This window comes from Budorcas taxicolor, chromosome 1 (assembly GCF_023091745.1).
Source record: "Budorcas taxicolor isolate Tak-1 chromosome 1, Takin1.1, whole genome shotgun sequence".
Lineage (NCBI taxonomy): Eukaryota > Metazoa > Chordata > Mammalia > Artiodactyla > Bovidae > Budorcas > Budorcas taxicolor.
Window position 1 is genome coordinate 121,101,503 of NC_068910.1, and position 144,179 is coordinate 121,245,681.

At 41.7% G+C, this 144,179-nt stretch overlaps 1 protein-coding gene across 1 annotated transcript; it reads left to right on the forward strand.

Annotated features, from left to right (window-relative positions):
* The first annotated feature begins 494 nt into the window (after nt 1-494).
* Nucleotides 495-53,908, forward strand: PLCXD2 (phosphatidylinositol specific phospholipase C X domain containing 2). Its single transcript, XM_052643314.1, has 4 exons — nt 495-803; nt 37,757-38,217; nt 45,543-45,784; nt 51,961-53,908. The coding sequence occupies exons 1-4, from the start codon at nt 644-646 to the stop codon at nt 52,118-52,120; spliced, it is 1,023 nt and encodes a 340-aa protein (XP_052499274.1). The 5' UTR covers nt 495-643; the 3' UTR covers nt 52,121-53,908.
* The last annotated feature ends 90,271 nt before the right edge of the window (nt 53,909-144,179 follow it).

Consider the following 144,179-nt stretch of genomic DNA (forward strand, 5'->3'; position numbering starts at 1 on the left):
CCTCTGCCAGCGGCCAATCACAAGCCGCCTTGCCCGGCAAATCTGCCCGGCAGTGCCGGGCGAGGCCGCCGGGAGTCCGGGGCCCGCCGGCTACACTTCTGAGCGCTTTCTGGAAGCCACAGGGCAGGGGGAACAGTGCGGAGGAGCCGGAGGAGGGAGATCAGGCAGGTCCAGCTTATGTGCCAGCCCAGTGGCACTCATAAAAGCGTAAATCAAGCTGAGGATGGTGCGTCCGGGCGCTCACGAGTGTATAGACACACCGGCGTGTCTGTGTGTCGCGTGGGCACCTGTCGTGTGAGTGGCTCCAGGCGTGGCTGCTCGTAGGACGTTCAGTTTCTGTCAGATTTATTTCGAGGGGCCTACGTTCCCCCGGTCCAGAGGGGGGACGTAAGAAGTTTAACGAAGCTGGGTCTGAGCAGATTAAGGGAACAGCGGCTGGGTCGGTGAGGGTGGGGACTGCGGGTGCTGCGGGGACTGGGGGCTAGGGAATCTCGTCCTTGCCCCGCGTCTTCCTGGGGCACGAAGGCCTTTGGGCAAGACTGGCGTGACAAAGCTGGCCCTGAAATGCTGGAGAACCTGGGCGATGATGATCGCTGAATGAGTGGCACTGGGCTGAGCTTGGACAGCGGACTGACAGAAAGGGATGCTAGCGTTTAGGAAGGTAAGAAGGAAACTCAGAATGGGGACCATCTGCTCCCCCAACCCCAGCGGGACAAAGACATTGGAGGTCTGCAATGCCGACTGGATGGCCTCACTCCCTTCTCACCTCCACAACGTCCCCCTTTCCAATCTGGCAATTCCAGGTATTCTTCTATTCCTACTTGTACCCACTCTGTTTGCTTCTGCCGTTTTAGTGTGGTTAATGGGTTGGGCTGCCTTTCTATTGTGCTGAGAAAATAATTGTCACTGACCTTAACTAAATCTCTTTTTATTTCCAACTAAAAGCTTAACATTGAAGCAGCTGCTGTAAAGAGATTTAAGTACACTGCCTCATTGGCAAAAAGGGACTTGAGAATGGAAGCCCCATTTTTGGTTTGTTTGCTTGGGTCTTTTTGTTTTGTTCTTGAATAGACTCATTCTAAGAACATTACCTTCTTAGTGTTGGGGCCAGGGTATGTGAAAGATGTGTTTTCTTGTATCACTCAAAATAAAAAGAGAGATCAAGACAATGAATAAAAAGTCATGAACAATTTTAGATCTGGATCAAAATTAACACTGTAAAGTGTTTTCTTTCTCATTTATCTGACCTTGCATAGTGGAGAAACAAACAGATTAGCATTTAAGAAGAGGTTCAGAACTAGGACTGAGTATCCAAACACATATTATTGTTGTTGGAAAAGCCAGAAATAGAGAACACAGGTGTTTGTCACAGCCAGTCATTAGGTGTGATGAAGAAGTGGTGTTTGAAGCTTTGTCTATATATACACAGGTGTCTGCCTGGCTGATCTAGAACTGAAGGCTTGAAACCCACTTCTGCACCAGCCGCTCTCCCTCCTGGGGGGTTTGTACTGTGACAACACTCTCATTAGATTTGTCCTTTTCCTTCCATCCAAAAGCTGATTAAAGCTGGGTTTCCAGGGAAGGAGGTTGACTACAGTGATCCTGGTATTGTGTGCTGGGCAAGGTCTAGATTCTGATACTTGGAAAGCACTGCCAGGAGCAGGGGAATGGACCACTGCCAATCCTTTCTCTCACCTGGAGGCATAACAATTGCCTTCATCCCTAGACTACCAGGCAAACTCCCAGACATCCCTGGGAGCAGTCTGCCTTTTGGTGGCAGACAGGATGACCTCATGCAACCCCAGGTCTTTGCTTTCTATGCATGAGGAAGAGTTGTGCCGGCTTCAGGTGCAGCCTTCCCTGAGTCGCCTCTTCTTTTGGAGGTCTTCCAGGTTCATCGTCTTCATAGGCTCTTGTTGCTTTTGAGCAAGGAGAAGGTTGCTAAATCTCTTTATAGTTATGATCACTTGTGTTCTATCAGCCATTGACTGCGGCTCTCTGGGAGATAGACGGTGGTGCTTCAGAACAGGTCTTTTCCTTGTTTAATTGACGCCTGTGGAGTCATTGCTGGAATGATGCACAGGCCTCTTTTAACATGAGTCATTTGTCTTTAGGCTTTTTGATGGAATTGTTTTGTCAGGTGGTACGGCAAATAGAATGTGTTTGCAAACAGAATGGCATCCTAGGCAGGCACAAAATGACCCTGTCGTTCGGGGCATGTCCGGGTAGGCTCAGACTTCCTCCTTCCTGCTGTACTTTGGACAGTTCAGACCACAGCAGCAGCTCTGCCCATGATGTGGCTGTGTACTCTGACCCCATGACTCCAAAAAGGAGCTGGACATTTGTCCTGTAATCTCTAGGGTTTCTCCCAGTTACTAGAATTGCCAGAGTTAGCAAATAGTGGGGCCTGCTGCTGTAACTGGAAATTCTGTGGTTATCCACTGAGGGGGCACAGAAATTTGTTCAGCCACTGCTTTGTGAAGTCTTGTCCTTCGAAGCAAAAAAAAAAAAAAAAGTGTCCTTGACTGCTCAAAAGATACTGAACTCATTGCTGTGAATGCCCTTTTCCCAGCAGCGGATGGGACATGAGTGTATGCAAAGATATAAAGCTCAGAAGAGGAAAATCGCATATTAAATGCTAGCCATTTGTGAACCCTTTCCCCCTCCTCCCCCAGCCCCTGCACCCCTTCCTCGACGCTAGTGCTCCTTTCTCTACCTTGAGCTTCATATTCCCCAGCTAAGGACTAGCAGTCGAGTTCTGCCAGGACCTGCTGAGAGATTCTGGAATATAGACAGCCACTCGGGAAGTGGAGGCCACCATCTTCCTCCTTGCTCCTCTTTTCCTTTTCCGCTCATCATCACCTTCATCATAATAGTTATTATTCACTGAGCACACGCACATGGCACTCTCTGGCATAATTACCTCAAACACTTACACCTCCAAGATGGGTAGTGACCTCATTTTAGAAATAAGAGAATTACTGTCCAGAGAGATTAAGTAATTTTCTCAAGATCACACAAGTAACAAACAGCAGAAGTAATATTTAAGCTCCTATGTAGCTGGCTCCAATACCCATGCTCTCTCCTTGTGCCCCTAAGGAGACCCTGGGAAGTTCAGAGCAGCTAGAGGGGGGGAAGGGGGAGAGTTCTGTAACTGAAAACTAGTTTTCCGACTGTCCTCTGCAACAAGTGAAAGAATTTTTAAAAGTGGGTGATTTTTTTATCTGACCAATTATATATCACTGTCTAGCTAGACATATACATAGATATGTATACATATTATATATCTATTATCTAATATATATATATATATAAGTTCAGTCACTCAGTCGTGTCCGACTCTTTGCAACCCCATAAACTTCAGCACGTGAGGCCTCCCTGTCCATCACCAGCTCCTGGAGTTTATTCAAACTCATATCCATCAAGTCGGTGATACCATCCAACCATCTCATCTTCTGTCATCCCCTTCTCCAACCGCCTTCAATCTTTCCCAGCATCAAGGTCTTTTCCAGTGAGTCAGTTCTTCGCATCAGGTGGCCAAAGTACTGGAGTTTCAGCTTGAACATCTGTCTTTCCAATGAATATTCAGGACTGATTTCCTTTAGGATTGACAGGTTGGATCTCCTTGCAGTCCAAGGGACTCTCAGGAGTCTTCTCCAACACCACATTTCAAAAGCATCAATTCTTCGGTGCTCAACTTTCTTTATAGTCCAACTCACAACCATACATGACTACTAGAAAAACCATAGCTTTGACTAGACAGACTTTTTTTGGTAAAGTGATGTCTCTGCTTTTTAGTATGCTTTCTAGGTTACACACTAATGTATGTGTGTGTTGATGTTTAGTCACTAAGCCATGTCTGACTCTTTGCAACCCCATGGACTATAGCCTGCCAGGCTCCTCCATCCATGGGATTTTCCAAGCAAGAATTCTGGAGTGGGTTGCCATTTCCTTCTCCAGGGGATCTTCGCAACTCAGGAATTGAATCCATGTCTCCTGCATCAGCAGGCAGATTCCACAGAGCCACCTGGGAAGCCCCATGTGTATCCCTGTCCAGAAACAGAAGCCAGTAAAATATCCCCATTTCAAAATGGGATCCAGTAAGTTTTAAATTCAAATATAGTGCTTAGACCTATTCTATATGTGCACATGTGCTTGTGTGTGCTAACCCAGGGTGTCTTTACTATGGGTCATCTCTGTCAGGGTGGGAGTGGGGCAGCAGTGACATGGGAAAGGGCAGGGAAAAGGCAGGGGTTCTGACCTTAATAGAGGAACTGGGATGGAGTTCACTATGTCAGATTTGAGTGCATCTATTGCATTTGCCTAAGTCGTGATGGGAGAGAACAAGCTGAACGTGCACCTCTCAGCAAAGCCTTGATGTGTTATTTCGTGCCCACAACTGTTAAGAGCACCTGTTAATGACCAGTTTCACCCAGACTTATTGACCTATCTTGGAGAACCTCAGAACAGTTCTCCCTGCCAACTGCAGAAGAATAATTTGAGACCTTAAGGGTGAAAAGTCTAGAAAAGTCAGATTTTTTAATTAAAGCTTTAAACTCTACAAACAATTTTGTTCATGTTAGTGAAAGCATGATTTTTTTCTGTGGATAATGGACGGATAGGAAAATTCTTCTCCATAATATATGTGGTTTCCAATGAATTCTTCTCTATATATTTTAGTGCTATTTCTTTAAAAAAAAAACATGTTTTCTCTCTTTTTAAAAATAATCTATTTGGTCTATTGGAAAGAGCATTGAATATAAGGGTCTGGAAATTTGATATTGTTGATTCTGGCTGTTTGGTACTATAGAAGTATCTGAATTTCTTAGGTCTTAGTTTCCTCATTTGTAATTAAGACACTGGATTAAATTAAATTTAGAAAAGTGAAAGTGAAAACCCTTCAGTCATGTCCAACTCTTTGCAATCCTGTGGACTGTACCCTGCCAGGCTCCTTTGTCCATGGAATTCTCCAGGTAAGAATACTGGAATGGGTAGCCATTCCCTTCTCCAGGGGATCTTCCTGACCCATGGATCGAACCTGAGTCTCCTGCCTTGCAGGCAGGTTCTATATCTTCTGAGCCACCAGGGTAGAGTCCTTTCCAAAAAAAATTATTTGATTAGTTTGAAGGTTTTTTGTTTCTTTTTTTGCCTGTTCACCTACAAACATAGAAAAATGACTAGGTCATTTTTGTGAAGGTTATTACTTTTTTATGCCTTTTCAGAACAAGACATGATTTTTGGCATGTGCAGACAAGGACTCACAATTGCTAGAATGAAGCAAAGTCTTCTCACTTTAGCATCCTAAAACAGTCAGTTCAGTTCAGTTCAGTTCAGTCGCTCAGTCGTGTCCGACTCTTTGCGACCCCATGAATCGCAGCGTGCCAGGCCTCCCTGTCCATCACCAACTCCCGGAGTTCACTCAGACTCGCGTCCATCGAGTCAGTGATGCCATCCAGCCATCTCATCCTCTGTCGTCCCCTTGTTCTCCTGCCCCCAATCCCTCCCAGCATCAAAGTCTTTTCCAATGAGTCAACTCTTTGCATGAGGTGGCCAAAGTACTGGAGTTTCAGCTTTAGCATCATTCCCTCCAAAGAAATCCCAGGGCTGATCTTCAGAATGGACTGGTTGGATCCCCTTGCAGTCCAAGGGACTCTCAAGAGTCTTCTCCAACACCACAGTTCAAAAGCATCAATTCTTTGGTGCTCAGCTTTCTTCACAGTCCAACTCTCACATCCATACATGACCACAGGAAAAACCATAGCCTTGACTAGACGGACCTTAGTCGGCAAAGTAATGTCTCTGCTTTTGAATATACTATCTAGGTTGGGCATAACTTTTCTTGCAAGGAGTAAGCATCTTTTAATTTCATGGCTGCAATCACCATCTGCAGTGATTTTGGAGTCCAAAAAAATACAGTCTGACACTGTTTCCACTGTTTCCCCATCTATTTCCATTGAAATGATGGGACCGAATGCCATGATCTTCGTTTTCTGAATGTTGAGCTTTAAGCCAACTTTTTCACTTTCCTCTTTCACTTTCATCAAGAGACTTTTTAGTTCCTCTTCACTTTCTGCCATAAGGGTGGTGTCATCTGTATATCTGAGGTTATTGATATTTCTCCTGGCAATCTTGATTCCAGCTTATGCTTCTTCCAGTCCAGCATTTCTCCTGATGTACTCTGCATATAAGTTAAATAAGCAGGATGACAAAATACAGCCCTGACATACTCCTTTTCCTATTTGGAACCAGTCTGTTGTTCCATGTCCAGTTCTAACTGTTGCTTCCTGGCCTGCATACAGATTTCTCAAGAGGCAGGTCAGGTGGTCTGGTATTCCCATCTCTTTCAGAGTTTTCCACAGTTTATTGTGATCCACAGAGTCAAAGGCTTTGGCATAGTCAATAAAGCAGAAATAGATGTTTTTCTGGAACTCTCTTGCCTTTTCCATGATCCAGCAGATGTTGGCAATTTGATCTCTGGTTCCTCTGCCTTTTCTAAAACCAGCTTGAACATCAGGGAGATCACGGTTCGCATATTGCTGAAGCCTGGCTTGGAGAATTTTGAGCATTACTTTACTAGTGTGTGAGATGAGTGCAATTGTGTGGTAGTTTGAGCATTCTTTGGCATTGCCTTTCTTTGGGATTGGAATGAAAACTCACCTTTTCCAGTCCTGTGTCCACTGATGAGTTTTCCAAATTTGTTGGCATATTGAGTGCAGCACTTTCACAGCCTCACCTTTCAGGATTTGAAATAGCTCCACTGGAATTCCATCACCTCCACTAGCTTTGTTCGTAGTGATGCTTTCTAAGGCCCACTTGACTTCATATTCCAAGATGTCTGGCTCTAGATGAGTGATCACACCATTGTGATTATCCGGGTCGTGAAGATCTTTTTTGTACAGTTCTTCTGTGTATTCTTGCCATCTCTTCTTAATATCTTCTGCTTCTGTTAGGTCCATACCATTTCTGTCCTTTATCGAGCCCATCTTTGCATGAAATGTTCCCTTGGTATCTCTAATTTTCTTGAAGAGATCTCTAGTCTTTCCCATTCTGTACTGTAGAGTAGTTCAAATTGTACGTACTCTGAGTACATTTAAAGAAACCTCATGCCAGGCCTGTGGGAGAATCAGGCATCAATCCTACTGTCAAACATGCTTACAACTTAGAGATATTTACACATACACCACACACACAAAGACACACGTGTATTCACCATACACAATTTAAAAAAACTAATTGGGTTAAATATTAAAACAAAGATGTAAATAGTGTTACAGATGCACATAGAATGGAAGGATTAATTTCAGCTTTTAAGAGTAGCAACTAGGTCTTCCCTGGTGGCTCAGATGATAAAGAGTCTGTCTGCAGTGTGGGAGACCAGGGTTCAATCCCTGGGTCAGTAAGATATCCTGGAGAAGGGAATGGGAGCCCATTCCAATGTTCTTGCCTGGAGAATCCCATGGACAGAGGACACTGGTGGGCTATAATCCATAGACTCCCAAAGAATTGGACATGACTGAGCACATAGAATGAAGAGATTAATTCCAGCTTTTAAGAATAGAAACTACTTTCTTGAAAAAAATGACATTTGACCTGGAATTTGAAGAATGTTCAGAATTTCAATATGGCCTGGGGGGGGTCAGGGTAGGGAAGGGAGCTTTCCATTTGAAATAAAGCTGTTAAGCTTAGGAATGGAGGTATATTTGGGAAATAGCTGGAGGACTGCCTTTGCTGCCCCTTAGGAAGGCTTTGTTAACATCTTTATCATTACACTTCTCCATCCATCTGCCTCCACATCATCTGGGTACAACTTGTACACAGAGAATATGGCTTATTTCCCTTTACAATCCTAAGTCCTAGCACAGGATAGCAGGTCCATCACTGGTAACTGTTGAGTCAGTCGTTCAGTGCATGGAACAGGACAGTAAGAATGCTGGAGAAGTGGCTGGCAGTCCCCATCATGTTCACCTGTGGTCAGAGTTAAACCAGATAGATAGGTTAGGTTCACCTTCTGTGAATGCCGTATGCAACACTCTGAATATTTTCCAATCGGTTTCTTGTTAACTTTGCACAATATTACTGTAGCTCGAGATAAGGCTTGTCACTGAGCCCCACTGGCCATGGAAATTCTGAGTCAGAGTCAGACGGTCAGCCGGATCAGAAGCAGGTCTCTGGTGTCACCTCTGGCCTGGGAACAGTTCTTTCACCCCACATCCTTTCTGTCTTCCCTCTGCCCTGGTCAGATGTGAGCGTCTCGTGTTTCCAGTGTGGCTACAGCTTCAGCCTGCCCTCCTTTCTTGTTCACTCTTCCCCTTCCTTCCACTAACCTGGCCTGTGTCCCAGCCTCTCCCTTTCCAGCACCAGCCCTCATGTGGACCTCACTGCTCTCAATTCCCAGAGCGTTCTCTGCCCTCAGCTGGCGGATGATATGCCCTCCTCTCCTCTTTCATACTTCTAGAACCCTGTCCTTTTCCTATGCAGTCCTGCCTTTGACTACTTGACGGTTTCTCTAGCTCTTCTCCTGTGGCCCCACACTCACTTCCCACATGTGTGCAGGGAGACAGATCCCTATGAGAGCAGGACAGAGGGAATCATTACTCCAGTCCTGCGTCTGGAAGTTGGATCAGGTCTGGTGTATCTCACTGGAATGGGGACCCAAAATGGCGCAAGATCCACTGTGGAACCGGAAGGGTATGTTGGCACCATTCTGGGGATATCACAAACCATGAGCTGGCCCTAGAAGAGACTCATTCGCCTACAGAGGCTATGGAATCTGAGGCTGTGGAAAACCAAGGACCAAGCCTAATCTACCAGGGCCGACCCAATCAAGAAAAAAAAGAAAATCACACACAACCAAAATCGTATCTTAAGTGGGAGTACGTTTTTGTTGCTGTTGTGTTTCATTTTTTCTTCAAGGTGGTCATGGTGAGAAATAAAACGAGGCTATGATTTAGTGTTTGTATTAATAGGTTTCACTTCTAAGAAGATTCATCACTTCCTGAGATCCTTTCCCTGCCCCAGTCACACGAAAGCCACAAGAAATTCAGGAATCACGCATATCTGTAAGAAGTAGAACCATGGGTTGGTTTGGAGTATGAATGCTAAAGCCACACTGTCTGGATTTGAATCCCAGCTCTGCCGCCTCATGACTCTGTGACCTTGAGCAAGTTACTTAACCTCTCCGTGTCTCACTGCTCATTATTATCTCTTCAAAACAGAGATAATAGTGGCACTACCTCATTTGGTTAGTTTGAGAATTTAAATAAATTCATAGAGCATACTAAGAACATCATCTGTCACAAAATAATGCATCTTTAAAAAAAAATTAGTCATGGTAGTCATTTATTGAAAGCCTGTGTTGGGAATGGACAGCAAAAAAGAGTTGTAAAATGCAGTCTATTCCTTCAGGTAATTTGCAGTCTAGTTTAGTTAACCTTCCAATTAAGCCATGTGGCTCCATGTTCTCTGACCAGATCAGGGTAACTTGAATGGTCATCCCTTCAAGGGGACTTGGAGTTAAGGGAAGGCTACCTGGTGGGTAGCCTAGATTGTGAGTACCAAAGGAGTCTTAAATGCTATCTGTGGGGAACTGATCAAGAGAGCCAGAAATCCTCTTCAGCTACTTTATGCCCCTATCCCAAACTTTGTCGTCTCCAGCCATCCAAAGCCTTTGGGAAAATTTGACTCTCTGTGACAGGACCATGTTGCTAAATGTGCTTCTGCTCCCCTCATGGCCCCAGAACTTACACTCCTAACCCAGTCATTTTATCACCAGATGAAGAGTAGGAATATTGCAAAATGCTTTCCTTTAAACAAATCTCTTTACATATGTTATAACACCTTCCGCGGCAGTGGAAGCCTTCCTCATCCCTCCAAACATAAGCATCATCCACACATGCAAATGCGCACAGACTACCCATCACCAACCCACACGCAGTGCACACACTCTGAGCCACGCCCTTAGTCTCACCCTCAGGAGCCCCAGTTCTAGAGCCTGCTGTTGCTTCCCCTTTCTAAAAATCCTGCGAGACATGCCCACGGACATTTCAGATCCTGTGAGCCTGCTGCTGTCACCTGCATGCTGCTGTTTCAGACAAGCTTCTGAGGCTGGGGATTTGGTTTCTGACACGTGCTCTGACCTGATCTCTGCTCCACATGACAGGCTGGCTCCACAGCTCTCCCTGACCTCTAAGAGCTTTTAGGTATGTGCACACTAGAGGGAATGGTCGTGAAGCGCTTTAGCTCCTGTAACTTTGCCTTTGAGAAAAGCACAAACCACTTTGTAAATGCTGACTAACCCTAATTAGAGTTTCATACCAGGCCTGCAGAGGAGGGAGTATTTATAGAAATTGTAATAGCTGGGTGTATTTGTGTGTGTGAAAAGAATTTGAACACACGTCAAGAACCAAATTTAGGTGGAGGAGACCTGTGACTAAATCTGTCTGAGTATTTACACACACGTGGTGAGTAGGAGTTCTTCCACCTTCTCACATCTACAGAAATGTGGGAGTTAGGTTGCTGAATGCCAGTGAGCCTCAAACAGTCCCTGGGAGGATGGCATTAGTAGATCTCTGGGTAGCTCCCAGGTCATGTGGGTTGGCCACAGAGACCTATACCACTCTCAGGGGACGTCTACCTCGTGTTATCTATGAGACATCAGCAGTCTTTTTTGGATTCCTTGGCTACTAAGCAGTTGATATTTTCTAAGAGAATAACAGGGTTTTGAAAAATAATTTCCAATTACTCTAGAACTATTGGCTGGAGGGCATTATGTCTTCTCAGAGAATATTCTATCAGTATTTTTTTTTCCTCTGTATAGACCTAACAAAATCTAAGTAAAGGAAAAAAATATAGGAAGCAGTTGTACCTCATAATGCAAATGTCTTGGAGCTTGGACGTGTCTGCAGTGATGGTGAGAATGGGACATCCTAGACTCTGGCAGACTGAAGGCTTATATACTGAAAGCAACATGCTTAAGTATTAAAGCCAGGCAAAAAAACACATGCTGAACAGATAAAGGTGAAGGCAGCATCCAGCCATCCATTTCTCCCTCCCTATTCTCTCTCTCCCTTCTCCCCTCCCTCTCTCCTTCCTCCCTGGTTTGAGTTTAAGAGATTCCTCTGGCAGGAGGTATCTGCATAGACCCTCATAGGAATAATATGAGCACATCATGTCAGCTTAGCTAAAAAATATTACTGGTGCTTGTTTGCTCCTTTTGCTTCTCATTACCTGTATTTTTAAAAAGTTATTTATTTAAAAGGAAAGTATTCAAAAGATATTTATCAAGTGGCCCTTTTGTGGCAGGTACTGTGTTAAATTAGGTGATAGAGAGATAAATAAGATTATTCTCTCTGCTCTTAATGAAGTTCTGATCATAAAAGTAGAAAGCCAAAGTTTGATCATTATAAATAAAAATACACAGGGCACAAAACCACCCAGAAAACCAACACCTATTCCATTATTGGTAGGAGGAGGAAAGCTTGGTAGATTGGACTTCCAAGAGGAGATCACCCTTGGGTTGATATAAGGAGCATAAAGAGCAATGAGTTACAGGTAGAGAGAAGAGTGACGCAGTGCAGGGGTACCAAGGACTGGGAGATAAAGTTTCCATGAGGAAACCCAAGCATCAATTTCACTTAAACAAAGTAATGGAGATAAGGCCGGGAAAGTAGGCTAATGAGCCTTATGTGTCATGCCAAGATGAAACATTAAACATTATCCCAAAGGCAAAAAAGCAGCTAGTTAAAGACTTGATCAGGAATGGATTAGAAACCCTAAAATAACTGCATAGGGTGAAGAGAAACAAAATGACCCATTCATTATTAGGGCTGCTGAGGGGTAATATGAGAAATTCATTATCTCTTTCAGTCTAGTTAACACATATGTGTTGATTATCTTCCATATGCCAGGTTCTCTCCTGGGCACTGGTGATTCAGTGATGATCAATACAGACATGGCTCCTGCCTTCAGAGAGCTTACAATCTAGTTGGAGAAACTGGCATTTAATCAAACGATTATAATACAATGCGCTATGTACGATGATGAGGGAGGTAAAGATTGCTGTTGATAGAAGCATACAGCAGGGATATCTTAACAGGGAGACAGGGACACCCCCAGAAGGAAGTGATGAATACACTGTAATCTGAAGAACACATCAGAACCAGCCCCCAGGATGAGAGGAATAAGGCTAGGAGTATCCTAGGAGATGAAACAATATGGATGAAGACCTTGAAGAAAGAAAATGGCCCATTTAACAAACCCGGATAGTTTGCTGTAGTTTACTGTAGGCAAAGAGGAGGGGGCCAGGAGGAAAGTGACAGATACCCAGAGGTCTTGGAAGCCACGTTAAGGTGATTTGACTGCATAGTCACTCAGTCATGTCCAGCTTTTCGACCCCAAGGACTGTAGCCCACCAGGCTCCTCTGTCCATGGAATTCTCCGAACAAGAATACTGGAGTGAGTAGCCATTCCCTTCTCTAGGGGATCTTTCCAACCCAGGGACTGAACCAGGGTCTCCTGCATTGCAGGCAGATTCTTCACCGTGTAAACCACCAGGGAAACCCTTAAAGTGATTTGCTGCTGCTGCTGCTGCTGCTGCTGCTGCTGCTGCTGCTAAGTCGCTTCAGTCGTGTCCGACTCTGTGCGACCCCATAGTCAGCAGCTCACCGTGCTCCGCCATCCCTGAGATTCTCCAGGCAAGAACACTGGAGTGGGTTGCCATTTCCTTCTCCAATGCCTGAAAGAGAAAAGTGAAAGTGAAGTCATTCAGTCGTGTCCGACTCTTAGCGACCCCATGGATTGCAGCCTAACAGGCTCCTCTGTCCATGGAATTCTCCAGACAAGAGTACTGGAGTGGGTAGCCATTCCCTTCTCTAGGGGATCTTTCCAACCCAAGGATTGAACCTGGTTCTCCTGCATTGCAGGCAGATTCTTCACCATCTCAACCACCAGGGAAACCCTTAAAGTGATTTCGCTCTACCTTAAAAGGCACAGAAAGAGTGTTAAGCAGATGAATGACAGAGAAGCTTTGTGTTTTGGAAGGATCACTCTGGCTGCAGTCCACAGAAGGTATTTGAGTTGGGAAATACAGGAATCAAGGGGACCACTTAGATCGTTGATGAGCTCATCAAAGTGGGAGATGATATTGACCTGAGGAAGACAGTGACATGTGGATAAAAGAGAAAGGATGGATATGGGAGATATATAGAAGGAAGTGTCAGCAGGTCTTGGCGAGTCATTGGAGGGTCAAAGAGAATCTACAACCGTTTGGGGGAACTGGGAGTAGGGAGATGGTATTCCCGGAAATAGGGATACACAAGTTTTAGGGTTTTAGGAGTGATGGAGGGAAACAGATATGTTTAGTTTAAACATTCTGGGTTTGAAGTATCCATAGAATATTTCAGAATTGGGAGAAGAGATAGATGTCATCCAGTGGAAATGATTTCCAGAGCTAAATCTTACAATTTGCCCAACCTCCTACGTTCACTCACATCTGCTATTATATTCAATGTAAGATGATTTGAGTTTGAAATTAGTGTCTTCATTATATTTATATATATATATGTGTGTGTATACATATTTAGATTTCAACTAAAATTTTACTTCTTTCAAGAAAGCTATCCTGAACTTCTAGACATAGATAAGTGACCCTCCCAACCCTCCCAAACTTGTTTACTGTTCTGCTTATTCTGTAAGAATTCTGTCATTTCTTGTTTCACTCTTTCCCCTACCATGTTGTCAGCTTGCAGTGGGGAAGGGGAGGTTAGCTATGTGTACCACACCACAAACCAACTGTGAAATGGAAACTTTTTATTAATAGTTACATTACCACATTATCAAATACCATTTATTTTACACATTGACATCTAGGGTTACACCAGGAGGCTTAGTAAAAGCAGGAGAATTTTGCAGTTGAGTATTTAATCTTATTTTTCTCCTACTCTGAACATTTTCCTGTTCTCCCGAAACCTTCATATTGTTCTTTCTTTTGTGTTGAAAGGAAAAGTTGTTAAAGTATGATTATTCCAGAACTGAGAAGCCTCATCAGAGGATGACCAAATGCCCCCTGTGAGGTGTTATTTCACCAAAAATTATGCCATCTGTTCAGAGACAGATCAGAGTTGTAATTAGCAAGACAGAGGAAGAATTTCTTATTAATGAATTACCTCTACAGTATCTTATTTGAATATTAGTGTCTAACGGACATTTAAGGAAGAGAAAGTCTTTCAAAGAAAGATAGATACACATCTATATAAAATGCCTCCCATACGTGGAATTGAAAAACACTTTGACTTGCATAAATCATAGGATATTTGGAGACTGTCTCAAGCAATGAATTCTCTTGATCCCCTGCAGAGTTCTTAGGAGGCTTGGTTCCCCCTGGAGCCCCGCAAGGATATCTCCAGGACAGAAGTGGGACTGTCTGGACAGGCCTTTGAACCAGAGAAGCTTTACTTGCATTTGTTGTTATATATAAATATTTCACTTGACAACATTCCAGGTCTGAAAGCACCATGAGAACTCCTGATTGATTTCAGTTTTCTCTAGCTTATCAAGCCACTTGGGCTAGACCAGGAGCAGCTCTCTGGATTCCCAGATTGAGGTCTGTTCTCAGAAAATGGCCTGTCCTTTGGCTTCTCAGAACATGAAAAATATGTTGCTCTACATCCTCTGCTTTCATATGTTCTGCCTTGCTTCAAAACACAGTTGCTTTTTTGCACTGTAAATAAATATGAATTAAATAGGCAACTGATTAAAAATAAAATTGGCTACATGGCCCTCTTAAGTTTTGCTGAAAGTATAATGGTTATTTTTAATACTCTCCCACATGCCCCATGGAAGATGATCAAGTATGATGGATCAAGTTTATCCCATTGGGTTGGCAAGCTTTAAAGGTATTATTCATTGGTTTGGGAAACTGCTAAGCAGGCCCCTGATCATGAACCTCAGATCCGTGTTGGCTCTATTTTGTACATCCTAAAGATGCCTCAGGCTTTCCGCCCTTATCAGAATGGAGTCAAGTTCTCTATAAATGTGGATTTCCCCCCCCCCCCAAGGACCTAATTTAGGTGCATAGGATAGTAAGCCCCAAGGAGATGTTATTAAAAGATAATTTACATGAGCTTAAGTTGCAGGAAATGTACTCTCTGGGACTTTTTCTTTTAAATTGTGCAATACTGTATTTTATTCTAGCTGTTACTTTCATCATTCTTTCTGGTTTATTTCTGTCCTCTGTGTTTTCTAACACATTCCTCTTCATTGACCCAGATAACAGCTAGAAGGACAAATAGAGATAAATGGAGCTGGAGACATTCAGGTGCTGGGGGAGGGAAGGTGCATGGACTAAAGAGAAGTTTGGGAAAGGATGAGGAGATCTAGGCTCATCTACCTTCAGCAAGCCTTGGAGAAGGCAAAGGCACCCCACTCCAGTACTCTTGCCTGGAAAATCCCATGGTCTGAGCAGCCTGGTAGGCTGCAGTCCATGGGGTCGTGAAAGTCGGACACGACTGAGCGACTTCACTTCCACGCTTTGGAGAAGGAAATGGCAACCCACGTCAGTGTTCTTGCCTGGAGAATCCCAGGGACGGGGGAGCCTGGTGGGCTGCCATCTATGGGGTCGCACAGAGTCGGACACGACTGAAGCGACTTAGCAGTAGCAGCAGCAAAGAGCTATTCACTCAAACAGGCATACTTGTACTTATTCTGTGTACATGTATTCAATACCTACTATATGCCAGAAACTTACTAAGTATGGAGATATGGGCATGAATTAGATATGATCCCCATCCTCAAAATCTCACAGTCAGTTGTTAGTGACAGACGTGGAGATAATTACTACCAGTGTCCCAAGCAGCACAGGGCAAAAAGCAGTTAAATCTTCATGGTTAAGTCACGCAAGCTCACAGACGAAAGATTGTGACCTGAATCACATACAAGTAATTAAAGTGGAAAGGCAATGGCACCCCACTCCAGTACTCTTGCCTGGAAACTCCCATGGACGGAGGAGCCTGGTAGGCTACAGTCCATGGGGTCGTGAAAGTCGGACACGACTGAGCGACTTCACTTTCATGCTTTGGAGAAGGAAATGGCAACCCACTCCAGTGTTCTTGCCTGGAGAATCCCGGGGACGGGGGAGCCTGGTGGGCTGCCGTCTGTGGGGTCACATAGAGTCGGACACAACTGAAGCGACTTAGCAGCAGCAGTAGCAAGGGACAATGAGATTTTTCCCAAGGATTCCAAGGTGTTTGTTTTTTTTTAACAGATATTTTGCTGTACTTAATAACCATTAGGCTCAATTCTCTACATAATTTAGCAAATAAGTATATTCTTAGCTCAGGCCACAGACCTATTTTAATATGCACAATTGCAGTCTGTTCAGATCAAAATTATTGCCATATTCATAAACATTAAATAAGTGAGTCGTAATACAAGATGCTTTCCTACAAAAGCTGCCATAAACATCTTTAGCATTTAAAGACATGTTCATTTTTATGTCTGTTCTTAATATTTTTTATCTTGTTGTCGTTCAGTTGCTAAGTCATGTTGGACTCTGTGACCCTATGAGCTGCAGCAAACCAGGCTTTTCTGTCCATCACTATCTCCCTGAGTTTGCTCAAACTCATGTCCATTGAGTCAGTGATGCCATCCAACCATCTCATCCTCTTTTGCCCCCTTCTCCTCTTGCCCTCAATTTTTCCCAGCATCAAGGTCTTTCCCAGTGAGTCAGCTCTTCGCATCAAGTGGCCAAAGTATTGGAGCTTCAGCTTCAGCATCAGTCCTTTCAATGAGTATTTAGTGTTGATTTTCTTTAGGATTGACTGATTTGATCTCCTTGCAAGCCCAAGGGACTCTCAAAAGTCTTCTCCAGCACCACAGTTCGAAAGCGTCAATTCTTTGGGCTATCTTCATGGCCCAAAGATGTGTGTATCTCACATCCATACATGACTACTGGAAAAATCATGGCTTTGACTATATACACCTTTGTCAGCAAAGTGATGTCTCTGCTTTTTCATACATTGTCTAAGTTTGTCATAGCTATTCTTCCAAGGAGCAAGCGCCTTTTAATTTCTTGGCTGCAGTATTGTCCACATTGGTTTTAGAACACAAGAAAATGAAATATGGCACTATTTACACATTTTCCCTATTTGCCATGAAGTGATAGGACTTGGTACCATGATATTAGTTTTCTGAATGTTGAGTTTTAAGCCAGCTCTTTCACTCTCTTTCACCTTCATCAAGAGGCTTTTCACTTTCTGCCATTAAAGTGGTATCATCTGCATATCTGAGGTTGCTATTTCTCCCAGCAATCTTGATTCCAGCTTGTGATTCATCCAGCCCAGCATTTCTCATGAAGTACTCTGCATATAAGATAAATAAGCAGGGAGACAATATAAGCCTTGACATACTCCTTTCCCAATTTGGAACCAGTCTGTTGTTCCTGGTAAGGTAAGCTGGTCTGATATTCCCATCTCTTTAAGAATTTTCCACAGTTTGTTGTGATCCACACAGTCAAAGGCCTTAGCATAGTCAATGAAGCAGAAGTAGATGTGGTTTTTTGGAATTCCCTTGCTTTTTCTATGTTCCAACATATGTTGGCCATTTGATCTCTGCCTCCTCTGCCTTTTCTAAATTCAGCTTGCACATCTGAAAGTTCTTGGTTCACATACTGCTGAAACCTAGCTTGAAGGATTTTGAGCATAATCTTGCTGGCATGTGATGAGTGCATTTGTACAGTAATTTGAACACTGTTTAGCATTGCCCTTCTTTGGGGTTGGAATGAAAACTGACCTTTTCCATCCCTGTGGCCACTGCTGAGTTTTCCAGATTTGCTGGCATAATGAGTGCAGCATCATCTTTTAAGATTTGAAATAAGTCGGCTGGAATTCCATCACCTCCCCTAGCTCTGTTCATATTAATGCTTCCTAAAGCCCACTTGACATCCAGGATGTCTGGCTCTAAGTGAGTGACCACATCATTGTGGTTAACTGGGTCATTAAGGGATTTTTGTATAGTTCTTCTGTGTATTCTTGCCACCTTTTCTTAATACCTTCTGCTTCTGTTAGGTCCATTCCATTTCTGTCCTTTATTGTGCCCATTTTTGTATGAAATGTTCCCTTGGTATCTCCAATTTTCTTAAAGAGATCTCTAGTCTTTCCCATCCTATTGTTTTCTTCTATCTCTTTGCATTGGTCACTTATGAAGGCTTTCTTATCTCTCCTTGTTATTCTCTTGAACTCTGCATTATTTGGGTATATCTTTCCTTTTCTCCTTTCCCTTTCACTTCTCTTCTTTCCTCAGCTATTTGTAAAGCCTCCTCAGACAACCACTTTGCCTTCTTGAATTTTTTTTCTTGGGGATGGTTTTGGTCATCACTTCCTGTACAATGTTACGAATCTCTATCCATAGTTCTTCAGACATTCTGCCTACCAGATCTACTCCCTTGAATCTTTTTGTCACTTCCACTGTATAATCATAAGAGATTTGATTTAGGTCATGCCTGAATGGCCTAGTGGTTTTCCCTACTTTCTTCAATTTGAGCCTGAATTTTGCAATAAGGAGCTGATGATCTGAGCCACAGTCAGCTCCAGGTCTTGTTTTCTCTGACTTAGAACCTCACAGTTTTATCTTACATCTATCTTTAATTTTTATTCATATCAGAGGCAATATATAGAAGTAGCTCCAAGGGTGGGTTCTGTTTTAGTGGCCCTGGGATCAAATCCTAGATAATAGTTATGTGACCTCAGGTAAAAAGTTTGACTTCAAATACACAGTTTAACCTCTCTGTGGCTTAGTTTTCTCATCTGTAAGATGGAAATAATTATAGTACTTATTTCAGAAGTGCAAAGTAAGAGGAAGCACAGTGCACAAGTCCGCCCTCACCCTGACACCAGTTGCAAGTTTGGGGTCTTCAAGGTCACTCTTAGGTTTGCAGTTTGCTAGAAGGACTGACAGAGCTCACTGAAACCTATTATACTCAGTTTCTATTGAATACAGCTGAAGGCCACCAGTTACCATCAACCACATGAAGAGTCCAAAGAAATCCCAAATGTGGAGCTTCCAGTTGTCGTCTCCTCTGGAGACATGGACAGAGCTGCTGTCCTGCTATTGATACGTGATGAAACACACAAAGCATTGCAAACTGAGGAAGCTCACCCAATCCTTGGTGTCCAGAGTCTTTGTTGAGGGTCCACATGCCTGATCTCAGCATCCTGCCCCACAAAGGTCAAGCCTGTTCCTTCATGACTCAAAACCCCTGTCATAAATCACATCCTCAGACTTTTTGATGTTGTCCCAAAGCTCTCAGGTAAACAGAGATACTCTTATCAGGCAGAATATTCCAAGGGCTTAAGAGATTGCCTCCCTGAGGCCTAAGAAAAAGACCAGACCTCTCTTTGGACAAGGTTAAATTCTTTACTACACAACAAATGTGTTTAAGAATTAAGTAAGGTGATTCTTGCAGTGGGCTTAGAATATTGCCTAGTACAAAACAAGCATAAATTTTGGATATATAGCTATTATCATTAACAATCCTTTTTGATCCTATAGCATCATATTAGATACTATAGGAAATTTAAAAATTAGCAAAGTACAGCATATAATCTTACAGGTGAGATACTAAGATTCAAGTAAAACCAATACAAGTAGAGTGAGTACCACAGTAATGAAACAAGAAACTTGTGTTAGGGACCAGGAGAAAAGAGAGGTTATTTCTAGGTAGGAGTCAAAGGACAGCTGAACTCACAGCACCTGAGCTGCACTGAGGGGTGGGGGGATTCCGAAACAGGGAGGAGGGCGTTCCAGACAGAGGGAACCGAAGGAATAAACTTAGAGGTAGGAAAGCAAGTGTCCCTCCAGGAAACAGAGAAGGAATGTAGTGACCTGTAGAAGCAACCAGAGGAAGACATGGGAAAGCACTGGACAGACAGAGAGGGGTTTTCAATGTGATGTTGAGCACCTTATGCCTTTTCTTGTAGGCACTAGGGAGCCAACGACCATATAGGGCCTAAATAACACCCTGAAAGAGAATACGCTGGCTCTTTTCATGTCTCCAGTCTTCCTCACCCATTTCACTCTTCCTCCCAAGACCCTCCACTTCACTTGGCTAATTACAATTCATCCTGCAAGACACAGCTTGAGAACTACTTCTGGGCACACTTCCATAATAGAACACGTTATATATCGTTGGGACCTGTGTTCCACTCACTCTATACAACTGCGTCTTGTCATCTCTGTATACTCGTGTCTATGTTCTTGTTCAAAGGAAGGTTCAAAGGAAAAAGGGAGCAACTGAAAGCTGAGAGAGACATGAAATCTTGAAATATCAAAAAAAAAAGAATTTAAAAAGCAGATGTTTCTAGTTAATTTAAAGAGAAACTAAGACACACAGACAAAGTGAATAATCGTGCCTAAAGTAAGACAGAATCTATAACTGCATGGCAGAGTCTTCTCAAGGTGTCCCAAGGCATTAGTAGTAGTAGTAATGTAGTAATAGGCAGAAGAGCTTACTTAAAACACTTAGAAAGCACTTACTAGGCACCGGATAAGCTCTGCTTGATTTATATGAACCCAGTTAATCTTTACAACTCAGTGGTGTAAGTACTATCATTATCTCCATTTTTACAAAGAAAGAAATTGAGGTACAGAGAAGTTAAGCAAATTGCAAGAGAAATTCTGATAACAATCCTAGGATTGTAAAAACTTGGTCTTGCCAAATTCATTTAATTGCATCAGAATAAAAGACATCCGTAGAGTTGGAAATTGACCTAACGTGGGGCTGTAACTTCAGTCTTCGTGCTGGCTGGAATAAAGGGTAGTGTTCTTTTCATCCGAGGCACATGTCTCCACGCCAGACCTCTAATGCCTGAGCGCCCCTGAGGACAGTTGTGTTTGAAGGACTGCCTGCTCACCTGTTCTGGCTGAACAAGTCACTTTTAGTTTTTTTCCAAGACCTCACATCCAGGAAGCTTCTTCTGGACTCAGAACAAAAGCAGCCCAGTGGTTGAAGGGGACCGTGTAGTGATAACCCAGCAAGTCCCAGCAAAGAAAACATCTTTCTGCCTCTTGGCGGAAAGGTCAACAGAGGCTTTCAGCAGGTGTGTGCTTATCAGAACGCTTGTCTCCCTGGGTGGGTGTATTTTGCTTCACTTTCCCTGCCGTGTGCAATGTACAAGTTTCCTTTAAACCCATCATTTCTTGTAACTTAGACCACTTCTTGTTGGATTTTCCCACTCCCTTTTTGCTTTTCCCCTGTCAGAGCTCCTGACTTAGTCCATCATTTACAAGAAAGAGAAAAACCGTCTTGTTTTGAGAGGATCTAGCTGAGGAGCGTCCCTGGATCTCAGCCATTCAGCATTTTGTCCAATGAATCTTAAAATAACCCTGCCCTGTGAAAAATTTCAGCCCATGCTAGGTAATGAGGAAGGTGTTTTTCTCAAAGTCCCCACAATAAATTCCATAGAAATGTCCTACAAAGCAATCAAATGCTGGTTGATTTGAAGTACCAGCTAAATTTAGTAGTCACCTAAATGCTAGACAAGAAGCAAACTACTGGCCAACGTATTCAGCTACATAGTGCAGATCTATCCCTGCCAACCTGAGCTGGTGAGAGGGGAGAGAATTTCTCCAGCAATTCTCAGATGAGCCAAAAGTAAACACCACTGCCAGGCTTGGGAATGATCTGCTTTTTGCAAATAGATAAATCAGTAAGCTCATTTTCAGTTTAAGTGTGTGTGCTAAGACACTTTACTCTGTAGACTCTGCAGCAGGCTTTTCTGTCCATGGGATTCTCCAGGCAAGAATACTGGAGTGGGTTGCCATGCCCTCCTTCAGGGGATCTTCCCAACCCAGGGATCCAACCGGAGTCTCTTATGTCTCCTGCGTTGGCAGGTAGGTTCTTTACCACTAAGGCCACCTGGGAAGCCCAGTTTAAGTATATCAAGTATGAAAGGAACATATCTTACTTCTTTGCAGTGCTTAACAATCCTTGTTAAAATAGGGTCATAAATTCCTTTAATTAACTGTTAATGAGTTAGTATCCTTCGATTCTTTAGACTGTTCAGTTCAGTCACTCAGTCGTGTCTGACTCTGCGACCCCATGAATTGCAGCACGCCAGGCCTCCCTGTCCAGAGATCCTAAAGCTCATTTCACTCACCTTCCTAATTCTGCAAAGGGAGAAGTTGAACTCCAGTCTGAATCTAAAAGTGCAAGTTCATACAAGTAATCAGAGCAGAACCCACACTGGGATTCAAGGCTCAGAGGTGTGTTAACCGCAAAAAAAGAAAAAAAAAAAAAAAAAAAGGATGTGTTCTCAAATCAAAGAGGGTTAGAGTGCCCTCTTGTGTTGCTACACAGAAATTCTTCATGTCTTTACAAAATTTAAAATCACTTTAATCTCTCCACAAATTTTCCTGCATTGGGGTGAGTGTCAGACATGTACTTCTGGAAACAAATCCTGTGATCACCATGTTGTCAGAAGTAAATGCACAATTCATTTGACCTACTTCATCAGTAAAGATATGGAAACAATAACATCATCCCTAGAATGGTTTTGTATGGATTCAGATCTGGCAGACCTAAGTTTCTGTTCCAGGCAGCCACTGGCAATCTTGGTAACCTTGAACAAGCTGCTTAACCAGTCTGAACCTCAGTCCTCTCATCGGTAAAATGCAGATAATCCCTGCCCTGCAGAACTGGCAGAGACCAGATGAGATCTCTGACATTTGGTACACAATAAACAATAAATTGAAATTGTTAGTCATTTTCAAATGTGAGCCCCCACCAGGGATCAATCACCAGCAAGTTCATAATGAAGGAACTGAAGTGCAGACACCAGAGTGAACAGAATGTCCTTGTGATATTTTTAGCTCTTGGAAAAAAGGTTTCCACGTGCCTGGAGGGTCAGAGGGAGTACATTTGTAATGAAATATATACTAAATGTATTTAGTACCTATTTAGTACATTTAGTATGCAGGCGACCTCCATTCAATCCCTGGGTTGGGAAGATCCTTGGAGAAGGAAATGGCAAGCCACTCCAGTATTCTTGCCTGGTAAGTCCCATGGACAGAGGCGCCTGGCAGGCTACAGTCCATAGGGTCGCAAAGAGTCGGATACTACTGAGGGACTAACATATACCTTATCTTACATACTAAATATGTGGTTCTTACAAACTAAAATTTTCCTTTAGATGGTGAAGTTAAAATGGAGCTAGGCCCAATGGCTTTACCACAGATGGACTCTCTTGTAGAGGTAACACCTGTTCTTCGGCACTAAGAACCCAGCAGTCAAAGAATGCTCTAAAAGAAAATGTTTGAAAACCAGGTCTTATTTAGGGCCTTGGTCCAGTTCTTTTAGGAGTCTTTATTTATTGAGAGGGTAGCCATATTAAAATCAGTAAAGAACAGAGGTGAAAAACAATAGCTGGATGAATTCATCCTTTGGTTTTCATTTTCCTTAACTCCTTATTTATGAAACAAGCTCTCTTAAGTGTCCTGCGAAAATGGCATTAAATCAAGTCCTTTTGCCCCAGTGAACTTTGAAAGGTTCCCTCCTCCTTCCAGTAATTCTCTCAGCCATCCTTTTCACACATGTGGGTGGGAAATATCATTATGTACAATACAGGGAGGCTTGACCTTTACATGTCAGTGGAAGTGGGGAGTCTGTCAGTTTTTCTTCCACTAGCATTGGAGAGTGGAGAGAGACTGTCCAGAAGCGTCTAAGTGGGAAGCAGGTCAGGGCGAGGGAAACCCCTCACCTGTGCCTCTCTCTTTGGTTTCACCTGACCGGGCCAGGGCAGGGAAGACTGGACTGGACTCTGTCATCCACATACTTAACCGAGATACCACAATCGCTGGGAAATGTTTGTGGATTGTTGCACCGCAAGAGCGGATAAGAGGTTGATGAGTTTTGTCGCCTTGCCCCTGGGGTCGCTCATCCTTTTGGGGAATCTGTTATTTCACATAAGAAAAAAAACAGCACGTGAGGCCGCGGTATTTATTTATCATTGATGGAAAGTTCATCCTCCGGTGCCTTCATGGCCGTAGAGTTGGAGCCTCTGGCACTGCTTCTGGGCGGATGCACACGCGGCAGCCCTGCAGCTGCAGAGCACGAGGGTCCCCGCTGCTCTCCAGGCAGTGCAGTGCACTGCTCTTGCTGAGCTCGCTTTGTGGGCATAAATCATCAGTCAGCCAATGATGAGGCGTTCCCCGACTCATAACTTGGAAGTCTCCTCTTTGTGTAGATTAACTCAACAATACTCAGCAGCAGTTTTCTAGCTGCTGTAGTTACCTTGATAGCATTTGTGAAGCGCTCAGTTCCTGATGCTCATCTCGTTTTCTGCCTTATGCCTTTGTTCTTTTATACATCGTTTTTCTTCTTAGAATGCCCTTGAACATCTATATATCCTGCTTGCTGATGCTTACCGACTAGCCCTTGTGGTCCTGTTTAAACTCTAGCATTCCGTGAACACAGATTTTTCATGGAGGAAGGCCATCTCAACATGAGCGAAGCCTCCCTCAGTTTTAATGAACCCCTCCCTACTCCCCAGGGACGTCTGCCTGTTGGGCCCAGAACGAGGCGGGAGGGATGGTTTGGGGGAGGAAGAACCCCAGTGTGACTGGGCCTGGAAAGCCAAGGACCCAGACAGGTATTTGCTCCTGACTAGTTAATATCATGGCACCTCTCACACTGTCACTTTGAAAATATGTATTCATGATTTGGGCCTTCCTGGTGGCTCAGTGGTTAAGAATCCACCTACCAGTGCAGGAGAGCAGGGTTTTGACCCTGGGTAAGAAAGATTCCCTGGAGAAGGAAATGGCAACCCGCTCCAGTATTCTTGCCTGGAAAATTCCATGGACCGAGGAGGCTGGTGGGCTACTTTCCATGGGGTCACAAAAGAGCTGGACACAACTGAGACTTAACAGGAACAGCAGTAACAACAGAATTAGTGATTTAGCTATAGAGGTGAAATTGTACCACATCTTTGAATACTCCCCATGAGGTCTGCCCTCTCCCAGGCCTCTCTCCTCAGCCCTGCTGCCCTAGGGTTCCCTCTTTCTCTCCCCTTCCCTTCTGGTCTCTCAGTCCCCCTCCCTTTCCTCTGCAGAACAGTTTAGGTCCTTCCAAGCTTCTGTCTCCAGATTTGCACACCCCCACCCGCTGCTTAGTACTGCTGCAAGTATGTCAAAAGCCATTAATACCAAAGATGAATATTTTATTTGTGCTTCACAAACAAAAGATACCACAGTTATCAGGACTGCTCTGCTTAGAGGATAGCATGAACTGAAAATGACTTCTTTTTTTTTTTTTATCACATGTTCATATTCAAAATAAAGAGTTTACTATGTGCATTAAAGACAACACACACTCTCTCTTTCTCCCTCTTTTTTTAAACATCTTGCCCATTTTGTAAGGAGTCTCTGATGAAAACCTACATCAACTGGCATCAAATTCGTAGAGATTATCCCAGCAATTCTTTCACATCCCTTGTTGCAAGGTCACTTCAGCCACTGCTCTGATACTATGCCCCTCAACATAGCTCTCCCAGGAAGCCCACAGTGGTGGTCAGGAGGCAGGAAGATGCCCGGGAGGAAGATGAGCTAGTGACAGCCTTCTCGAGAAGTGAGAGCCAAGTAGTGTTCCATCTGGAGTCTGGCTGTACCACTGCTCCCTGAAGGGCAAGAGAGGGGTCCCTCTATACTCTGTCACTGTTTGAGTCTGAGAGTGGACCCTGGCACTGAGGAAGTGAGCAATTTCCAAGTGGCTGTTCTTTGGAAACTTGACCTTGCTGATAAGCTCAATACAGAACTTGAGGTATATGTTCCTGGTCATTTGTAAAACTAAGCAGTGGTCTCTCCAAACCTTAGAAGAATATCTAGAGTTCTTGATCAAATGATCCTAAGTGAGAATGTTTTTTATTATCTTAGTCTTAGTACTTTGGAAAAAAATTTTTTTAATTTTTAAAAAGCACAGGTTCTTTAAAATGCAAACACTTTAAGTGAAATAGTGTATTTGAGCACCCAAAGCTCATTTTTTGCTCATTTTCTAAGAAACACTGTTGGAAAATTTCTTAGAGATTATATGAAGATAGAATCTTCTGGTCTCTATGTAAATCAAGGCATACAGTCCTCTTATTTTCTCAGAAAAATTTGGCCCTTTGAAATGAATGAAAACATCACCAGATTGTCTCCCAAAACTCTCCAAGATGGATGGACTGTATCAGGAAGAGGTGTTGTTCAGCTAGGCCTCTCATTTTCTGATCCCAGCTCCATATGAGATCTGTTCTCTTTTCTTTTCCTCTTTAGGAGATGGGAGAACATTGCTTTCTTTCTTTGGCTTGAACACTTATCTTTTCTCTCCTTATAAAGCCTGCTACTGCTCTCTTCTCTACTGTTTGCACTGGTCATCATTGGATCTAGCTGAGTTTTTATTCCCACCCAGACTCCTACTGGTTATCTGAATGACCTAGCTTCATTTAGATAGAGTGTAAGCAAGATATTTGGTCTTTCGTGTTTGGGCACCTTTAATATCCTCTTACTGTATTTTTTAGATGAGGAAGAGTCTTTGCAGCTAAGATCTTATTCATTTTCCTGGAATAATTTTTGGTATGTATTTTACATTAATTTAGAAAAATAAATTTGACATTCAGTACCATTTTATGCAGGATCAGGTCCACTGGGTAACTTTCAAGATGGCTGCACCTGTTTTCTTGCAAACTGGGCCTCAGTTGACAGGGTGTAAACTAATAATCAGTGAAAGAATGTGAAATTACAAATCATATGGCCTAAAGTTCAAACTGAGATGAAAATATACAAGCCCTAATTGGCCACTCTGACGATACTTAATGGAAAATGCATGTTGATTCACTCTATGTTTTTTAAAGACCAGGCTTGCAATAGGCCAAATCAATTTTATTTTGACAGACATATTAATAGTATGATGAAGTCCTGATAAAAATTGGGAGTTTTGGTGGCTGTTTTAAAAAATAAGCTCAGAATAGTAATTGTCTTAAAAAGAAAATTTGCAGAATGAAGATCATGTCTATTAGAAGCTCTTTATTGACATTAGTAAAAATACTTCTATGAAATAGTGGATTTCTCTCAACTCCTTTATATGTTTCCAAGTAAATGAAGCATTTTTTTTCTCTTGAATAAAAGTTTTTTTCTGGATTTTATTTCAGATGGGCCGTTTTAGTGTCAATATATACACAGAGACATGTACATAAACACTTCTTGACACTGAGAGACCTTAGTTCCAAACCTCTGTAGATATCCCTACTATGAGGTTTTGCTATCTAAATATTTGCCATAACAACTTATATAAGATGTATTATACCTGGAATTCACTACCTGAATGAAAAAAAAATCTCACAGTGAATTCACACATGTGAGCTAGCAAAACATTAAGTTGCAGGTGCATCCAGGCCAGGAGATGGAGAACGTGTCACATCCAGGGCCCAGCTGCTCTTTCAATAGGCTCAGCTGTGCATTAGTGCTCTCAACTTGCCACATTACCAAGTGGAAGTGTCTTCTAAGAAAGCCAAAAGCCTGTGAATAAAATCGGTGAACCCAAGAGGCCTGGAAAGCCTGTACATGCAAAGAAAAAAATGAAGTGATAAAACATGCTGAGAAGCAACTGCATGAAGGGGCCGTGGTCACATCCCTAAGGACCATGCACTAGTATCTTCAATAAGTAAGAAAATTCAGGAAAAAGCTTCGGAAGAAAACTTCAGAAAAACTGGTGTTTGGTGTTCTAAATGCTTTCTATTATAGAAAGATTCTTTATGGAAGGTTATGTAAGTGTTCACGTGTTTTTGTGATATTTATTAGAACTGATGAGCTTTCCAGGTGGCTGAGAGAATCCACCTGCAATGCAGGAAATGCGGTTTTGATCCATGGGTCAGGAAGACCCCCTGGAGAAGGAAATGGCTACCCACTCCGGTGTTCTTGCCTGGGACATCCCATGGACAGAGGAGCCTGATGGGCTGCAGTCCATGGGGTCGCAAAAGAATCTAACATGACTTACCGACTAAAACAAACAATTTGAACTGATAGGGTTTGTTTTTTTTTTTGATGGATTGGGAAAGCATTACTGGTTTTTCCGTTCCCAGTTTATATGGTTTATAGCTTTTCATTCTCCAAAGATCTGCTGTCCAACATGCTTTAAGCAATAGATTGAGTTTTTAATTTATTTGTTGCATTGGGTCCTAGCTGCGGCTCACAGCATCTTTTCATTGTGGCGCACAGGCGTAGTTGGCCTGTGGCATGTGGATTCCTAGTTCCCCAACCAGGGATTGTACCCATGTCCTCAGTATTACAAGGCAGAATCTTAACCACTGGGCCACCAGGGAAGTCCCTGGACTTGGTTTTTCTGTAGAAATGAGGATGTCTAGTTCTATGATATTAAAAATAAAAAGTTCAAGAGGAACCTTGAAACTTTCTCTCTTATATTTTCAAGTTGTGTAGTCACTGAATTTATTTATTCTTGTTATTGACATAGGCACAAACTAGAGATTGTTTATATAATTTTTAGTGCCAGTTTATACTTAACCTGTATAATACTGTGATTTGAATTTATTTCCTCTGGATATTAATTCTGGATGTAACCTAAAATAAATCCTTTAAACTGAAAACTTAATTTTTCTTAACTGCCACAGCAGATCCCTGAATATGAATATTTAATGAGATTTCACAACATTATTTTAAAACTAGAATTATTTGTTTCTCAGATCATGTCTTTCAAGTAGAAGATAACATAAATTCCTTAATAATGAAATAATAATAATGGTATGTTGGAACTCATTCTGTTGGCCAAGGATTCTTCTGAATGCTTCCTGATGTAATCACTTAGCATTCACCACAAACCACTGATGTTGGTACTGTTGTGCCCACTTGACAAGTGACAAACAAGGTCCAGCATTTCAGTGCCATAGCTAGTAAGCAGTGGAACCACTGTCATCAATCTAGGCAGCCTGGCACCAGACCCTAGGCTCGGTATCACTGGGGGAACTTTTCATGTAGCCTATCCAGAGCTATAGTGATTCATCAAGTGAGGTCTCAGGACTCACCGCTGGTCAATCTCTTCTTAAATCTGTATTTTGTACACTACAACTCTGGGTCCTTCAGGGCTGTGTAGGTGGAGAAATGACTTGGGAGATGCCTGGTGGGAATATTTAGAAGAAAGAGGGAATTGAGTTGATTCCTAACCCATTAGTGCTCTGGGGCAGGGGATGGGAAGAGGACCTTCCACTTCCAGATGACCATTTGAACGGTGCCCTGTGGGAAACAATCACTGGTGGCATTGACAGAAATGCCACTTAAGGATAAAAGAGGTTCAGGGTCGGAGATCCAGCCCAGACAAGTCAGCTGTCCATGTGACTACTGGGGAGTTCTGTCTGGAGAGCTGTTTCTCAGCCTGGTTTTCTTTATAGCCATGCTAACGAGAACTTTGGCCATTTCTATTCCTGCTCAGTGCCCCCACCCCCCAAACAATGACATTTTAATTCCACAGATACACTGCATGGTACATCTGTTTGGGTATTCTCTTTATGCTTTACCCATAAAAAGAAGGGTTTTTCATCCACCGCAAACCAATTTTTGCTTCCTTGGGGCAGTGTCACCCCCACTGGGAACATGTAGCCTAGAGGTACCAATACATTGAGTGATTTGAGTAAACACTGGGTGAGAGAGTGGCCTTCAGTAAACAGACCTGGAAGGGGCTCATGAGCTTCAAGGTTAAAGGTTCCCCCGAGGGCAGGGTAGTACCTAAGGTAGGTGAGAAGAAATTTTCTTAAATATATGAGATCATGTGTTCTTTGACCTGGGTCACCATCCCCACCTCCCCAGATGCCACCCAGAGGTATGTTAAAGAAGATTTTCTCTCTTCCTCATTGTTCAGTCGCCAAGTCATGTTGGACTTTTCGCAGCCCCATGGACTGCAGCACACCAGGCTTCCCTGTCTTTCACAATCTCCTGGAGTTTTCTCAGACTCATATCCATTGAGTCAGTGATGCCGGCCAGATCAGAGGATTTCATCCTCTTCCTCTTATTCTTCACTTAACTCTTGTTTCATCCTTCCCTCTGTGTTTTTAAGTGTAGTCACTACATAATCTAAAATGCCATTGTGCTGTTGATGGTATGTATCATTTCATGGTGGTGACTTGAATTGTTTGTTTTATTTAGAGACTGGCTTCCCAAGAAGCTTGCTTTACTCTCTTTTTAATTAAGTTCAGAAAAATGGCTACTATTCCAGTTTGTGAGAAATGGGTAATGAAAATGCTTTAACTAAAAACTGTTGTGTGTTCTCTTGTGATCTCCCAATTCCCAAATAACACCCCTTAGAAAGAGTCAAGCAGCAGTTGGTGTTCCAGATAAAGAGCAAACTGACTGTTCCCTGTCCTGACATAACAGCTCATTTTCTCCTACCTGGTCCCTAAGTCATTTGAGTCATGTCAACTCTTGAGACCATATGGGCTGTAGCCCGCCAGGCTCCTCCGTCCATGGGATTCTCCAGGCAAGAATACTGGAGTGGGTTGCCATGCCCTCCTCTAGGGGATCTTCCTGACCCAGGGATGAAACCTGTATCTCTTGTCTCCTGCATTGGTAGGTGGGTTCTTTATCAGTTCTTTATTTAGTTACCACCTAGAAACCCCAGTGCAGTGTAGGAGGAAATACCTAACATAGATAAATGTCCTGCTAACCTTTTCTCATTCAAATATCTTTTTCCTTGTGATTTTGCTGCTTCAGTAACTTCATTCTGAACTCAGTAACCCAGTACACATATAAAATGCCCTAATTAAACTTAAATATCCTCATATAATGACTTACTAGAAGGCATGATAAAGAAGTAAGGTGCCCCAGTATTTTTCTTTTCTTGCAAACAAGCTGTGATTTTTCAACTGGTCAAAGGGCTGGAGGCATTCCTAGAACAAAAAGGTTGGTGAAGAGAGCTGCTCCTCAGACATGGGAAAGGCAGTCCACCCGATTATCATCTGAAGATTTGAAAGTACTGGAAGACCAACCAGAGAAACTGATCCCAAGAAGTCAGAGAGCTTGTTGGCAAAGGATAATCTTACATTTATAAGCGGGGGTGCCAAGCCTGGGTAGACAGAATCACCAGGGGAGCTTTTCATATTTTTCCTTCTCAACTCCCACCCCAGAGAGGTTCTGACTTCATAGGTCTTGAGTGGGATCTTGGGCACTTGTGTTTCCTAAAATCTCCCCCAGGGAACTCTGATGTGCATTCAAGGTTGAGAATCACTACTTTAGATCACAGAGTGCTTTCACATACATTATTCAGGGTTTTGTATGCATAAAGAGAGGAAGTAGAAACATTTTAATGCCTCTTTATTGTATAAGGAAACTGGACAGGACAAGAGCAGTAACTGAAAATGAAAAGATTACAGAAAAATGTTTCCAAAAATTGGAGGAAAATGCCTTCACCTGTGTAGAGCTAAAATTAGGGATGATATCAATCCATGGAGTGTAGAACATTAAGGAAAGGCATGTTTGTTCTTATTTCCTGCCCTGTTGGAATATTCTTAGGATGACAAAAATTCCCTTCCCAGAGAAGTTTAAAGATAGTTATCCAGTATTTAATGACTATTATTTCTAAAACCTTATTTAGCCCACTCTATAAATGATACATATTAGAGAAGTAAAATGTTGGTTGTTAGACGAAAAATTTGTTAGAAAATATCATGTTACTATTTCCATGTGCATTTGGGGGCTGTGCATATGATTGATATGTATAGATAGACAACGTGTCTTCACAATGATCCTTGCAGCTTTCAGATGGTTATAATTAATAATTCTGCAGATAAAAGTGGCAAGTAACAACTTGGTTGTAGCCAGCCAAAGGACAATATAGAGCCTACTCTGGCTCTCAGCTTAGAGGAAATAGAAGTCAAGTCACAATGAGGAAGAAGAAAAGTAAGTTGTAATCAGAAAGTAGGATATTGTGTCTTGAGATTTTAAAAGTGGGCAATGACAGAGCTTAGGCGGTGACCCAGAGGGCAAGTGACAGCTCCTGTCAACAGGTAGAGGCTAAGCTGTTATCTCCACATCAGCCAACAAGGTGGAGAGGAACAGTGCTTCAGGTGCGGGAAAGAAAATCTTCCAGACCCTAGGTATTTAGGATAAGGAATTCAGTTGATCAACCCCTTTTCCCTCTAGTTTCCAAGTAACAGAGAGTGACTAATAATAACAGTAACAATAGTTCAACACTTAGTATATATCAGCATTGTTCCAGGCACTTTGCACGCATTCCAACATGCACAACAATTTTTGTGATAATCAATACGATCATGCCCATTTTACAGGTGAAGAAACTGAGGCATAGGGTAAGCAGCTTACCCGATATGAGTTTTAAACACTGGTGGACAGAATTAGGATGAGAGAATATTTTATGAAAGCTATCAGCAAAGTAAGTGCACAGAGTCAGAGGAAGGGGCCTGGTGAGATATGAGGCCGGAATAATACATTGGAACTTTGTTGAGGAGAGCCCTAAACACCAGTGACCAGTTTGAACCTGATCTGTGGGTAAGAGGGAAATGATGTAATCAGCACTATTATCTTGAGATGATCGACTTTTAAATTTGAACAAATTAGGCTGGACTCAAAGGACAAGTCAGGGCTCTGTTGATTCTGCTTATAAGATAGGTAGTGAGGGGGTGGCAGGTGAAGGTTAAAGAAAGAGACATGTTTGATGTCTTTTTTAGAAGTCAGATACTAAGATTAGGTAACTGGTTGGATGCAGGGGGTGAGGAAGAGGGAAGAATTTAATTAGAATCCAAAGTTTCAAGTCTGAGTAACCGAGTGAACTGTTGACAGATTTAGCAGAGGCATTCCGTGGGGATCGGAGGGGCCACATGAGTGGCTGGCTTTACGGAGTAAATGGAGAATCTGTCATTTGTTGTGCCTACATCTGCAGGCAGGTGTAGCCGGAAGACCACAGCAGAAGCTGGACACATAAATTTGGAACTTGAGAAGAGTCTGTGCTAGAAATGAAACTTTTGGTGTCATCTGCATAATGGTGCTGTGATTAGAAACTTGGGAAGTGGATGAAATCACTGAAGGTGGGAAAAGGAAGGAATAAAGACCCTTGGAAGCTTTAAACTGGGAGACAAGCAAGAGGGAAAAGAGCCAGCAAAGGAGGCCAAAGGAGAGCAGTCAAAGAAGGACAGGCACTCCTGAAGGTGTGCGTCACGCATCACAAGGGAATGGAAGTGAAAGTGAAAGTCACTCAGTCATGTCACCCCAGTACAGTCCGTGGCATTCTCCCGGCCAGAATACTGGAGTGGGTAGCCTTTCCCTTCTCCAGGGGATCTTCCCAACCCGGGGAGCAAACCCAGGTTTCCCGCATTCTCTACCAGCTGAGAGCCACCAGGGAAGCCCAATAATATAAACAAAAATGTAAGAAGGTTCCAGAAAAGAGCTGACTTAGCAGGCCCTCACAGAGGCCAGGAAGAAAAAAGCCATTTGGAGTTGTCGATTCCAAGGATATAAGGATGAAGAGTAGCAACACAAGGCTAGGAGGTCGCTTCCAACTGGAAGGAGAGAGTTGATCAGGGAGACAAAGGTCACAGCACTGGCCTGTTTCAAGAATTCGACAGCCAGGAAAAAAGAGGACAGTCACCTGAAGGGGTGAGACATGGAAAGTGATTTGTTTTGTTCTTAACATAAAGAAGACCACTTAAATCTATTGTAGTCAGAGATTAAAAAAAAAAAAAATGCCCTAGAGAGGATGAGTGAAGATGCACAGGTACTTTCAGGTGGTAGCAGCAAAAACCCTTCCTGTGGCAGAAATGGCAACAGAATGAAGTTCTAAACTATTTCCTAATCTTGTCATAAAACAAGCCAGGACTCATGGAGCCATGATCCTGCCAAGTCCACACAGCAGTTGTCTTCGAGAACAAGGCGATGAGGTGGGGGTGCCAGTGGTGGTGGGGGGGGGTCACTTCTCTGGGGGAAATGTGTGAATTTAATCCAGGGCAGAGGGAGAGAAACAGTCCTAAAGACAGTCTTCAAACATTTTGGGGGGGGCTGTGCTGGGTCTTTGATGCTGCTCAGGCTTTCTCTAGTTACAGTGAGCAGGGGCTGCTCTAGCTGTGGTGCCCGGGCTTCTCACTGCAGTGGCTTCTCTTGTTCTGGAGCGCAGGCTCAGGATGAGCAGGCTCAGTAGTTGCCCTGAGACATGTGGCATCTGCCTGAACTAGCTATGGAACCCGTATCCCCTGCACTGGCTGTTGGATTCTTAACTACTGGATCACCAGGGAAGCCCCAAGACAGTCTAAAGAGTAAAATGTCTTCTTTCAAGGAGTAGGAAGAAGAGGAAAATTTGATAATAAATCTAGGGTGGAAAATATTAAGATTTTCCTTTTGTAAGTACTCTTTGCTGGAGAAGGCAATGGCACCCCACTCCAGTAGTCTTGCCTGGAAAATCCCATGGACGGCCTGGTGGGCTGCAGTCCATGGGGTCGCGAACAGTCGGACACGACTGAGCGACTTCACTTTCACTTTTCACTTTCATACATTGGAGAAGGAAATGGCAACCCACTCCAGTGTTCTTGCCTGGAGAATCCCAGGGACGGGGGAGCCTGGTGGGCTGCCGTCTATGGAGTCGCACAGAGTCGGACACGACTGAAGTGACTTAGCAGCAACAGCAGGAGAGTTACTCTTTGCACACTGTAACCTTGTAAATATTCTGTGTGAAGTGTGGGGTATTTTTACCTGGTTTTTCAAAAAAGAGAGAGTTAAGTGCACTCAAGTGTCTGGATGTTATTGTTCTCACTCTACGTGAGTGAACTCAACAACCTCCTGGGAAAAAATTAGGTAGAAAGGCAAAAATATTGACAGTGGTTAATGGGTGAGTGTTGGCTTTGACTGCTAGAGACCTCGGAAGGACAAACGCTATCAAACAGTCAGTGAACAACCTGCTCCCTTGTCCTTTTCCTTCCTGTCCAGGGGATGGCAGTGGGCAATGCTAAGCAGCTAGAATAGAAAAGGGAGCAAAAAGGTTGCAGAGAGACTCCGAGTTTCCAGGAGACGTGCATGCCCTTCCTCTTCTGCAGGATGCGCTGGTGCCCAGTGTGTCCCCAGGTATTCAGAAATGGTCCCTGGGGCCCCACGGCTGTCACACTGCTGCATAGTCCTCAGACACGGAGAAAACCCCGGAGGTTGTTAGCACATCTCCCTCTGGGCATGAAACTGGGGTCAGAACCAGCCAGAGAATACCAGCAGGGATTTGCTCTTCTCCATGCTTGGATGATGGCTATTCCCTGATACCCGGGGAAGAATTAAGTACAATGCATAAGTCATACTATATTACACACTCAATCCCAAACAGCTGGGCTGCTGATAAAATCTAAAAAGAAGAGAGAACTGGCTGTCCTCCATCTATACATAATGTATTCATAATAAATCTCTCAGTGAAGAGGTATAAAGAGCTCCTATTTCTGCTGCAGCCCAGGGAAGCAGAGCATTCGGCAAGTATCCAGTGAGTCTCATTAGCAGAGACAACCAGTGTGGGAACTCCGGAGGGACTCGCTCCACATTTCTGTTAGTAACAGCCATTTTTTACCTGAAACATGCTAGTAATTTTCTTGCTCACAAAATTCACTTTGCCTGAGGACTGATAACTATGCTTTTTCTTAATAGTTACTGAATACGCTTCATGTTCTAGAGACTACATAACAATAAAGCATTGCTTGTCACATTTTTTTTGTTGTTGTTTTTTGGCTTTATTTCTAAAAAGATAAAACAGTTAAAAAAAAATCCCAGAATGATTTATTTTCAAGGAAATGGAAATAATAAAACATAAAACAGTAGAGTTGTATAAAATCCTATGTTATGTATGAAATACCTACTCTAAAACTTACTGAAAAGTATAACTGATGACAGTCAAGAGTATTCTATATGAATATAAGAATTTTGATTCTGGTGTGAGTTGTAGTGATTAAGGACAAGATTGGCAGAACACAACACTTTCCTCTTAGATTTTGCCTACAAAGTGCAGCACCCTGTGAGGAGACCGCTGGGGTGAGAGCCACTCACCAAGCCAACCAAATAATAATGGTTGACACCAGATAGAAACTGATGACAAAATGGAAGATATTTGTTAAAGGTAATTTTTACTTAAATTATTACTGAAATATTTTCTCACTGTGGTTAGAAAAGTGTCTCTCACGGTCATTTAGACTTTATAACAGTAAGATCATCTCAGTGTCTAGGAGGATCCTTACCCTCTTTAAGGAATAGAAATACAACATGCATTTGATCATTTAGTAGCAATTTTGGCTTATTAACAGATGATGATTTCAGAAAGAGGGGCATATAACTAACCAAGGCTCTTCAGAATGTTTATATGATCTATTAAGAAATCATTGCCACTGACTCATTTTTCCAATAGAAAAATAGTATATACAAAATTGTAAGAAGGCAGTTTAAAAAAAACATTCTGCCTTTCTTAGAAGTTAAATGCCTGTCCCAGCATTACTGAGATAGACACAGAGTTGTCTTGTCTTTTCTTTCAGTGCCTGCTTGAATAAAGCAGCTGTGCCACCATTAAACATTCTTCTATGAGGTACGCTTAAGCAACCTTTGGTTTGTCTCTATTAGGAATATTCTTCGGAAGACATCTTTATTTTTCCAAACATTAGTTTAATTCTTCAGAATAGATTTCCTATTGAAAATGAGTTTTCTGAAATGAAATTACTAGATTAAATGGTGTGAATATTTTAAAGCTCTTCTCAAACATTTTTCTAAGTAGCTTTCCAAAAGGGTATTTATTAATTTACCTTATTGAGACACATGTACCCCAATGTTCATCACAGCACTGTTTATAATAGCCAGGACATGGAAGCAACCTCGATGTCCATCAGCAGATGAATGGATAAGAAAGCTGTGGTACATATACACAATGGAGTATTACTCAGCCATTAAAAAGAATACATTTGAATCAGTTCTAATGAGGTGGATGAAACTGGAGCCTATTATACAGAGTGAAGCCAGAAAGAAAAACACCAATACAGTACACTAACGCATATATATGGAATTTAGAAAGATGGTAACAATAACCCTGTATGCGAGACAGCAAAAGAGACACATATGTATGGAACAGTCTCTTGGACTCTGTGGGAGAGGGCGAGGGTGGGATGATTTGGGAGAATGGCATTGAAACATGTATAATATTATATAAAAAATGAATCGCCAGTCTAGGTTGGATGCAGGATACAGGATGCTTGGGGCTGGTGCACTGGGATGACCCAGAAGGATGGTATGGGGAGGGAGGTGGGAGGGGGGTTCAGGATTGGGTTATTTAAATAAAGTTTTTTTAAAAAAATTACCTTATACTAGCAATGTATGAAATATCACTTTACTCCTGGCTGAGAAGTGAAAAGTGAAAGTCGCTCAGTCGTGTCCGACTCTTTGCTACCCGGTGGACTCTATACAGTCCATGGAATTCTCCAGGCCAGAATACTGGAGTGGGTAGCCTTTCCCTTCTCCAGGGGATCTTCCCAACCGAGGAATCAAACCATGATCTCCCACATTGCAGGCAGATTCTTTACCAACTGAGCTATGAACAAGCTGCTAATAAGACTACATTACCTTTATTTGTGTTTATTTCATCCCTTGCAAGCTTGAAAATTTTTGCCACTATTTGTTCACAGTATTCTGTGTGTGTACTTGGTTTTTAATTCTTGTCTTTTTGGATTATCTGTCCCAGCTCAGTCTCAACTGCTCACCTCCCTTTGGTTGCTTTGTGCAGGCTCCCATGATTCATTCAGCTACTGGGTAGATGAAAAGTCCCCAGTGGGGCCTGACCAAACCCCAGCAATCAAACGCCTCGCCAGGATCTCGTTCGTGAAGAAGGTCATGAAGAAATGGTCTGTGACTCAGAACCTGACATTCCGAGAACAGCTGGATGCTGGGATCCGTTACTTTGACCTGCGTGTGTCTTCCAAGCCAGGGGACGCCGACCAGGAAATCTACTTCATTCACGGGCTTTTTGGCATCCGGGTCTGGGATGGACTGATGGAGATCGACTCATTCCTCACACAGCACCCCCAAGAGATTGTCTTCCTGGATTTCAACCACTTCTACGCCATGGATGAGGCCCATCACAAACGCCTGATTCTCCGGATCCAGGAGGCCTTTGGAAGCAAGCTGTGCTCAGCCTGCAGTGTGGAGAGCATGACGCTGCGGAATCTGTGGGAGAAGAAGTGCCAGGTAGGAGGGAACAGAGAGAAACTTCCAAGGGCAAGAACGGAACTCATCCTGCTTTTTCTGGGTCACCAACTCTAAGACATCTCATTCCAGGGCCCTTAGGGTAGAAGGCGTAGAGTGTTTGTCATAATAAAAATCTGGTTCCTGGGCTCTCAGATGGCTCCAAGGGCTCCCCTGGGTACCACTGAACCGGGATTGATACCTGCCAAATATTTACTACTTGTTTGGCAATGTTTGAGCATCTAAGTTGACTTTGAATGACCTGGCCAGAACCAGCCCAAGGCAGAGTTGTGAAATAGGACCAGTTGGCCATTGCCATTTTTCTATCTCCCATCCAGTCTGTTCTCCTCGTTCCCCTTAGGGATAATCTGTCCCATTGTGCCTTCAACTCAATGTCAGATCATCCATGACAAATGTTAATTGATAGGTAGAAGTGTTAGCTGACAAAGGCACAGGAAGTGATTCATCTCAGAGGTGTTAACATTTTTAAAGGCGTTTGGGTCAGTGGGGGAGACAGAGTTAAGGAAGGAAAAACCCATGAAGGGATCAAGGCTGGAAGAGCACCCCCAAGTTGAGAAGAGCCCCAAACTTAGATCCATGATGCAGAAACTCAGGAAAAGGAGTGTGAGCCTCAGATAAATTCTTTTCTGGTCCCAGAGGATGGTGATGGTGGGAGAGGAGAGCTTTAGAAATGGTCAGGCTCCAATATAGACTCTTTAAAAAGGAAGAAAAAAAAAAAAAGACCTTTCATTCACAGTTGCTCCCTTACTCATAGATGCATTAACCAAAACATCTTCAAGAGACAGTTATTTTTGAACCGAGAGAAGAGCTTTTAATTAAAAATCAATTTAAGATCACTCATGTGCAAATATATGTTGAACACAAGCATGTGCCAAGCTCCAGACTAAAGCACTTGGGTTAAATCAGTAAATAAAACAAAGATCCTTGCCCTGAGGGAGATTTCATTCAGGTGGAGGGAGATAGATCATAGGTAATAAATATGATAAATACAGTATATGAAATGTTAGAAAGTCATGGGAGCAATGGAAAAAGAAAGGCAAGCAGTGTAAGGGGAACCAGGGTTCTGTGGGTTGGAGGGTCACTCACAATTTTAAATAGTTTGATCAGAGTAGCCCTTGTTGAAAAGATGGCATTTGAGGGAGTTAATCTATTGGGAAAGAGCTTTCCCAGCAGAGGAACCAACCAGAGCAGAGCCCCAAAGCAGCAAGGCGCCCGGCATTGTTGAGGAAAAGCAGGAGCTATGGGGCTGGAGAGCAGAGCAGCAGAGGAAGGCAGAGAGATGGTAGGGGGTCGTAGGAACCTTATAAGGACTTGGCTTTTAATCTGAGTGAGAAAGGTTCTGGGAGGGTTCCAAGCCCAGGGTGCTATGACCTGACTTAGGTTTCGATGGCATCCCTCTGGTTACTAACAAGAGACTTGGAGTAGAGACAGAAGGAAAGTGTGGAAACCAGCGAGGAGAATCTCAGTGGAAAGTGGTCAGATTTTGAACCTAGGAGAAGTTAGAGCTAATAGGGCTTCCTCGTTGTTGGGACCATGTGGATTCAAGGATGACTCCCAGACTTGGCCTGAGGAGCGAGAAACACTGGGTCACACTCTGCACCCCTAAATGGCTCTACAAAGTCTAAAGAGTCAACTCTCAGTGTCTGTTAAAGTTATCTAAGCTATTTTTCTTCACTAAAACTTTCATAAGTGACATTTGCCAAACATTTACCACCCCTCTCCCCTAAACATAAGTTTACATCTGTTTGGACTCTCAAGCCTAATTTGGAGAAATTTTTCCCCAGTGGAATCTCTCTCTTACAACATTAAATAATACTAGTAACAAGAGCTATAATAACATTTATGGGACTTTTACAGTGTGCTAAGTACAGGGATTAACTCATTTAATTCTCTCAAGAGCACTATGACATAGGTTGTCATTATTATGCTCATTTTACAGATTTGAAAACTGAGGCTTTCCCAGGAGAACATTGCCAGTGAGTGGTATGGCTGTCACAGTCACAGACTGTCACCTCCCCAGACTTCCCCCAGTTCTCAATGCTTTTCCAGGGCTGTTCACACATCTTGGTGATTTTCACAACCAGAGTCATAGATATTGCTAACAAAAACACTTTGGCTTTATTTATAATACTCTATTATCATAGGTTTTCAGAGGGTTAGCTGAATAGGAGACAGGGAAGATCTGTGATTGGCCCTTTGAATATGAAGATTTGGGTAAGGTTAAATTTTGAGCTGAGTTGGTAAACAGGTTATAGTTTTATAATTTTGTACATAGATAGGCTGTGCATATATTGCATACTAGATCATTTAGAAATTTACAGAGAAACAGGTAATTTCAGGAGTAATGAATCACGTGGGCAGTGAATTTCTAGCACAGAATAAAGCTCTGTTATAGTTTTAAGCGTGGGCTAATCAATATCACGGTAATCCAAGCCTATGCTCCAACCAGTAATGCTGAAGAAGCTGAAGTTGAACGGTTCTATGAGGACCTACAAGACCTTTTAGAACTAACACTGAAAAAAGATGCCCTTTTTATTATAGGGGAATGGAATGCAAAAGTAGAGAGTCAAGAAACACCTGGAGTAACAGGCAAATTTGGCCTTGGAATATGGAATGAAGCAGGGCAAAGACTAATAGAGTTTTGCCAAGAGAAAACACTGGTCATAGCAAACACCCTCTTCCAACAACACAAGAGAAGACTCTACACATGGACATCACCAGATGGTCAACACCGAAATCAGATTGATTATCTTCTCTGCAGCCAAAGATGGAGAAGCTCTATACAGTCAGCAAAAACAAGACTGGGAGCTGACGGTGGCTCTGAGCATGAACTCCTTATTGCCAAATTCAGACTTAAATTGACGAAAGTAGGGAAAACCACTAGACCATTCAGGTATGACCTAAATCAAATCCCTTATGATTATACAGTGGAACTGAGAAATAGATTTAAGGGACTAGATCTGATAGAGTGCCTGATGAACTATGGACAGAGGTTCATGACATTGTACAGGAGACAGGGATCAAGACCATCCCCATGGAAAAGAAATGCAAAAAAGCAAAATGGCTGTCTGGGGAGGCCTTACAAATAGCTGTGAAAAGAAGAGAGGCGAAAAGCAAATGAGAAAAGGAAAGATACAAGCATCTAAATGCAGAGTTCCAAAGAATAGCAAGAAGAGATAAGAAAGCCTTCCTCAGTGATCAATGCAAAGAAATAGAGGAAAACAACAGAATGGGAAAGACTAGAGATCTCTTCAAGAAAATTAGAGATACCAAGGGAACAGTTCATGCAAAGATGGGCTCAATAAATGACAGAAATGGTATGGACCTAACAGAAGCAGAAGAAATAAAAAGAGGTGGCAAGAATACACAGAACTCTACAAAAAAGAGCTTCATGACCCAGATAATCATGATGGTTTGATCACTCACCTAGAGCCAGACATCCTGGAATGTGAAGTCAAGTAGGCCTTAGAAAGCATCACTACGAACAAAGCTAGTGGAGGTGATGGAATTCCAGTTGAGCTATTTCAAATCCTGAAAGATGATGCTGTGAAAGTGCTGCATTCAGTATGCCAACAAATTTGGAAAACTCAGCAGTGGCCACAGGACTGGAAAAGGTCAGTTTTCATTCCAATCCCAAAGAAAGGCAATGCCAAAGAATGCTCAAACTACCACACAATTGCACTGATCTCACATGCTAGTAAAGTAATGCTCAAAATTCTCCAAGCCAGGCTTCAGCAATACGTGAACTGTGAATTTCCAGATGTTCAAGCTGGTTTTAGAAAAGGCAGAGGAACCAGAGATCAAATTGCCAACATCTGCTGGATCATTGTAAAAGCAAGAGAGTTCCAAAAAAACATCTATTTCTGCTTTATTGACTATGCCAAAACCTTGACTGTGTGGATCACAATAAACTGTGGAAAATTCTGAAAGAGATGGGAATACCAGACCACCTGACCTGCCTCTTGAGAAACCTGTATGCAGGTCAGGAAGCAACAGTTAGAACTGGACATAGAACAACAGACTGGTTCCAAATAGGCAAAGGAGTACGTCAAGGCTGTCTATTGTCACCCTGCTTATTTAAGTTATATGCAGAGTACATCATGAGAAACGCTGGGCTGGAAGAAACACAAGCTGGAATCCAGATTGCCGGGAGAAATATCAATAACCTCAGATATGCAGATGACACCACCCTTATGGCAGAAAGTGAAGAGGAACTAAAAAGCCTCTTGATGAAAGTGAAAGAGGAAAGTGAAAAAGTTGGCTTAAAGCTCAACATTCAGAAAATGAAGATCATGGCATCTGGTCCCATCACTTCATGGGAAATACATGAGGAAACAGTGGAAACAGTATCAGATATTATTTTGAGGGGCTCCAAATCACTGCCGATGATGATTGTAGCCATGAAATTAAAAGGCACTTACTCCTTGGAAGAAAAGTTATCACCAACCTAGATAGCATATTAAAAAGCAGAGATATTACTTTGCCAACAAAGGTCCTTTTAGTCAAGGCTATGGTTTTTTCAGTGGTCATGTATGGATGTGAGAGTTGGACTGTGAAGAAAGCTGAGCGCCGAAGAATTGATGCTTTTGAACTGTTGTGTTGAAGACTCTTGAGAGTTCCTTGGACTGCAAGGAGATCCAACCAGTCCATTCTAAAGGAGATCAGTCCCGGATGTTCATTAGAAAGACTGATGCTAAAGCTGAAACTCCAGTACTTTGGCCACCTCATGCGAAAAGTTGACTCATTGGAAAAGACCCTGATGCTGGGAGGGATTGGAGGCAGGAGGAGAAGGGACGACAGAGGATGAGGTGGCTGGATGGCATCACCAACTCGATGGACATGAGTTTGAGTTTGAGTAGACTCCGGGAGTTGGTGATGGACAGGGAGGCCTGGCGTGCTGCAGTTCATGGGGTCGCAAAGAGTCGGACACGACTGAGCAACTGAACTGAACTGAATTTAAATTATATCAATCAACAACCAACACCCCTAAAATTAGGATGGAAAGAGACTGTGATGACATGTCAGAAAAAGGGCTCATGTCATCAATTTGAATTTCAGGGCTTCCTTGTTCCACTTTCTTTCCCAAAGGTTTCCCTGCCATGCCTCTTAAAAGCTGAACAAAGAGATCTCCAGCAGAGCCTCAGTTACCTCCCCACTGTTGGAGCATGCCACACTGGCGGTTAAACTTTAAATATTCATTATGTAGTGAGCTGCCTTGCATGTAACCCCTAGAGTATTTTATTACCATAATTTAATGGCAAGAAGTGTACAACCATTCAGTCACATTTCATTTACTCCATATGCAATTACATCCCAGCTCACAGGTATGTGCTGGTACATTAGTGGCTATGGGTTTTGAAGGTACAGTGAATGAGAAGATTTCATCTACAACTTGGCAGTATTTAGAATCTTAATGAGAAGGTAAGAATATGTGACATTAGTAAAATATAAGACAACTGATATACAATTATGAGACAAAACTGCCTCAAATGTACTGTATGAAGAAAAGCGTTTGTAAGCCATCAGTTGAAAAATAGTATGTAGTCTAAATCTACATCCCGGGGCCCTTGGAAAAGAATGATCAAAATAAGAAGAGGTCAATTAAAGAATAATTCTTACAGGAAATGAGATTTTAAATCTGAGTCTCGGGAGAAAACTGGCACATGAATTGCTGAGCTGGAGGGAAGAGTATCTCAGATGGGAAATACAGCAGAATGAGGTCGGGAGTCTGATGCCAAACACAGGCCCCGGGCAAGCTGCTGCCCCTAGAATTCTGTAAAAGGAGTCCTGGTGTGCTAGGCCAACCTCCTACTGTAAACAGAAATGACCCCTCTGACCTTCAGGATCAGATTACTTGAGAGGCTCCTGAGGAAAGGCATAAAGCCCCTTTTGTAGAATGTGTCCTTTTTGCACATTCTCTAAGGCAGAGTAAAGAACGGCACTGTCCTTTCAACCCCTGACCCTCTGCCCAGGGGCCAGGAGCACAGGAAGTGGTCTGACGGGCCATGTTGAAGGATCATGCAGCTTTCTGCCTCTCCTCACACAGCCAGCTCTTCACCCTTATGGATGTTGGAGACCCCGGCCTTCCAAACAAACCAGTTACAACGCCAGCAGGAAATCCTCCCCAATCTCCCAGGCAATCTGCTTACGATGAGCCTGTGATTAACCTCATTAACACATGTGTTTACCACGGACATCATTAGTAGTCAGTCAGACATTACTCAGAGCCATTAAACACAAGGAGAACAACCATTAGTCTGTTCAGTGCACGGAGCCTGGCGCTCCCTTGCTCCAGGCCTTCCAGAGCAGTTAGGCTCCTTAGTCACCAGCTGAATGTGCCCCGGAAACAAGACCCACATTCAGAGTCTTGCCCTTGGGTGCCTGGAGGATTATGCTCTCAGGCCAGCTATCCAAGGATTGCAGTCCAGGGAATGTAAATACACAGGCTGGACTTTCCCTTAGGAAAGAATCCCTGCCACCCAGGAGGAGAGGAAATACACTACTCACCTCGGTTCAATTCCTGGGTCAGGAATATCTGCTCGAGAAGGGATGGGCTACCCACTCCAGGATTCTTGGGCTTCCCTTGTGGCTCAGCTGGTAAAGAATCCGCCTGCAATGCAGGAGACCTAGGTTCGATCCCTGGTTTGGGAAGATTCCCCTAGAGAAGGGGAAGACTACCCACTCCAGTATTCTGATCTAGAGAATCCCATGGACTATGCTGTCCATGGGGTCACAGAATTGGACATGACTGAGCAACTTTCACTCACTCACTCTGGAAACCTAAGTAGCAGAGCTCTGGACTGGGATAATCCCTGTCTCTCAGCTGCCTTCAGAAGCTAATTAATGCTGCAATGTAGCTTGCTAATTATTTTAGCAATATTGCTAGTATCACCACCATCCTGAGAGGGCCCAATGAAGACGCATCCCCTACTCGAAGTTTTCCCTGTCCTCTGCAGCTCCTGCTCTCCCTTCCTCACCTGGCAGATTTCATTCAGAATCAGCGCACACAACTGAAAACCTGAGACCTCTCAGATTAGCTCAGTGTGTCGATCTCAACCCAAGGGTTCAGGGTCAATTCTGTGAGCATAGGAGTCATAACTTACACACAGGACTAACCACAGAGGTTCTCCACCTGGGGTCCAGAGATTCCCAAGGGAAGAGGGTCAGGGTAGAATTGAAGAAGTCCGTGAATTTGGATGGTAAAAGCACTGCTTGTTTACTTTTAGCCTCTAACTGAATATCAGCATAACCACTGATAGGAGTGTGGCTCATGAATTGCCCTCCTTTGTTTCTTCTGAACGTTTCAGGTTCTTATCTTCTATCACTGTCCCTTCTACAAGCAATACCCCTTCCTATGGCCTGGAAAGAAGATCCCAGCACCTTGGGCCAATACCACGAGTGTGCGCAAACTCATCCTTTTCTTGGAGACCACACTGAGTGAGCGCCCCCCCCATGGCTCCTTCCACGTGTCTCAAGCTATCCTCACACCCAGAGTGAAGACCATTGCCCGGGGCCTGGTTGGCGGCCTCAAGAACACACTGGTCCACAGGTAGGAATGAGCTTCCTTCCCACAAGTGAGCGTTAAAAAAAATCTCTTTATCTTGATTTTCTTCTGAATAAACAGCAGTAAAACTGTATACTTTGAAGATTTAAAATAACAAAATTCCCAAAGCGTAGTATTTGAAAAAGCTGTGCACTTGAGGTGACCTACATGAACCGTAGCCAGAGGATCTCTAAATAAAATATTCTGTTGAAATACACATATCATACCATGAATACTCTAAATTTCAATATGCAAAGCACTTTCAGCCACCAGCAGTCTGCTCCTGTTCACGTCGGGCTTGCAGTTCTGTCTTGTTCTTGCCCCTGCCCTCGAAGCTTCCCAAGCACTCATGCTCTTATGAGGCATTAAATGAAGCTTCTGGGCCAGGTGCTAGTGATTCAGAGGTGGCCCACCCAGGAGTAGGATGTCCTTCTCCCTTCCTTAAGTGACAGTCCTAAGAAGCAGCTCGGGATACCGCCCACCATGTCATAGCTTCAGATACATCCTTGGAGCAGAATTGATCCTGACTGTACAGTTAGAGAGGAGAAGCTCCAGAAATGTTGTATTAAATGATGTTTTTTATCCTGGACACTGATAAATGATAGGTGTTGTCAAGAAAAAGGATGGCTTTTATATACGTACAAGTATGTGTGTATGCCTATGCCTCTGTATAAATGCAATGTTATAAATACATCTACCTAATAAGGCATCCCTTGCAGTCAGAGCTGAGAAAGTTAATATATTTGGGTAACAAGGGATATTTACAAGAATCACTTCATTCCCAAGTTCTGTTCTAGGTGCTGAGCGCTGGTGTTCAGATAATGAAAGATCCACCCAAAAACTGTGTCCCTGTCTATCTGGGTGGTTTGGGTAGCGTGACTTCCTATAACAGGAGCTCACCTGGCAGTCATTTAGATAACAACCTGAGAGCTCCTGATTGTGTTGGCCATGAGCAGAACTAGAAACCCCTTTCTTTGTGTCTCCACTGTCTTCACTGAATTACCTGTACTTAACTTGGGAAAGAGTTTCATAAACCAAGATCAGGATTATGAACTTTCCTTTGTATAGTATATGCTCACATATCCATACCATTTCCTTATGCCTTTGGTAAATTTGTAGAGCAATATTATTTATTTACTTAATCAGTGATGAATAGGAGCTAGATCCAGAGACACAAGATGAATAATCTAGTCTCTGCCCCCACAGATGTACATTCTGTGAGGAAAAATAAACATGTAAATTTCTGTGTAACACTGAAAAAAGTGAAGTGAAAGTCATGTCCAGCTCTATGCAACCCCATGGACTGTAGCCCTCCAGGCTCCTCTGTCCATGGGATTCTCTATGGTGAAGTCTGTGCAGAGAGTTGTACTTACATGGGAGAGGAAGTCTTTAAAAATAAAGATTGTTTTATCTTATTAGCCCGATATATCTTAGTCCCCAGAGGAGGAAATGGCAACCCACTCCAGGATTCTTGCCTAGAAAATCCTATACACAGAGGAGCTTTGTGGGCTACAGTCTATGGGGCTGCAGAGTCAGACATGACTGAGCACACATTCCTTGGAAATTCACATGTCAAAATCGTAACCCCCAGTCTCTCAGAATGTGGCTCTATCTGGAGAAAGAAGCTTTAAAGAGGTAGTTAACTTAAAATAAGGCCCTTTGGGTGAGCCGTGACCCAATCTGATGGGTGTCCTCGTAAGAGGAGGAGATTAGGATATGCAGAGACCCTGGGGATGGGTGTGCACGGAGAACAGCCCCTGTGAGGACGCAGGGAGGTGGCTGTCTGCAGGTCAAGGAGCAGGCCTCAGGAGAAGCCAGACCTGCCGACACCTTGATCTTGGACTTCGGACCTCCAGAGCTGTGGGGAAATAAAGTTCTGGTGTTCAAACATTTTCTTAACAGCAGCCCTGAAAAACTAACACAGTCCCTTTACAACAGGCTGCCTTTGACACGTTTCCTGAGGACTCACTCTGAGCTGTGGTTTTTCTCACCAGTTAAGTGGGTTTAGTAACACCGCACAAGATTATGGAGTCTTAACAGGAAAGTGCCTCCCACAGCGCCTGGCCCAAAACAGGCCTGCCAAGCCCATCCCCACAATGGACCAGCATTGCTCTCAGTGGGTAGAAAGCCAGAGGGACGTTTCTGAGCTGCTCTGCAGCCTGTGAGATTCAGTGCCTCACGGACCGAAAGCAGTATGTGGCTCAGCCGTCTGCACTGATCTCTTGGTAAAGAGGCCTTGGGGAAGGCTAAGAGTTAAGGAAATGAAGCAGCTCCTGCTCACAGTGGGTTCTGCATCCCCCTTTTTTTGTGCGCAATCCTGGTTATCTGATCCGTGCCCTGGGGAAGGCTGCCACGTGAACCCAAAGGTGACACGGAGCTCTTTGTTGGCTCTGGCTTGAGTCAGCCGACGTGCCTCCACCAGATGTTTAATTCTCATTTCCCCGTGATGACCAGAAGGTGGCACCTGCATTTCATCCTTAAATACAGACAAGCGGGTGGTTTTTTTTTTTTCCCCAAGAAGGCTTGAATGCATCAGATTCTGTGCTGCTGTGGCCTTCCTGTGGGCCACTCCTTGTTCCAGATCTCTGCCTCCAAAGGAAGACTGCATTTGTGACCCTCCCCTCTCAGGACACAGCATTTTGTGCTTTAGGAAAGTTTCCTACCTCCACCCTTAAATCTCTCTACTATGATTCCTTCTCCCAGTACTTACATTGTACTTATTATATCCCAGGCCCTCGTCTAAGCACTTTACACGTATTACTTTATGTGCCAACTTTATTTTGCTGTGTGTGCTGTGTCAAGTTGCTTCAGTCATGTTTGACTCTTTGCGACCCTATGGACTGTTGCCTACCAGGCTCCTCTGTCCATGGGATTCTCCAGGCAAGAATACTAGAGTAGATTGCCATGCCCTCCTCCAAGAAATCTACCTGACCCAGGGATCAAAGCTGCATTTCTCATGCATTGGCAGGCAGGTTCTTTACCACTAACACCACCTGGGAAGCCCCCATTACTTTATTTAATGCCCCCTAAATCTATATGAAGTATTATTATGGTCCCCATTTTACTGGGGGAGAGACTGAGCCACAGAGACTTTGAATAGGTTATAGTCAAATCAAGGGTGTTACTAAGTCTTCAGGAGTCCCAGTTAAAAATGGAAGTACCCCTGTGATAGTGGCCTACTAAGTCCTAATCAGCTATGACTCTAAAAATGCAAATCAATATATGAGATGTATTTTAGCCCATGGCTGATTGTAGAGTCCACTGAACAAGGGAAGAGACCCAGAACTGATTGTAGTTGTCAGGATAAAAGGGAAAGAAAGAGAAAGACAAAATGCTGCGTGGCCTTGACAGGGTTGCCTGGGGGAGACTGAGGAGTCGGCTGTGTGCTCAAAAGAGGGAGAGCAGCTTCCCCAGAACAAGGAGCAGAGACGGTGACAACCAAGGACAGTGTTACCAAAAGAAGAGAAATGGGGCCATTGAGAAATAAACTCAGTTTATTTTCAGATTTTATCGAGAGAAAATCCTTCCTAAAAATACTCCGGTCTCTTAACCAAACATTAGCCCTGGTTTGTGTCTTCCTTGCAGCATCTTCAAGGTTGCAAGCATTTAGTGAGCTATTCTACCATAATGTAAAACTTAGTGCTTCGTTACTCCCTCCTCTATACCACCCATGGTGTTTGCACTTACTGCTAATAGGAACTATCACATTAAACTGTCATCATTTGTTTACATCTCTGAATTCTGAGCTTCTTTGGACATAACATTCTGGCTTTCACATAGAAAGTCCTCAAATTATAACATGAGACTGACAGTCTGTCTGTAAGACAACTGTGAACAAGCATTGGTCTGGTAAGAAGCCACACAGACTGCTGTCTCCATATGGCAAAAGTGAGCCTTGACCCATACTTCACACCATATATTAAAATTAACTTGAGATGGATCTTAGATCTAAACATAAAAGCTAAAATTATAAAACTGTTAGAAGAAAACAGGAAAATATCGTGTGACTTGGGAGCAGGCAGAAGTTTCTTAAGTTACAGAAACCATAAAAGAAAAAAAAAAAAGATAAACTCCATCAAAATTAAGGAATTCAGCGTACCAAAATAGGCCACTGAGAAAATTGATAAGCAAGCTACAGGGGAGGATAAAATATTCAAAAAGCATAGTATCCAGAATATATAACTTCTACAACTCAACAGTTAAAAGAAAAAGAGCAAAAGGGAGAATGGGTAAAAGAATTAAGCAGATATTTCCCAAAGAAGATACATAAATGGCCAGTAAGTACATGACAAACTGGTCAACATCATTAGTGATCAGAAAAATGCAAAGTTAAACACCATGAGGTAACTTTTCACACCCACTAGAATGGCTAAAATTAAAAGAGACTGATAGCATCAAATTTGAGAGAGAATGTGAAGCAACCAGAACTCTTACACTTTGTTCATGGAATGTACAATGAAACGACCTCTTTGGGAAAAGATCTGGAAGCTTCTTATAAAACCAAATGTAAATCTCACATATAATAAAACAACTTCACTCTTTGATATTTACCCAAGAAAAATGAAAATAAATGTTCATTAAAAAAGACTTATATAAAGATGACCATAACAGTTTTATTCATAATATCCAAAAACTGGAAACATCCTGTTTACCCATCAATAAGAAAGTGGATAAATTGCAGCGTATGCATACAGTGGAATACTATCTGGTGATTAAAAAAAAGAACAAGTTGCTGATGCGTGCAGTGACACAGATGACTTTCAAAACCATAATGCTGAGTGAAAGAGCTTTAAACACAAGAACAGAAAATGCATGGTTTATGTGTAGTTCTAGACCAGGCAAATTTAATCTGTGGTTAAAAGAAAATCAGTATAAGTATTGCCTCTGGGAGAGTGGGGGCAGGGTTCGATGGGGAATATGAATTCAGGAACTTTCTGGGATGCTGGTAATATTCTCTACATTGATATGGCTATGGATTATGTATATACATTTGTCAAAACTCAACTAGTGTTCACTTAAGATTTGTGCATTTTATTGTGTACAAAATTTATGTCAAAATAAAAATTGAAAAGAAATACTGAACCCTAGTTAATGATCTTCTTACTGAGGTATTGAGGGGAATGCTAGTGGTGCTAGTGGTAAAGAACCCACCTGCCAGTGCAGAAGACGTAAGAGATGCAGGTTCGATCCCTCGGTTGGGAAGATTCCCTGAAGGAGGGCATGGCCACCCACTCCAGGATTCTTGCCTAGAGAATCCCATGGACAGAGGAGCCTGGCGGGCTACAGCCCATAGAGTCGCAAAGAGTCAGACATGACTGAAGCGACTTAGCACACACGCACATATAAATGTTTGTAGTTGGAATTTGTCAAAAAATATAATATGGATTGATAGGGTCACAAAGAGTTGGGCACAGCTTAGCGACTGAGCATGCGCTGAGCACAATGGACAGATATGTGGTAAACAAATGGAGTAAAATGTTAGTGGTAGAATCTAGATGTTTGAGATTCTTCCTGTAAGTTTATTTCAGTGTTGCAATATGTTTAAAGTTTTCATGATAAAAAAATTTCATGGTTAAAAAAATTAAAGAACCCTCCAATAATTAGGCTGCTGCTGCTGTTGCTGCTAAGTCACTTCAGTCGTGTCCGACTCTGTGCTACCCCATAGACGGCAGCCCACCAGCCTCCCCGTCCCTGGGATTCTCCAGGCAAGAACACTGGAGTGGGTTGCCATTTCCTTCTCCAATGCACGAAAGTGAAAACTGAAAGTGAAGTCACTCAGTCATGTCCAACTCTTCGCGATCCAATGAAATGCAGCCTACCAGGCTCCTCCATCCATGGGATTTTCTAGGCAAGGGTACTGGAGTGGGAGGTCATTGCCTTCTCGGATAATTAGGCTCTTGATCTTAATTTTTCAAGGTCCTGTTGACATTTTTTCTCTTTGGTGACTGAGGCAAAGAATTTCCTCTTCCAGCACAGAAATTCTGAAAGTACAGGTGTCTGATGGAATAGACATCACTCTGTCCCTCAAAGAGATTATTTAATTAGACCAACTTGGAGGCAAGGGTGGGGGTTTGTGGTTTATACCTCTACTGACATGCTTTTGTTATATTAACAGAAATGTGTAATTTCCTTTTCTAAACACAATTCTCTGTTCTCTCTTGCCCCAATACTCTCCTGCATAGGAATCTTCCTGCCATCCTGGACTGGGTGAAGACTCAGAAGCCTGGAGCCATGGGGGTCAACATCATCACGTCTGACTTTGTAGACCTGGTGGACTTTGCCACGACAGTCATTGAATTGAATGACCTCCTACAGGAGGATAGAGCTTTGGCTAAATGTTGATTTAATTTTTTATTTCACTTACTATTGAAGTTGTTGATCCAGGCTAGAGTTCTGAAGGGTTTCCTATTGGCCCCTGGGCAGTGATGGTGAAGTGAGTAAGAGGATGGGACATTTTTTTCCCCTCCTCACAAGGTTATTTGGATAAAATTATAGGGCTATTAATTGCATTTTTCCCAAATGAGACTTTTTAAAAACTGAAGTTCAAGGGAAGAAAGCATGTTCCTTATGGTCAAGGTCAGCGTCTCCCTAATGGCATATGATGTTGAATATAATATGCAAATGGGGTCTCCGGTTTCCTTTGGGATGCTGAGTGTCCCCTAATTGGCCCAGTTCCCTGTTGTCTTCCAGGATGCTGTATTTGAGCCAGAGAGAAGGCTGAAGCAGAAAGGCATTCCTGATCCAAAGGATGGCTCAAGGCAGATGTGGACTGCCTTGTGGGGTGGCTCATTCACCACCCTGGGGCTCTGAAGGGAGAAAGGTCAAGCACCAGTTTTCTCTAGGCGTGTTGAATGTCACCACTTCCTCCCCAAGAGTAAGATGTATCTATCACCAAGGTATTTCAGCCACAAGCTGTTCTTGGCATGCTTGTGCTTGGTAATTGGTCACCTTCATTCTTCAGATAAACAGTGCATACTGTCCCTGGTATCAGAAAGATGTTTCCCATTTTTAAAACACTGATTCCTCTCCATTTCTTTGGCCCATTCTTAAAACTGAAAGGAACAACACTGGTGCATCTCTTCAATCTGAGGCCCAACAAGAGACAGACGTGCGTGTCTGCTGCATGCCATATTTCTTTGAGCTAACTCTGTAGGTCTCCCCAGACTGGCTGTCGGGCAAGTGCCTGCGTCATTTTGGCAAAGTCCTCTTTGGAGTGGGATCTTCCAGCCAGATTTTGGAATTGCATTTCACTACTGTCTGTCTAGAACTCGAGTCTGCTCTGTGGGACTCAACACTGACGGAAGACACCTTGTCCATGACACCATGGAGGCAGACACAGGATGAGTGGGAAAGTGCAATGGATTTAAGGAGGCTCCAAGTGAATGTGGAGCCATTCTGTAAATCCTTGAACACAAGACTACCTCGGGAACATTTAGGATGATGATATGTCATCCAGCGAGTAATACCCAGTGTCGGAACACTTCCAGTTTGTGTCTTGATTGTTCTACTCTCTGCAGGTTATTCTGAGCCTACTAATCACTGCAGGAGGGCTTTGAAACTCAAGAGGGGATTTTATTATTATTATCATTATTTTTTATTGATAAGAGGTGCTTAAATACAAAGAGCCCTCTTGTGTTTTATTTATTTATTTATTCATTTATGTATTTATAGATTAACTATCTTCAGTGCTTCTTACTTCAAGAGCAGTCACCAAGGGGCTTCCTGAACTCTTCTCAGCAGGCCAGATGGCCCTCAAGAGGACCGCGCATCTCAGGACCGTGAGTGACTTCTGACTCTACTGTAGAAGCTGCAGACATTCTGGTCCCCCAAGTCATGCTGGGGACAGTGTTCATGTATAGGTGTGGTCCAGACCTGAGACGCCTCTATCAAGCCACACACTGGAGCAGAAGGTGAAATGGGTCCTAAGGATCCCTCGGTTCCGGAGGAAAACCCTCTAGAAGAGGGATGAAAAGGAAGGAAGTAGAATGCTGGGCACAGAAGTGTGAGCACTTGAGTGTTTCTCTCCACTCTCTGAGAATCCCTAAGGAAGTGCCAGCATCTGGATCCTTAAAGCGGAAAGATAACCTGGAATCCTGAACAGCTGTGTGCATTTATACAGATGGTTGGACACCTCCCAGCAGCTTCCTCATCGTGTTCTCTGATGCTCATTGCTGGATTTTGCATGCTGCCTGCAGTGGGGGTGTCCGAGCTGAGCTACTGAGAGCACATGCGCCCCCCCCACCCCACCCCCCCCACCCCCGCCCCATGCTTGGTCTTCCAGCCTTTGTTTTGCTTAGAGTAATTTAAGCCCCAGCCTTTAGCTTCCACAGCTTGAGAGGTCACAACACAAAGGCTTCTGGGGAAATATGTCCCTTCTCTTGGACTTGAATCTCTCTCCAAAGAGGTTTCTGGGATTTTGCTATTAATTTTTTAAGGCTTTCTGTGGAAAGGCAGAAGAAACTGAGTGCTCTCGCTTTCTTAATCTTCCTCCAATTCTGATATTAAACTTCAGTGATAAGCTCTGAAATTCCCTAGCCTACCCTCAGGGTTTTATTTGTGTTGTCATTGTTTCATTTTGGTCTTGATCTTAGCACTTGGTCAACTGCTAAGGACTAGATCATTTCCTTTCTTTTAATACTTTGTTACTTGGCAAAGAGATACATGGAGGCAAGAGGAGAATTGTTCTGCTCTGTTTTATTTCAGCCTCAGCTTTGCCCAGGTGCTTGGTGCTATGAGGCCAGGTGTGTTGACAGGTATCTACACAGGATGCCAATGATACCCAAGGGCTGCTGACTGTTCAGTGAAATGTTTACTTGATTTTCTCCGTTAGTGTTAAAATATATAGTTGCACTTCACTTGTTTGTAACATTTAAGTGCACCTCAGTGTTCGCATGATAAAAAAGCACAGAAAACGGTACCAAGGTTGCATACATGGAGCCTTGCTCTTTGTGGAGGGGCAGATGCTCACTCCTCCGTGCACGCATTTTGAAATTCTGCGCAGGGAGTTCTGGGAGATAGGAGGAGGATTATTTACAGTTCATCCTTGATAAACACCCCTGAATTGGCAGAATTGCTGCCCTAAGACCCAGTTGCTTAATATATTGTAAAGGATGTGTGTGTTCTGCTCCTTGACCTCAAGTCAAGCAGGAGACTCAATGATGGGACCAACCGGAAAGAGACTTTAGGTCTATGGCTCCTTCTGCCACTGCCAACAAGAAAAAGAAAAAAACAATGGTGACCCAATCACATTTCTTGTTCTCACAAGTTCTGGGGACTTTTCAGGTCAAATAAGGCTATAGCATTCACTCAGGAGGAACTTCAAGATCAGAGAAAAAGCCACTTGACTGAGCCAAAGAGATCTTTAGTTTCACAAGATTTGGGGCCACGTTTATTCTGAAATGTATACTGAGTTTTTCTACAGTTCCCTAGACCACTTCCCACATAGCCACACTGCCATGGCTTCATGCAAAGGTTACTGTCTACACGTGCCACAGGAGGAAGATTACCACCCCTGTACACCCTCTGAACACAGGCATTCAACCTAACTACTAAGAACCTGAAATGTGGGGGCAGCTAGCTGTCTGTGGTTTGCAAAACAACAGACAACATCTCCTGTCAGAGTAGAGCTGTGTTCAAAGGCTTGAACTCTGAACCCTTTAGAGGTACCTGCGTGGTTTCATGGGTGCAGAAGGTATTCTTAGGACTAGAGGGCAAGGTCAAGATGGAATTAATGGAAGGAAGTGAACAATTATTGAGGATTAAATTTTAAATTAATGGCAGATCTAAGAGGGTTATGCCAAAAATTATATATTTGCTGTATTAGACTCTATAGTAATTAAGTTTAAGTTTCCTCCTCAGCACTGAGTCCAGACCCTTGAATTCTTAAGAACAGTTAAGCCACAGCCCAAACCCAGAATTTTATATAAACTCAAACAAAAGCACGAGAGCTGAGCCCAGGTAATGATCGTTCTTAAGAGTCCTGCTTCTAACATGACCTTATATTCTCATCAAACACATTATCTTTCTGTTCAAGAAGACAGTGTAGTGGAGCATTCTGGAATTTAATGATTTTCTACTTTCGCTTTTTTCCAAATCTTACAGTAAGAAAGTGCTGCCCACAGAGATGTTATTATTACATACAACCCAGCTGGGAGGCTTAGTGCCAAACTAAAGGTGGAGAAACAGAAGAGATTAAGATGGAGATTAAACTGCTGCTTTTTCTAGGAAGCAAAAGTCCTACACAAATTTAGACCATCTGACAGAATCTGTTCATGCTACGGCTGAAGTTTTTGTAATGTTCTTCATTGGCTGATTGCAGATATTTACTGTTAGGGTCCAGGGACAACAGAATGAGCTAATGATCAGGGCATGGCCATGAGAAACCACCCCCTCCCCCGCCCCCCACCTTGCAGAGAGAAGAAGCACTTCTGTGCTCAATCTGCACAGATTGGTTCTTTCATCTGGGATAAAGATGCTGTCTGCAGTTTTGCAAACCACAGTCAACTAGCTCCCCCCAAATATCATGTCCTTAATAATTAGGTTGAATGCCTGTGCTCAGAGGGTGCACAGGGGTGGTAATCTTCCTTGTTTGGCATGGGTAGAGAAATGCTACCTGGGTTCATTTCTCAAGAGAGTGGCTTAGGATGACAGACCTTGTCCATCAGTAGCACCTTTAGTGACCTGCAAGATGAGATGAGTGAGACTGAAAGAAATACCTGAGCTAGTGAGCTGAGCTTTGCTAAATACACACTAAAATAGTCATGTTATGCCAAAAGGGAGTGAATAAAAGTTGATAACATTAAATGCGCAGACTGATAGAAAATTTATTTTGTATGGTAGAGAAATGTCTGTCCCCTAACAGACATATTCTAAATTCCACTAACTTCCCTCTTCCTCATACTGCCTCCTATTAATTGCCACCAGAGCTTTGTCACTCACAGATGTTGCCTTGGGACACACAGGAGTGACCTGACTGGGTGATAAGTGGTTTAGCTAGAAACTTTACCTTTCATTCCAAACATAGCTCTTTACTGTTCCTGAGAGCTCCACTGTCTCCTTATCCCCTGGCTTCCCCAGCTTCTTACAGGAAATAGTGATGCTAACGGCACTGTCATCACTGAATTGGTCCTAAACCAGAAGAATACAATACAAAATGCTATTAACATTGTTGAAATAGCACAGTCTTAAGACACTGTAAAAATATTCTACGATAACTCTATCCTGCAGTGGATATAGTATTCTAGTCTTTACTCCAACAAAACTTGTTCTTCAGTTCAGTTCAGTCGCTCAGTCGTGTCCGACTCTGCGACCCCATGGATCGCACTTCTCAAATTTGTTTCTAAGCCGCATAGTTTGGATAAAATCTTCTCTTCACTGGAAATTCTATCTCACAGTCTACTGAGGCTTTCCATCAATAATGTAGAGGCAGTCTCCATCTCTTTGCCTCTCATCTCTGTCATATATACCACTGATTCCTCTTGTCTCCTGGTCATCCTCAATCAACTGATGATTACTGTGGATGCTGGCAAAACTTACAATAAAAAGCACATACATTCAGCAGTGTGCAAATGCACTCTGACCACAGTGGCTTTTGCACCTTATCCTCCTCCAATGCATTATTCTGCACCCCTACTCCCACCCCATCACTAGAACTTGACCTGATTGGAACTCAGAACTGGGGCCAGTATGCTTCATTCAGATAGTTGGGGCTTGCTCATAAGCTTTGAGCCCAGCGAGAAGCACAGCACTTTGAAAAGTTAAATAGGCCTTCCGTAGCTTTGTACATTTGCAGTTTTACACTTGTTATTAGTTTAGAGCACTAATAACACTTCAATCATAAATCTATGGTATCAATATGATAAACCTTAGAACATATTCTAGAAACAGTGGTACCTTGCTGCTATTATACTTAAATTCCTGATAGTAAAAAGTATTACACACAGATGATATGTGGCATTATTTGTACTCTGTATATGCCAAATGTAATACTTAACCTCACTGACTAGAAAATACAGAGATTGTCATAGTGAACGTAAGTCTCAGTCAATTCAGATGATAATGTGAATCTGATAAATTCTCTATTATATAATATATTTTGTCCTCTATGCTTGTTTTATATGACAATGCATGCTGTTTGCTAAGTAAAAAATAATAATGTTATACCAATTTTAAGGTTAGAAAATTTTGCATAGATGCTGCTTGACACTCTGAAATGTACTTTGTGGCATAATTATCTTATCCATATGCATTTCACATGGCTTTTTCCCCCCTAGGAAATAATTGTTCAAATATATCTCTCTCATCTTTCTTGTAACCTGGATCAAACTGTTTAATTCAACCTAAGTCATTGTAAAGCCAGATTACCTCATTTTAACTGTGAACAAAAGTTTAACAGCTATGATGACATGATGTTTTTTCTTGTGTTGTATTTGAACTACCTAAATAGGCTTAAACCTCAGAATAAATATAAAACTCTGGCAGGCCCTTTTCCTTTGTGCACAATTTATTATTGGTTCACTTCTAATTTTGTTTTAAAAAGTTACAGACTCAGCATCAATAAAATACCTGATTATAGTATATTAGATGAAGACCTTTTCAGCCTTGTCTCACACATACTGAAATTAACTGCACATGCCTGGGATTCCCAAAATGAGCCTTGCATGAAGTGTACACAACCTTATCACCCATGCTTTTCCGAGCTTCCCCCTCAGCACTTCAGCTATTTCTTCAAGGCTTAGGCTCAGTCCTCTTGACATTCATGCTCTCATCTGACTAACACCTCTGTCCCATGTTACTCTGAGTGGTTGCCAAATGCCCAGAAATAGAACAATGAAGAGATCATGTGTTTGTGCATGCAAAGAATAAATAAAAGTGGGCCTACAGTTTCTGTTGGCAGTAAAGATTTTAATATTTCCCTCATTCATAACTCTTCTTGATAGTGTATCTGAGGCCACTGAGTTTTGGTGAATTTCTCTTTTTGCCCTATACCTACAAAAATAATAGGTTGGATAAAAGTCCTGTTTATAAGTTTAACAGAGATCAAATTTAATTCTAAGTAATCATTTCTTGAAGTTGAATTTTAGGACAGGTAATTAGGGATAATTATATTTCTATTCAAGTTATCACAACAGTTAAAGAAAATAGTCATATTCAGAATTTTCTGCCTGTGATTTTAGTGATTCTTGAGTAAATCTACCATACTATACTTTGGTTGGCTTTGATAAGCACCATTTCCAGTCATTTCATTTGGTTTTAATAAAAAATGACAGAATGTAGATAGGACTGGGTCCAAACAGAAGCGAAGCAGGTATCACCTGCACGAATGAGTGAGCTCAGTCCCACAGTGGTGTCCGACTCTTTGTAGCCCACCAGGTTCCTCTGCCCATGGAATTTTCCAGGCAAGAATACCGGAGTGGGTTGCCATTTCCTACTCCAGGCTATCTTCTTGATCCAGGGATCGAATCCATGTCTCTTTCATCTCCTGCATCAGCAAACGCTCTCTTTAACATTAGCACCACCTGGGAAGCCCATAACCTGCATGGTGAAAGTGCAATGATTCTGCTTGTCTAACTCAATTTCTGAACATATTACCTGCATTGAAACATTGCCCCAATGACAATGGAACCATTGTACTATATATGAACGCTTTATTATCTAATCACAATTTATCATATTACTGCTGGGTTATAAACATTCTATGTAGCCCAGAAACTAAGAACAGGCATTTCAGAGATGCATAGACGTGGGTTTCTATCTCAACTCAATCACACCGTGGCCATGTGATCTTAGGCAAACTAATATATCTAAATATATAGACTATAGGACTAACAATATGTACTACAAAGGGTTATTGAGAGGGCCAAATAAGAAAATATGTGAAAAGCATCTAGCACAGAGTCTGGCACGTAGTAAATACTTTAGCTATTGGTCTTAGTGCTAGGGTGGGGACTTTGCACCTACCCCTCCAAAGAGCACTGAGCACAGCCTCTTCTGCATGGTTGACTGCTAGCCACAGTGTCCACTGGTAAATGATTTAACAAAAACCAGTTAATGAAAGAGAAAGCAGATAAATTCAGACAGTGTTGCATAATCACTGGACCAAATATGCATTGCTCAGAGAATAGGATTCACATCACTGGTGGTCTGTAAAATGATGCAAGTGGCCACACCCTAATTAACATTAATATTTTTAATCACTTAACCATTCTGATCAGTTGAGGGGAAGGTCTCAGCTTAGTGACAAAAATTTCTTAGACGCTTATTTATTCAGCAAAAACAAAACAAAAAGGTAATAGTATCTGTGAAGTGTTAGTTGCTCAGTTATGTCCAACTCTTTGCGACCCTGTGACTGTAACCTGCCAGGCTCCTCTAACCCATGGAATTCTCCAGGCAAGAATACTGGAGTGGGTTGACATGCCTTCTTCCAGGGGATCTTCCTGACCCAGGGATTAAACCCTAGTCTCCTACATTGCAGGTAGATTCTTTACCATCCAGGTAAGCAAATGTTAAATATCATTTTATTTCTATTGTATTTATCTTTTAAAAATTTTTTTGCGTTGTATTTATTTTTGTGGTTGCCTTCTCTTTGTACCGAGTGATCAGGGTTTTTCAAAAGGGATATAAAATTTGCTTTCAAATCAAATATACATTTTTAAAAGAGTCCACTGTGAAGAAGCTATTGGAATGACCTAAATTTATGTTCTTTCCAAGGCTAAAAAAAAATTATGATTGATTCTACCACACTTTTGCCAAGAATTGGATTTGTCTGGGCTCTTTTTGGTTGAACATCTCTAACTCACTAACTAACTATATAAATAAACTGCTATTTGAAATAGGAAATCACCTCTCTTTTTTTATAAGTGAACTTTCTTCATGTTTCCTGCAGAAGTCTGTGCTCAGACTATCCTCTCTCCGCATTGTCCAGGGAAGCAGTTTAAACTCAGGAGAGAAAGCTTTGGGGGTCACCAGGTTCCATGGATAGCTGTACCCAGTTAGCACTCAATACAGAGACCAAATCCCATTCCTCCAACTTGCAAAGTGTTTCCTTTTCTGTGTCTTCCTGAACTTGAGATGCCTGAGTATCCTGGATTTTTGTTGTGGATTCTTCCCCTGCCCTGCCCCAAAGAAATTCATCTTGATCAGCAGTATGTTCTTTGTTTACCCCTCTGCAGATCCGCTCACTATGACTAAATGAGTGCTATTATCTTCAAGACTTGAAACCTTTCATTCTCAGGATGGAGGGTTGCAATGGAAGGATCATGGCCAAAACCCATGTGCCTCAAACCTCACCCAGGATGGATGGCCTGGATGAGCGCCAGTAAACCAAAGTGCTGCTCAGTCCAGGATGTTTGCACAGCTGGGCAGTGTTTGGGGATAGGATGGATGGAGAAGGGGGACCCAGAAGTGTCAGCCTCTGTCCAGTAGCATCATCCCATCCAGAGAAGCCTTGGGCCAGCACATGGCTTTAATCTAAGAGGTCTAAAGAACAAGATTTATCCTGTGGAGAAAGGGCCTAGAAGCCGAGCTCTTGGTGAATAGGGAGGCCACTGAAAGTGCTTCTTTGTTTAACCTGAGAATATCTCTGCCTTTTTGGCCTAAAGACTTTCCTCCCTGATCCCCAGTGGGTGTTTTCTCAATCAGGGCCCAGAGAGTTTCATTTCACGGTCTCTGTGAAATGTGATATTAGATTGCCTTTTACAAAAGTATCCCCCACCAGCAACCAGTGGGTGTAGAAATAACTTGCCACACACCAGAAAAGATTGAGAGAAATGTGACAGTGATATTTATGACTGAGACTTTAGAATCTTATGACTTTATATGTGGAAAGGACCAAAGAGCATTTGTCCCAATGCTAATGTTACAGGAGAGAAAACAAAACCAGAGAGAGAGCCATCTGGCAGAATTGGCAGCAGAATCTAGTCTCTGAGCCCTTTTCCATCAGTTTTCAACTGCCCCCCTGAGTGCCTAATGTGCAGGAAAGAACTAGAACTCATGAGCTGCCATTTCAAACAGGTAGATCATGGTAATAAAAAGCATTCATATGTGGAATGGGATGCTAAGTGAGCGAGTGAGCATCGTGAAGAGCATTTCTGAGAGAATCTGTGTTCATTTCATATTGCTATTATAACAGATTACCACCAACTTAATGGCTTGTGTGCTATGTACTAAGTCAGTTCAGTCATGTTCAACTCTCCACGACCGTCCGTACCGTAGTCCACGAGGCTTCTCTGTCCATGGGATTCTCTAGGCAAGAATATTGGAGCAGATTGCCATGGCCCTCCTCCAGGGGAACCTCCCGACCCAGGGATCGAACCTGCGTCTCCTGCATCTCCTACATTGCCAGGCGAGTTCTTTACCACTAGTGCCTAGGAAGCCCTAAAATCCTGACTAGACACCTATTCATTGCCTGACCATTGCCCCTTTGAGCCTCTGTCCCTTCATCCATAAAAAAAGAATAAAATCTCAAGGTTATATTTCTGAGGATTTGTGGCAATATATATAAAATGCCTAAACTATAGTACACCCTCAGCAAATGATAGCCGTATCTGTTCAAGGTACTTCCAGATGACTCTCCCCGGACAGGAGTTCAATAAAAGACATTTCCTTATTAAATTTCCAAAAAAAAATGATTAAGTGACCTCCAAATTCCCTTCTGACATTGCTAAAATAAAAAGGAATGAAATAAAAGGGATTTTCCTCCCAGCTATGATTGTCCTGTCTACTTCATAGATCCACCTGAAAGGTAGTTGCTTATCTGGATTGTTAAATAGCTAACAGATCCTGTCTTTTGCCCCCTGTGGTGCTGCTCTCTGACTGTCACTCAGATCTCTGGTTGGGTTTGAGCAGGACTGAGAGTCCAACCTGGTATGTAATGACTGGCCAATCAGGGCAGCGGAGCCCAGCACAGGCTCCTGCCTTCATATCTGTCAACATACCTGGCTGCAAGCAAGCTGCTGCTCGTGACCACTGTCTGCAGGAGCCAGAGAGGCCAGGAAAGGGAACGGAGGCGAGCATCTAAATTTTGTGCTTGGAGGGAATGTAGAAGCCTGTGTCCATGCTTCTTCCGAACATCCCAAAAGGTTACACAAAGATTAGAGCAGTCGCAGGCCACCGCTGCTGAATCAGGAAGGGAGCCAAGGGAAGAAACCAGATTGAGAAGCAGCAGTCAAGGTAGGTGCTCCGTCTGCTCACAGGCATTTCTCTGAAGATCACAAAGCTAACACTTGACCCAACCTTGTAGCCAGAGCATCTCATGATGTTCTGCTGAAGATGTGGTCAGGGGGTGTGTGTATTGGGCTAGTCCAATCATTTGTCCACTAACGTGTTCTGAAGAATGCGCTGTAATTTTCTTCCAGTTTCTCTCTCCTTTGAAAACTGTTGTTGTTGCTCTACATATTTCAAAAGACTTTTAATCTTTCATTATTAAAAAAAAAAATCCTATTTATTGAAATTTATTGAAATTCTTTCATTGGTCACGGCTTTGTTCCAGAATTTTGCTTGCATGGATTCAAGATACACCAGAGAGGACAGTTAGCAATTATTCTGAGGAACACACTGTCCATGCAGAGGATTGTCAGCTTCAAATAACAAGGTCTCTCAGGAAGCCCTATTGCTCTTCTCTGCTCTGGAACCTAGGGAGTTAAAAATCTTGAAATTGCTGGAGCAGAATCAAGCTTATTTACCTAAACTGATCACCCCAGGCAGCAGGTCAATCATTTACTGATACCAAGCTGTTTCCTACCTTTGATGAAGGATTGCTAAAGCCCTTGCTTGATTCTCTCTAAAGAACAGACACAAGGCAACATAGAAGTTATCTTTCTCTGAAGCTAAGGCCTGTATTCTTTCCAGACCAGAGAACATTTTTATCCTGCCCAGAGTAGTAAATGTCACAGGGCCCTTCCCAGCTCTATAATAAATAAATGTGAAAAAGATTCACACACAAACTGGATATCTGGTACCACCACAGATATAGGAGCTTGTGCCTGAGGAGGAGCATCTCCTGCTGCTGGAGGTTTATAGGAAAACACAGACTAGCTGTAGAATAAGTTGTTCTAGCGGGGGACTGAGATTGTTGCATAATTCTCAAAAAACATGGAATCTTTCCCTCCGGGTACGCATTCTGGAAATATGTTATTTTTAGTGAGCATGATCCGCTCTTCTTTAGGTCTGAACATAACTTGCCTTAGAAATATCGTCCTGTTGTCACTGCGAATGTCTGGCAGTTCTGTGTAATGGTTCCTGGTTCTTGTAATTATTAGAAACCTGGTGATAAGGAGGCCTTTTTTTTTTTTTTTGAACTGCCTTTGGGGAAGGAGTTGGGCCATGTGTGAGACCAGCTAATGTTTGATACTACTTTTGTCAATCATTCATGGAACTGAAATGATCCCCTTGTGAGGTTTGTGACCAGAAGTTTTAAGTGGCTCCTGCAGTTAACTCAAGGCAGGAGTTGAGGCCATTGAAAGGGCAGCCCGGGCAGAAACCCCATGTGTGATTTTGGATGAATCTGGGGCTGACTCCCGGGAATGTTCTGGAAGAATTATGAGAAACTGATAGATTTCTGTGACAATATTATGCTCAGTAAAATGTGAAGTGCACATCTGGCCGGTTTCCAGAATTCTTAGAGATAATGATGGAGGTGGTTTGAAAGAGAAGGGTGTCATCACTCCAGACGCTTCAGCCAGATTCACCCACAGTCCTGTAGCTTGTGTGTCCCACACTAGGTCATACCTGTGCTTGAGACCAAAATGCTGGTGGCCCCTTGAAAGTACACCCAGCTTTTCTTCCCACTTCATGCATATTGGATATGTTAAGTGGTGGAAGATTATTCTTGAGATTGACTAGATTATATAGACAGTATTATTCCTTTGACCTGTCAGGAGTTAGAACTCAGAAGATAATTATTTTGCCCAAGTTCAGTCAGTCAGAGGCTGAGCCAGGGTTCTACTCACTTTTGCCTCATTCCCAACCCACTGCGTTCCCCAAGCGGTCAGGGAATTAAGCACATGCAGGAGCTTAAACTAGGGGGAGTCACTGAGGAAATCAAGCTGACTAACAAAGGCAGAGGTTCTTCACTGGCCCTCGGATGTGCCATGTCCCCAGCCCACTGGGTACCACTCTAACCAAAAGGCCAGCATTGACTGGACCTTCTTGGAGGAAAGGTAAGGGAAGGAGCGGGTGAGGAGCAAAGGGAAGTGTTTCCACTCCTAGTGGCAATCACTGGAGTCCTGAATACATCCTAAAGAAACGTAAGCAATTCTCAGGCTAGATCTCTGCCCCTTTCTCTTCCAGAGATTCATGAGTTGCAACCAAAATACAATATCGGCACCATTTCCAGAGAAAGAAATTACACCATCTTAATCTTTCTCTGGTAACTCAAGGATTTAATTACTATCTCACTTTACCTTGCTAATATCCACTCAACTGAACCCAAGGAATGTAGACAGAATGAGGCTTGCACTATTTTTTCAGATACATCCTAAAAATTAAATTAGCCATCTGGCAGACATTCCAAAGCAGCCACAATTCCTGAGCATTTACAAGATCAAGGTAAAGAAATGCCATCATGAGATGTGGTTGGTTAACAAAGAGTTTCTTTAGTGACCCGCCTCATACATACCTAAGAGTATGACAGCAAAGGCATTAAAAACAGAGATTGCATCACCAAGTCCCCGGAACACCCTTTTCTGATGCATCTGGCCCCACATGAACTCTGCTCACATGCTATCATTTTTGCTAACTAAAACATTAGGATAAAGAGAAAAGTTGAGCTGAAATAGAGGGACAAATAACAACATTTCATTTTTATCTGGTACTTCTTAGGACCAAGAATTGAACTATTGCTTTTATCTTTTTTTTTTCCATTTAATCCCTTTAATAAATTTACATACTTGCTCAAGTCACAGAGCTAGTGAGAGGAGGTAAAATTTAAGTTGGAGTCTGTCTGACTCCAAAACTCATGTTCTCTACACTCTGTTCTGGGAAAAATACCCACCAAATAGCTATACTATTTGTATTTTAAGTGTAAAAGACTCAGGAGTCCTCTCTAAATTATTTGCTTGGATTCTCAGAGTACATATTTATGTCACCACCACCTCCGTGGTATCTTTGATCCTGTACAGGTGTAAAAATCAATATCACAGTGGTTTTCCTCCCTTCCAGAAAAGTAACTACAACACATGCACATAAACAATTGCCCACATGTTAGTCCATTAATCTCTTTCTGAAACTGTGAGAGAAAATTGTTTCTCTTTCCTGGTTCACAAACATTGTTTAGTTTGTTTGATTTTTTTTTTAATTTTTATTTTTACTTTATTTTACTTTACAATACTGTATTGGTTTTGCCATACATTGACATGAATCCATCACGGGTGTATATGCGTTCTCAAACATGAACCCCCCTCCCATCTCCCTCCCCATAGTTTGTTTGATTTTAATGTAACACACAAATTTTTCATGTGTTATTCAGGAATTTTTTTGAAGTTTATTTCTGCAGTCAAATTTCTGTCTTTGAGAAAGCTAAGTATGTCAAAACTTTCCAGTATGGTTTTATTTAATCTTCATAAGAGCCCTGTAAGAGGAGAGTCATTTTCTGATGATATCCTTTGAGATAAGGAACCTTAGACTCATTCAAGGTGAGTGCCCTTCTCAATATCACTCAGCAGGCAAGTCCCAGACAGCTTGGGACTCCAAATTCTTTGCTCTTTTTTTTTTTTTCCTTTTACCCAAACAGTTCTCTGGATTCCTAGGGCTTACAAATGATAGGAATGGGATACACAGCTATTTTCAGAAATTAAAAATGCTGAATGACTATACAACCTGTTCCCAGGCTGTAGAGACCCACTCAGATAGTGACTGCTTGGGGCTAGGGTCACTGTGGTAGTATTGTTATTCTAATTAGATTTTCATTGCATATTGGAAACAAGACACTAATTGTTACTTAATAAAGTCTGCCTCTAAGGCAAAAACCTTTCAAACCCATATGTCTATGAGCAAAGTAAGATCTCAAAAAATTCTTGCTGAGAGAAGCAAGTGGTAACAAATCACTGTCCCTTAATCTATTCCATGCCTGTGGGACAGTGTACATGTGTATGGCCTAAAGATCTCCCGTGGTGTCTCTTGATGTACACAATTCCTTTCTTGGTTAACTCCATGACCAGATGGATGTCCCATGGGTCAAGCAGTTGCCAAATGATAGGAAACCTAAGGGGACTTCCCTGGTGGCTCAGATGGTAAAGAATCTGCCAAAATGCAGGAAACCTGGGTTTGATCCCTGGGTCGGGAAGATCCCCTGGAGAAGGGAATGGCTACCTATCCTCATATCCTTGCCTGGAGAATTCTATGGACAGAGGAGCCTGGTAGGCTACAGTATTCCTCTCAATGAGTCAGACACTATTCAGCAACTAACACATACACACACACAGGAAACCTAAGGAGGTTCTCCTACAGATTGAGACTCCATCTTTAGTCCCAATACCTATAGAAGCCAACTAAAGTTACAGGGGGAATTCTTGTGCCTAAAACTTCATTTCAGTCCTAAAATGCTCTGAAGAGTCAGAAAGCCCTGTATCAGCTGTGAATCTGCAGAGGAACTAATCATTTTTTATTCCTAATGTTTTCCTGGGAACTGCTCCTGACTGGCCACCTGGGTCTCCATCCTGGCTGTGGGATTAATGTGCATCTTCGTCCGCAACTTGTCCTCATGTCTGTGACCTCAGAGGAGCTAAGAATCTTGGTGCAGGAGAACCCATATGTTTTGTTCAATGAGGAAACAGAAAGAACAAAACTTCTGCCCCTTGTTCTGCACCAGCTTGAAAATTATTTCCCTCCTTTCTACAGCTCCAAGGTCAATTTTCCCTTGGGAGCAGCTAAAGAACTAAAGGTCACAAAAAGTTGGCAATTCACTGTGTCTTGGAGGGCTTCCCAGAAAGCAAAATGAAAATGAGATTGTTTTCACATAAGACCTCTGTATTTGGAGGACAGGATTCAAACAGTTTGAATTTGCAGTTTCACTGTGCACTTAGGTAACCCCCACAAAGTCCAGTGGTTTTTTTTTCCCCCCTCAAGCCAAAACAATATCAAAAACACTTCCTGCAGAGAACTCTAACTAGGCAGAATTCTTTTCCGTCATTGCTGGGCTGATGTTTTCAAGGATTCACTTCTTAAGATAAGTCTTATATGGTGCATTTAGCTGGAGCCCTTGTTGACTTCCGTATAACGATGGCTGTCATCCACAGGGCCTGTTTTGTGGTGATCTCATTAGATTTCATGAGGGAAGCAGCTGAAAACCCATGGTTAGTACACGAGCAGGTAGCAAGAACAGAGAAAAGCCAGAGGCTGCCAAGAGATGTTACAGAAAGCAGGTTTCTTTCTAACCAAAGGAAAACCCATCTCTCAATTCCAAGGAGATGTACCCTGAAGTTCAAAAAGATGTTTTTCACAAAATTTAGCTCTGCTTCCTTAACAAGAATTCCCAATACAGGCAAGAACCAATGGCTAGACTTTCCCAAACCTGACTGTTCTCTACCAAAATTAATCGCTTTTTGATCCTCTTGGCATAATGAAAGTATCCTTGAGAAGAGATAAGAAAGAAGTTGTATTGGTAACTTGAAAGCCCAACATAGGCTTTCCGGTCCTGACAGCACCATGTCTTGCTCTGTGCCTTGGTGCCAATTTCTAAAGTGCTTGCTGGTGTGTGCGTGCTAAGTTGCTTCAGTCATGTCTGACTCTTTGCAACCCCATTAACAGTAGCCTGCCAGGCTCCTCTGTCCATGGAATTCTCCAGGCAAGAATACTGGAATGGGTTGCCAGGCCTTCCTCTCTTGCTGGTGACTCAGTTTCAATTCTTTATCATCTACATCCTCCCTTTGAAGACCCACAAACGTTTATTAACAGCTCTTCATCACTTCTGTAAATGTTACCCACTCTTTCCCAGAAACACGTTAGAGACTATTTTTGAAACAAGAGTAAGTCATCTTGAAGGTTTTAAACCTTCTACAGGTCTTAAATCAAACCACAGCCTCCTTAGAGTCTCCTGTTTGGGTCTGTTTGTGTGGGTATATATACTTTTAATTATGTGTACAGTCCTCTAAAGATTACGTGTGCTCAATAAATAGTCACTGCGGATGGTAAATTAGTAAACGACTGTAAATTTAGTAGAAAAAGTGATTTATTTAAAAAAAAAAAAAAAGCACTTTGGCAGTTCCAGAGATGACCAAAAAATAAACTAGAAGTATTAACTGTCTTGCAAGGGTGGTGGGGCTGGGGAATGGTGTCTTGAGGGTTACTCTCTCTCCTGCCATCTGGGAACAGAATGTCCAAGCAGATTAAAGAGCCTGGTTGTATTCAATTTCGCTGCTATTATTTGCTAATCATACGACCCTGAGCAAGTCACTTCAGCTCTCTTGGCCTCGATTTCTCTTTTTTAAAAGTAGTTTTTTATCATTCTGAATGTCTCCTCTAGTTTTAATATTCTGTCTTCTAAGAAAAACTGAAGAAATTAAGCTGGGAATGCTCTTTTAAAAATGGACACAGCTGGGGAAAGGAAGGATGGGACGAATTGAGACAGCAGCACTGACAATATACACTACCATGTGTGAAACGGACAGCTAGTGGATAGGTGCTGTATAACACAGGGAGCTCGGCCCGTGCTCTGCGATGACCTGGAGGAGTGGAATGGGGTAGGGGGTGGGAAAGAAGCTCAAGAGGGAGGGGACATATGTGCTCTAGTGACTCAGACGGTTAAGAGTCCACCTGCAATGCAGGAGACCTGATTTCGATCCCTGGGTCAGGAAGATAACCTGGAGAAGGGAATGGCTACCCACTCCAGTATCCTTGCTTGGAGAATCCCATGGATGGAGGAGACTGATGGGATACAGTCCATGCGGTTGCAAAGAATCAGACACAACTGAATGATTAAGCATGCATCGCTGATTCACGGTGTTGTGCAGCAGAAACTAACACAACATTGTAAAGCAAGTCTACTCCAATTTTTTTTTTTAAAGTAAACACAAAAATTATTTTTATCTCTCTGGAGTCATCATCCCTACCTCTTAGGTAAGTGAATCTGAAACGGGGGTGGGGCAATGAAAAACCTCAGAGACGTAACCTTGAGGTTGTTACAAACTGGAGAGACCAGCACTGAGCTTTACCAGGGAAGGAGCCCACTCACCTGGGAAAAGGCAGGGACTCACATCAGAATTCTCCATGCAGCTGCAACCCTGGCACCGACACTTAGCTGTACCTCACATGGGCGTCACGAATGTGAGTTCCAGAGGGCAGCAGTCACGACTGTTACCCTCCCTCCATAAATAAACTGAGGTCCTTAGAGGTGCTGTGACTTGCCCAGGGTGACAGAAGCCTGGCAGTGAGTCAGATGGAACTGTGTATGTTTGGGAGAAGGGGGTGAAGTTATAAGCGAAAAGTAGAAGACTCAGGGACAGAGCTGCACCTCCTCTGAAGCTCACAGAACAACGGTCAAGGGCTGGGGATGAGCTTTAAGTTTGCTGTGGATTCCAAAAGCATCTCTGACCTCCTGCTCCTCCCTAAACCACCTCAGCAGCCTGCCCAGAGTTACTCACCCAGGTTCTTGCTAACTGGACGCCTTTGCTCATGTCTCTTCTTGTAAGTTTCATGCAAGGCTGTTTGTAATGAAGAGGAGGCACAACGAGGAAGAAGAATGAATCAAAGATCTTCCCTGAGGCCTCGAACCGAAAGGATGGGCTTCTTTGGAGAGGTTCTGACTTTCCTCTTATATTTTGCAGAAATGAATGGGCATCAGGTTGACTGACAGAATTATGACGTTCATTCCAAGCACTGATTTTTTCTAACCTCAGGTTATTTTACTCTGCTCTACTTTTCTTATAAAAAAGAAAGAATAATGCTTGCTCACTGTGACATTCTGTGAGAGAAAACCGCCCAGGGCAGTACTGTTCAAAGGAAATTGCTAATTGCACCAAGCATCAAAGCATGATGGGAAGTTCTCATAAAGGATGTGTGTAGCATACTAGCCCACACTGGTTCACTTCCTCGCCATAGACCATGCCCAGGGAGCTCTAAGGCCCTGAAGAATCACTCTCATAAGTAAGTAATGGCAAAAACCCTTGATCCAACAAGAAAAGCACTCAAAGAAATTGGGAATCAATGGTCTGATGTTTCAGTAGCAGTCAGAGACTGCATCACTTTGCGGCCCATTTTGTTCCCTTTTTAAAGATGAGAGAGGGAAAGACAACAATTATAGTCACTAAGGGATATCTGGTAGCTTCCCAGGTGATGAGGGAATGGCCTGAATTCAGTCAGAATAGACCAGTTTCCTGGCAGCAACCTCAAGTGACTATTATTCTCAGCAAAGATCTTACGGAGTTTTCATATTTCTCAGTTTTGACTCTATTCCTAATATCTAACTGACTTCTTCTTAGGTAGCCTTTTGGGGAGAAGAGTGGGTAACACAATAAATAATTCTTAGTTGATAGTTTGCATACTGGCTCCACTTACTTTCTAGAAGTCATAAAACAAACCACTGAAAGTCGCCCTTGGGTTGCCCATCACATCTACTCAGCTAAAGCAGGATAGAAAGAGGACAGATTTATGATTCAGCCGTGAGCTATCCTTCAGTGATGCCAGAGAATCATAACAGCTCATGATTCCAACAATCCATATCAATGTCAAATTTAGCTGAAATGTAGATCTCAATGTACTCTCATTAAGTTAAAAAAAAAAAAAAGCAGGCAAGGTGCTGAAATATGGGTCAATTTAGTATATCCTCTAATATTTATGACCAAGTAACCAAACAACAGTTGTCTTTTTTTTGCAGTCACAGTTTTTAATTTTATTTTTTATTATCAATGAGCACAGTATCACTTCTTGAATTGAATGAATTCCTAATAGTAGACTAGAGTCTCTAGACCTGCTAGTTTTCTAGCAGGAGGAAAAGCATTTCAGAGCATGAAGAAATATGAAGGTCAGTTTCCCTGCTTTCAAAAAGCCACCTGGCCATATATACACCTCCCTCTATTCCTCACTCTGCCCATCTGTGCCTGAGAGTCTGATAGACAGTGAAGGCAAGGAGGGGCATGGCCAGCCGAAGCTTTTCAGAACATGCGGGAACTGTTCTGATAATCCTGTTTTTCACTGCCCATTATCCAAAAGGGAGAAGGCAGTATTTTGAACAGAGACTTTCCTCCCATAAATCTTCCGGCATATGGAGGCACCAAGCGTTTTGTTGTAATTGCAGCAGGACAAAAAGAATTTATAAGCTGTGTATGTGTGTGTATGTACAATGTATGGAAAGAATTTCAATATGAGAAAGGCATTAGATCAATCTTGTGAACAGGAAAATCTTTTGTCTGGACTATTTCTGGGTGTGGGTTCCACAAAATCTACATACTTGGCTAATTTCTGGAATTAATTAACAAATGTCTGTCCAAGTTGTGGGTTTTAAAGACTTCTATTAATAGCATACTCATTTCTCTAAAATTGCTACAACATATTTTTATCATTTTTAGAAAAGACAAAGTACAAGAACCTTTGGTATGTAAAAAATTCTTTTGAGATATCTAAATGAATTTCAGAGTTGGTTAATTATACTGGAGTTCAGATGTCTTCAAGTAACTCTTGGTATGCTAAATATCATTGCCATCTTATTTTACATAATCTTATGAGTAAAATTAACTAATGAAACTCAAGTAAACTGATTGATATAGTGGTCTGAGCATTACTTGGTTACATACATGCTTAGCCCCCTCTCCAGACATAATCCTTTCTTCTACAGACAGGCACTCTACATCTTAATCATTGTCTGTTCCCCAAAGAGGATTATCTGATGGTCACCCTTTTTCCTCTTTAAACCACTATCTGATACATCTCCAGCTGGGATATGATTATCTTCACATGCGTTTTCTCAGAATTCCCACTTGCCCCAACCCAAGGTCATAGCCACCTGTTGGAATCAAGTATTATCCATGATTCTAACATAGATCATTTATGAAGTGCCTAAGGTACACTTCCCTGGTGGCTCAGATGGTAAAGCGTCTGTCTGCAATGTGGGAAACCCAGGTTCGAGCCCTGGGTTGGGAAGATCCCCTGGAGAAGGAAATGGCAATCCACTCCAGTACTATTGCCTGGAAAATCCCATGGACAGGGGAGACAGTCTATGGGGTCGCAAAGAGTCGGACACAACTGAGCGACTTCACTTCAATTCACTTGAAGGTACGCTTGACACTGTGCTAAGTGCTACAGATACAGAGATGAGAAGCTCACAGTTCTGCCCAGAAGACCAGAATCTCATAGAGCAGATGAACGAGAAAAGGAGCCAAGGCGGCTTGGTGTGAGGCTATAAGGACACTGACAACTGAACGCAACACACAACAGTTCTAGATGGCGGCTCAAGAAGACTTGCAGAGACGTTGAGGTCCAAGTGGTGTTTTAAAGAAAAGGAGGTTAGAATTTTCATTCTTTCTTTTTAAGAATTAAGACTTTGAAGAAAAAGCTATCTGTTTCCAAGAATTTGTCTGGTATCTTAAAGAGAAGAAAGTACAAGAATAGAGACAGTTGTAGTAGGCATGCTAAGGAAGTTTTGATTGCCCAGAGAAGGAAGGTAAGAGGGTCAAGAGGGAGTCTTCTAATTAAAAGATGAGAACTCTTAGAACCCTGAATCAGAGCCTGTATCTCATTCATAGCCCTTGAACCTGGAGCCTTAATTTAAGATCATTCTGGGCAGTTCAGGTCCCACTTGCCTTCCCAAATCCTGGGGACTTTTGCCTGGTGAACAGTAGTGTTGTAAATCTGAGTTCAACTCAGTTATGATTTGAATTGCATTTTTCCTTTGAGCAACGAAGAGCCAAGCACTGTAGAAATGGCAGTGGGGATTCTGATATCAGCAGTGGACACCATTTAAGGAAGCTCATAGTTAAAGAATAGAGACAACCCACCCCAACAGCCTCCGTTAACACAGAAATTCAACTCCAACTTGAATACCACACATTTTAAGCAAGATATAAGCCAGAAGGGTAAGCTTAGTAGCTTTCATCCAAGCCTGGTTGGAAATCCTTCTTAAGTTGGCTTAGGTAAATATTTAGTGTGTAAGTGAAAACTTTTGTCATCTTAAAATAATTCGCCGGTTTCCTGAAGTTGGGCCAAGAGATTGTTGAGTTGTTGGATTCTTTTAGAAACTCAGATTTTAAAAAATCAAACTTCTAATGGACCAACTTTCATGTTTGTTTCATTCTTTCATCCACTGAAATAAAGAATGAAAGTAAAAGCTAATTTAGAATAGATTTGACTATGTAAATACTTAAAACTTCTTTTACAAATATTATATGCAAAGGTAAAAATAGAAACAGTGATCCAGGGAACTGTATTTGCAACATAAATAACAGGCAAAATGTGACTGTCCTTAAAGAGTATTTGCAAATGCAGACCTGCTAAAAGCAATATCCCAGTTGAAAGTTGAGCAGAAAATGAACTGCTAATTCACAAAAGTAGAAAGGCAAATGACCTACAGTCATATGAAAAACTGTTTGGCCACATCAAAAATGAAATAAAGCATATTTAAAGAGCAAAATAACATCTTCTTTTTATGAGATTGGCAGAAATTGAGTTACACCAGGTATTAGAGAGCGTGGTGGGGCAGGCACATTCACACACTGCAATGGTAGAAGTGTGAATTGCTGCAACCTCTTGTTTAAGGGCAGCTTGTTAAACCATATAATGTGACTTAACAAATCCACTTCTAGGACTTATTTTTAGACAGTAACGGAAGAGTGTATTAAAATTTTCCCATAGTCCACAGATATTTATGTCAGATTTGTTTATAGCAGCAAATCTTTAAAGTCCCTAAGAGTTTATCAGAGAGGAGTTGGAGAAACACATGCACTCACATACGAGGACACTGTGCAGCCATTTAAAATGATGAGATCCAGGGCTTCCCTGGTGACTCAGTGGTAAAGAATCTGCCTGCCAATGCAAGAGAATCCAGTTTGATCCCTGGTCCAGGAAAAGCCCACACGCCACGGAGCGACTAAGCCCACAGGCCACAACTATTGAGCTTGGGCTCCAGAGACCGAGAACCACAGCTACAGAGCCCTTGTGGCTCAGCTACTGAAGTCTGCACTCCACAGCCTGTGCTGTTCAACAAGAGTGTTCTTAGTCACTCAGTCATGTCTGACTCTTTGCTGTTCCATGGACTGTAGCCCGCCAGGCTCCTCTGTCCGTGGGGATTCTCCAGGCAAGAATATTGCCATAGCCTCCTCCTTCAACAAGAGAAGCCTTCCCAATGAGAAGCCCTCATACCGAAACTAGACAGTAACCCCTGCTTGCCGCAACTAGAGAAAAGTCCTGCACAGCAACAAAGACCCAGCATGGCCAAAAATAAATAAATAAAGTTATTTAATAAAATAAAATGATGAGATCCATCCAGAAGCAGTGGGAGAGCTTGAACTATGTCACCGGTAGATCTCTGTTTACATTTTAGCTGTACCAGTTACTAGCTGTGGGACCTTCGGCAAGTCATTTGACCTCTGTAAGCCTTGGTTATCATCTTTAAAAAATGAGGATAATATTAGTACCTTTGTCCCTATGTCTTAAGATTGAGGTGAATTAGATGAGAGTATGAAAGTAAAGTTCTTAGATCACTTAACACAAAAAAGACAGAATCGTTAGTCTAAACTAAAGTTTTTAATTCAATACTGTCACTTCCATATAAAATGACAAATTAGAACCAAGATTTTACCTCTTGATCTTCTGAATACTGAAATACACATATTTTTTTAAAGGAATAAACTAATAACAGAGAAGAAGACACTGCAAGAAAAGAAATGCCTGAATAAAAAAGTTCCCTTAATGATTAAAATTACTGTTGCTATTAACAATCAATAGATGTACTAGAAAATATTGTTTAAAAAGCTTTTCAAAATTTAGAGCAAAATGACATGAATGGAGATGCAATAACAGGGATAATTAGATATTATAATAAAGATTACAATAACTAACATACACTAAGAGCACTTGAATATGTGCTATATGCTTATTTACATCCATTGTGTCCGTTATTTCAATCAGTCTTCCCAGCAAACCTATGAAGTAGCCAGGAATATTATTCCCTCTTGATGAAAGTGAAAATGAAAGTCATGTCCAACTCTTTGTAGCCTACCAGGCTCCTCTGTCCATGGAATTCTCCAGGCAAGAGTACTGGGGTGGGTTGCCATGCTCCTCCAGGGGATCTTCCTGACCGAGGGATCAAATCCAGGCCTCTTGCATTGCACGTGGATTCTTTATCATCTGAGCCACCAAGGAAGCCCATTCGCTCTTGATAGCTGGAAAGATTAAAGCATCAAGAAATTAAGGAATTAGCCCCCAGCCACACGGCTGGCATATGGCAGATTTAGGGGATGCACTCTACCAGTGTGGTCCTGTGCTGGATTGCGTCTGTCCCCTCAGCATCTCTGCTGCACCTACTAAGGACTTATCTGCATCCCAAAGAAGCAGAAACTATGTTTCCCAGAGTTTCAGATTAGAGCCTAGAGTGGGTAACTGTGACTTGGAAGGTAAAAGAGAAGAGGCCATTATTCCCTGGGAACAATGGAGACAGCTATGGGCAGATGCAGGGGCAGAAGGTGCCCATGAGATTTGAAGCAACTTCAAGGTGAGCATCTGGAGAATCACACACGTTGGGATGGCAGACTGAGCTAGTCAGTGACAATTCAATAAACTTTCACTCCCTCGCCCTTCTAACGCTTATTCCTTTTATTAAAACACTTTCTACTGGGAATACACAGAAAGGCTTTCGTTTTGCTGACCAAACACTGACTGATAAAGCTCCCAAACACTGAGATCCAATCCAGGAAGTCCCGTATCTAACTAACAGGTGTCTCAGAAACAACATATAAAATTAAAAGAAAGAAATTATCAAAAAGAATCTTAGTACTGGAAATCATGATACTGAGATTAAAAGGGCTCATTTCCAGCTAAATGAATCAAAAAGAAAAGCAATCTAGATAGTCTTATGGTATTTTTAGAAGGCCAAAAATTAAAAGAATATAAAAGAATATAACTTGCAGAGAGGAAAAATAATAACTTACAAGGAATATAAATTAAACTGACTTCTGAGTTCTCATCAGCATCACATTATGATAATAGAAGATGTTAGGAAAATGCCTTCAAAGGTCTGAGGACACATGATTTAAACCTGGAATTCTATGCTCAGCCAAATTATAAATCAAGGGTTAGAGAAAAACCTGGACATCTTATAGTTGATAAGACTCTGAAATGTTAACTTCTGTGCACAAGTTTTTAAACAAGGGCAAAATCCTAGCTTACTTGATAAATTTTCTGCATCATGCAAAGCAAAGATGTTTAACCATTTTACTACTATGAATTTATTTCCATGAACATTAAAAAGATGGAGCAGAGAAAGCTTTTACACTTATGTATGCTATTTAAAATAAAGGTATTGTAGTACTTAGGTATTAAAAGGGGCTTCTCAGGTGGTGCTAGTGGTAAAGAACCTGCCTGACAATTCAGGAAACATAAGAGACATGGGTTCAATCCCTGGGTCAGGAAGATCCCCTGGAGAAGGAAGTGGCAGCCCACTCCAATACTTTTGCCTGGGAAATCCCATGGTCAGAGGAGCCTCGTGAGCTACAGTCCATGGGGCAGCAAAGAGTCAGACACGACTAAGTGACTTAGCATAGATATAACAAAAAAGAAAGTTTTTAAAAAGGTAGTATATGAATACAGCAGGATTGTGAAGATAGCACATGCATGACTGAAGTTTTGGAAACATTTTGGTAAAGTAAATGACTTTCAAATATATTTAGATTTTAAAAGAAAAGACTTAAAGAACGTTGCAGAGCCAAAAGCAAGAACTCAGAAAGCAAGAGCTGGAGCAATGCCAGGGCAGAGGAGCCTGAGGACCATTATTTGCTGACCATCCCTTGAAGGTAGCTGAGTTCACATTGCTAAGGTTTCCATATCCATCATCTTATCCACAGAAGCCTCTGACTGTTTGGGGTCCTTAGGAAGCTTCTCCTACGGGGAAGAGAATGTGAGAACCAGTTAAACTGAGTGTTCTCACGTGTCCACAAGTGCCATTTCTCCCTATAAAGTAATGCATTTAGCAATCTGATCCAAATGCCAGCATCTTTATTTTTGCTTCCTCCTATTTCCCTCTATTTTTGTTAAATCTTTTTAGATTGCGTCCTTCTATGTAATCTCAAATTTCACTTGGAGTGAGGGAAAGTTTATCTAAATAATGCTAGTCACACATCTCGATTTCTTGGGCTAGTCCCAGCCCCCAGAGCCTGATCATCCGTGGGCACAAGGACACAGTAGAGCTCCTGGTCCTAACTTTCTGGTCTCAAGGTCAGGGTTCTTGGTGCCGCAAACAGACAGTAACTTCGAAGATTTAAGCAAAAAGGAATTTAATGGAAGTCAGTCAGTTCACAGAATGGTTAGGAAGGCTAGAGGAAAGCACAGGGAGGAAACAGAGGAGGCAAGACAGAGCCAAGACGGCATCTCAGGACAGTCTGTGCAGGACGCTGACACTGGCATTGTCACCACACATGCCCCCTACAGTGCCACTAGCCGCTGCTGGACTCGACCCTCCGTCAGAGACCTCGACCAGAACCTCTAAAGCCCTGGACGTCTGCATTCTTCAGTGAAGACTCAAGCAGATGCAGCTGGTAGCCTGAGCTGTCTGTGATCTAGAGAAGGAAGCCTCAGGCCCTGTGGGCCTTGGCTTCCCTACTGAGATTCCCTGACACAGGAAGTAGTTCAGGCAAACATCAGGAAAGCCCAGGTCACTTGGTTACCTTCTGAGGCTCTGTCAGAGCAAACTTCTCATGATCCTCTTTGTCATCACCTCATTGCTCTCATTAAACTGAGCAGTTTACAAATGAAGATATTTATGTTGGATTAATTACATTTATATATTTTCTCTTTCTTTCAAAGTCAGACTTTAAACATAAGTTTCTCATTTAAAATTGTAGTGTCTTTTTATTTGTACTTCTAAATGAACCCACACAAGGCTGAGGAGGCTTTCTTGTTAAATTCTATTGGGACATAAGTTGCAAATTCCAAAAAAGGACAGATTCAGAGAGGCTAAATGTTCTAATGCAATTAACCACAAACAATGTAAGATGCTTACTTTATGAATTCTCGAAGATTTTAAACTGTGATAGTATAAATCCACTGAACTGCTTAATTCAAGAGCCCAGTAAGGATCTCTGGTAAATTCTAGTTTAAAAAAAATCTGTGAGGAAACAAGCACATCTTTCATAGTAACGTATGAAAGATGATGTCGGTATATATAAAAAATAATTAATGTTAACTGTTGATATTCTTTGTACTAAATTATATTCATAAGCAAGATTTTTATGTTTTATGGGGTCTGACTTCATACTGCCCTACTGCAATAACATTCCCCATGTTTACTTTAGTCTCCTTTACATTTACAACATCCTGGAGGGTGGTGGTGCTAAATTTAATTTGTCAACCTATGTTAATTTTACAAGGATCCAGATCAAACTGCTGTATAAACAAGAACTGCCTTGTGGAGGCTTTTTTGTGATTAAGCAGGAGAAGTTGCAGCTGAACTAAAAAATAAGCTGCCAGTGTATTTTTCATGTTTCCCCCTATAATTTTAATGGCTCAAATGAAAGAGCTGTTTTGCTTTAACAATAGCGTCCTTGTTAAAAGTCCTTCAAAGAGCTGTTACACCACCCTGAAACTGTCTAATTAAACCATTAATATAACAAAGATACCACTAGTTGCTAAATCCAAAGAATACACTTCCATCTCACAGTAGAAATTAAAGGTGATGTTTTTTTCAGCTTGTAGCTTGATTTTCAGTTTAGAGAAAGCCTGCCTGTCCATTAGACTTTTTTTTTTTTTTTGCAGAGAAACATCATTAATCTGCAAAACTTCCTACAATGGGATATTATTTTCCTCAACAGAGGCTGTTATTGAAATTACATATTATCAAGCCAGCTGTCCGATTAAGTTTTTATAAAGGATTAGGGGGTTATATGAGTACCTAACAGCTGCACTAGCTAGACTAAAACTAGGGTTCCCAAATTGTATGCATCTTGGTAAAAAGAATGAAAGATATATTCTTTACCAATGCAGTGAGATATTAATATTTAAAGGGAAAATTAAATTAGAAATAAAACCTCATTCCCCTGAGTGCAAAGCGTTATGTGAATACAAATGAAGAATTTTGCCCCTTCTCTTAAGGAGTCCACCATAGTCTTAGTAGGCATAAAAATTTTTGAAGCATTAAAATGTAATTAAAGATCTACATGAAAGTTTGAGGGATTGAAGCAGTTAGTGCAAAAGAAACTGCTGAAAAATGCAAAGAGCTGCTATGGAAGTTCAAAGGCAAGAACAGGTTAATAAGGGTCAGAAGCTGAAGAAGAGAGTTGGTGGAATTTATCAACCAAGACCTCTGAGAAAAGTCATCACGATTGTCTGAAGAGTGATCTGTTAAAGTTAGAGAAGACCTGGGAGATCACCTCCTACTCCAATTCTTCCTAGACTAATCTGTTGAAAAGAATTAACCCCCTAATAATGAAATTCCTGGTCTTTTCCTCAACACTATTGAACCACGGAACATGTGAGCCCTTTAATTTATTTTTTTTTCTTGAGGTTTACTTTATTTTTATACCCTTTTATTTATATTTAAATAATTTTACACTGGCTCAGATGGACCAAGAAATGTTTGTTTGTATTTTTGTTTATTTATTTGCTTGTTTTTAATACCTCAGGTGATAATTTTTAACTAGGAAGTTTGGTGAAAACTGTTCTAAGTCAATCTTGTGATCTCAGAATGTAAAACATTAAACAAACACCAAATGTAAAAAGAAAAAAAGCAGATGGAGATGAAGACGGTCTGTATGTGTGTATGGTATGTATAAGACAAATAGTAATCCCCCTGGGGCAGAGAAAGAAGAGAAAACTTGTGCAAGGTCCAGGGCCGGAGTCCTGGCCCAGTGTCTTTCACATAATAGACGCTCAAAAAATACTCTGTACTGGCTGAATTAAAAATGAAGCAAAGAACAAAATAAGCTGTAACCCTCAAGCATGTCATGACCTATTTATTACCACCTTATGTTCAGTTCCTTTTGTAAAACCTCTGGTTGGAGACACAGACCATGAATCTCAAAGCGTCTCTTGTGGATTGTATAGCAAGACGGGCCTGAAACACTTGGTGCCTGGGAAACATTTAAACATCAAGGAGGTAAAGATATTTTGCTGCAACGAGGTAGAAAGTTGAAATTTGAGGAAAGGAGACTCTGGGCTGTGTCTCAAAGAACATATCCAGATGCTTATTAGATTGTGGTGGATTTTGCTAAAGCATGTGATAGAATGAATTGCTCACAAAATAAGTTTAAACTGGCTTAGAGGACCTTGAAGAAAATTACTTAAAACTAGCTCGAGTCCTCAGCAAACCACAGAAACATAAACCACCATATGGGGGATAATTTCAGTGTGGCAGGGAGAAGCAGGTGATGTAATGCTTCTCCACCAGCCCCCAGCCCCGCCCCCTTCATGCCCTGGTTCTCTCCGCATTCCTCTAGTCAGTGGGAGTTTTTGAAGTTTAGTGTGTATACATGTACATGAAATTTTTAACCAAAGAAAGGCCTGTGTTCATATCCTAACATATTCTAAAATTCTACCATCCTCTTTTCCCACAGAATCCCTACTTTTTAAATATTGAGTTTGTGAAACACATTAATATGAAGTTTATTTACAAAACAAATAGAAACAATAATGTTATGACATCAATAGTTTATTTCTTGACTTTTTGAGTGTATATATTTTAAATACCAGAATCAGAGTTTACTAGAAACAACAAAGTGTCATTAAATTCTTTTTTAACACTAGATTCCAAATACATTTTTTACTGTGGGCATGGCTTGAATAATCTACGCCGTGACATTTTTCATAGGATTGAATCCATATGGTGGGTGAGTGAGCAAACATGATAACACCATGAAAGTGATTTTGTGATCTGCTAGACACCACCAGCGAGACAGTTGGAACAACCTGTACCTTGCCAACGGGTCTTACCAATGAGGGGTCTAGGCCATCTTTAGCTTGTAAGCATCACTCAGAATGTAAGATGTAATGCAAGGAGTATGTCTCCTGAGTTCACAGTGAAGTTCAAGGAAGAAAGAAAAGAGAAAACTTACTGTTTTTCAGAGCTGTCCAGAGTAAAAATGTGATTTTACATATCTATTTCTTATTATATATTTGTCTCATGTATGAGTGTATGTAGGGTTTCCCTGGTAGCTCAGATGGCAAAGAATTTGACTGGCAATGCTGGAGACCCAGGTTTGATCCCTGGATTGGAAAAATCCCTGGAGAAGGAAATCACAACGAGTGTATGAATGAGGTGTGCATGCTCAGTCATTCGTCATGTCCAACTCTTTGTGACGCCATGGATTGTAGCTTGCTAGGCTCCTCTGTCCATGGGATTTTTCAGGTGGAAAATAATAATTCATAATCATACATACATACATTTGAAGCAGGGCAAAGGGTAATAGAGTTTTGCCAAGAGAACACACTGGTCATAGCAAACACCCTCTTCCAACAACACAAGAGAAGACTCTACACATGGACATCACCAGATGGTCAACACCAAAATCAGATTGATTATATTCTTTGCAGCCAAAGATGGAGAAACTCTATACGGTCAGCAAAAACAAGACCGGGAGCTGACTGGGGCTCAGATCATGAACTCCTTATTGCCAAATTCAGACTGAAATTGAAGAAAGTAGGGAAAACCACTAGACCATTCAGGTATGACCTAAATCAAATCCCTTTTGACTATACAGTGGAAGTGAGAAATAGATTCTAGGGATTAGATCTGATAGAGTGCCTGAAGAACTATGGACAGAGGTTTGTGGCATTGTACAGAAGACAGGGATCAAGACCATCCCCAAGAGAAAGAAATGCAAAAAAGCAAAATGGCTGTCTGAGGAGGCCTTACAAATAGCTGTAAAAAGAAGAGAAGCCAAAAGCAAAAGAGAAAGGAAAGATATACCCATTTGAATGCAGACTTCCAAAGAATAGCAAGAAGAGATAAGAAAGCCTTCGTCAGGGATCAATGCAAAGAAACAGAGGAAAAAAATAGAATGGGAAAGACTAGAGATCTCTTCAAGAAAATTAGATACTAAGGGAATATTTCATGAAAATATGAGCACAATAAAGGACAGAAATGGTATGGACCTAACAGAAGCAGAAGATATTAAGAAGAGGTAGAAAGAATACACAGAAGAACTCTACAAAAAAGATCTTCATGACCCAGATAATCATGATGGTGTGATCACTCACCTAGAGCCAGACATCCTAGAATGTGAAGTTAAGTGGGCCTTAGGAAGCATCACTATGAACAAAGCTAGTGGAGGTGATGGAATACCAGTTGAGCTATTTCGAATCTTAAAAGATGATGCTTTGAAAGTGCTGCAATCAATATGGCAGAAAATTTGGAAAACTCAGCAGTGGCCATGGGATTGGAAAAGGTCAGTTTTCATTTCAATCCAAAGAAAGGCAATGGCAAAGAATGCTCAAACTACCACACAATTGCACTCATCTCACACTTTAGTAAAGTGATGCTCAAAATTCTCCAGGCCAGACTTCAACAGTACATGATCCATGAACTTCCTGGTGTTCAAGCTGGATTTAGAAAAGGCAGAGGAACCAGAGATCAAACTGCCAACATCCTCTGGATCATGGAAAAAGCAAGAAAGTTCCAGAAAAATGTTTACTTCTGCTTCATTAACTATGCCAAAGCCTTTGATTGTGTGGATCATGACAAACTGTGGGAAATTCTTCAAAAGATGGGAATACCAGACCACCTGACCTGCCTCTTGAGAAATCTGTATGCAGGCCAGGAAGCAACAGTTAGAACTGGACATGGAACAACTGACTGGTTCCAAATAGGAAAAAGAGGATGTCAAGGCTGTATATTGTCACCCTGCTTATTTAACTTCTATGCAGAGTACCTCATGAGAAACGCGGGGCTGGAAGAAGCACAAGCTGGAATCCAGATTGCCGGGAGAAATATCAATAACCTCAGATATGCAGATGACACCACCCTTATGGCAGAAAGTGAAGAAGAACTAAAGAGCCTCTTGATGAAAGTGAAAGAGGACAGTGAAAAAGTTGGCTTAAAGCTCAACATTCAGGAAACTAAGATCATGGCATCTGGTCCCATCACTTCATGGGAAATGGAGAAACAGTAGAAACAGTGAAAGACTTTATTTTGGGGGGTCCAAAATCACTGCAGATGATGACTGCAGCCATGAAATTAAAAGACGCTTACTCTTTGGAAGAAAAATTATGACCAACCTAGACAGCATATTAAAAAGCAGAGAGGTTACATTGCAAACAAAGTTCTGTCTAGCCAAGGCTATGGTTTTTCCAGTGGTCGTATGGATGTGAGAGTTGGACTATAAAGAAAGCTGAGAGCTGAAGAATTGATGCTTTTGAACTATGGTGTTGGAAAAAACTCTTGAGAGTTCCTTGGACTGCAAGGAGATCCAACCAGTCCATCCTAAAGGAGATCAGTCCTGAATATCCATTGGAAGGACTAATGCTGAAGCTGAAACTCCAATATTTTGGCTATTTGATGTGAAGAACTGACTCATTTGAAAAGCCCTTGATGCTGGGAAAGATTGAAGGTGGGAGGAGAAGGGGATGACAGAGGATGAGACGGTTGGATTCTATCACCGACTCAATGGACTTGAGTTTGCGTAAACCCAGGAGTGATGCACAGGAAGGCCTGGAGTGCTGCAGTCCATGGGGTCGCAAAGAGTTGGACACAACCGAGCTACTGAACTGAACTGATACATATATATATATATATAGGCATCAGGGAATATTTGTTTGAACACTAAATTTACTGTTTGAACCAACTGAGTTTGAGATGACAAAAATAATACTAACAGCTACTAAATGCCAACATTAGACATTATCCAAATCAGTCTTCATAGCAACTCTTTGCTGTGATTATTTTTATCCCTACTTTAAAGTAGTCTCAAAGAGGTTAAGTTACTGGCCCAAGGACACATAGCTATTAAGAGAGAATGTAAGACACTGGACTTGGATTTCTCTGTCTCCAAACCTGTTATTCAAAATTTTATGTTGAGGTAAAATATTTATTGTTGGTTCATAAAAGAAACACCATGCAATTTGTAACGTAAGGATCTTGAGGGGTAGAGAACTTGGTGTGTCTGTCAAATAGGGAAGAGTGGAGAAAGTCCCAGTTTTGGCATTCTCCCTTACTGAATTTAGTCTGTACCCATGACACTTCTGTAAGAGCATCTCAGGAAAGGCATTGCTAGGCAGAGTCTCCACGTCCACTATGTCAGGGTTTAAACCCGTAACACATCTTGCCTTCATTTGGATGTTGCTAACTCGTGCTCATGACTTAAATTCTTCAGTACGTCTGCAGTGAATTAAAACGAGACCAGATAGCAACACAAAGTGCTGAGCGAAACTCTTTTGAAACTCAAAAACAGTTTCTGGCAACAGAAACCATGCTCACATTTTTTAAATTCTTATTTTACCTTATTTGGAGATACAAGAGGGACTCTGGAGACCCCTTTAACCAGAACTTAATGTTAGTAAACCTTTGTTGAGATACAAGAAAATGTTTTTCTATCCCAAAGATGCTAAATACAGGTCACATCAATAACAATGGTTTCCATTTTCTGGCAAGGTCAAGCAGAATTTACCACTATTTTTTCTATTAGGAAAAGTAGCATCTCAGATAACAAGAAGGGCTTTTGTAACAATCTAGTAAAGAAAGACAGAGCTAAGTTGTGTCTGACTCTTTCAACCCTATGGACTGTAGCCTGCCAGGTTCCTCTGTCCATGGGATGCTCCAGGCAAAAATACTGGAGTGGGTTGCTATTTCCCTCTCCAAAGAATCTAGCAAGCTTGGCGTTAATTTCTTGGCAGATTTGTGCTGGACTGGAGACCCATCTCACACCAGTCTCAGGAGAAGGAACTATAGGGAAGAAAACCTATCCCATTTTCTTGTTTCTGGGATGTGTATTCAATTTTAGGTTTCCCACTGAGAGATATGTGGGACCAGTGATCCTGGGAAGCAGACAAGTCTGAGTCAGAGCTTGTACTAAACAACTGAAGCAATGATTTTCCCCATCTTCAGCTTTACTTGCTTCACTCTCTGTCACCAATTTTAGGCAGGGTGGGGAGGAGAGGGGGGACCAGACGCCCCTTGGCTTGTACATAGCTACAGTGTTCAGAACCTTCAGGAATAAGCAGATTTGGAGACTCAACCCCAATTTGCAATCATTCAGTTCAACCTAGAACCACAGTTTTATTACAGCTTATTTTTTGTTTCTTGTGTGATGGTAACTTGAAGTTAATCATCCAGACTGGAAAATGAGCAAGTGGTTCTAAAAACAGAGGGGGCTATGTTGCGCACGGGAGGGGATAAAGCTCAAAGTCTCCTCGTGGACATCGATTCAGAAAGGAATGGACACTGTTGATGTAATTTTTCACACATGATGGGATGCAAGCAAATCCTTCATCCTAAAAAGGACAGAAACCCAGAAGGGAATGACTGGGGTGAGTGAGTCACTAGCAGCTGTTACGAATCAGAGACCTCGAGTCCTGATTTAACTCTCTCCTTTATCTGCCCCAGAGGCCAGTGGTTCTCAGACTTTAGCTGCGTCAGAATCAGCTTGTGCGGTTGTTAAAACACGCATTGCTGAGCCCCACCCTGAGGGTTTCTAGTTCAGCACATCTGGGCAGGGGCAGACAATTTACATTTCCTGCTAGATTCCTGGTGATGCCGATGCTGCTGGTTAGGGATACTGAACAGCCATGAGAAGCACTGCTGGAGGCAATACCCATTTCAGAATTGAGCTCAAGGGACCAAGACCAGTTTATATTCCTGGAAAACCGATCCAACATTTCTTTAAAATAGGGCTTCCATGTTAAGCTGAAAGGGGCACTGATAAAAAATAGGGTGCGGGGGCGCTGGTCAACATAACACACTATCAGTTAAGTGATGTCCCGTATTGCTCCCACAAGATTTAGCTTGGGACCAGAGCAGTGTGGGCCAAGGCTGGCCTTTCCATGGGAAGGCAGGATAGGAGTCAATTCATAGGTGCCAGATTAACATTTGAGACTTAAGTTCACCACTTAAAGTTATGAGCTTGTTCAAGTCAATCTTTAGCTTTTCTAAACTGTAGTTTCCTCAGGTACAAATTTACAAAAAATAATATCACTCATCTCATCAAGTTGAGGGAATTAAATGAGATAATGTTTAAAAAGCTTTAACACAGTGGTTCATGCATTATAAGGCTTCAATAATCACTAGTGTAAGTATTGCTTAATAATACTATAACTAGCCTGATCATACCACTATTCATATCATTTTTACTACTCCCAACAGATTTTGAGGTGTTTGTCTCCTTTTCAGATATTGGAAACCAAGTCACTGAGAAATTAATTCTCTTGCATTTTAGGGAGCTCTGTGATGCAGCTGGTATCATCATCACTCTAATCCCAGACTTCTGAGTGAGATCTGATCCAGAGCCTCTGGACAGCCCTCCCTCAGAATCTGGACACACTCCTTGGCATTAAAGGAGGAGGCATTATTTCTTCAGGCCCTCCTGGAGTCTCTCTCTGCCTTTTTTGGCCCACATACCACTGTATGTAGTTTGTGTCTGAAATGGAAAATTTCTGTAACACAATACCCAGCTCTGATCCCCACAGACTCTCAAGTCTCTCTCTCTCTTTTTTTTTTCTTTTGGTTTCGGTTAAAATATGACTTCATGTGCAGAAAAGAAGCCTCACTTCCCAGTGCTCTCAGCAGATTCATAAGCATTGCAGATTCAAAACCCTCTATTTCCTAAGCATTCTAGAGAATTGATTTTACTTTTCTGAAAAAGGAGAGACATCCATCTACATGACAAGAGAAGAGGGAAAATTAAAATGACCTACTCTTTGGATGCAGGAGGTGTCACTCTGCGAGCCCATCTTCTCCTGTGCCCCTCCACCAGCACTCCCATGGGTGTCCCCCAAGGAAAGGCAGGAGAGCAGAGCTGCCCTTGGCTCTAAGAGCTTGCCTGTAACTGGGTGTGTGGTCCAAGCAGGCAATGAAAACCAAGGACTTAGAGATTCCTCTCATTGACTCACTAGTGCTTTTCTCTCCTAGAGTGTCATCTCTTCTTCAGAAACTCTGCCTAATGCAAGCCTAGACCAGTCTAAACAGGACCACAGGTTTTCTGACAAGTCGCTGAATGACTTACCTCCTTAACAACCTACTCTAGTCTCCAATGGCCTGCATAGGCTCTGGAGCCCACCCTTCTGGCTTGGATTCCCAGCTCCTCCCCTTACCAGTGAATTGAGCGACTTTGGGCCAGTTTCTCAACCTCTCCATGTCTTCCTCATCCGTAAATGGGGCTCAACTCTACACTGTAAGCTTTAACAAGGGATTAGTTATTAGATGAATTATAAAGTGTCAGGACAGTTCCTAGCACATAATGAGGTCCACATATGTTGCTATCGTTACTGTCACTACTTCTACTGCCAGTAAACAAACGATTATGGCTCTATTTGCTCAAGAAAACATAATGCCTAAATAGGAAGCAGTTTGGTGTTCTGGTAACAGCACAACTTTAGAATCAGATAAATCTGATTTGACCACTAACACTGAACTGAACTGAACTGGTTGCTACTTAAGTTGTGCGATCTTGGGCAAATTATAAACATCTTGGAAATCCAATTTTCTGTTTATAAAATAGAGATGGATAATAACACCTGCCTCAAAGGGTTACTGGGAGGATTCAATGAAGTCATGTTTGGGAAGCTCTTAGCCATTTGGTTAGTAGCCAGGAAACAGCAGTTTTTTAAATGGTAAACTGGTCACATGGAAACTGAGCAAAGAAATCCATTAACTCCTGAAACCACTTGCAACCACCCTACTCCATACAACTGACCAAAATAACTCCAACAGCTAAGAGTTTTATGCAGGAGATGTGGGTTCAATCCCTGGGTCAGGAAGATCCCCCAGAGAAGAGAATGGTAACCCACTCCAGTATTCTTGCCTGGAAAATCCCATGGACAGAGGAGCCTGGTGGACAGCTATAGCCCATGGGGTCGCAAAGAGTTGGACACAACTGAGCACCCACACACACACACGTGTTGATATGGAATTTTGCCAAGTTTTCTAAGGGCACCATGATAAAAGTACTCCCCAACCCTCAGATTTCAACCTCCAGATGATGTTAACTTCTGTGAGTTGAAATGAAGGTACTCGAGGCATCACAAGCAGGGCAGTAGCATCGTTCAATTCCAAGGGGCGGTACTCCTACAACAGTGTGTTAAAAATGTGCTCCAGGGACTCCTTTAATAGGGAATACAACAGAATGGGCACCTCCCAGAGTTGTGCAACAAGACAGCTGGGATCCCAAAGAGCAGGAAATAAAGCCCACTTGCTCAGACTTGAACTCTAACTCCCCTTATTTTCATGAGTCAGATTCAGTCTTCCAAGCCTTAAATTGTCCTTGCTGTGTGAGAACGTGTTAATCCCTGGGTAATATAATCCAGAGGAGGACTTGCAGAATCACCGACTGAAAAGCCTACACAGGTCATCAAACCAACACCCTCCAATGTCCAGGGGAACGAGCCAGAGGATGGAGGAAACACACAGCCACAAAGCATCCTCACCCCTGGCTCCCTCCACCAGCACCTGTGCTTGAAATGCCCTAAATTGACCAATGGATTACCTGAAGTGGTGAGAGAAAACAGTGATGCTGGCGCTCAAGGTGCAGTGAGCAAAAAAACATGGATGAATCCAAACACCAGTGAAGGAAGATAATGGAAAGTCATGGCTCCAGGAACCCTAATAAAGTGGCTGCTTTCATGCTTTTATACTTTCCCTTCCCCTACCTTATTCATTTCTTCCACAATAGTATTACAAACAGAGCTCTTTAAAGCTAAAAGTCATCCACAAAATAACCTGGTTCTAAAGCCCTCACTCTTCAAATGAGAAAATGAGTCCCAGACGTCAGGTAGTACAAATTATCCAGGAAAGACGATTGATCTAGAAATCACTTAATGCCTTCAGCCGCCTTTAGAAGGAGAAAGAAATGTATTCAGGTCAGAGTAAGTGGTTTTGTAAACTCTGTTATATAGATAAAGAAGCTAAGGCTCAAAAGTAAGTGATGATGTGTCTTCTTTCCTGCTTCTTAAATCTCTCTGCCGGGTTAACAATCAATGGAGGCATTAGGACTTGTGCTGACCAGAGCCAATTCCCCAAGCATTGAAGCTAGTAGGTGGGTGGGAAGACATGGACCTACTAATTGAGCCTTGAGGGAGAGAGGATCCCATCTCTGATCAGTCATGTAGAATTCACTTAACATTTCATTGTTGTTTCTTTTTCTGCAAACACACACACACACACACACTGCAAATGGAAAGAACAGAAGTCTGGAGCCAGAATACCAGGCTTTTAAATTTAATACCTGTGCCATTTTTCCCAATTTCGAATTTTTTTCTTCTGTAAATTAACGATAATTATATTATCTTTCTCATGACATTGACATGATTAAGCAAAATAATTAAGCACAACTGTTTTGTAAACCATGAAGCAGTGATTCTTAAATAATTTGGTTCAAGAACCTTCTTAAAATTTTGATGAATGCTAAAGACTGCAGCCATGAAATTAAAAGACACTTACTCCTTGGAAGAAAAGTTATGACCAACCTAGATAGCATATTCAAAAGCAGAGACATTACTTTGCTGACTAATGTCCGTCTAGTCAAGGCTATGGTTTTTCCAGTAGTCATGTATGGATGTGAGAGTTGGACTGTGAAGAAGGCTGAGTGCCAAAGAATTGATGCTTTTGAACTGTGGTGTTGGAGAAGACTCTTGAGAGTCCCTTGGACTGCAAGGAGATCCAACCAGTCCATTCTGAAGGAGATCAGCCCTGGGATTTCTTTGGAGGGAATGATGCTGAAGCTGAAACTCCAGTACTTTGAACACCTCATGCGAAGAGCTGACTCATTGGAAAAGACTCTGATGCTGGGAGGGATTGGGGGCAGGAGGAGAAGGGGACGACAGAGGATGAGATGGCTGGATGGCATCACTGACTTCATGGACGTGAGTTTGAGTGAATTCCGGGAGTTGGTGATGGACAGGGAGGCCTAGCGTGCTGCGATTCATGGGGTCGCAAAGAGTCGGACACGACTGAGCGAATGAACTGAACTGAACTGAAAGACCCTCACCAAAATTCCCACATGTAAATACAGAATTTTGCATGTAATTTCAGAGGGTTCACAGAGCCTCTGAAAGACCCCACTTAACATCCGCTCTAAAAATGCCTGTGAAATGTGGAGTATTCTAGCCTGGACAAATGCAGCATTTTCCCAACTTGGCATAAACTAGGACAAGGCATTCTTTTATTTGGCAAACCCATACTGAGTTCTTACTAGGCATTAGGGGCTGCAGGGGCACAGACATCTTTGAGGTATTAAAGCAAAGACATCCCTTCAGTGCATTGTATCAACTAAGAAAATCACTTCACTAAAGCATCTGATCTCACAGTCCCTGTTCGGTTATTCTGGTCAGATTGAGAATAGTGGTCACCTCAACTTGAGACAGGGAATCCTAAACAAAAAGGTTAAAATATTTTTTATTTCTAAATCATTTTTTAAATGAAGCATAGATGGTTTACAATATTATGTTAATTTCAGGTATACAGCAGAGTGATTTATATATATATATATATATTCTTATGTCAGAGAAGGCAATGGCACCCCACTCCAGTACTCTTGCCTGGAAAATCCCGTGGATGGAGGAGCCTGGTGAGCTGCAGTCCATGGGGTCGGGAAGAGTCGGACATGACTGAGCGACTTCACTTTGACTTTTCACTTTCATGCATTGGAGAAGGAAATGGCAACCCACTCCAGTGTTCTTGCCTAGAGAATCCCAGGGACGGGGGAGCCTGGTGGGCTGCCGTCTATGGGGTCGCAAGAGTCGGACACGACTGAAGCGACTTAGCAGCAGCAGCAGCATATTCTTATATATATATAATATACATATTCTTTTTCAGATTCTTTTCCCTTGTAGTTTATTATAAATATTGCAAGTAATTCACTGTATTATACACAGGGAACTTTTCCCAGGTCTATAAAGGTGCAATTTTACTCAGGACTTGATGCACCAAAGGATTTGGGTGCAGATAAGTGGATGAAAGCTGTGTTCAGTTTGGGATAAAGCACAATTCCTCATACTTCTGGTCTCATAGTCTAAACCCTTCATGCCAGTGAGAGGGTACCTATAAAAATTTGCTATTTTTCCACATTCACCTCTTGTAGATTGTTGCTACTAAATCAGCAAATCAAATATTACTGGTGATAGAACTCAAGATCGAAAACAGGCATTTTCACTATGAGCAGAGGGTTTTTGTTTTTTCTGTTTGTTTTGTTCTAAATTCTTGCAGTCAAGGGTTTTAATCACTCTACCACTTTATAGTGGGTGAAACAAAAAACTACTTTCCTTATCTGAAAATGTGGATGATAATTGTGACTTCATTTAGTTGTTGTCAGATTAAATAATATGTAAAGTGCTCAGAACTATGCCTGGCACAGTGAAAGCTCAGCAAATGGTAACCAGTATGATTATCATTGATCCCATTCTCAATAGCTATATCCTTAGCTATGGTCACAGGCCCATTACATTTACCAGCAATGGGAAATATTTGTTTTGTTGTAGCTGCTATTCTCCAGAATATCAGTTTTTACAATGTAGCTACCGATTTGTCTGTAGAGGTTTTAATTTTTGTAAAGAATTAGGCTTGATTTTCTAAGTTCCAGATTGAGAGGTATATGAATTGAGTTTCATTGGGGAAGCAGGTGGAATTTAAGAAGAGGGGACGTGCTAAAGGGTGAAGTGTTGTCTGTTAGTCTCTCAGCCATGTCCTACCCTGTGCAATCCTATAGACTGTAGCCCACCAGGCTTCTCTGCCCATGGAATCCTCCAGGCAAGAATACTGGAGTGGGTAGCCATTCCCTTCTCCAGAGGATCTTCCCGACCCAGGGATTGAACCCAGACCTCCTGCCCTGCAGGAAGATTCTTTACCATCTGAGCCACAGGGAAGACCCAAAGGGTGAGGATTGGAAGGTAAATTAGAAAAGGAGAATCAGAAAGAGAGATAACTGATCTGATAGGGCGTGCCCAAAGGAAAATTAAGAAAAAACAAGAGCAGAGAGCAGCAAGTGAGTACACTTTTCCATTATAGAAAGGACTTAAGAAATAAATTTTTACTAACCTGAGTAATGTACAAGCAAGTTATATCATTTAATTTTAGGGGATCGTGACTGGAAACTGGGTTACAGGAATACAACAGAATTTCTGGTGGGCAGAATTACAAAGTGTTGTAATTCAGATTACAAAGATTACAAATCTTTGTTGAGGCCAACTAAGAGATTTTAACATAAAATTTGTTGAGGAAAGAAATTGCGGGAAAGAATAGTTAGGGAGTTTGGGGATGGCCATGTACATACTGCTATATTTAAAATGAATAACCAACAAGGACTTACTGTATGGCACAGGGAACTCTGCTCAATATTATGTAACAACCTAAATGGGGAAATAATTTGAAAAAGAATCAGTTCTGTTCAGTTCAGTCGCTCAGTCGTGTCCGACTCTTTGCGACCCCATGAATCGCAGCACGCTAGGCCTCCCTGTCCATCACCAACTCCCGGAGTTCACTCAAACTCACATCCATCAAGTCAGTGATGCCATCCAGCCATCTCATCCTCTGTCGTCCCCTTCTCCTCCTGCCCCCAATCCCTCCCAGCATCAGAGTCTTTTCCAATGAGTCAGCCCTTCACATGAGGTGTTCAAAGTACTGGAGTTTCAGCTTCAGCATCATTCCCTCCAAAGAAATCCCAGGGCTGATCTCCTTCAGAATGGACTGGTTGGATCTCCTTGCAGTCCAAGGGACTCTCAAGAGTCTTCTCCAACACCACAGTTCAAAAGCATCAATTCTTCGGCGCTCAGCTTTCTTCACAGTCCAAGTCTCACATCCGTACATGACCACTGGAAAAACCCTAACCTTGACTAGATGGACCTTTGTTGGCAAAGTAATGTCTCTCCTTTTGAATATGCTATCTAGGTTGGTCATAACTTTCCTTCCAAGGAGTAAACGTCTTTTAATTTCATGGCTTCAGTAACCATCTGCAGTGATTTTGGAGCCCAAGAAAATGAAGTCAGCCACTGTTTCCACTGTTTCCCCATCTATTTCCCATGAAGTGATGGGACCAGATGCCATGATCTTAGTTTCCTGAATGTTGAGCTTTAAGCCAACTTTTTCACTCTCCACTTTCACTTTCATCAAGAGGCTTTTTAGTTCCTCTTCACTTTCTGTCATAAGGGTGGTGTCATCTGCATATCTGAGGTTATTGATATTTCTCCTGGCAATCTTGATTCCAGCTTGTGCTTCTTCCAGTCCAGCATTTCTCATGATGTACTCTGCATATAAGCTAAAAAAGCAGGGTGACAGTATACAGCCTTGACGTACTCCTTTTCCTATTTGGAATCAGTCTGTTGTTCCATGTCCAGTTCCAACTGTTGCTTCCTGACCTGCATACAGATTTCTCAAGAGGCAGGTCAGGCGGTCTGGTATTCCCATCTCTTTCAGAATTTTCCAGTTTATTGTGATCCACACAGTCAAAGGCTTTGGCATAGTCAATAAAGCAGAAATAGATGGTTTTCTGGAACTCTCTTGCTTTTTCGATGATCCAGCGGATGTGGGCCATTTGATCTCTTCTGAGAAAGAATAGATACATGTATAACTGAATAATTCTGCTCTACATCTGAAACTACAATATTGTTAATCAACTATGCTCCAATATAAAATAAACAGTTTTTTAAAAAGCCAACCCTGTTGAGTCAACCTGAGTTCAACAGCTAAGTTACCTATGTGTGTATATAGTTTGAAACAAATGTTTTTCTGCACTGAAGTCAGGTTATTATTTTCTGTAAACAGCAGACTAAGCTTATGATGCATTTGTACAGAAAGACAGTGTAAGAGGCAGTTGGTGAGAGTTTGGTGCTAAAAAGATGACCTGAGAGGACCCTTCCCTCTCTTAGACTAACCGCTACCCCATGAAAGAAAACAATGGAATTCACCAGCCCCAAGAAGTCAGGGACAGTAGAGGAGCTCTGGAAGTGGCATGTCTACCCATCAGCTAGCCAGTCAGTCCCCAACCCACACCTGCTGATCTGGCCACAAATACATGAATCATTGCCGCAGCAATGTCAAGGGACCCTTACTGAATGCAGGTCTGTACACCTGCCGGGGATTTAAATGTCTTCCTGCAAACCTTCATCACTCCAAACCACCTGTATTCCTCGAGTTTGCTCTGCCTTGCCAGCTTATTTTGCATTGTTGAGCTGGACCTACGTGCAGAGATCCTCAGAGACAATGCTCAGATTCATGTCTGGAATGCTTCAACATACCATCCAACTAACTCCCGCTCTCATATTTGCCAGAGGAAGAGATTCACAGAACGCCTGAGGAGCCCTCTGGCCACTGATGAGCAATTTCTTGAGTCTTTAATTATGGACCAATGAAAACAATGCCTTCAGTGAACGGCTGCCTCCCTTTCACCTCTGACCCATGGTCAGACATGCAGCCGTGAGTGTTGCCAGATGGACATTGTTAGTGAAGAGCCAATGTAACAGGACTATTATTTATGACCTAAGGGCAGTATTCATCAGTATCCTCGTGGGCTAGACTTTTGTTTAGTGAGTAAGTGACCTCAGTATTGTGTGTGAAACCCTATGTGTTTGGATGTGGCTTGCTCTGTGGGAGAGAGAGATGTATTCCCTTTAAGTTCCTTTAGCCATCTAGGTCAAAAGGAGGGTGAGGAAGCCAGTCCAAATTATTAGAGCCTGGTGGTAATGGAGGGAACCCAAAGTCCAAATAAACATTTTCACTTCAGCCCAAAGCCTTCCTTGGTCAAGTTGTCAGACTCCATCCTCTCTCCATATTACAACACCCCAGAGATTATAAGGACAAGCTCTTTGGCCTCACAAGCCACTGCCCAATTTCATCATCTGTTTTTACCCCAGTCTGAATATTTTGTAGCTTCAGATCAAGCTTTTGTTGGAGTCTCATCAATATATTCCCAAATAACAGAGCCAAAGGGCTGATGGCATGCCGAAGCATGTTCAAGGGACGGGGGTGTTACGGAACTGGCTTCCTCATGTTGGGGATGTTCCAGGTTGAAAAGTGCACCTGTGAAAATTATATATATACTCTTAGGACAGTGGTTGTGCATCACTGTCTGTAATCTGTTGCTTTAGAAAGTTTCCCATCAACTTTCTGTGTTTTGTTCCATCTCGAAGCTGTATGATCTTTAGCTTCTCTGTTCAATGTTTGGGCAGATGGGTGAGAATTGATGAAACACAGATGGTTTAGTGAGACAGAGATTAAGAATCCTGCTGGGTTGAGTATATTTGGTGATTGCTACGGTATCTCAGCAGTTCGAAGATAAATTCACCCATAAAAATCTATTGTTGAATTTTACTTACTTTATCTTTTAGCCTCTCATATAATTTCACAAAATTTACTTCATTTTCCAGTACTCCTATGTAGTATTTTAGAGAAAGGAGCAGAATCATCAATTCATAAATGGAAAACTGAGGTAATGAGAAGGACAGGTCAGAGACACACGCTGAAAATCACTGGTTGTGGCCAGAGGCCCACGTTTCCCTCAGCAGAAGGTGCTTCCTCTGGAAAAGGTTCCCATTACATCATCAATGTGTTTTTCCAGATAGCAGGCTCCTTTGGGATGTAGAGAGTCTGTCTGGGGAAGCATTTATCACCTCTCAGCAAATATTTAGATCTTTGTTTGCTCATTACTTTTTCTCTGATTTTCCCAGTGTGTGCATATATGTGTAGGTAACCTTTTCCTCAGTGAGTACCAATTAGTAAGACTTTGTGAATTTAGTTTGACACTTATTTGTTATTATTTTCAATGCAAATCTAAAATGGCTGTCCTCTGAGACTCTGTGACTCTCACACTATATTTTCTTTCCAGAAATAACAAATATTTTGGCTCAGTCACACACCACACACACACACACATACACACACACACACCAGGTTATAAGACTGAAACTGAAGGAACACATTTAGAAAAATGCTTTAGAGCAGTGGTCACCAACTTTTTGGCACCAGGGGCTGGTTTCACGGAAGACCCTTTTTCCACAGACTGGGGCAGATGTTAGAGAAGAGATAGCTTCAGGATGATTCAAGCACGTTACATTTATCATGTACTTTATTTCTATTATTATTACATAGGCTCCACCTCAGACCATCAGGCATTAAATCCCAGAGGTTGGGGACCTTGCTGTAGAATGTACAAAATACTTTAGCTTCTGCTATTCTAGAACTACAACGAAAGGGCTCATGTTATTGTACCCATTTCAAGAGTGGAAAAACTTATTCAGAATATGAAGTGACTTGCCAATATTACATGGTTCACATATCATAAAGATGGGATTGGAAACCAAGAGTGAAAATCTGACATCTCAGTGCTGTAAGTCTCCACCTGGAAGATGAGCAGAGGGAAGCAGTGATAAAAATCCTAGTCCCCATGGGCTAGTCAAGGATTTGATGGCCCCAAATTTATGATATTATCATTGTTATCATTCAAAAGGAGACTGGGCAGAAGAAAGTCTTTTTCAATGTGATATTGGAAAGTTCTATAAGTTGCATTTTTGAAAGGATTTAATGTTATGTTTCTGATGTATTTTTTAAAAAATAAATTATCTTTTTGAGGTAAAATAATTTTTTTAGGGGGAAAAGAGGAGTAGAAGGAAAGAAAGTGGGAGAAAAGAAAAACCCTTGAAAGGATGTAGCCTCTAAATGACAAAGGCTACACGTTTCTGTGACTGTGGGTTCACCCCCAAAGCTGATGGGTTTTTTTCCAGCTCTGTTCCCCGGGCTGATAAATGACAAGATCAGCTTGGTCTCTCTAGACACTGAGAATGATATGCTTCTTACAAAGTTTGTGCCAGGGACCCAGCCAAGTCTAAACTCTCTTTTTCATTTGTGTTAGCCTTTTTCTTGATTCAAATGCACAGGTAAAAGTTCCCCCAAGAGAATATTCAAGGTGGCTTTCTTCGTCAAAGGGCTTACCTCCTCCCTGAGAACGAATCTGTTTGCTTTGTATATCCACATGCTTCAGGGAAAGGGAGGGTTTCATAAATGAAACACCTCCCAGACCACCTCCCTCACACTCTCTTCAGAGGCCCCACAGCTCTGTCTCCTGAAGGAGGGCTGGGGTGTATGAGGAATGCAGTTTGGGTTTTCACCACAGAGAATGGATGAGGCCAAGATCCCCTCCTCTATCCACTCCCACTCCTGCAAATCAAATACTTCTGATTCCCAGAGTATTTTTCCTGGGTTTAAGCATAGAAGCAAACAATGCAGTAAACAGGTAAGAAGCTACCTTTTTTGGGGCAAGAGTTGAATTTATAAAGGTCTGAGAAGAATCCCTGGTGAAGGAGACCAAGGAAATCAATGTTCCCGACAATGTCATTCAAAGTACTGTCTGAGAACTACTTTTAGCAGGATCACCTACAAAACTTGTTAATAAAACTTAAAAAGATTTCCCAGGCTCTGCTCCAAAGCAACATAACCAAAAATTCTTGGAGTGGGAGCTCGGGAACCTCATTTTTATTGTTTCCAGTTGCCTTCAATGAACATTAAAGTATGAGAAACCCTTCATGACCCAAATGCACATGAGAACAGCCAAGGGTGCTGGAGGGTCCCTTAAAGTCAGAGAAAGTCAGCCTTTCGATAAAGTTGGATTTTAGGGAGGCTTTTCCTTGACTCCTGAGATCTCTATGAAGTGTGTTTCTGTACCTTTGTGTTTTCTGCCATAATTGGCATATCGTCTCGCAGTTGGATTGCCGTGATTAGTTTACTTGAATTTCTCTTTCAGGCAGAGACAATAACTTATTATCTTTTTGTCTTTATATATCCTTTGCTTGGCAGAATGCCTGCTTAATTAAGCCTTTGTTGATTAAACAAATAAACTTAATTGCTTTACCCATCAGGAAATTAGTAAGCAAAGGGTTTATGCTTATTCTCAATAAGTAATTGAGATATATTACAGAGCAGATTTTATATCAGACCAAGTCTAGTTGGACTTTTACCTTTATTCCTAATATCCCATAGCAGATGCTGCCACCAACATCTCTTGAGTTAGAAATTTGTTTACGTGCCCTCTTTTCTTTCCTACTCCTCACTGGAAAAGCTATGCTGATATTGGTTGGCTCAAAGGAGCCAAACTGGCTTACCTAGAGAAAAAGTTGCCGGTGGCATTTAGCTTATATATACAGTCATCCCTAAGTATCCTCAGAAGGACTGGTTCCAAGTTCCCCTCAGACACCAAAATCCATGGATGCTCAAGTTCCTTTTTTAAAACGGTATAGTATCTGCACATAACCCACACACATCCACGCATATCCTCCTATATATGTTAAATCATCTCTGGATTAGTTATCGTACCTAGTACAATGTAAAAACTATATATATAGTTGCTGGTGTGCAGCAAATTCAAGTTTGCTTTTTGAAACTTTCTAGATTTTTTTAAAGTATTTTTGACACAGGGTTGTTTGAGTCCACAGATATGGAGGGTTGACTGTATTCAGCATAAAAGTGACCCTCCGTTATTCCAAGGTCTAGGAACACCTGCCCAGTGGCACCTGACACCGTGACAGTGCACCCGTTTGCAGGTTGTTGCTCCAAATACACAGGGACTACGGACTGAGCAGAGAAGAGAAAGCCAATGGCTGGGAGAGGGATTCCATTGCTGACAGCCCTCCTTCTCTGCTGAGCGCTCTCAGGTAGGATTCTGGGTGCTGGGCTACAGGAATGCATTTCCCACCAGGTGTTTCTCTAAACATGCTATTAGGCTACAGACTTACCCTCTGACTAGTAACCCTTCAGGGATGATTAGGTGTTTCAAGAAATTAATGAAGTCAGAAAAAAACAAACAAATTTGGTCATAAGTTCTGGGATAATCAACACTCCAGCTTCAGGAAACTGATGGCGATCAGATAGGAAAATGCTGGGGATGAAAGTGCTGAGTGGCTTGGCACATCTGGTTTCAGATGTGCTGTCTGAAGAAGTGCCAGGACTAGAAATGTGAGAAGAAATCCCGGGTCCTGGGAAGGGGCACTGCTGTTGGGGTTTGGGCTGGTTTTCGTGGCTTTTTTCCTGTTTTCATCCTTCAAAAAAAGCTGAAGTAAAGATGACTTGAAATAATTTTAGTCATGTGTGTGTCCTAACTCTGTCACATCCTTTATCGTGCTAACTTATTTTTATTTAAAAGAATATTCAATTTACGAGGCCCAAACTTCATGGTGTTTTTTATTTAAACAGAAAGTCTTGCCAAAGCTAGCCCTAAGAGAAATATTTTCATTATCTGGCTCTTTGATCAACTCCAAAGCTTGGGTGTGGTTTCATTCCCTAGTTTGCCTTCCCTCTGTGCTGCTGGGAAACCAAACACGATAGCCACGAACCAGGAAAATACTCCTGATGGATTGGCTTCCACCTGCATCTGATGTGAGAGACATGGCATCAGGAACGAGTTGCAGAAACAGGGGGACCAAATTAAAAGTTATGTTTAATAACGTTATGTGAGATATAAGGCAAAATACAAAGGCTTCTTGTAAGAATTCCTAATAATGATGATAATTACAGCTGTCAGTTTTGAGCACTGACTATTGCAGAGCACTGCTCTGATGAGTTTAGAGGTGAGATCTACTATGCTTCCAACAACCTTATCAGTAGGTATCATCATCACTTATAAATGAAAACAAAGAGCAGACAGATCAAAGGGAAATGACTTGACCTATCCTCTGCCAGTGGTGAAGGAAATGGCAACCCACTCTAGTATTCTTGCCTGGAGAATCCCAGGGACAGAGGAGCCTGGAGAATCCCAGGGACAGAGGAGCCTGGTGGGCTGCCGTCTATGGGGTTGCACAGAGTCAGAAATGACTGAAGTGACCTAGGAACAGCAGCAGCATCCTTTGCCAGATGCATTGTTGGTGCACACCCTTAGAAAACAAACATTAAGAACTCTGGTCTAATCTATTTAGTCAAGACAATTTTCCCCTGTATACTCTCTATATTAAAAAGATGAATAACCATGGGAGGAAATCACAGAAGGGCATATACATGATAATTTGGAAAGACTAATGAGTCACAAAGTAAGACTGGGAAGATGCAGAGTATGGATGCTGAAAGTGTGATCTGAATTTCATACAACTCAAAGCACTCTGATAGCAGAGAAGGTGCTAGAAAAGGAGTTTGGAAACCCTAACATGATAACTAATCCAGATTTTTGGCAGCCTTGTCCAAATCATCTTCTAATTGTACGTTTTTTTAACGTTATGCAATTCATGTGCATGGAAACTGGTTTATTTGGGAGGTTACATAAGAAGGAGAATAGAATGGCCAAGAAATGTAATTATAGAGGATATAATGAAACTTTGGCTTGAAATTTAACTCAGAGAGCAATTATTTTAGATTTGTTTTCCTGTATACATAAATTAGCAGAATTAGTATATTTTTCTACAATTGCATTTATATTTATACCTTGTTGCTAAATTAATGAGAACTCAGAATGTACATTGAGTTTATGGAAATGATACTAATGTCTCGATTAAAGTATTTAAGTTTTCCTCATTGCTTTGCTATACAATTAGTCCTGAAGAGCTGCTAATGCAAGCTTTGGGACAAATTTAGCTCTTTTTCAGAGAAATTGAGCTCCTCTGCAGCAATGCTAAAGGCAGGAGATTCCGAAGCATAGTGTACAGTATAGACAAGGCCCTGGGCTGATGCTTGTGAATAACTGGAATGAGAAATCCTGATGACTGCTATTTGAGAAGGTGCTCTTAGAACTGTGTGTGTGTGTGTGTGTGTGTGTGTGTATGAGCTCAGTCACTCAGCTGTGTCTGACTCTTTGTGACCCCATGAAATGTAGGTCCTCAGGCTAGGCCCTATTTAACTGTGGACTTGGAAATTACCTATATACTTGGAGTATATAGGATCTGGGCAAGAATCCCCTTATTATGTAAACTTTCCTGAGTCCTCTCATTCTAAGTATCAGTTCAGTTCAGTTGCTCAGTTGTGTCCAACTCTTTGAGATCCCATGGACTGCAGCATGACCGGCTTTCCTGTCCATCACCAACTCCCAAAGCCTGCTCAAACTCATGTCCATCAAGTCGGTGACACCATCCAACCATCTCATCCTCTGTCATCCCCTTCTCCTGCTGCCTTCAATCTTTCCCGGCATCAGGGTCTTTTCCAATAAGTTGGTTCTTCACAACAGGTGGCCAAAGTGTTGGAGTTTCAGCTTCAGCATCAGTCATTCCAATGAATATTCAAGACTGATTTCCTTTAAGATTGACTGGTTGGATCTCCTTGCAGTCCAAGGGACTCTCAAGAGTCTTCTCCAACACCACAGTTCAAAAGCATCAATTCTTCGGCACTCAGCTTTCTTTATGGTCCAGCTCTCACATCCATACATGACTATTTGAAAAACCATAGCTTTGACTAGACAGACCTTTGTTGGCAAAGTAATATCTCTGCTTTTTAATATGCTATCTAGGTTTGTCATAACTTTTCTTCCAGAGAGCAATTCTAAGTGTCTCTTTGTCATTTAAGTGGAACTTGGTGGGAGGTGGTGCAGGAAGGAAGGAGGAAAAGGAAGATAGCAAAGTAATTAGTAATGTGCAAAGGGCAACATTTCAATTTATATGGAAAGTCCCTTTCTACTCTTGCAACATATTTCCAAAGTATTTATGGTTTATGGGCTATGGTATCTATTTTATAAACCAAATATTAAGTCACTATGTAGTCCATGAGGTCCAAAGAATTCCTACAATTACGCCTCACTCTCCAAGTTGATCCAGTGGGGATCTCTCACAGTATCCCAAAAAACAGCTTCCTGGAGGTAAATCTTTCTTCACCAAAACACTGGATAAACTGCACCCTTCCTATCTTAGAAAAAAAATGTGAAGGAAGGGATCTATAATGGATAAGCCGGGATGTAGAGCTCAAAGACTCTAGGCCAGCATAAGAGTACAAAGTTAAGCACAGTTCAACGTTGAAGTTCCCATAGTCTTCACCTTCCCATAGTCCTGGGGCAGTTCAGTAATATGCATTTCCTTTAGATTTGGCAATTGACCTGGAGGCAGTGGTAATTGTCCTGGTCTGAGTCCAGGTTGGAAAAGAATTTCCAGACCTGAGGCAGAATGAAAGGAGAATGAAGTTTATTAGAGTAGGAGACACTGTTAGAACAGCAGGCCAGCTCAAGTGAGAGGGGAACTCCTTGGCAGGCTAGTTGACAATTTTTGTAGGGCTGCCCTGGTAGCTCAGCTGGTAAAGAATCCACCTGCAATACAGCAGACCCCGGTTTAACTCCTGGGTCGGGAAGATCCCCTGAAGGAATAGGCTACCCACTCCAGTATTCTTGGGCTTCCCTGGTGGCTCAGCTGGTAAAGAATCTGCCTGCACCGCAGGAGACCTGGGTTCGATCCCTGGATTGGGAAGATCCCCCGGAGAAGGGAAAGGCTACCCACTCCAGTATTCTGACCTGGAGAACTCCATGGACTGAATAGTCTGTGGGGTCACAAAATGTCAGACATGACTGAGCGACTTTCACTTTCACTCCCACACTAGAATGGTATGTAGGAATGATAGAATGGTGTATACATATTTTCTTAGAGATAAGGGATTTAAAAATGATGGAGAAAGAAATTAAAAATTTCCTTAAGTATGAAGCAACATGGTTTTGGGTATTCTGGCCTAGAGACTTCCATGGACTACGTAGTCCATGAGGTCCAAAAAATCGGACACGACTGAGCGACTTTCAGACAATTTTTATAACCTCAAGATAGAGAAAATTCCTGCAGGAATGGTGGCATTAAGTGATTGGTTAGGATGTTATAAGGTGTGTAATAGGATGGGTATTTTACCTAATATGGGGTCAGGGAACTGACAGGTTTGAATCTTGAGGCTCATGGAAATAGTTCGTATGGGGCTTAATCAGCTCCAGAGATTTTTGCCCCTTGGTATAGGGCTCCCCACTTGCGACCTTGGTCTAGAGCTTCCCAGTAATTATTATGCTTGTTCCTTTCCAGTCTTTCTCAGGAAGAGAAGATAGAAATACATTCTGTCCAGAGATGCTTAGGCTGAACACATTTAAGTACAGGCACACCTCAGAGATATTGTGTGTTCAGTTCCAGACCGACACAATAAACTGACACAATAAAGTGAATATCTCAATAAAATAAGTCACACAAATTTCTTGGTTTTCCAATGCGTACAGAAGCTGTTTACACTATAGTATAGTCTATTAAGTGTGCAACAGGGTTTCAAAAAGTGCATACACCTTAATTTTAAAACACTTTATTGCTAAAAAATATTATTATCATCTGAACCTTCTGAGAATCATAATCTTTTTGCTGGTGGAAGGTTTGAAATTCTATGAGAATTACCAAAACTTGACACAGAGACATGCAGTAGAAAATGCTGATGGAAAAAATGCTGTCAATAGACTTGCTTCACGAAGGGTTGGCACAGACCTTCAATGCGTAAAAAGCACAGTGTCTGGGAAGCGTGATAAAATGAGGTATGCCTGTATATTGCTAAGGAGATAGATTCCTAGCCTTAAAAATCTTATGGCAAAGCTATTAATAAGAAAATTTGGAAAGAATGTATGGTTTAGAAGCCAAAAGAAGAAAAACCACCAATCAGCATAAAAAAGAGAAGACGAAAGGTAAGCCAAGAAGCAGTCACACCAATGACACAGGAGCTCAGACAGAGAGGCTTTATGAGAAGCAGCATTTGTCACAGGAGGTTCTGAGAAAATGAGTCCTCTATGAAGACGGTGGTTCTTGCTAGTGAGAGACCTCCACTATACAACACTAATAAGGAATTAATGAGTCAAACTGAACCATTATGATTTCCTAAATAAGAATTTATGCTCATTTCTTCTTTCTTTCATTTTGCATTATAAAGCAATCCAAACTATGCAGAATATAATTTGAAGTTAATGCCCAGCTCTAAAACTTCGGTTTAACGTATAGTATTTCTTTTCTCTTGTTTTCTAACAAAGGGACATTTAGTACAGTATCATAAATCAGACCAGTCCTCTCTCAAATGTGAATATTTAGAGAACAAAGAGGCCAAAGGCATTTTGGTTCCAGATTACTAAAAACAGTTCTTTCATTCTCTGTTCATCTTTATGTGATTTCCTTCAATTATGTGCCACAATTCTTTTTTTCATCAAAAGGATGCCGGCTTGTGGTAACTCCCCATGTGCATCATATTCTCCGCGTGCTGTTTGATGCCATCTGTTTAATACAATAGAAAAGAAATAGGAGTTCTATCACATCATCTGATTTCCCTCCAAAGAAATAGATGGCATGATTCAACTGGGCGAAGTCCTGGGGGCTAAATCCTTCAGCTAGTTTCAGATGTGAAACATGTTTTCACCCTCGTGTGGATGTTACATATTCCTCTACATCATTGCCCTCCCTTTCTCCTGGTAAATGGTCTGGCTTTTAGCAAATCCAGATCACTTGACAAGCCCTAGAAAATATATTTTATAAGCATAGGAATCAGCACAATCTTGTGGAGAGCTCTGGGTTTCCTTGCCATCACTCAGCCAACCCACTTCCTTGAAAGAGTCACATAACTTCTCATTTTGAAAATAGGTATACTGCTATGGATTGAATGATACGCCCCCCACCAACACCACCACACAAAATTTGTATGACGAAATCCTAACTCACAATATCTCCTAAATGTGACCTTATTTGGTAATAGGATCTTAACATGCAATCAAGTTAAAATGAGATTCTTAGGGTGGACCCAAGCTGATGCCACTGATGCCCTTATAGAAAGGGGACTTTTTTTTAAACTTTTTATTTTATACTCAAGTATAGCCTATTAACAATGTTGTGATTGTTTCAGGTGGACTGCAAAGGGATTCACCCATATATATATGGGAAATTTAGACACAGGCCCACATACAGAGAAAACACCATGTGAACATAAATGTGGCCATCTGCAAGCCAAGGAGAGAAGGATGGGATAAATCCTTCCCTCACAGCCTGAGAAAGGAGCCAACTTTGTCAATTCCTTAATTTCAGACTTCTACCTCCAGAACAGTGAGCCAATAAATTTCTGTTTTTTGAAGCCACCCAGTCTGTGGGAGCCCTAGCCAACTAATACAGGTAATTATTGATCCACCTCACCAGGCTTTAGTATTAAAGATTTCAGAAAATACATTAAGAGTCCAATTCAGCTTCAGGGCTGATGTTTCCTTTCCTGGAACACTGTATTTGACCAGTTTCAGTGAAATTAGGAGATAATTCATGGTCTCATCTGAAATGTGCTTGAGCTCTCGTTATGCTGTCCGTGGCCTGAGAGTATCTTATACAGAGCATCTCTATTTATTGCCCAGGACTCAAGACAGGCCAGTTTGTCCTAAGAGACCCAAAGATCCATTCTGAATCCCTAAGGAAAAAATGACAATTTTGTAGATGTACCTGTGCAAAAACGGAACTGAGGAATCTGTGGAGATTATGCTTTTTCTTAGGTTTTCTTCTGCCATCAGATCCATTCTCTTTACCCTATAATTTTCTTTTGTTCACACAGAGTCCCATAGTGACTCATTTTATGTTAATTGATGTCCATTAGGCCACTCATGCAGCCTCTCTTTGGCTACTGTTCCTATAGTGGCTCTCAGACTTTAGTGGCATCAGAATCACTTAAAACTCAGATCAAAAGTGAAAAAGTGAAAGTGTTTGTTGCTCAGTTGTGTTCAACTCGTTGGGACTCAAATGGACTATAGCCTACTAGCCTCCTCAGTCCATGGGAATCTCCAGGCAAGAATACTGCAGTGGGTTGCCATGCCCTCCTCCAGGGGATCTTCCCAACCAAAGGATGAAATCGTGCAGCTCATCCTGAGCCACAAGGGAAGCCTAAACGGTATATTATTTGAATGTTAAACATGGATTATCTGTGTGTCTTTACAAATTGATGATCTGTTTTTCTCAGTTCAGTTCAGTTCCGTCACTCAGTCGTGCCTGACTCTTTGTGACCCCATGATTGCAGCACGCAGGCCTCCTTGTCCATCACCAACTCCCGGAATTCACTCAAACTCATGTCCATTGAGTCGGTGATGCCATCCAGCCATCTCATCCTCTGTCATCCCCTTCTCCCCCGCCCCCAATCCCTCCTAGCATCAGGGTCTTTACCGATGAGTCAACTCTTTACATGAGGTGGCCAAAGTATTGGAGTTTCAGCTTTAGCCTCAGTCCCTCCAATGAACACCCAGGACTAATCTCCTTTAGGATGGACTGGTTGGATCTCCTTGCAGTCCAAGGGACTCTCAAGAGTCTTCTCTAACACTACAGTTTAAAAGCATCAATTCTTTGGCACTCAGCTTTCTTCACAGTCCAACTCTCACATCCATACATGACCACTGGAAAAACCATAGCCTTGACTAGACAGACCTTCGTTGACAAGGTAATGTATCTGCTTTTGAATATGCTATCTAGGTTGGTCATCATTTTCCTTCCAAGGAGTAAGCATCTTTTAATTTCATGGCTGCAATCACCATCTGCAGTGACTTTGGAGCCCCAAAAAATAGAATCCGACACTGTTTCCATTGTTTCCCCATCTATTTCCCATGAAGTGATGGGACCAGACGCCATGACCTTAGTTTTCTGAATGTTGACTTTTAAGCCAACTATTTCACTCTCCTCTTTCACTTTCATCAAGAGGTTTTTAAGTTCCTCTTCACTTTCTGCCATAAGGGTGGTGTCATCTGCATATCTGAGGTTATTGATATTTCTCCTGGCAATCTGGATTCCAGCTTGTGTTTCTTCCAGCCCAGCGTTCCTCATGATGTACTCTGCATATAAGTTAAAAAAGCAGGGTGACAGTATACAGCCTTGACATCCTCCTTTTCCTATTTGGAACCAGTCTGTTGTTCCATGTCCAGTTCTAACTGTTGCTTCCTGACCTGCATAGAGGTTTCACAAGAGGCAGGTCAGGTGGTCTGGTATTCCCATCCCTTTCAGAATTTTCCAGTTTATTGTGATCTCCACAGTCAAAGGCTGTTTCATAGTCAATAAAGCAGAAATGGATGTTTTTCTGGAACTCTCTTGCTTTTTTGATAATCCAGCAGATGTTGGCAATTTGATATCTGGTTCCTCTGCCTTTTCTAAAACCAGCTTGAACATATGGAAGTTCACAGTTCATGTACTGCTGAAGCCTGGCTTGGAAAGTTTTGAGCATTACTTTAGTAGAGTGTGAGATGAGTCAAGGCTATGATTTTTCCAGTACTCATGTATGGGTGTTAGAGTTGGACTGTGAAGAAAGCTGAGTGCCAAAGAATTGGTGCCTTTGAACTGTGGTGTTGGAGAAGACTCTTGAGAGTCCCTTGGACTGCAAGGAGATCCAACCAGTCCATTCTGAAGGAGATCAACCCTGGGTGTTCTTTGGAATGAATGATGCTAAAGCTGAAACTCCACTGCTTTGGCCACCTCATGCAAAGAGTGGACTCACTGGAAAAGACTGATGCTGGGAGGGATTGGGGGCAGGAGGAGAAGGGGATGACAGAGGATGAGATGGCTGGATGGCATCACCAACTCGATGGACGTGAGTCTGAGTGAACTCCGGGAGATGGTGATGGACAGGGAGGCCTGGCGTGCTGCGATTTATGGGGTCGCAAAGAGTTGGACACGACTAAGCAACTGAACTGACTGACTGACTGACAGATGAGTGCAGTTGTGTGGTAGTTGAGCATTCTTTGGCATTGCCTTTCTTTGGGATTGGAATGAAAACTGACCTTTTCCAGTCCTGTGGCCACTGCTGAGTTTTCCAAATTTGTTGGCATATTGAGTGCAGCACTTTCACAGCATCATCTTTCAGGATTTGAAATAGCTCAACTGGAATTTCACCACCTCAACTAGCTTTGTTCTTAGCGATGCTTTCTACGGCCCACTTGACTTCACATTCCAGGATGTCTGGCTCTAGATGAGTGATCACACCATCGTGATTATCTGGGTCATGAAGATCTTTTTTGTAGAGTTCTTCTGTGTATTCTTGCCACCTCTTCTTAATATCTTCTGCTTCTGTTAAGTCTGTACCATTCCTGTCCTTTATCGAGCCCATCTTTGCATGAAATGTTCCCTTGGTATCTCTAATTTTCTTGAAGAGATCTCTAGTCTTTCCCATTCTGTTGTTTTCCTCTATTTCTTTGCATTGATCGCTGAGGAAGGCTTTCTTATCTCTCCTTGCTATTCTTTGGAACTCTGCATTCAGATGCTTATACCTTTCCTTTTCTCCTTTGCTTTTCGCCTCTCTTCACAGCTATTTGTAAGGTCTCCTCAGACAGCCAGTTTGCTTTTTTGCATTTCTTTTCCATGGGGATGGTCTTGATCCCTGTCTCCTGTACAATGTCATGAACCTCATTCCATAGTTCATCAGGCACTCTATCTATCAGATCTAGTTCCTTAAATCTATTTCTCACTTCCCCTATATAGTCATAAGGGATTTGATTTAGGTCATACCTGAATGGTCTAGTGGTTTTCCCAGTTTATTCAATTTAAGTCTGAATTTGGCAATAAGGAGTTCATGATCTGAGCCCCAGTCAGCTCCCAGTCTTGTTTTTTCTGACTGTATAGAGTTTCTCCATCTTTGGCTGCCAAGAATATAATCAATCTGACTTCAGGGTTGACCATCTGGTGATGTCCATGTGTAGAGTCTTCTCTTGTGTTGTTGGAAGAGGGTGTTTGCTATGACCAGTGCATTCTCTTGGCAAAACTCTATTAGCCTTTGCCCTCCTTCATTCTGTTTTTCTACACATACTGAATCTTGGTTTTCCCTTTGGGCCAAGCATAGAGCTGTTACACAGAGTAGATGCTTGTAAGTATCTGATCAGTGAATGAATGAATGAACGATTATCATCCTTTACATTTGTATCAGTATCAGCATCAGTTCAGTCGCTCAGTCGTGTCCGACTCTTTGCGACCCCATGAATTGCAGCACGCCAGGCCTCCCTGTCCATCACCATCTCCCGGAGTTCACTCAGACTCGCGTCCATCGAGTCAGTGATGCCATCCAGCCATCTCATCCTCTGTCATCCCCTTCTCCTCCTGCCCCCAATCCCTCCCAGCATCAGAGTCTTTTCCAATGAGTCAACTCTTCGCATGAGGTGGCCAAAGTACTGGAGCTTCAGCTTTAGCATCATTCCTTCCAAAGAAATCCGAGGGTTGATCTCCTTCAGAATGGACTGGTTGGATGTCCTTGCAGTCCAAGGGACGCTCAAGAGTCTTCTCCAACACCACAGTTCAAAAGCATCAATTCTTCGACACTCAGCTTTCTTCACAGTCCAACTCTCACATCCATACATGACCACAGGAAAAACCATAGCCTTGACTAGACGGACCTCTAGTCGGCAAAGTAATGTCTCTGCTTTTAAATATACTATCTAGGTTGCTCATAACTTTTCTTCCAAGGAGTAAGCGTCTTGTAATTTCATGGCTGCAGTCACCATCTGCAGTGATTCTGGAGCCCAAAAAAATTAAGTCTGACACTGTTTCTACTGTTTCCCCATCTATTTCCCATGAAGTGATGGGACCAGATGCCATGATCTTCATTTTCTGAATGTTGAGCTTTAAGCCAACTTTTTCGCTCTCCTCTTTCACTTTCATTAAGAGGCTTTTTAACTCCTCTTCACTTTCTGCCATAAGGGTGGTGTCATCTGTATATCTGAGGTTATTGGTATTTCTCACGGCAATGTTGATTCCAGCCTGTGTTTCCTCCAGTCCAGTGTTCCTCATGATGTACTCTGCATATAAGTTAAAAAAGCAGGGTGACAATATACAGCCTTGACGTACTCCTTTTCCTATTTGGAACCAGTCTAGAATTCTTTCATTGCTATTATCTCTATCATCATTGTAATGTATGGAATTTGCTCTGAAGTCAAACTTTCATGATTCAAGCTGACATTCTTATGGCCCAGTAACAGTGATAATCACAAGTAAATAAAAGTCTAATTGCAAAAAAAATTTCTAAAATACAACTTATTTCTGAAGAACTGTAAAGAGTATCTACTGATCATGGTGATCACTTCTTTCAAATTTCTATATCTCTCTCCACCTGTTCTACTCAGACCAAAACCTCTCACACTGCCAAAAAACTTTCTTGGCACTCCAGCCCACATGATTCTCATTCTTTTCTATCATTCCCTTTTTCCTCCAAATTTTCTGACAGATTCCTTATCAAGGGCCCTCTAAGGCAAGGTTGCCAGAAGAGTGTGAAATACTGATGTTTGGCCCCAGTACTGAACTTAATTTGTGAAGTTTATCAAGACTCCCCAATAACAAAGACCTCCTCCCAAGAGCTCATTCTTCTAAGAGGCTTTGCTCCTAATTTTGAAGTACTTTTATCAAGTCACAATTGAGACTATCCTTTCCGGATAGTCACTAAGTGATCAAGCTAATGTGATGGTTTTGTTGATTTTTAGTCACTCAGCTGTGTCTGACTCTTTGCAACCCCGTGGACTGTAGCCCACCAGCCTCCTCTGTCCATGGGATTTCCCAGGCAAGAATACTGAAGTGGATTGTCATTTCCTTCTTCAGGGGATATTCCCAACCCAAGGATGGAACCCATGTCTCCTGCATTGGCAGGCGGATTCTTGACCTCTGAGCCACCAGGGAAGCCTATTATGTGATGGTAGAAATGGTCATTCATTTTCCAAACATGATTTGATTTAAAAGCAAGAATTTTCTTCAACTTCTGTTATGCAGATGCATTCCTTTCTCCCCACATTCTCAACTCTCAAATTCTTAAGCACAGAAGTTTTTTTTTTTCTTTTTAATTTAGAAAAGCATCAAGAGAACTTTGCAAGCTTTTCTTCAGTTCAGTTCAGTTCAGTTGCTCAGCCATGTCCAACTCTTTGTGACCCCACCCCATGAACTGCAGCACATCAGCCCTCCCTGCCCATCACCAACTCCCAGAGCTCACCCAAACTCATGTCCGCTGAGTCAGTGATGCCATCCAACCATCTCATCCTCTGTCATCCCCTTCTCCTCCTGCCCTCAATCTTTCCCAGCATCAGGGCCTTTTCAAATGAGTCAGCTCTTCACATCAGGTGGTCAAAGTACTGGAGTTTCAGCTTCAACATCCATCCTTCCAATGAACACCCAGGACTAATCTCCTTTAGAATGGACTGGTTGGATATCCTTGCAGTCCAAGTGACCCTCAAGAATCTTCTCCAACACCACAGTTCAAAAGCATCAATTCTTTGGTGCTCAGCTTTCTTTATAGTCCAACTTTCACATCTGTAGATGACTACTGGAAAAACCATAGTCTTGACTAGACAGACCTTTGTTGACAAAGTAATATCTCTGCTTTTTAAAATGCTATCTAGGTTGGTCATAACTTTTCTTCCAAGGAGTAAGCATCTTTTTATTTCATGGCTGCAATCACCATCTGCAGTGATTTTGGAGCCCCAAAAAATAAAGTCTGACACTGTTTCCACTGTTTCCCCATCTATTTGCCATGAAATGATGCGACCAGAGGCCATGATCTTAGTTTTCTCAATGTTGAGTTTGAAGCCAGCTTTTTCACTCTCCTCTTTTACTTTCATCAAGAGGCTCTTCAGTTCTTCACTTTCTGCCATAAGGGTGGTGTCATCTGTATATCTGAGGTTATTGATATTTCTCCCAGCAATCTGGATTCCAGCTTGTGCTCCTTCCAGCCCAGCATTTCTCATGATGTACTCTGCATGTAAGTTAAATAAGGAGGGTGACAATATACAGCCTTGACGTATTCCTTTTCCTATTTGGAACTAGTCTGTTGTTCCATGTCCAGTTCTAACTGTTGCTTCCTGACCTGCATACATTTTTCTCAAGAGGCAAGTCAGGCTGGTATTCCCATCCTTTTCAGAATTTTCCACAGTTTATTGTGATCCACACAGTCACAGGCTTTGGCATGGTCAATAAAGCAGAAATAGATGTTTTCTGGAACTTTCTTGTTTTTTTGATGATCCAGCAGATGTTGGCAATTTGATCTCTGGTTCCTCTGCCTTTTCTAAAACCAGCTTGAATATCTGGAAGTTCATGGTTCACGTATTGCTGAAGCCTGGGTTTTCTTAAATGGTTCAAATACTCCCTTTAGTGCAGAAGAAACACATCTTCTGTATTTTAAGTCTGAGGTGGCAGCTGTAGACAGAGATAGTATTGCCTCTAGCACCACACTACTCCAGTCAAAGGGCTATGGTATAACCTGCTTATTTTCAATTTATTAAACAAGGAGAGAATGACTTAGGTCTATCTGACTCAGACAAAAACTCTGTTTACTCACAAAGCCAGATATGGTGAGAGGATTTGAAGGAGAGAAACAAATTACAAAGCTAAAAGTCACTATTAGCATCTAAATGACAATAACAATAAAATGCAGAGATAGGCCATGAATGTCTTCGCAGTTGTAGCAAATGTCCAGATTTCTACTGAAAGTATTCTTAGGTAAATATGGAACCTCCTTTCCCAAGTTAAGCAGTCAACCTCGGAAAGGATGTTAAGTTCCTGGCAACCGTGTCAAAACTTGAGCTTGTCTCATAGCTCTTGTCCCCAGTCACAAAATGTAAAGGGAAAGAAGGGACACGGAGAGATGCTCATGTCCACATGAGCTTCTAGAAGTGGTGATCACTGTCTGAGCTCAAGAATTCAATTTCAAGTTTTTATAGTCAATTGATATTGTTAAGTTTTGTTCTTATCATCCCTCAGTCTAAAATGCTCTCCACCCTCCTTTTCACCATAGCAAATTCTTGCTTATCTTCAGTTTAAATATTGTTTATGTCAAACAGCGCTTCCCTAGTGATCGCTGCTCTCCTTTAAATTAGGTGAACTCCTGCTAGAGCCTCTGGAGCATCAAGCATTGATCCCAGCGAAGTATTCATGACACATCTGTTCCTGCTTAGGGATCGTCTGTCTTTCTGATGGTAAAGTGCATGAGGGCAACATACTCTACTTTCCACAATTTAAACAAGGACTTAGTACATTTGAAGTGATATATAGAGCTTTGTTTTTGTTCTCAGCCTATTCAGAGAGAAGAGAAATTGTGAAATATTTACATTCACAGTGTCCTTTTTTGGGGCTATCTATTTATATATAAGGTGCTGCGCCCAGTTGTGTCCGACTCTTTGCAACCCCATGGACACAGGCTCCTCTGTCCGTGGGGATTCTCCAGGCAAGAATACTGGAGTGGGTTGCCATGCCCTCCTCCAGGCAAATCTTCCCAACCCAGGGATTGAACCCAGGTCTCCTGCCCTGCAGGAGGATTCCTTATCATCTGAGCCACAGGGAAACACAAGAATACTATAATGGGTAGCCTACCCTTTCTCCAGGGGAACTTTCCAATCCAGGAATCAAACCAGAGTCTCTTGCACTAAAGGTGGCTTCTTTACCAGCTGAGGTACTAGGGAAGTCCCTATTTATATACATTTACATATTACTACATAGTTTGAATTAACCTTTATATACTAAATTTATGTCACATCTACTTTTGTCTTACTTCCAGTTTTGTTTGTTTTTCTTCTTAGTTTCTATCTGCTTTGTCCTCCTCTGTCCCCAGAGGCTATTCCAGGACAGCACTTTCTAAAATTCCAAAGCTCTTTGTATTTCAGAATTTGGGAGTTCTTGTTTTACATGTTTATTTCTAGAAAACTGTGCTTGCGGGAGTTCTGAGGTCTGTGGCTTCAGCATCAAGGTCATGGGAAAATCCTTGCCGTTCAGAAGGAGCTTCCTGGAGCCCTCCAATGAAGATGCGCAAATCCTCTGCTGGGTGATAGCAGAAAAGCCAAATGGTGATCACCATTGTTTAGAATATATCTTCCTGAAATAGATCATCTCAACAGGAAATTACATCTAAAGTCTCTACTTTGTTTCAGAATTTACTTCTACTTTTCCTAATAGTGACAAATTATTTAAAAGGAAAGAATAGAATGAGCATTGTTAGGAAGGAACTGAAGCAGAACAAGATTAGGAGATAAGACAAAACATTTCCTTCAAGTGTGCTGAAGTCTTCTGGTCCAAATTATTCAGAATAAACCTGTAGACCAATCAGTGAACTCCCAGCAAAAGAAAATGTTCAAGAGAAACATGCATAACTATAAATGTACTTGTACTCCAGAGACAGAAAAGTGACTCCTGATTTAGAGACTAATAAGCTTGCTGTTTATCTTCAGCAAGATTCTAGGATTGAACATTATATTGCCAATTTATGTGCAGTTCGGTCAGAATATCTTGCCTTTGTCCCAAAGGAGTTGGTTAAAATCAAGTTTTGTCAGACAGAAAACTCTATGTCAGGTGAATGCCAAAAAGGAATTCAATTTTTATTCCAGTAAAGATTTAACAAAGTTTGTTATCATATCATTAAGAACCAGAATGTAAACTGATTACATGATTACATGAAAACACAATGGAATTGATTTAGAGCTGATTGAAAAAATCTATTAAAGGGGGTTATTTAGCAGATCCACGTCCTTTGGAAAGAGTAGTCTCTCTGGCATGTTAGGCATAGGATTCACTCTGCCTGGTATGTTGATGATGATTTAGCTGACATTTTTTAAAACTGCTGAAAGCACCAAGCTGGGAGGAAAAATAGTTTGGTAAATAAAATCAAGATTAAGATTGAGAAATATTTTAACTGGTGATAAATTTAATTACCAACATTTCACAAACATGATTAAGGACACATGTCTGAACAGGAATTTTTAATAATAAGTATTCTATAGGTTGATTTAGAAAAATCAAGAAATACAAACAAGCAAATAGAAGAAAAAATTGTCAATATGATAGCCATCAGAACTGTCTGCAAAAACTGCAACTCTTTTCAAGCTCATTGTAAGATTACACTTCCTTACTCCTTGTGAAGTGAGACATTGGTGTTGTTCAGTTGCTCAGTCGTGTCCATCTTTTCGCAACCCCATACAGTGCAGCATACCAGGCTCCTCTGTCCTCCACCATCTCACCGAGTTGGCTCAAATTCATGTCCACTGAGTCGCTGACACTATCTAACCATCTCATCCTCTGCCACCACCTTCTCCTTTGCCTTCAATCTCTCCCAGCATCAGGGTCTTTTCCAATAAGCTGGCTCTTCACATCAGGTGGCCAAACTACTGGAGCTTTAGCTTCAACATCAGTTCTTCCAATGAATATTCAGAGTTGATTTCCTTAAGGGTTGACTGCTTTGATCTCCTTGCTACCCTAGAGACTCTCAAGAGTGTTCTCCAGAACCCCAATTCAAAAGCATTAATTCTTCGGTGCTCAGCCTTCTTTATGGTCTAATTCTCATATTCATACATGACTAGTGGAAAAAGCATAGCTTTGTCTAGACAGATCTTTGTCAGCAAAGTGATGTCTCTGCTTTTTAATATGCTGTCTAGGTTTGTCATAGCTTTCCTTTCAAGGAGCGAGAGTCATTTAAGTTCACCCTGTCCGCAGTGATTTTGGAGCCCAAGAAAATTAAATTTGTCACCATTTCCACTTTTTCCCCTTCTATTTGCCATGAAGTGATGGGACTGGGTGCCATGATCTTAGTTTTCTTAGTGTTGAGTTTCAAACCAGCTTATTCACTCTCCTCTTCAAATGAAAGTAAGACATGGCCTTATGATATTCTTTTAACAAAATAACAAAAGTCTCATGCCGTGTTCAAGCTGTTCCATCCTTTACTCCTGCCTCAGTGACAATGGAAACTACTGGAGCCTCCATCTAGCTGTGAATGTGATGATCAAGCCCCCTCTTGTATCCTGTGTTTGTATGTAGCATGAGCAAGAACTCATCTTTTGTTGTTGAGATTTGGGTGTTGTATTAAGTCACTGTGATTTGGGATTATTTGTTACTGGTACATAACCTACTTATCATAATCTATTTTACTCATAAAACTAGTATTTCTGAACACAAGAAGAGATGTGTTTGTGGTATGTTAATTCCCAGTACAATTTTAGTACATATGTATCATACACATGGGTTCCCCAGGTAGCTCAGTGTAAAGAACCCTCCTGCTAAGCAGGAGACACAGGTTCAATCCCTGGATCAGGAAAATCCCCTGGAGAAGGAAACGGAAACTCACTCCAGTATTCTTGCCTGGAGAATCCCATGGACAGAGGAGCCTGGCAGGCTACAATCTGTGGTTTCACAAAGAGTCAGACACGACTGAGCGACTACACAACAACAACAACAGCAATCATGCACAAATAAGTTATAAAAATGTCACCACTCTCTTTTGTCATCTGGGTTAACTTCCTTATATTGTAAAGTAAATATATTTCTACAACTTCAGTTTTATAGCTTTGGACATTGAACTCATTACTCAACCAAATTCCTATTGTTAGAACTTTGTTTTTCCTATTATATAAAATTAATCCTATAGTAACACTCTTTTATTACATTTACATGTACATTTTTAATCCATCTAGAATTTACTAGGGAATATTAAATATAATAGGAATCTTTTCGTCCTCACTCAAAAAAAAAAAAAAAAAAAAGACCTGGAATTTTTAACTGACCTAAAACACAATAGGAAGCAAGTAGTGAGACAGACAAAAAAATTAATACAATTTTAAACTTACTTAACAAAAATCTAGGACATACAATAAAGGAAGCAAATTCTTCTGCTGCATTCCCTATCCATTAGATCACATCTAAAATATTCAGCTTGGGGTTTTACATCTAAATTGGGATATTGGAAAACTGGAAAATAGAGAAGGGCTATAACAGAATGATAGTGGTTGTGGAAAGTCTGTCTTTAGAAGAATAATTCAAGGAATGTTTTGTTGAGGAAGAGATTAATGTTGATAATGAAAATTATATTCAGATTTAGGAATAACTGCCAAGAAAAAGTTTTAGATTTATTCTGCATAGTTCTAGACATCAGTAGTTATTGCATTAAAATGTATAGCAATTATTTCACTTGCATAAAAGAAAGAATTTTGTGTCATTAGATCAATTCAAAAATGAGGCATTGACATTCCCACTATTGAAGGAGTTCAGACAATGACTAAATGCCATTCTATCAGGGAGTCTGTAGAGGAAACCCTTTCCTGGGTTGGGATGTGTGTGTGTGTGTGTTAGTCACTCAGTCCTATCTGACTCTTTGTGAGCTCAAAGTAGACTTCCAGGTTTCTCTGTCCATGGAATTCTCCAGGCAAGAATACTGAAGTGGGCTGCCATTCCCTTCTCTAGGGGTTGGGACTTTGGACCAAAAATCTCTAAGGCCCCTTCCAAAATCGAAGATTTTATGGATAATATTCAGGACTATGTTTTGCCTGAAGAAAATGGCCTAATAAATAACTCTTATTCCTTTCAGAAATTTAGGTCTGAGTTATGAAAATGATGTAAGCTGAGAAGATAAGACAAAGCATCAGTTGAGAAACAGAAGCATTAACTTTGGGCATTTGTGTACTAGCCCAAGCCTCACCACCCAGTAATAAGCTGTAGAGCCTTAGGCAAATCACTTATCTTGCCTGGGCTGCTATTTGTAATTCTAAAATGAATGCAGTGAATGAAGATATCATTGCTAGGTCATCCAAGGATCCCATCTAAGATGCTATAATTCTATGTTTAATAAATAGGTGAGATAAACTACATATCCAGGTTTCCAAATGGAAACCCAGATGTCTGTTCTAATAAAACCTGCCCATTTCAGTGGCTTATTTTACTGAGAGCCTCTACAAACAGATCCAGAGGTTAAATTCAAGGTTGATGCATTCATCATTAATCAAAAATTTTAAGAATCTGTTGTGTACCAGGCATTATGCTAGTTACCAGAGATTCAAAGATGGTTAAAATGAAGTCTGCACTCTCCAAGACCTCACATTTAGCAGTGATGACAGCCTAGTAGACTAACAATTACAATACAATGTGATAATTATGCTGAGTGTCTTTAATTACTCAAAGGTTCAAAGACATGCATCTTCTATGTAAGTCTCTAAACAGTAGGTCTCAGTTCAGTTCAGTCGCTCAGTAGTGTCCAATTCTTTGCGACCCCATGAATCGCAGCATGCCAGGCCTCCCTGTCCATCACCAACTCCCAGAGTCTATTCAAACTCATGTCCATCAAGTCGGTGATGCCATCCAGCCATCTCATCCACAGTCGTCCCCTTCTCCTCCTGCCCCCAGGCCCTCCCAGCATCAGGGTCTTTTCCAAACAGTCAACTCTTTGCATGAGGTGGCCAAAGTACTGGAGTTTCAGCTTTAGCATCTGTCCTTCCAATGAACACCCAGGACTGATCTCCTTTAGGATAGACTGGTTAGATTTCCTTGCAGTCCAAGGGGCTCTCAAGAGTCATCTCCAACACCACAGTTTAAAAGCATCAATTCTTCGGTGCTCAGCTTTCTTCACAGTCCAACTCTCACATCCATACATGACCACTGGAAAAACCATAGCCTTGACTAGACGGACCTTTGTTGGCAAGGTAATGTCTCTGCTTTTGAATATGCTATCTAGATTGGTCATAACTTTTCTTCCAAGGAGTAAGCGTCGTTTAATTTCATGGCTGCAATCACCACCTGCAGTGATTTTGGAGCCCCCCAAAATAAAGTCTGACACTGTTTCCACTGTTTGCATGAAGTGATGGGACCAGAGGCCATGATCTTAGTTTTCTGAATGTTAAACAGTAGGTCTAGATGGTGTCTAAATACTCTTCCACCTCTATGTCATGCACATGCTTCTGAATGAGAAGAAAGACTAGCCTTCCATACCCACTCCACCAAAGCTAATCAGATGCTGAGCAATGCCACCAAGGCTCAAGTCAGAGAGTCAAGCACAACTGCTTGTTTAAGATTAAAGATGCCTCTGGAGTCTCAGTTAAGCAAACCACAAATAGTCTCCATATATCCCTCCTGACAATGAACTCTGTGGACATTTTCCATAGTGCTGGCTCATCTAAGATTTCATAGTACTATATAAATAAAACCCAGAGGGACACCCTTCTGTGCTTCACTTCATGGGTGCTAAGTTGCTTCAGTCGTGTCCGACTCTTTGTGATCCTATGCACTGCAGCCCTCCAGGCTCCTCTCCATGGGATTCTCTAAACAAGAATACTGGAGTGAGTTGCCATACTCTCCTCCAGGTGATCTTCCCAAACCAAGGATCGAACCCACATCTGTTATGTTTCCTGCATTGGCGGGCAGGTTCTTACCACTAGCACCACCTGGGAAGCCCTGTGCTTTAATAACCTACTCAGTGAAGGCACATTTGGTTTTTAAGGAAGGGTCTAATCATATCCCTGTGATTGTATTGGCAAAGGGTACTGATTCGAGTGATGGTTGGGGAGTGGCTTGTCTAGTATCTGAAGTTGGCCTCTGCGGGGAAAGTTATATGATCTGCCCCTTAGAGCCTGTACACTACTAGAAAAGGGTTCTGATGCTGTATTTGTATAGCACTAAGCCCTCAGATTCCCACATTATGAAACTGGGTTTTGTTTTAATTAAGAACAGAGGAAAAGAAAATACATTAGGTGACCAAAGAGAACATTTCAATAGGACCCTGACACATGTGATTGCTTCTCCCGCTACTACCTTTCAAATAAAATACATCCCAGGTATGCAGCAGCCCAGGGAGAAAAGTGTGTCTTAGAATAGTGCTCTCAGAATCACCTGCAGGCCTTGTTATAGCATGGAGTGCTGATCCACAACGCTGAGTCCTTGATTCACATGGGTCTGAAGTGGCTCCCAGGAAGGTGTATTTCTACAAACTCTCAAGTGATGCTGCTGCTGATGGTGGTATAGGAACCACTGCCTTAGAAAATAGCTGATACTTGAAAAATGCTTTTGCATCTCAAAAAGCTTCCTAAGCCAACCCAGGTTTCTCTGTCCATGAAGGGTGTCCCTAGAGAAATCTCTCAGAAATGGAATAAAAAAAAAAAAAAGAATGGAAATAAACATCATTAAGAGTTTTCCTGGGGCTAGAAGAAAAGATATGAACAGGTCAATGACCTTTGATGTATGTTGTAAATGAATAGCATCTACAATAGGTGAAACCAAATACCTGCTTTGAATCAGCATGGAGAAGACAAAGAAACAACCCATCAAGATATCATACTTCAGACTAAGGCTCTTTCTCAGCAATATCCTAGTTTTCCTCTTTTCTTGGTATTTATGATGTCTTCATGAGTTGAGTTTTTGGGTCTTTATGTACTCCATGTATAACCTGAGAAGCTAAGAAATTTTTTTATTGAAGTATACTTGATGTATATAATATTACATAAGTTGCAGGTGTACAATATAGTGATTCACAATTTTTAAAGGTTATACTCCATTTATGGGCTTCTCTTGTGGCTCAGTTGGCAAAGAATCTGCCTGCAAAGTGGTAGACCTGGGTTCAATGCCTGGATTGGGAAGATCCCATAGAGAAGGGAAAGGCTGTATTCTGGTCTGGAGAATTCCATGGACTGTATAGTCCTTGGGATTGCAAAGAGTCAGACACAACTGACAGATTTTCACTTTATAATTTATAGTTATTATAAAATATTGGTTATATTTCTTCTATTGTACAATATATCCTTGTGGTGGTGATTTAGTTGCTAAGAAGTATCCAACTCTTCGCAACCCCATTGACTGTAGCCTGCCAAGCTCCTCTGTCCATGGGATTCTGTAGTCAAGAATACTGGAGTGGGTTGCCATTTGCTTCTCCAGGGGATCTTCCTCACCCGGGGATCAAACCCAGGTCTCCTGCATTGCAGACAGATTCTTTAGCATCTGAGCTATGAGGGAAGCCTATATATCCTTGTAGCTTGTTTTATATCTAATTGTTTGTACCTCTTAATCTCCTACCCCTCACTTACCCCTTCTACTGCCCTCTCTCCTCACTGGTAACTACTAGTTTGTTCTCTATGTCTGTGAGTCTGTTTCTTTTTTATTATATTCACTAATTTGTTGTCTTTTTTAGATTCCACATATATGTGATATAATATACTATTTGTCTTTCTCTATCTGACTTATTTCACTCAGAATAAAGCCCTCCAAATCCATCCATGCAAATGGCAAATTTTCGTTCTTTTTTATGGCCAAATAGTATTCCACTGTGTGTCTGTGTGTATCACATCTTCTTAATCCATTCATCTGTTAATGGATACTTAGATTGCTCTCATATCTTAAGTAATTCTTATCCTCATGACTTCAAGTTACTTTAGTTTGTGTTCTCTATGTGAACAACTCAATAACTCAGCACTATAGGTATTAACCCACTCCAGTGTTCTTGCCTGGAGAATCCCAGGGACTGGGGAGCCTGGTGGGCTGCCATCTCTGGGGTCGCACAGGGTCGGACACGACTGACGCGACTTAGCAGCAGCAGCATAGGTATTTGTTGTACTCTATAGCATGCTATGCTATCACAATGTCTTTAGAGAACAGTCAAAATTAAATGGCCTCTATAAATGAAAGATTCTTCTTTATCTTTAGACACTTTTCTGCACTTGGATATCAAGGCTGGAAATAAGGACCTTCCCCATGGTGTCATCCATAGACTCTTTCCCTGGTGTCATGATGTGCGACTATGGCCAGGCACATGCCACAGATTAAAGCATTTGGGGGCTGAAACTATAGTGCTCAATTTGCTTTTTTCCATTTCCAAAGACACGGCTGGTGGCCTGTGCTGATTCTGGACTTTCACTCCCCTGTTCTCTGGGGCCCTGCTTCTGGTTCTTCCATTTCTCCTCTGGCCCACTTCATCTCAAAGAAGACATAGGCACCCGTGGGAGAAAGGGGAGACATTCCACAGATACAGCCAAGAAGAAAGCGCCACCCCAGGGCAGAGCCACTGGCAGCCCACTCAGGCAATTTTGGGGTGGATCCAACCCTGCTGCATATTTATCCAAAATAAGACATCCAGTTAAAGATACACCAAATTCTTCTTTTTCTAGAATCTTTAAATAGACAGACTTTGCAGGCCCCCAAAATAAACCTTTGTGAATAAAACAGTAAATTTTTCAGTAAGTATATTATAAATAGTTGGCTAGGAATTTTCTAATCTGGAAAATATAGGAAATGGAAATGAAAGGAAAATGGGCCAAGACTCCTGGTCACAAATAGGCTTCTCACTTAAACCAAAATGATCACCTCATGCATTCTTTTTTAAAAATAATAATAATTATTATTATTCTTTGGCTGTGCCAGGTCTTATTTGTGATGCACAAGATCTTTGATCTTCATTGCTGCATGTGGAATCTAGTTCCCTGACCAGAGATCAAACCAGGGCCCCTTGCAGTCAGAGTCTAAAGTCTTAACCACTGGGACACCAGGGAAGTCCCACCTCATGCATTCTGACCCAAGAAAGTCACTGGTTTCCAGGAATATAGTTGTTCAGATATTTTAGCCTCAAATGTGGTTAAAGAACAAGAGAAAGGACCTTGGGTAATAAAACTAGCAGCCAGAGAGAATCACAATGCAGTTTTTCTTTTTATTATCATTTCAAAACAGTGATTTGGATAGATGTTATTTTGTGTCTTGTAAAAGCCATGGGGGTAAATATGCATGACTCCCCTCCTCTGACAGAAAACCAAGACCAACAAGATAGGCTCAGCCAAGTCAGAAGGAGACCTGGAATTTGTGGGTGTCAGTCCTGCTAATTAATGTCAAGGCCTTCATCCTTTAAAGGTTAAAAAAAAAAAAGGCCAGGAAGAGAAAATATATGTCACTGTTATTTTCAATGACATCAATTTGATGTTCCCTAAGTGAAAAGGTGCCTCTAAAACATTTAAAGCAGAGACATTACTTTGCCAACAAAGGTCCGTCTAGTCAAAGCTATGGTTTTTCCAGTGGTCGTGTATGGATGTGAGAGTTGGACTATAAAGAAAGCTGAGGGCAGAAGAATTGATGCTTTTGAACTGTAGTGTTGGAGAAGACTCTTGAGAGTTCCTTGGACTGCAAGGAAATCCAACCAGTCCACCCTAAAGGAGATCAGTCCTTGGTGTTCATTGGAAGCACTGATGTTGAAGCTGAAACTCCAATACTTTGGCCACCTGATGCGAAGAGCTGACTCATCTGAAAAGACTCTGATGCTGGGAAAGATGGAAGGCAAGAGAAGGGGACGACAGAGGATGAGATGGTTGGATGACATCATTGACTCGATGGACGTGGGTTTGGGTGGACTCTGGGAGTTGATGATGGACAGGGAGGCCTTGTGTGCTACAGTTCATGGGGTCGCAAAGAATCAGACATGACTGAGAGACTGAACTGAACTGATCTGACTCTTCTCTTGTTTACATCTCCACTCTAGCTACATATTATTTTTTTCTTTCTGAAAAAAAAGACTGAGGTAAAGTATTTAATAGTAAAATTGGCATGGATAAACGTACCACATAGGGATGCTCTAAAGTAAAGATTAAAAGGATAACCTATGAGAAAGCACCCAGCAGACAGAGTGTAGATGTTCAATCAAGAAATAACTCCTCCTTTGCTTGTTGGTAGAGGGAAAGCATTACAAGATCATGGACAGACAAGTGTTATTATGAAAGCTATGTTAAGTTCTTCCCCTCAGTGGAGTTAAATTGGTGAGAAAGGAACACCAAGGTTTATACATCAAATCTGTCTGTGGCTCTTTTGTAGACTAAATTTATTCTTTCCAATCATCATTGCAGGTTTAGAACAAAGCCTCAGATTAAGCCATGATTCTCACAAGCAAAGAGCGCTCTCTAAACAACAAATTATACCCACAGTTCAAGGTTCTATCAGATTCCTGGCATCAGATTAGGTGTTCCTTTGAAGAAAAGATTGCTGTTATCAACAGAACTCCTTATTAGCCCTCTTTCTTAGAAGATGTAATAATATACTTTCTATGGGAACTAAGTAGTCATTTGGTCAACCAACTATTAAGGAAATACCATGTATATCTGGTTACACAATTAGCATGTATTTCCCTGTCTGGATGATTTTAAAGGCTATTAAGAACGAAATAGTTTTGCCCTGAGTATATATAAGTACATTTTCCATAAAATGAGAAAGAATGAAATGCTCTGTCATATAGACGTTGGAAGCCACATTCTGCAGTGAATAAGAATACAATTTTGGGTTCAGATGGTCCTGAGTTCAGATTTCTTGACTAGGCTGTGGACTTGGGAAAGTTATTAAACCTTTTTGAGATACAGTTTTCTCATCTGGAGATGATAATAGCATACCTTGTAGGGTTCTTAACAATTGTATGTCAAGTCAAAGTGTAAGTTGCTCAGTCGTGTCCGACTCTTTGCAACCCTATGGACTACAGCCCGCCAGGCTTCTCAGTCCATGGAATTCTCCAGGCAAGAATACTGGAGTGGTTGCCATTCTCTTCTCCAGGGGATATTCCTGACCCAGGTATCGAACCCTGATCTCCCACAGTGCAGGTGGATTCTTTACTGCCTGAGTCACAAGGGCAGCCCTAAAATTGCATGAGATAATGTGTATCATGTACTTATTACGCATACAGTGTCTGACCCTATAGGAAATGCACCAATAAACAGTGGTTAATATATTGGTTATGATTACTAATTGCGCCAAGATTGGCCTAGCTACTGTCACAGGGGCTATGTGCCTTGAGCATTTTTGTTTGTCCTTTACCTTTAGCCAGCTGAACAACTCCAACTGCAACGGAAAGATGGAGCCCCCGAAAGACCCAGGGAACAATGACCTCTGATGATTACAACCGCCTTATTGTGAAGTCCATAATCTGGTCAGTCTATCCAGTCTATCCAGGGACTATCCAGCCAAACCACCTCAGAACTTTGGACTGGAGTTCCATCACTGGAAGAGCTGCTGTGGAGTCTCCATGAGCTTAAGGAGCTTAAAGGGGTCAGGAGGGTGTTGTAGGCAGTAGGAGTTAAACTTTTCTGGGTCATACCATTGCCTCAGAGATGTTTCAGCTTAGTCAGCCACCAGAAGGTGGAAACCTAGACTCCTAGTATTTATTCCTACCCAGAAATAGGCCATACCTGAGTTTTCATAATTCTGAAGGCTTTGTAGCATAGCTCTGAGTATTCAGCCTCCCTCATCAGAAATAGAGACAACTCTCCATTTGGCGACTGGCCGAGGGAGAAACTCCTGCTGTTGTAGAAAATGGGATATACTCTATTCCCTTTGACTCCAGATCGGCTCCGAAAGCCTCCTTTCCAAATAGACTTATTCATTCTCCTCCGGTAAATGTCTCTCCTCTGACAAAGACACACACATTCAAAGTCTTTGACAAGTCAAGTGTTTACCTCCCCAACGCATCCAGCCCACATAGTTACTAGTCTTCTTACATCTTCTTCATAGCACTTAAGGTGTTAGGATTCTCCCAGTAAGTTGCTGAGTGACTGTAATCAAGGAGTCAGACCATGACATTAAACTAATTTATGTTTGTGGCCATCTAAGCAGTAGTATTTTGTCCAAGAGAGATAAGTTCTCATGGATGCAGAAGAAACTTTGGTGAGGTGAGCATGGTGGATTCTTTACCAAATGAGCTACCATGGAAGCCTACAGAGAAGCAAACGTAAAGATTAAATGTTTCCTGGGAACCCACGAATATTGATGCTGTAAAATGCATCTCTTGATCTCTTTATAGACACAGTTAATCTTAAATTACTGCTTAATAAGACATGTTATGAATGTACCACAGTACCAAGCCTGAATTGGCAATATTTGAATAGTCTTCATATTTTCAGTACTACAAAAATCCTTTGATGAATGACATTAGATCAATATTTGTTCTTAGTAACCTCTCCTTACAGTAAGTTCCTCTGTTCAGTTCAGTTCAGTCACTCAGCTGTGTCCGACTCTTTGCAACCCCATGGACTGCAGCATGATGGGCTTCCCTGTCCATCATCAACTCTTATAGCTTGCTCAAACTCATGTCCATCAAGTCAGTGATGCTATCCAACCATCTCATCCTCTGTCGTCCCCTTTGCCATCAATCTTTCCCAGCATCAGGGTCTTTTCTAAGGAGTCAGCTCTTTGCATCAGGTGGCCAAAGTATTGGGGTTTCAGCTTCAACATCAGTCCTTCCAATGAACACCCAGGACTGATCTCCTTTAGGATGGACTGGTTTGATCTTCTTGCAGTCCAAGGGACTCTCAAGAGTCTTCTCCAACACCACAGTTCAAAAGCATCAATTCTTCAGTGCTCAGCTTTCTTTATAGTCCAACTGTCATATCCATACATGATTACTGGAAAAACCATTGCTTTGACTAGATAGACCTTTGTTGGCAAAGTAATGTCTCTACTTTTTAATATGCTGTCTAGGTTGGAGAAGAAAATGGCAACCCACTCCAGTACTCTTGCCTAGAAAATTCTATGGGCTACAATCCATGGGGTCGCAGGGAGTCGGACATGACTTCACTTTCACTTTCACTTTCGGATTGGTCATAGCTTTTCTTCCAAGGAACAATAAGTTCTAGATATTTCATTTGCTGAGTGAAAGGCTCTGCATGGGATTTTGTTCACATGAAGAAGCCTGCTCTGAACATTCTATACAGGACTCCTGTGCAGCAGATGTAACATGTGTCTCCTGGGAGTGGACTTTCCAAGTCTTGGATAAAGGACTGTATGGCTCAGTTTTCCCAGGAAGTCCCAGTTAATTCCAACTGACCTAGGGACTCATCCTTTTAGTGCCCCTTTTTATTCTCAAAAGTGTCTTGGTTTGGGCAATGTATAGTCAGTCATCTTAGCCATAGGATAGATGAAGACTTTTCTTTATGAGATAATGTAAAGCTGTTCCCAAAACTGTTGCACCAACTCAAATTCCCCTAATAATCTATAAGTGATGCTCTGGATCCACATCCTCTCTGACACCCGGTACTGTCAATCAGACTTTTTCATGCTTATCAAGCAAATGGTTGTAAAATATTATTTTATTAAAATCATGATTTACATTTCCTGGGGCCCCCCAGGTGCCTCAGATGGTAAAGAGTCCACCTGCAATGCAGGAGACCTGGGTTCAATCCCTGGGTCAGGGAGATTCCCTGGAGAAGGGAATGGCTACTCCAATATCCTTGCCTGGAAAATTCTATGAACAGAGGAACCTGGTGGGCTACAACTCATGGGTTGCAAAGAATCAGACATGATTGAGCAACTAGCACTTCATCACCTTCACTTGATTTCCTGATCTCTGTTAATGTTAAATACTATTTCATATTTCTGTTAGCTATATATTTATTTTATCTTCTTTGAAATGCCTGTTTGTACCTTTTGACTATATGTTATTGGAATCTTTGGGTTGAGCCAACAAAAAGTGAACTCAGCCCAAACGCTTATCAAAAGGAGAGGACATGGGCTTCCCTGGTGACTCAGTGGTAAAGAATCCGTCTGCCAATGCAGGATGCACAGGTTTGATCCCTGATGCAGGAAGATCACACATGCCGTGGAGCAACTAAGCCTGTGTGCCACAGTTACTGAGTCCGTGCTCCTGTGAGTCATAACTATTGCACCCCCCAGAAACTGTGCTCATCCACAAGGGAAGCCACCACAATGAGAAGCTCTGCAGACAGCAGCTAGAGAGTAGCTCCTGCTTGCTGCAACTAGAGAAAAGCCTGTGTAGCAATGAAGACCCAGCACAGACAAAAATAAACAAGTAAAATTATCTTTTTAAAAAAGGAGAGGGTATGAATCAGCTGTGCTGAATACAACGTGATACAATTCATCAGCCAACAGAAGTTCATCAAACTATCATGTGATATGATCCATATCTTAGCAATATATTATTAAACTAAAAATAATTTTGTAAAGATTAAATATACACATTTACATATGTACATATACATATATATACCAAAATTAAAATTTCAGAAATACAAATGCTACTAAAAATATCTATATAAAAGAGAAAGCATTTATATGATGATGAATATGAGATCCAGATTACCTCAGAGAGGAAGGAAACAGGATAAAACCCAGAGACCTTATGATTATGGGTCAGTTACCATCAAGATCTGAGGATTTGTTTGGGGTGGTACATTCTAAGGATTTATCACAAATAAATTAGCAAATAAGTAAACAAACAAAAGACCATGTATACATAATGAGTCAATATTATGATTAAATTTTTACAGTGAAGGGTGGGTGGAATGCACATTTTAAGATTATGCAGAGATATCACCAGATATGCCCTCAAGAAAGATTAGACAATCTATATTCCCACAAAATACATGAGTACCTATTTCACTGTATCCTGAATTATTCTGTAAAGCTAAAGTGACTGGACTAGATTCACCAGGCCATGCTGTATGGAATGAAGCAGGAACCTCTGTCCCTGATCCGCTAATGGTGAGGCATCTTCTCCACCAGTGTCATCTTTGCTGAAAGCCTGCCTATTTGCTGAAATCCTACCTAAGTGGTGCCTGGAGCTGGGATGGGGAGCAGGGCCTAATCCCACGGGGCTAAGGGGTAGAACCATATGGAATGCCTCTATTACCACTGGGTTTAGTGGCTCCCAGATGTGAAGGGAACCACCTGCTCTCCAGCTGTTTCCTTGTTTACACCAGCCACAGCCCCTTTCCAGTAATATTTTCTCAAGATGTATTTGCCAATCCTACTCCAAAACCTGCCTGCTGTCCACCACTATCATCATTAACAGTACCAACTAATGTCTGGTTTTTGTTTAAGATGCCCAGAGTATCAGGTACATGAATAGGAATAGACACACTTGTGTTTATTTATTTTATAATTAGATAAATATGCTTAGGCCTCTATCCTCCAGTCATGAGAAATTGCATCTCAGAAGTGTTTAAGTGCTTCTTTCCTTTCCAAAGATGGTAGCAGAATAGAAATGGCTTAAAAGGAGATGGAAATCTAACTAGAAATTTTAGTTCATCGCCAAAGAGCACACGGTCCAAGCTTGGGTCCATTTGCATGTGGCTGCCTCTGTTACTCTGTGGAAAGTTGGAGCTGGGGCCCTATTGTTGAGACTTTTCACACTGGCCTCCACAATGGCCTCCATCAAAGATCTGTCCATCTCCAGTGAGCCCTATGAAAGCAGAACTTGGCCCCCACCATATCTAATTGAAATAAACTATGCATTTAATAAAATCACTCACGTCCTTACATCTTCAAGTCTTGGGAGATCCCAGTCTCTTTTTCCACACACACTCTTCCTCCAAACCTTAGAGCTTCTCTCCCTTTGGGATAATCCTTCAGGGTGCCTCAGTTTACCTAGTTGTCATAAGCAAAATCTTGTTTTCCTAAAGAGAAATAGAAAAAATAGCTTTCCATCTTTCCAGAGTCTTCTAAAATAGCAAAGTCAAAATAAACTGATACATTAAAAAAAGTTCCAGAGGTGTTATGACATTGTCCTGGCGATTCTACCCTCAAAATATGTCAAAAATTTACCCACTTCTCTCCAGCTCTCTTTACTATCACACAAGTCAAGCCACCGTTCTCATGTGCTCTATTATAACAAATATAAACAAATCTCCCTTGTTTTCTTCAGACTTGATTCTCCATGGACTAGCCAAAGGGAGACTTTAAAAATACAAATCAGATTATATTACAGCCTTAATTAGTAAGATACAAAACAGTAATTGGAGAAGGCAATGGCATCCCACTCCAGTACTCTTGCCTGGAAAATCCCATGGATAGAGGAGCCTGGTAAGCTGCAGTCCATGGGGTCGCTAAGAGTTGGACACGACTGAGAGACGACTTCCCTTTCACTTTTCACTTTCATGCATCGGAGAAGGAAATGGCAACCCACTCCAGTGTTCTTGCCTGGAGAATCCCAGGGACAGGGGAGCCTGGTGGGCTTCTGTCTATGGGGTCGCACAGAGTCGGACACAACTGAAGTGACTTAGCAGCAAAACAGTAATTATAATGAAGTACTCAAAAGTCCTAATCAAGGACAGAGAAGACTAGGTGACTCAGTGGTTAAAAAAAAAACAACAACAAACAAACCTGAGTTTGGAAGATCCCATGGAGAAGGGAATGGCAACCCACTCCAGTTTTCTTGCCTGGGAAATCCCACAGAGGAGCCTGGTGAGCTGCAGTCTATGGGACAAAGAGTCAGACATGACTTAGTGACCACACAACAATGATCAAGGACAAGGTCTGTAAGCCTTCCAGCCTTATGCCTGTTGCATTTCTCTAGGCGCAGGACACAGTTTTGTTTGTTTCTTTGTTTTTAAACTCTCCCTAGCTCTTCACTGGAGAAGGAAATGGCAACCCACTCCAGTATTCTTGCCTGGAGAATCCCAGGGACGGAGGAGCCTGGTGGGCTGCCGTTTATGGGGTCGCACAGAGTCGGACACGACTGAAGCGACGCAGCAGCAGCTCTTCACTACCTCAGGCTTAGTCTATCCCTCTGCCTGAAATCCTTTCCTGTGTACCTTCTGCTTCTGCCTCAGGTCTTAGCTAAATGCTACTTCCTCAGAGATGTCTTGTATTGATTTCAAAATCAGTATAAGTGTGACCCTGTTTTCATTTCTCCTTATACTCTTTATTGCCCCTCTTAGCACATTCATAATTCCTCTTATGTACATATCGGCACTGACCATGTATCACTAGTGCCTAACATAGTAGACACATGAGAAATTAATGAATGAAAGAGAAGGATATAGAACCCTGAGTGGCTCAAGTTCTACTTAGGGAGACACACGCACGTGCACACACACTCACACAGACACACACACACACACACACAGTATTGTGGCTTATTGAAGAGACCCTCCCTCTCCTAATTCTCGGCTCAGAAACTGGCTAACAGCAGGCTCTACCCAACCATTGCTACAGCCTTTCTGTTTCGTATTACTGTTAACTACCATACTTGAAATCCCATGGACAGAGGAGCCTGGTAGGCTACAGTCCATGGGGTCGCAAAGAGTCGGACACGACTGAGCGACTTCACTTTACGACTTGACTTTACGACCATACTTGAAAGCAATTCAATCCATGTGCAGGGTTACATGAGACAGTCAGTCATGAGACAAAGGCAAAAATGCCTTAGTTTTGACTCTTTGCGACCCATGGACTGTAGCTCGCCAGGCTTGTCCACGGAATACTCCAGGCAAGAATACTAGAGTGGGTTGCTGTTTCCTCCCCCAGGGGATCTTCCTGAATCAAGGATCAAACCCTGGTCTTCTGCAATGCAGACAGAGTCTTTACTGTCTGAGCTACCAGGGAAGCCCATGTTTACTACAGTCTGTGCCGTTTGTCATCCTTCCTATATGTGACATTTTTTTCTTTCTTTTTTTTTTTTCTTTTTGATGCTTTGGAAGCCACTATAAATTTGGCAAATATATTTATAAGCTGAAATAATAGGAAGATATGTAGAAATAAATATGTATTTAATTTCAAGCAGAAACTGAGAAATATTCATCCTTGCATTTAATCAACTTTAAGAAGAATCAGTCTCTTGGGAAACATCCTACAATCTTTCCCCTTTCACCGAGGCTTCACTTCCGGCCCCCATTCTTCACATTGATGAAGCAGACAGTTTCAGCTGCTCTTCAATAGTATACAGACTGATTGTTTTTAAAAAAGACTTTTTTTGAAAGTTAGAAATTAAAAGAAAGTCATATCAACTGGGAAATGTTCCTAAAAATAGTTTCAGGACAAGAATAATCAAGTATGTTTGTAATTGTCTCTAAGTCATTATAAATATTATATTACAAAGTTGGTAACTGAATTGGATTTTCCTTCATATCAAATCAAAGAGACTTCAAGCTATCTCACTGCTGGGAATTTAATCTGTAGATGTATTCCTATGTGAAGATATTTATTTTGCTTCTATGCTGCTGTTGTTTAGTTGTTAAGTTGTGTCTGACTCTTTTGTGACGCTATGGACTGTAACCTACCAGGTCCTTCTGTCCATGAGATTTTCCAGGCAAGAATACGGGAGTGGATTGCCATTTCCTTCTCCAAGAGATCTCCCTGCCCCAGGGATCCAACCCTCATCTCCTGCATTGGCAGGCAGATTCTTTGCCACTGAGCCACCTGGGAAGCCATACTTTTATGTAATTCTCCCAAATTGAAAACAACAAAAGTTTTCATCAGAAGGCACTGTTTTAATCAACTATATTTTAACTATGAAGTGGAACACTATACATTCCTAAAAATCAATAAAGGGAATCCACAAGTATTAATATTGGGCCAATTCCAGGAGATAGTGAGGGCCAGGGAGACCTGGGGTGCTACAGCCCATGGGGTCACAAACAGTCAGACATGACTTACCAACTGAACAATAACAACAGCAAGTACCAATATGAGAGAAGGGCTAAGAAATGTTATTAATAAAAATGCAAAAGAACTGTGTATACATAGAGTCCTATTTGTACAGAAACAAGATTGTATAATACACTATTCAAAAAGCATTTCTGGAAGGATACTCAAGAAACTCTCACTGGGGAATATTTTTGGGAAATAGGAGTGTGGCTTGGGGTAAAAAGAACTTTTTAGTTTTACACGCTTTAAATCTTTTGATTACCTTTTAATCATGAATTAGTATTATTTTATTATTAGATTCCTATTATACATATATCAGTTTAAAGATACAGTGTTTTAGATTGAAGTTACTTGGGAAAATGTCTTGACCTAGTTTCTCATTGTATATATCTTCAATTTCTGTATGCCAGTGACTGTTGTGGGCTATGCATTTGCCTTAGTGTACCCCATCTCTAATAACATTACATAGTAGCAAGTCTGAATTTTCACTGCTGCTACTGAACTCTTTAATCTTGCTTATTTTAAGAAGCATTTCCCAGCTTCTTTACAGAAATCTGTAAAAGTAATGGTTTTAAGGTTGCTTCTAAATTTAAGTTCAATATCAAAAATTGTATAGGATGCTTAGTCTTTTAGCTAATCATTCATTTAACCTACATTTACGGGCATAGCTTTGCATATGTAGCATTTTGTAAGTTACAAGTTGATTATGACAAAGTACCTGATTTTAAAGTGCATGAAATGCAGTGAGGAGAGACAGAAGCTGGCTCAAATCTATAAAATCTGTTCCAAAAACTCTTAATGCAAAGGGAGCATGGGGCACAGAAGAAAAGTTACTAAACTACACTGGACTAACTAAGGGAGATTTCCAGGAAAACATAACAATCAAGACGAATCTCTAAAAAAAACACAAAAATAGTTGGCAAAACACCACTACCTTCACTAGAACATTTTACATAACTTGAAATTAGAGAATTTTAGACATAGAGATGACCTTAAAAGAATATGCAGTCTAGTCTTCCTATTTCAAAAATAAACATTTTTTAAAACAATGGCTGGAGGTTCAGATTAAGTGGGCAGTACAGAGTAGACCCTTAACAAATGTTCCTTCCTTCCAGGACCAGATACATAATTTACAAGTCATCTTGTTCAAAATGGTTAAGAATTTCAAGACAGCTACAACAAAGCATTAAGTCAACATGGGCCCCTCTGAGTATGAGACTTTGTACAACTACCACATGGTTCTCAGGCCAGTAATGTACACCTCCCTCCCTCTTTTAACCTAAATTCCTAGAAGGCCCCAGAGGCAGAATCTAAATAAGAACCCAGGTCTCCTCAGACCCTGTTTCATGCCCTGTGCTCTTCAGATTTAGAACAAAAAGCAACTCAACTGGAAATGTCAATATCATGTAGAGAGGATAATGCTTTTTAAATTTTTCCTGCACACAATTGTATAATTGTGTTAGGAAATGTATAAAATCACATTGTGCTGGTTGCTCAAATAACAACCTTTAGGCCTTTAGGCAATGGAGTGGGTCATGAATTCTGCCTCTCACTTTTTCATTTTTGCATATTATTAAAAAAAGATGAATTTATAATGCTGTTTTTCAAAACAAAATGATTACAATCAGAAAAAGTCCTACAGAATAGAGAAGAGCATGCTACTAACAAGGCTGAAGCTTCTAGAAGCAATGTTTCTAACAAGGCTAACTCAGCTCTTCTTTTACCTATAAAGACAAACACTTCTCAAAATTAAAACACTCATAAATAATCCATTAACCTCAATGATTTGTCAATATAAATGAATCAATGTGTGCCTTCATTTATTCATGTAATAAACATGAATAAACATGAATCGATGTGCCAAAAGCCTGGGACAAAGATGGTTCACAGTAGGTGTTCACTCAAAGTGAGTGATGATGGATGAGTGACTGACTAAATAAAGAACCACAATTGGATGCTATCAGGCCATAAAAAGGAATGAACTACATGTTTCAACTTGGATGAAACTACAAATCATTATGCAGTTTAAAAGAAGCCAGACACAAAAGACCACATATTGTATGATTCCGTTTATATAAAATGTCCAGAATAGGCAGTCTATAGAACCAGAAAGTAGATTCGTGGTTGCTGGGGGCTGGGAGAAGGGAGGAATGGGGAGTGACGGCTTATGAGTATGGGTGTTTGGGGGTTTCTTTTCCTGTGATTAAAAAGTTCTGAAATTAGAAAGTGTTGATGGTTGCACAACTCTGTGTGTATACTAAAAACTATTTAACTGTATGGCTTTAAAAGGCTGAATACTGTAATATGTAAATTATATCTCAATTTTTAAAATTTTTAAAATAACTAAACCAAGATGGAGAGATTGACTAACTTGCTAAAGATCGAATATTTAATAAGTGGAATTCTGAGTCTTAACACCAAGACTCATGGCTCCTACCTAGGGTTTTTCCCAATACATCAAGCTAAAGCCCAGGAAATTGCAGAGCACCACCAACTCTCTCTATGGTGCCATACACATGGGATTTACATACAGCCATGTGGATCAAGATGTTACCTCACCAGAGACTGCATTCTGACTCCCGAGGCTTTGACCTATGAGGAGTGTAGCAAAAGCAGAGAAGAGAAAGAGTGAAGGGAGAGCACCTTCCAAGAGGGTCCTCATTTTCTCTCCATTGTTCTTGATACCCCCCCAAGTGGTCCTTGTATCTCAGGTCTTGCTCAAGGCTCCAGAATAACTAGCAATATCCCTCTGGTGCTTCTATATGTATTCTGTTATATCTTAGAATATTCATTTCCTGTTTTCTCAAGTCTAATTTGCTTTAAGGCTAGCACAGAGCAAGATGACCCATAACCTTGTGAAACGCTTGGTATGTATCCTTCAGGACAGATGTTAAGTCTATTAATCTGGTTAATAATAAAATAACAACAGTCACAGCTTGTCCTTGCTGATGGGTTATATGTGACAGCTTCCTAAGGTTTATTTTACATGCCTTTATTTGTTACAATAGAGTGAGACAAGCATCATCCATTGTTTCTCTTACGGCAAAGGAAATAGACATAGCACTAAAACCTCCATCTTCTAACTCCTAGTTTACTTTCCTCTCTTCTTCCCTACCAAGGGGATCAAGCAGGCTTCCTTACACTTAATTTGCCCAAAGGTTGGAGTGAAGTATGAGGGAGGTGGGTGATGGGGACATGCGGTTTCTGTCTTCCCAAGAAAAGTTAAAGTTATGGTCTTGCTCCCCAAAAAAAGATAATCAATCATAGTTAAAACAGCAACATGTCACTGGAAAGGGAAAGAAAACTCAAAGACAAAATAAAGCAGATATGTAGTATCAAGAAGCCCTAAGGAGATGAAAGATTTAACTCTACACTGTGTAGGAGACTTTACACAAAAAGTTGCATACTCACCTCTAGGCACGAAAAAAAAAAAAAAAAAGCAGAAATGTCTGTATGTTCTTTGTTGCTGTATAGACATTGTTCTAATTTTGAAATGAGCAGCCATTCCTTGATGCATGTGTTAGCTGCAAGTGGAAGCCGGGAGAACACAGTGAACAAAAGGTCCACCTTTAAGCTGCAAAGCAGAAATAACAGGCCACCAGCCAAAATTCATGTGGTCCTTCAACTTTTGGTCAGGATCAGAATGCCTCTCCCTCACTGACCAATATGGAATGGAATGTAAAGTGGTGACTAATGGGTTCCCTGCAATCCAGGGACCGGTTTTGTTCTAACCAACCCTCTTGGATTCCTCTTAGCCCCAGTCCGGTGAGCCATGCTGGGGACCACCCCCCACCCACGCCAGAACTCCTGAGATAGGGCAGGGATGGTACCACCCTTCACCCGCCAGTCAGCCCTGATTCGGGCACCCAAATCAATTTTCAGTGAACTCAGGATAACTGAATGAGACACCATCCCACCCACCACAACCAGTAGCTGTCATGTGGGTATAGGAAATGATGGGCTTTGAAATCCCACAAATTAGGAACTTTATCTCAACTCTGCCTTGTATCCCATGTAGAACTTGAAAATGTTCATCTCACTGAACACTCATGTCCTCATCTGCAATAATAAAGATGAAAATATCCTTTTATAGAAACACTGTTTTAAAAGAAAATGAGATAAAGAACAAAAGATTTCAATTTACAAGTGTGTGTGTGTGTGTGTGTGTGTGTGTGTGTGTGTGTGCTTAGCCACTCAGTCGTATCCTACTGTTTGTGACACTGTGGACTGCAACCCGCATGTACTCCTCTGTCCATGGAGATTCTCCAGGCAAGAATATAGGAGTGGGGTTGCCACGCCCTCCTCCAAGGGATCTTCCCAACCTAGGGATCAAACTAACCGAGGTCTCCTGCTTTGCAGGTGGGTTCTTTACCATCTAAGCCACCAGGGAAGGACCAATTTACAAGTATTTCTTAACAAATCTTAGATTTCTTCCTTCCGCTTCCAAAGCTAATTGACTTCAGGCTAAGCAGTATCTTGAGAAGGGGAGATTCTGAGGGGTCAATCCCAGAATACATGAATGCATGTATTCATTAGAAGACGTGTGACTTAATTCATCCTCCAAAATTTTGTTTATTGCTTTACTTTTTGTTTCCTTGATTCTTTTTAATACTCTTGTAAAATTTTTTGAACTTAAAAAATACAGGTCTTTACATTTATTTCTATATGTTACATTATTGCATTCCATTGAAATCTTCTTGAATCAAAGATGAGCCAGTTGTGTGAAGGGTCTGCTGAACAAGTAAATGAGTGCTTGGCTGCATTACTAGGAGTGTAGTGTGTAGCTCAGGGCATGCGATGGAGCTACTCCACCTCTTCCTAGTCAGAAAATACATCCAGAGCTTTTCAGCTACCTGGCTCTGGGTGTCCTATTTAAGAATCCCCTGAAAACTCTTCACATGAACTTTCTTGTCCTTTGTCTATTCCAGTGTTTCTAAACCTTTTGTTCGTTACCATACTCATAGAGAGCTTTCTAGACATTTTTTTCCTAGTCTTCTCTCTCCCATGAAATTTAATACTACAAATAAACTCATACTTGATTATGTACTGCATGTATATCTGTGTTTTTTACATAGAAAGAGTGGATTTTTTCATCCGCCCCCACTAGGAACCAGTTTTCATCCCCTTGAGGGGTGATACTGCCTTCATTGAGAATGGATGGCCTTTTCCACAATGCCATGCTATTGCCAGAATACAGGGTGTGCCAGGATGGAAAAAACCATGGTGCGTGTGTTCAGATCTGCTGTTCTCCTGTATACTCTGGCATCTAACAGGTTCTCTGAGACTCAAGTTTCTCTATATAAAAAGAGGGTGCATAATTCTGTTGTGAGGAATAAATTTAGCATACAAAGTGCAGAAGACAGGGCCAGGCAAGTATTAAACAGTTAATAAACAATCATTATTGTTGACTGGGAAATCATTTAAAGCACATTCCATCTTGAGAAAAAGAACCTAGGGAGGGGAAGTAATGCAAGTTAGTGATTGAAAATTAGGGTTTAACCTTTAACCCTTAAACCCTATAACCCTTCTATATATAGAAGAAAAATGAATCCCACAGATCGAGGGCAGTGCCAGTACAATTGAGAATAATGGGCTAAATGTAGTTAACTGAAACACTGCTTTATTTCCTTTGTAGGAGGAACATTTTATGAATAATCCTTTTTTCTTTGGCCTGATTTTATGCCTAACTCAATAGTTCTCAGTCCTGGCTGTACATTAGAATCACCTGGGGAGTTTAAAAATTGCCAGTGTCTGGGTCCCAGCCCAGAAATTCTGATTTCATTGGTCTGAGGAGCTGTCTGGGCATTGGAGATTTTAAAGGTTTCCCTGGCAATGTTAATATATAGCCATTGTGAAAAAAACCAAGGCCAAACTAAGAATGTGATTTATTTCCAGTGATTTAGGGAACCAGTTCAAAATCGTGGATTAAACTATTTCTAGAGAATACCAAGCTAACACCTTAGGAAGAGGCAAGCTTCAGAGTGTGCCTGCCCCCACTCAGATGTTCCATCCCCAAATGATCTTTATAAATTTTCTCAGCAGAGTTGAATGTTTAGGCAATCAAGTGTGAGGCTTTGTATGAATGACATTAGATACTTCTTCTCAAAAGAAAGAGGAGACTGTCTTCTACCCCCACTTCCACTGACACTTTTCTTTTCACTCCATCAGAACTGAGTTTTAACATATTCCTGAGTAATACATGTGCATCTTGCATGGGTATCTGTTATAAGGAGACAGAATCTCCCTGGACTATTGCTCTAATTTAAAAGTTCTAAATACCCAGAAAGACCTAGACAAGTCTCTACCCTCTCTAGGCTCCAAGTATTCAATCTATGAACTCTAAGGTATTTTCCAGTTACTAGATTCAATGATTGCAATTCTCATAACTAATACAGTTATGAGCAAATTCTTCACTGAGGGTCCTGTTTACAGCTCTGTTGCTAGTACCAAACAACTCCTAAAATGAGTTTAGATTTCTGTTAAAATCATTAGCACATACACATAAATGATATACTTGAGCAGTATATTTAAATATTTCCCAAGAAAGACAGTAGCTCAGCTCATAATTTCTAGAAACAACTGGCAGATGTAATCAAGAAAATGCTGCATTAATAAATTATTATCTGACAGATAAGGTAATGACAGAACCCTCATTGATTTACTAACTGGTCAGCTACAATATTGCAAAGTTGTGACATGACATTAATCATTACCTGGTGAAAAGATTAAGAGCTTTTGTGTGATGCTGCGCCTTCCTGGGAAAATCACTAATAAATCCACATAAACCAGAGGTGCCAGAAGAAAGCTCTTGCTATGGAATTGAGGGACAGTTTGTTTAAAGAAAGGAAAACAGCCCTAAATAGTAAAGTAAATATTTTCCTCTGCCTTTGGATGACCTTACGCTCAACCTCTTGCCTTATGAGAAGGCTGTCTCCAAGCCTGTGGTTTTGTGGCGTGTCAGTAATTCTGGAGAGTCTCTCTGTAGTTTGGCAATAGGCCACTTCCCAGCCACACTAACCTGAGTTCCTCCTCTTTTCTCCACAAAAATCTACATACTCACTAGCTTCCTCCTTTCTTGTGATGGATTTTCTTTCTTTAATGCCAATATCAGCTCACTGTCCCTGAAATAACTTTAACAAGATTCCCCTTCCTCATTTTGAAGGCACAGCCTGGCAGGTCTCCCAGTTACGTAGAAGGTTTGCTTTCTGGTGGTATGAGGTTAAAAGAAATGACAGTCAAGGACATAACTGCCAAAAGAGCCACTTTAAGTTCACTGGTCTGGTCATTTACAGAGGTCTGAGGACAATAATCAATGATGCAATTAAATAAAGTATGAGAATTCAGAAGGTTAGATACTACCTTAAGAACATAAGGTAAAATTTCACCTATGTAAGTTAAGTAAGTTCTAGAGATCTGCTGTACAACCCTATGCCTGTAGTTAACAAACCTTATTGGACACTTTAAAATTTTTAAGAAGCTTTTAAAAGAGAATGTACTGTGGCACAACTCAGTGCACCAAGTCACGGCTGGCAAGCCCAAGGAGCCCAGAGGGATGTCATTGTCCCACTGCCAGGATTCCTCACACAGGGGCTGCACGCAACAAACACAGAGATGGGAAACATGTATTCAAGGAAGGGGTCTGTCTGGGCCACACTTGTGTGTGTTTTCTCGAGCATTTCAGAAACAAAACCGCCTCTCCATGACTGCGTTAGTCTGTTTCGGCTGCCATAACAAAATACCGTGGACCATGGTTCACACAACAGATACTTATTTCTCACAGTTCTGGGGGCAGGCACAGGGAGTTTCTGGTGAGAAGCCCTTCCCGTCTTGGCAGACGACTGCCCCCACTGAATGCTCAGGTTGTGGGGAGGAGGAAGCAAGGAAGAGGATCTCTCATCTATCCTTGTAAGGCCACTGATCGCTTCGGACTTAACCCATGTGAACTCGTTTAATCCTCATTACCTATAAAACCCCCTCTCTCCTAATACAATCACACCGAGGTTAAGAGTTCAATATTATGTGTTCTGGGGGACGCAATTCAGTCCATAGCATGACCCAGAAACCTGTACAGAATATCCACAAAAGCAGAAATCACTTTCGCTCTTTAAGGTAACATTTTACAAATGCCTCATTTTTGACAAGCAAATGCTCTGTCCAAAATAAATTTTACGAAGATATCTAGTACATAATAAATAGATAAATGGAATAGCCCCTACCTTATCTTAGGGGATAGATTCCAAGACCCTCAGCGGATGCCTGAACCCATGGATAGTGCTGAACCCTATAAATACTGTTTTTTTCTACACATACTTACTTATGATAAAGTTATACATTAGGCACCATAAGAGATTAACAACAATAACCAATAACCAGTCAATTCAGTTCAGTTGCTCAGTTGTATCTGACTCCTTGTGACCCCATGGACTGCAGCACATCAGAATTCCCTGTTCATCACCAACTCCCAAAGCTTTCTCAAATTCATGCTCATAGAGCCAGAGATGCCATCCATCTCATTCTCTGTTGTCCCCTTCTCCTCCTGCCTTCAATCTTGCCCACCATCAGGGTCTTTTCCAATGAGTTGGCTCTTCACATCAGGTGGCCAGAGGACTGGACCTTCAGCTTCAGCATCAGTCCTTCCAATATTCAGGACTGACTTATTTTAGGATTGACTGGTTTGATATCCTTGTAGTCCAAGGGACTCTCAAGAGTCTTTTCCAATATCACAGCTCAAAACCATCAATTCTTCAGTGCTCAGCTTTCTTTATGGTCACTTAGGAAGGCTTTCTTATCTCTCCTTGCTATTCTTTGGAACTCAGAATAGCAAAAATGGATATATCTTTTCTTTTCTCCTTTGCCTTTCACTTTTCTTTTCTCAGTAAGTCCTCCTCAGACAACCATCTGGCCTTTTTTGCATTTCTTTTTCTTGGGGATAGTTTTGATCACAGCCTCCTGTACAATGCTATGAACCTCCATCCACAGTTCTTCAGGCACTCTATCAGATCTACTCCCTTGAATCTATTTGTCACTTCCACTATATAATCATAAGGGATTTGATTTAGGTCACACATGAATGGTCTAGTGGTTTTCCCTGCTTTCTTCCCTACTAAGTCTGAATTTTGCAATAAGGAATTCATGATCTGAGCCACAGTCAGCTCCTAGTCTTGTTTTTGCTGACTATATAAAGCTTCTCCATCTTTGGCTGTAAAGAATATAATCAATCTGATTTCGGTGTTGACCATCTGGTGATGTCCAATATTGAGTCGTCTCTTGTGTTGTTGGAAGAGAGTGCTATGAATGGTGCGTTCTTTTAGCAAAACTCTGTTAGCCTTTGCCCTGCTTCATTTTGCACTCCAAGGCCAAACTTGCCTGTTACTCTAGGTATCTCTTGACTTCCTACTTTTGCATTCCAGTCCCCTATGATGAAAGTGAAGTCACTCAGTCATGTCCATCTCTTTGTGACCCCATGGACTATAGCCTACCAGGCTCCATAGAATTTTCCAAGCAAGGGTACTGGAGTGGGTTGCCATTTCTTTCTCCAGGTGATCTTCCCGACCCAGGGATTGAACCCAGGTCTCCGGCATTGTAGGCAGACGCTTTACTGTCTGAACCACCAGGGAAGTCCTATGATGAAAAGGACATCTTTTTTTGTTGTTAGTTCTAGAAGGTCTTCATAATACCATTCAGCTTCTTCAGCATTAATTGTTGGGGCATAGACTCAGATTACTTTGATGTTGAATGGTTTGCCTGGGAAATGAACAGAGATCGTTCTGTCATTTTTGAAACCGCACCCAAGTACTGCATTTCAGACTCTTGTTGACTCTGAGGGCTACTCCATTTCTTCTAAGGGATTTCTTCTAAGCAATCACAAAATATATTATAATAAATGTTATATGAAGGAGATCTCTCTCCATCAAATTGTCTTATTAAATTTGATAACCTTTTCTAAATCATAACTAAGCATTATCACACACTCTGACTATAAATTTTATAGTTTGAGGTGTGATGACCCCGAAGTGACTGCAAAACTAGATTTCTTTTTCCTTCTTCACAATTTCACAAATAGAGGATCCATTCTCACTATAGATCTTAGCGGCTTCAATATGACTTTTTGTTCTTATAAAGTCAAGAACTTCTGCATTTTTCACTTGAAGAACTCTACAACTTCTCTTTGGCATATTCAAATTGCTACATCACTGTGACTTTGAGCTGTGGGGCTATTAGTAAGTAAAATAAGGGTGACTTGAACACAAGCATTGCAGTACTGAGACAATCAGTCTGATTACAGAGTAGCAATGAGGTGACTACCAGGTGAGGTATGCTGGACAAATGAATGACTCATGTTTCAGGCAGGACAGAGCAGGAAGGCGTGAGATTTTACCACACTACTCAGAAAGGCATGCAATTCACAACTTACACATTGTTTACTTCTGGAATATCTGGTGACCGCAAGTAACTAAAATGGCAAGCAAAGGAAATCACAGAAAAGGTGGGACTACTGTAAATAAATAATGTACTGAGGTGAGGTTGGAAAATGTGGTCAATCTGTGTAGGTGTAGACAGTTGTTCTGCGACAAATCACTCTATGAGAAAACACATAGGAGATTTCTAGGAGATGTCATCCTGGGCAAATGGCTCAAGGGCATGTACCCTGAAACCACCCTCCCCCCGGGGAAACTTCTTTGCTATCACACAGGAGCATCTGTAAAGGCATCTGTACCTCTGCGGTTACCATGCAACAGAGTGCAGCCAACATGACCCTGACTGCGTGAAGAGACTAGGAGAGAGGACACCTCATCCTGAGTCATCAGGGTATTTCACAGGGGGATTTAAGCAACTGGTCTAGCAAGTTAAAGCCTCTCGCAAGAATGTACACCCGTTAGCATCTTACTGATAAAATCAAAGTACCTGCAAAACTGGAAGATTTGCAAACAGGATGTAATTTTTGCCGTAGGACTCATAGAAAGTTCAAGTAGACTGATAGAAAGTTCAAGCCTTTCTATCAGATCATTAAGCAAGTATCTTGGACTGGGATCAGGAGAACTCTGGTTTCATCCAAATTTTGCCACTATTTAGCTTTACTGGAGAAGTGGTTCAATTTCCTTATTAGTAAATAAAGCAGCAGATCAGACCAGTGAGGCTTAAACTTTAATGT

What these genes read in the sequence shown, in the direction of transcription:
- PLCXD2 (XM_052643314.1), top strand. Translation starts at nt 644, where the DNA reads ATGCTAGCGTTTAGGAAGGTAAGAAGGAAACTCAGAATGGGGACCATC. An exon ending in TGTGGGAGAAGAAGTGCCAG is followed by an intron (nt 38,218 to 45,542) that starts GTAGGAGGGAAC and finishes TGAACGTTTCAG; the next exon opens with GTTCTTATCTTCTATCACTG. An exon ending in AAGAACACACTGGTCCACAG is followed by an intron (nt 45,785 to 51,960) that starts GTAGGAATGAGC and finishes TCTCCTGCATAG; the next exon opens with GAATCTTCCTGCCATCCTGG.